The sequence below is a fragment of the Hylobates moloch genome, unplaced genomic scaffold (genome assembly GCF_009828535.3).
Source record: "Hylobates moloch isolate HMO894 unplaced genomic scaffold, HMol_V3 SCAFFOLD_21, whole genome shotgun sequence".
NCBI lineage: Eukaryota > Metazoa > Chordata > Mammalia > Primates > Hylobatidae > Hylobates > Hylobates moloch.
Window position 1 is genome coordinate 23,782,410 of NW_026652296.1, and position 141,721 is coordinate 23,924,130.

General features: G+C 48.3%; 3 protein-coding genes across 6 annotated transcripts in view; 2 read left to right on the top strand and 1 right to left on the bottom strand.

Annotated features, from left to right (window-relative positions):
• The first annotated feature begins 6,175 nt into the window (after nucleotides 1-6,175).
• On the top strand, nucleotides 6,176-66,875 carry SAMHD1 (SAM and HD domain containing deoxynucleoside triphosphate triphosphohydrolase 1). Its single transcript, XM_032142269.2, has 16 exons — nucleotides 6,176-6,509; nucleotides 10,860-10,926; nucleotides 16,555-16,627; nucleotides 22,756-22,916; nucleotides 26,947-27,062; nucleotides 30,565-30,635; nucleotides 38,677-38,832; nucleotides 39,395-39,495; nucleotides 39,614-39,722; nucleotides 43,876-43,967; nucleotides 45,074-45,189; nucleotides 51,226-51,365; nucleotides 52,466-52,558; nucleotides 58,141-58,245; nucleotides 58,726-58,863; nucleotides 63,931-66,875. Exons 1-16 carry the CDS (start codon nucleotides 6,302-6,304, stop codon nucleotides 64,063-64,065), a joined length of 1,881 nt encoding a protein of 626 aa, XP_031998160.1. The 5' UTR covers nucleotides 6,176-6,301; the 3' UTR covers nucleotides 64,066-66,875.
• On the bottom strand, nucleotides 62,789-80,792 carry TLDC2 (TBC/LysM-associated domain containing 2). 2 transcript variants are annotated; one of them, XM_032142271.1, is made up of 7 exons: nucleotides 80,706-80,775; nucleotides 78,848-79,003; nucleotides 77,710-77,862; nucleotides 76,106-76,201; nucleotides 69,796-69,869; nucleotides 67,527-67,679; nucleotides 62,789-64,135 (listed from the first exon to the last, which is right to left on the bottom strand). In XM_032142271.1, exons 1-6 carry the CDS (start codon nucleotides 80,736-80,738, stop codon nucleotides 67,544-67,546), a joined length of 648 nt encoding a protein of 215 aa, XP_031998162.1. In that variant the 5' UTR covers nucleotides 80,739-80,775; the 3' UTR covers nucleotides 62,789-64,135; nucleotides 67,527-67,543. The 2 variants fall into 2 exon arrangements, with proteins under 2 accessions (XP_031998162.1, XP_031998163.1); XM_032142272.2 differs by lacking the exon at nucleotides 76,106-76,201 and having other exon boundaries at nucleotides 80,706-80,792.
• A 12,595-nt stretch (nucleotides 80,793-93,387) lies between these two features.
• Nucleotides 93,388-141,721, top strand: part of SOGA1 (suppressor of glucose, autophagy associated 1) — an 87,673-nt gene continuing 39,339 nt past the window's right edge. For 2 of the 3 annotated variants that reach the window (XM_032141822.2, XM_032141824.2), the window contains exons 1-4: nucleotides 93,388-95,031; nucleotides 118,083-118,307; nucleotides 128,006-128,164; nucleotides 140,472-140,534. In XM_032141822.2, the coding sequence (XP_031997713.2) occupies nucleotides 93,538-95,031; nucleotides 118,083-118,307; nucleotides 128,006-128,164; nucleotides 140,472-140,534 (1,941 nt within the window). In that variant the 5' untranslated portion in view covers nucleotides 93,388-93,537. The remainder of the gene's footprint in view (nucleotides 95,032-118,082; nucleotides 118,308-128,005; nucleotides 128,165-140,471; nucleotides 140,535-141,721) is intronic. The other variant, XM_032141823.2, reaches the window with a different exon arrangement.

Here is a 141,721-nt window from a genome sequence, read left to right on the forward strand (position 1 = left end):
TGGCTCACTGCAACCTCTGCCTCCCAGGTTCAAGTGCTAGGATTACAGGCGTGAGCCACTGTGCCCGGCCTCTTTCTGTCTTTCTTTCTTTTTCTTTTTTTTTGAGACAGGGTCTCACTCTTGTTGCCCAGGCTGGAGTGCAGTGGTGCAATCTGGGCTCACTGCAACCTCTGCCTCCCAGGCTCAGATGATTCTCCCACCTCAGCCTCCGGAGTAGCTGAGGCTAGAAGCAGGCACCACTACGCCCGGCTTATTTTTGTATTTTTTGTAGAGACGGTTTCACCAAGTTGCCCAGGCTAGTCTCAAACTCCTGGACTCAAATGATCCTCCCACCTTGACCTCACAAAGTGCTGGGATTACAGGTGTGAGCCACTGTGCTCACCCACTCCTCTACTCCTAATCTCTTACCTTGCTCTGTTTTTATTTTCCATAGCACTAACTTCTACCATATAATCTAAGTTTATTATTATTTATATTATTATTACTCATTGCCAGTCTCCTACCCATCTCAACTAGAATATATGTTTCTACATCTATGAACACAAAAAGACTGATAGCAAACACACTAAAAGGTGACCTTTGGCTCTGTATGTGTGTGTATATTTTGTGTATTTGTTTTCTAAGGTTTCTTTCTTTTTAATTTATTTTTTATTTTTTTGAGATAAGGTCTTACTCTTTCACCCAAGCTAGAGTGCCGTGGCACAATCATAGCTCACTGCAGCCTTGACCTCCTGCACTCAAGTGATCCTCCTACCTCAGCCTCCTGAGTAGCTGGGATTACAGGAGCCAGCCACCATGCCTGGCTCTGTTCCCTTTTTTCTCTCTCTTTTTAATTTTATTATTATTACTATTATTTTGAGAAAGGATCTCACCCTGTCTCCCAGGCTGGAGTGTAGTGGCATAATCATGGCTCATTGTAGCCTCAACCTCTCCAGGCTCAGGTGATCCTCCCACCTCAGCCTCCTGAGTAGTTGGGACTACAGGCATACGTCACCATGCCAAGCTAATTTTTGTATTTTTTGTAGAGACGGGTTCTCACTATGTTGCTCAGGTCGGTCTCAAACTCCTAAGCTGAAGTGATCTGCCCACCTTGGCCTCCCAAAGTGCTGGCATTACAGGTATGAGCCACCAGGCCCGGCCTTTTTTATTTTTTTATTTTTATTTTTTATAGAGACAGTGTCTTGCTATGTTGACCAGGCTGCTCTCCATCTCCTGGCCTCATGCAATCCTCTCACCTCAGCCTTTCAAAGTGCTGGGATTATAGGCATGTGCCACCACACCTCGCCTAGTCTTCTTTATTTCTTTTTTTTTTTCTTTGAGGTAGGGTCTTACTTCCTTTGCCCAGGCTAGAGTGCAGTGGCTTGATCTCAGCTCATTGCAGCGTCAACTTCCCAGGCTCACATGATCTTCCCACCTCAGCTTCCCTAGTGGCTGGGATTACAGGCACAAGCCACCACACACAGCTAATTTTTTTTATTATATTTTTAATAGAGACAGAGTTTTGTCACATTGTCCAGGCTGGTCTCAAACTCCTGAGCTCAAGGGACCCACCCACCACGCCCTCCCACGGTGCTAGGATTACAGGCAAGAGCCACTGCACCCGGTTCAAGTTTTCTTTCCTGAGCATTATTTATTTTATTTTATTTTATTTTATTTTTTGAGATGGAGTCTCGCTCTGGCTGGAGTACAGTGCCCAGGCTGGAGTACAGTGGAATGATCTTGGCTCACTGCAACCCCTCCGCCTTCCGGGTTCAAGTGATTCTCCTGCCTCAGTCTCCTGAGTAGCTGGGATTACAGATGTGCACCTGGCTAATTTTTTTTTTTTTTTTTTGAGACGGAGTCTCTCGCTCTGTCCCCCAGGCTGGAGTGCAGTGGCGCGATCTCTGCTCACTGCAAGCTCCGCCTCCCGGGTTCACGCCATTCTCCTGCCTCAGCCTCTCCGAGTAGCTGGGACTACAGGCGCCCGCCACCACGCCCGGCTAATTTTTTTGTATTTTTAGTAGAGACGGGGTTTCACCGTGGTCTCGATCTCCTGACCTCGTGATCCGCCCGCCTCGGCCTCCCAAAGTGCTGGGATTACAAGCGTGAGCCACCGCGCCCGGCACACCTGGCTAATTTTTGTATTTTTAGTAGAGACGGTGTTTCACCATGTTGGCCAGGCTGGTTTTGAACTCCTGACCACAGGTGATCCGCCCGCCTCGGCCTCCCAAAGTGCTGGGATTACAGGCGTGAGCCACTGCGCCTGGCCCACTTGAGCATTATTTTTAACAGGTAAGAAAATCAATACTTAAAAAAATTTTTTTTGGTTCAACTTTGCAATTTGGGCAGATGGGAAAAAAAGTCTTGAGGAGGCTAAGTTCAGTAAATGATAAAAGGCAGTAAAACAGAGATGCAGAGATGGTGGCAGCTGGCATTGAGAACCAGCAACACTGGTTGAAAAGGAAGCTGTGAAGAGATGTAAAAACCACAGGTGAATGCTGCCAGAAATAAAATTGCCCAGCTTGCCTGGCTGGGTGGAAGGTAGATAGAGAAGGTCAGGGAAGGCTTGCTGGGGTTATTCAAGGTCATTGGGCAGTGGGCCTTAAATTAATTGATCTTATTGTTTTTTCTAGTCCTAACCATACTGAGATTGACTTTAGAAGAGGACAGTTTGAACAGTCATTTCTCTCACTATGGCCAGAGTCCAGGGCCTGTGTCTAGCGGGTGTTGGTTCCCAGGCTGTGGAATGATGATGGAAAAGGATTGCTAGGACTGTAAGAGGAGTTAAATGAAGTGGCAAACTGGAAAGAGCCTATACTTTGGAGTGAGGGAGCACTGCCTTTGAATCCTTTCTCTGTCTCTTGAACCAGCCATGTTGACCCTGAACAAGTAACTAATGACCTAGCGCAAGATCAAAGGCCCCTTGAAAGTAGGGAATTAGGGAAAATATAATAAGTATGGCAATAAATTATACTTTTTAACAAACAAAACAGGAAAATAAAAGTTCTGGATGGGTGCAGTGGCCCATGCCTGTAATCCTAGCACTTTGGGGGGCCAAGGCAGTCTGATCACTTGAGGTCAGGAGTTCAAAGCCAGCCTGGCCAACATGGTGAAACCTCATCTCTACTAAAAATACAAAAAAATTAGTTGGGCATCGTGGCAGGTGCCTATAATCCCAGCTACTCAGGAGGCTGAGGCAGGAGAATCGCTTGAACCCAAGAGGCAGAGGTTTGCAGTGAGCCCAGTGCACTCCACCCTGGGCCACAGAGCAAGACTCTGTCTCAATAAAATTTAAAATTAAAATTTAAATCTAAAAAAAATTAAATGAAATTTAAAAATAATTCTTAAAAGCAACTGCCTTGAACAAACACAGTTGATTAAACTAAAAACCCTGCTATAACACCTTCTATTGTCCAGGAAACCTTGATGTCAGGGCAGGTTTCCCCACAAGTCTTATAAACACAGTTTTTAAATCAGCCATTTCTGACTGGAGATTAAGTCTTTCATACATATGCTATTTGTTTTCTTACCCCGTTTTGGTTTCACAAGTCTTGGCAACTGTCAGGTCTTTTCACAAAGTTCTCTAGTGTTTGAGGGCATGTTTTTGGGGGGCCTGGCCTTGTGTGCAGATGGAAAACACCTCTTTTTTTTTTTTTTTTTTTTTAGATGGAGTTTCACTTTTGTCTCCCAGGCTATGGCTCACTGCAACCTCCACCTCCCGGGTTCAAGCGATTCTCCTGCGGCTAATTTTTGTTTGTTTGTTTTGTTTTGAGACAGAGTCTCGCTCCATTGCCAGGCTGGAGTGCAGTGGCATGATCTCGGCTCACTGCAACCTCCACCTCCCGGGTTCAAGCGATTCTCCTGCCTCAGCCTCCTGAGTAGCTGGGATTACAGGTGGCTGCCACCACGCCTGGCTAATTTTTTTTTTTTTTTGAGACGGAGTCTCGCTCTGTTGCCCAGGCTGGAGTGCAGTGGCGTGATCTAAGCTCACTGCAACCTCTGCCTCCCAGGTTCAAGCAATTCTTTGCCTCAGCCTCTTGAGTAGCTGGGATTACAGGCACCTGCTACAACGCCCGGCTAATTGTTTTGTATTTTTAGTAGAGATGGGGTTTCATCATGTTGGCCAGACTGGTCTTGAACTCCTGACCTTGTGATCCACCCACCTCAGCCTCCCAAAGTGCTAGGATTACAGGTGTGAGCTACTGCGCCTGGTCACCTGGCTAATTTTTGTAATTTTAGTAGAGACAGGGTTTTGCCATGTTGGCCAGTCAGGTCTCGAACTCCTGACCTCAGGTGATCCACCCGCCTCGGCCTCCCAAAGTGCTGGGATTACAGGTGTGAGCCACTGCGCCTGGCAGGAACACCTTTATACTTTCCTCCATGGGTCTGCAGGAAAAGGGAGCAATTGAAAATTGTGGGTTAAATAATAGAAAATAGTTTTATATCAAAACCCCCTTTATTTATTTTTATTATTATTATTTTTGAAACAGAGTCTTGCTCTGTTGCCCAGGCTGGAGTGCAGTGGGAAGATCTTGGCTCACTGCAACCTACACCTCCCACATTTGAGTGATTCTTGTGCCCCAGCCTCCTGAGTAGCTGGGATTACAGGCATGCGCCACCAGGCCTGGCTAATTTTTGTATTTTAGTAGAGATGGGGTTTCACCATGTTGGCCAGGTTGGCCTTCAACTCCTGGCCTCAAGTGATCCACCTGCCTTGGCTTCCCAAAGTGCTGGGATTACAGGCATGAGCCACTGCACCCAGCCCTAAACCCCCTTTAACAAGCAGTGGTTGGCAAGTTATCAAGACCATGGACTTTGGAACCAGGTTGTATCTCTTGGGTTTGAATACAGGCTTTATCATTTCCTAGCTGTAAGACCTTGGGCAGCCGGGCATCGCTGTGTAATCCCAGCACTTTGGGAGGCTGAGGCGTGGGAATCACCTGAGGTCAGGAGTTCAAGACCAGCCTGGCCAACATGGTGAAATCCTGTCTCTACTAAAAATACAAAAATTAGCCAGGTGTGGTGGCAGGCGCCTGTAGTCCCAGCTACTTGGGAGTCTGAGGCATGAGAATCACTTGAACCCGGGAGGCAGAGGTTGCAGTGAGCCGAGATCACGCCACTGCACTCCAACTTGGGAAACAGAGCAAGACTCCGTCTCAAAAAAAAAAAAAAAGACCTGCGGCAAATTACTTTTTCCTATATCCTAAGGTAATTGTGATAATTAAATGAAGTAATATGTGTAAAGCCCTTAGAACTTTACAATATTTGTAAAACCCTTAGAAGTTATAAAAATTATTTAATATTTAATTTAATGAATGTATTTAATTCATTATTATGTATAAATGTAAAATTATTTTATATTTGTAAAGCCCTTAGAACCGTGCCTGGCACACAGTAAAGCTCTGTTTGCAAATAATATTTTGGCTCACCAGTAGACCACTAGTTCATACTGCTTGATGATAAGCTAATCCGCCTCATTCGTCCTTGACCCCCTAAACAGGTCTATGGCTTGGTTGCTGGGAAGGTGTGTTGGCTTTATTAGCAGTAATAGTGATATGTCTTTTTACCAGGTAATTGCATGGACCAGTATTTATAGAGAAGTTTGAGCCCTGCCGCAGAGGGGTTAAGTGATGGGAAAATGCCTGCCATTTTCACATGCTGTTACAACCAGGCAGTAAAAGTCCTCAGAAGTTAAATTTTAAGTAATCAGACTGGCCACTTTCCTTCCTCTGGGAATGCAGTTGGGATGGAGGGCTCTGTCTCCAGTTGGGGGGGTGACTTGAATGAAGACACCCTCAAGTCACATTTGAAATCATTCCGGGTTCTTCCAGTTCAGCACCTTGACTGTTTCTGTCTTCACTGAGAAGGTGCTGGCAGCCTGACGGCCTGTCAGGTTTCTTTTAAGTTTGGGGCATCTGAAACCCGGCTAAGGTGCGGCGGGTAGCGTACTCATTCGAAGAATACCCCCAATTCACTAGACGAGCCCCTAATTGGGGGTGCGGTGCCAGACGCGCTCTTTCCTCCCTCCTTCCACCAGCACTGCCCTCAGTTCTGCTTCTAGCCACGCCCTTTCGCGTTCACGTCCAGCGTCCTGGCGGGATTGATTTGACGACTGGACTGCCACTGCGCCTGCGCAGGGAGCCCAAGGCAAGAGCCGCTAGGCTGCCCTGCCCGAAGGGCTCAACTGTCAGTGAGCCTGCGCAGGAGGCTAATAGGCTGCCAATACTCCTTGGACTCCCCGCCAGGGCCCTGCTGTCAGTGCGCCTGCGCGCGGGTCCGGCGCCGAGGTTCTTGACTGCTGTGCCGGACGCCAGGTGTAGCCATGCAGCGAGCCGACTCCGAGCAGCCCTCCAAGCGGCCCCGTTGCGATGACAGCCCGAGAACCCCCTCAAGCACCCCTTCCGCAGAGGCAGACTGGTCCCCGGGCCTGGAACTCCATCCCGACTACAAGACATGGGGTCCGGAGCAGGTGTGCTCCTTCCTCAGGCGCGGTGGCTTTGAAGAGCCGGTGCTGCTGAAGAACATCCGAGGTAGCGGCTCCGGAGGGGCTGAGGGGCGAGGGGCGGCGACCTGGGGCGCGGGGGAGGGGGCCCCACCACAGAACCCAGGCCGAGGAGCGAGCCTTGCGGCGGGAGGCACCCGGGAGGGCAGACCTGCGCTGGGGGCGCCGAGGGAGGGAAGACCCGAGGCGGGGGAGGGAGTCCTGCGGCGGGGGTTCCCAGGAGGGCCTGCGGCATGGGGCGCCCGGGACTGACTCCCCGAGGCGGAGGAAGAAGACATGGGTCGCCTGGGGTAGGCGATCCGTAGGATGGGAGCAGGCTCCCGGGATTGAGGACCTGGGAGGGGCAGTCGTAGATTGGGATCTCACTCTCGTGGGTTTCTTCACTAACTTGCCACCCCGGCGCCGGACAGGCGAGACTCGGGTCCCTTTTTTTTAGTTAGAAGGAGATTTTTCCCCAGACCTTGGTGGGCGGCTTGCTGTCATCCAGGCTCGCGGGACCCCTCCGCGCTAACCGCAGCTCCTTGAACACTTGCCACATCAGAGGATGTTCTGGGGCTTTTAGGTTTCGGTTTCCTCCCTGAATTGAGGCTTTTCCTGAAGGGGAAGGAACTGGCTTGGTTAATCTCTGAATTCCCATCACCTTCCTTGGCATCCCAGTAGCGCCCGATAGGCATGTGTTGACTGCACTTGCAGAACATGGTAAGGATCATGTTTTGCTCTTTAAAAGCAGGTTCCCCTCCAAAATCTGAACCTCGGGGTTATTCAGTTGACCACTGAATCCCCAGTATGCCACAATTTGGCCACATCACCTGGAGAAGTGTTTAGGTTGAGTTTTAATCATATTTTACTGATTCGTATCCAAGCATCCATCCCTGTGAAGTCTACTCAACTTTTTATGGTGGGTGTGAGATTTGACTCCTGCCTTATATCCTCTAGGTGTCCAACAGGAAGGTGATTCTTTGGTGGTTGGGATTTGCAAATTTAGTAAATTTTTGCATTTGTTAGGTGGAGCCCTGTTTGGCTAGGTTGGAAACTGGGGTAGGAGGAACATCAGTGGTTCAGGACCCAAAGATAGCTTGAATGGGTATGGGAAATTGCATTTCTCCTTTTTTTTCTTCCCCCTTTTGCCCTTTCGTTTCCCTCCACTGTTGGGATGGATTATTACTTTATTTTCTTTGACTAGCAACAAGTGGAGTGAAGTAGTTCCAGATTTTCTGTCTCAAAATGTGGTTGGCTCTCTGTTTCAGTGATCTGTAAATTAACTCGTTACCCTCCAGAATGATGTGTGTTCTCTTAAACCCACAACCTAGTGCTATCAAAGACACTATGTGCTTTCATTTGGTAAAAACTGACGAACTGTTCCCAATTGCTCATGTCTTACCTTCTGCTTTGTCTTGACCAAACTTTATTCAGACTTCTCTCTTCCCTTATGGGCCCCTCAACTCTTGCTTACCCCCAGATCTGAGCAGGCAGGCACTAAAGCAGTGGAATATGCCTCCTCTGGTCAGTTTCTTTTGAGAACCAGCTGACCACAGTAGGATGCTGTCCTGTTGGGCTACACTGCTCATTTTCCCTTGCTCGTCCAGGTTCCCTTCCAAAGAGTCTGCTTATTTCTGCTTGCCCATCCTTTATCATATAAAAGAAGACCCATTTTCTGTTGGATTCTTTTTTTTTTTTGAGACAGAGTCTCACTATGTCGCCAGGCTGGAGTGCAGTGGCGCCATCTCGGCCCAGTGCAACCTCTAACTGCCTGGTTCAAGCCATTCTCCTGCCTCAGCCTCCCGAGTAGCTGGAATTACAGGCATGCGCCACCACGCCCCGCTAATTTTTTTGTATTTTTAGTAGAGATGGGGTTTCACCATGTTGGCCAGGATGGTCTCCATCTCCTGAACTCGTGACCGGCCTGCCTCAGCCTCCCAAAGTGCTGGGATTACAGGCATGAGCTACCGCACCCGGCCTCTTTTTTTTTTTTTTTTTTTTTTTAATTACAGACAGAGTTTTGCCATGTTGGCCAGGCTGGTCTCAAACTCTTGGCTTCGAGTTATCATCCACCCTCCTCGGCCTCCTAAAGTGCTGGGATTACAAGTGTGAGCCACCGCACCCAACCTCTGTTTGGTTCTTGGGCCTCTGTTTGATTTATTTTTTATTTATTTTCATTTTATTTTTATTTTACTTTTTTTCTCTGAGATAGAGTCTCGCTCTGTCACGCAGGCTGAAGTGCACTGGCACAATCTTGACTCACTGCAACCTCTGCCTCTCGGGTTTAAGTGGTTGTCCTGCCTCAGCCTCCCTAGTTGCTGGGATTACATGTGCACGCCACCATGCCTGGCAAATTTTGTATTTTTGGTAGAGACAGGGTTTCACCATGTTGGCCAGGCTGGTCTCCAACTCCTGTCTTCAAGTGATCCATCCACCTCTGCCTCCCAAACTCCTGGGATTACAGGCGTGAGCCACCGCACCCGGCCGGCCTGTGTGTTTGATTCCTGAGCCTCTTGCAGATATCTGATATTGGAGCTTTCTCCCTATAGCAATAGTCTTTCTTTTTTTTCTTTTATTTTCTTTCTTTCTTTCTTTCTTTCTTTTTTTTTTTTTTTTGAGACAGAGTCTCGCTCTGCCACCAGGCTGGAATGCAGTGGCATGATCTTGGCTCACTGCAACCTCTGCCTCCCGGGTTCAAGCAATTCTCCTGCCTCAGCCTCCTGAGTAGCTGGGACTACAGGTGCCCACCACCACGCCCGGCTAATTTTTGTATTTTTAGTAGAGATGGGGTTTCACCATGTTGGCCAGGATGGTCTTAATCTCTTGACTTGATGATTCACATGCCTTGGCCTCCCAAAGTGCTGGGATTACAGGTGTGAGCCACTGCGCCCGACCAGCAATAGTCTTTCTTTCTAATAAAGTTTCTTTTGGCCGGGCACAGTGGCTCACGCCTATAATCCCAGCACTTTGGAAGGCCAAGGCAGGCAGATCACCTAAGGTCAGGAATTCAAGCCTAGCCTGGCCAACATGGTGAAACCCCGTCTCTACCAAAAATACAAAAATTAGCCAGGCATGGTGGTATGTGCCTGTAATCCCAGCTACTTGGGAAGCTGAGGCAGGAGAATCGCTTGAACCCGGGAGGCAGAGGTTGCAATGGGCCAAGATCGTGCCACTGCACTCCAGCCTGGGTGACAGAGTAAGACTCTATCTCGGAAAAAAAAAAAAAAAGTCTCTATCTAAGTCTGTTTTTTTTTTTTTTTTGACAAGCCAAGCACAAGGTACAGTCCCTTTTCTCATTATGGAATACAGCCTCACAAGAAGTCTGAAATAAGTTGCTATACTCAACACATTTTACCGATGACATATGCGAGGTCCAAAGATGTAAAGTAACTTTTCAGAGATCACACCACTACAAAAAAGAGCTAGATTTTTTAAGGTTAGGTCTTTGGACTCCAGAACTGATGTGGTCTATACCTTAACAAGTGTTCTCATCAAAAACCACTGGAGGCCTGGCCCACTGGCTCACACCTATAATCCCAGCACTTTGGGAGGCCAATGTGGGAAGATCACTTGAGCCCAAGAGTTCAAGACCAGCCTGGGCAACATCAGGAGACCTCAACTTTACAAAAAATAAAAATAAAAATTAGCTAGGTGCAGTGGCACACGCCTGTGGTCCCAGCTACTCAGGAGGCTGAGGCAGGAGGATCGCTTGAGCCCAGGAGGTCAAGGTCAAGGCTGCAGTGAGCTGTGATCGCACCACTGCACTCCAACCTGGGCAACAAAGCAAAACCCTGTCTCAAAGAAAATAAAAGAAAATAGTCCAGAGTTCTGGAATTTGAGGTCAGGAAAGATGAGAATTAATTGTATAGAAAGAGAAAGGAAAAAACCCAACAACATACACACACAGAGAGAGAGAGAGACAGAGAGAGAACTCTTTCAAATCACGGAGTATTGAGTGCTTTCCCAGGAGGTTTGAGAAAAATCAACACTTTAAGCACTCTTGAATCCATGGTTCTAACTTGTTAATTCTAAGAACAGTAGACTTAGGTTTCCTTCCCTCCCCAACTCAAACCTTTCCTGTTTAAAAGGAAGCTGCTGACCTGGCAAAACCCCAACAGGTAGTCAGGTTTCACTTTCCTTTTTGCAACTGATTTTTCTTGGAACTAATTTACACAAATAATTTTGAAATTTTCACGTGATTTATCAAAAAATGCTTCTTGGTTTAGTTATTTAATTAAGTCTTTACAAGTAGCAGATCAAAAAAGTGGTACTTGTCACAGTCCATTGCCTGTAGTGGGTACTCAGTTATGTAGATCTGGGTAAATGTTGGTGGATCCAAGTTGAAAGAAAATGAAAAGCATATGTTGTATACATTGAATATGTCTTTTTTCTTCCATAGAAAACAAAATCACAGGCTCATTACTGCCCTGTCTTGATGAGTCTCATTTTGAAAATCTTGGAGTAAGGTAAGAATGAAGAATAAATTCACATTTATAACCAAACACACTTTATCCATCTTTCAGGGACAAAGCCCAAAATCTCTGATATAAACTGTCCTCATTTTAAATCTGTGAAGTGCTTTAAAACAGCAGAATCCCTTGCCTGATGGTTTTGTTTGTTCGTTTGTTTTTTTTGAGACAGTCTCTTGTTCACCCAGGCTGGAGTATCTCGGCTCACTGCAACCTCCACCTCCCGGCTTCAAGTTATTATCCTGCCTCAGCCTCCTGAGTAGCTAGGATTACAGGTGCCCACCACCATGCCCCACTAATTTTTTTTTTTTTTTTTTTTTTGAGACAGAGTCTCACTCTGTCGCCTCGGCTGGAGTGCAGTGGTGTGATCTTGGCTCACTGCAAGCTCCACCTCCTGGGTTCACGCCATGCTCCTGCCTCAGCCTCCCGAGTAGTTGGGACTACAGGCACCTGCCACCACACCCAGCTAAATTTTTGTATTTTTAGTAGGCACAGGGTTTCACCATGTTAGCCAGAATGATCTCGATCTCCTGACCTCGTGATCTGCCCGCCTTGGCCTCCCAAAGTGCTGGGATTACCGCACCCGGCTGCCCCACTGATTTTTGTACTTTTAGTAGAGACGAGTCTTCACCATGTTGGCCAGACTGGTCTTGAACTCCTGGCCTCAAGTGATCCACCCGCCTCGGCCTCCCAAAGTGCTGAGATTACAGATGTGAGCCACCGCACCTGGCCACCTACTGTTTGTTTTCGCTGTACAAATCCTATGTTTGCTATTACTGTTTATTCCTATTTTAGTTTATTTTTAATTTTATTTATTTATTTTTTGAGACAGAGTCTCACTCTGTCACACAGACTGGAATGCAATGGTGTGATCTCGGCTCACTGAACCCCCCGGGTTCAAGCCATTCTCCTGCCTCAGCTTCCTGAGTAGCTGGGATTACAGGCATGCACCACCATGCCCAGCTAAGTTTTGTATTTTTAGTAGAGACAGGGTTTCACCATGTTGGCCAGGCTGGTCTCGAACTCCTGATCTAAGGTGATCTGCCCGCCTTGGCCTCCCAAAGTGCTGAGATTACAGGCGTAAGCCACTGTGTCCGGCCTTATTCCTATTTTAAATAATTTTGCAAACAAACCTTCATCAAGTTTGTAGTGACCAACTTTCTACTCTCAAGTTCAGAATAATTGAATTATACACACTGGGAAATATATAAGAACCAATAGGGAAAAAAATGTTGGTAAGAAAATCAAGGCTACTTCCCTATCTTGAGCATATTTCTAGGTTTTGCTAAAGATTGGAATATGCCCTGGTATTAGATTTGAAGACACTATGCAAAACAGGCACTTTTTAGTTGTATAATTTGGGAGAAGTCATTTAACCCTTCAATTTCTGTACCTGTAAAATGGATAACAACGAGATGATACATAAAGTGTTGAAGCATATGATTAACCCTTAGTAAATTTTATAGATAGTGATACAGAAAATTAAAAAATTAGCCGGGTACTGTGCATGCACCTGTAGTCCCACCTACTCAGGAGGCTGAAGAAGGAAGATCCCTTGAGCCCAGGAGTTCAAGGTTGCAGTGATCTATGATAAGCTCCTGGACTCCAGCTTGGGCAGCAGAATAAGACCCTGTCTCAGATAGGTAGGTAGATAGGTAGGTAGGTAGATAGATTGATACATAAATACATACATACATACATAGTTACATAGATCCATCTCTGTGTATGGCTGTAGGTTCTAGGGTCTAGATTAGAGTGGGGCTCCTTTAAAGATCTCAGTTGAGGATCTGGTGCTTAAATACTTCTTTTTTTTTTGAGATGGAATTTCGCTCTTGTTGCCCAGGCTGGAGTGCAATGGCATGATCTCAGCTCACCGCAACCTCTGCCTCCAGGTTCAAGCGATTCTCCTGCCTCAGCCTCCCGAGTAGCTGGGATTACAGGCATGCGCCACCACGCCCAGCTAATTTTGTACTTTTAGTAGAGATAGGGTTTCTCCATTTTAGTCAGGCTGGTCTCGAACTCCCGACCTCAGGTGATCCACCCACCTCAGCCTCCCAAAGTGCTGGGATTATAGGCGTGAGCCACTGTGCCCGGCCTTAAATACTTCTTAAAATGAAGATTTTGTTTCTATTAGAGAATTGGCAACAGTGGGGAAATATGGCCTTCTCTTCTGAAATTTTACTTAGTTACATGTTGTTTGTGGTAACAGTAACCAAAGAATCAAAACAAAGGATTTTACTGAATTACTTCCTGCACTGTTGCTTAGTAATTGATAACAGAAGTACATTGTGAAACAAGATCACTGTAGAACATTTAACTGACTTCCAATAAATATCCTTTGGATCAGAATCTCCAGGGACCTCATCTTGGCCCTTTCTTTTTTTGTTTCTTTTTTTTTTTTTTTTGAGACGAAGTCTCACTCTGTTGCCCAGGCTGGGGTTCGAGTGCAGTGGTACAATCTCAGCTCACTGCAGCCACCGCCTCCCAGGTTCAAGCGATTCTCCTGCCTCAGCCTCCTAAGTAGCTGGGACTACCAGCGTGTGCCACCACGCCCGGCTAATTTTTTGTATTTTTTAGTAAAGACGGGGTTTCATTGTATTAGCCAGGATGGTCTCAATCTCCTGATCTTGTGATCTGCCCACCTCAGGCCTCCCAAAGTTGTTTTTTTTTTTTTTTTTGAGATGGAGTCTTGCTCTGTCACTCAGGCTGGAGTGCAGTGGCGTGATCTCAGCTCACTGCAACCTCCACCTCCCAGGTTCAAGTGATTCTACCACCTCAGCCTCCCGAGTAGCTGGGACTACAGGTGTGCACCACCATGCCCGGCTAATTTTTGTATTTTTAGTAGAGACAGGGTTTCACTATGTTGGCCAGGGTGGTCTTGAACGCCTGACCTCGTGATCTGCCCGCCTCAGCCTCCCAAAGTGCTGGGATTACAGGCATGAGCCACTGTGCTTGGCATGGCTGTTTCATAACCATATTTCAGCCCACTCAGTCCTCTCAAAGTCCCCCTTACTACTTATTTCTTGTATATAATAGTTGCTTACTATTTGACCTGAATGGAATTCGTTCTAATACAGTCTTTCTTTTCAAGGGTGCCATGTGCATCTTTGGGGACCCAAGTGCTATTGATTCATTCAGTGAATATTTTTGGAAAGCTCACTATGTACTAGGCATTCTTCCATGAACTTGGGGCACATGAGTGAACAAAACAGACAAAATTCCAGAAGGAACACTATATTGCACATCTCTGTGCCCCACCTCGTAACTCAAATTCTGTAGGACTCCTTAGAGCTGTATTGTTCTGTATAATAACAACTAGCTTCATGTTTAAATTAATTAGAAGTAAATTAAATAAATTCCTCAGTTACACTAGCCATATTTCAAGTACTTAGTAGTCACTATGGCTAATGGCTACTGTGTTGGACAGAGCAGATATAGAACATTTCCATCATCACAGAAAGTTCTACTGGACAGTGCTGCCTTACAGATTGCCAGTGGGATTAGCCCTACCCACCACTCCAACCAGTTGCTCATGGTAATACCTTGCAATCAACTTGTTATTGGACCTTTGTACTGTTTTTACCTAATTTCCTATTTTACCCTCCCTAGGCCCCCCAATCCCTGTGCCCAGAGTTCACACCCCAAGATTAATTACTTGCAAGCTCTTATCCTGGACCCTGCTTTCTAGGGAGAATCCAGCTTAGACAAGCACTCCTAGTAGGCCCTCAATTTTATGAACAACCATTGATTTATAAAGGTTTTTTTAAGAAGTAAGAAACAGGCCAGGCTTGGTGGCTCAGGCCTGTAATCCCAGCACTTTGGGAGGCCGAGGCGGGCGGATCACGAGGTCAGGAGATCAAGACCATCCTGGCTAACACGGTGAAACCCCGTCTCTACTAAAAATACAAAAACAAAAAAGAAATTAGCTGGGCGTGGTGGTGCGTGGCTGTAGTCCCAGCTACTCGGGAGTCTGAGGCGGGAGAATGGCATGAACCCGGGAGGTGGAGCTTGCAGTGAGCCAAGATCGTGTCACTGCACGCCAGCCTGGGCGACAGAGTAAGACTCCATTTCAAAAAAAAAGAAGTTAGAAACATTGTCACATTAAATATACATGTCATTTGTAAGAAGCATTAAATTTCAGAAATATTGGAACACAGGAATAAAATTCTTTTATAGTCTAGATATCCTGGCCCATGACTTCTTTAAATCTTTATTTAATGCCATGTCCTTTGCTAAACAAAACATAACAACCCCCTGGTTTCGGGTGGTTATTTTATATACTCTAATCAGTGATTTTTGTTTTGTTTTGTTTTGTTTTTGAGATGGAGTTTTGCTCTTGTTGCCCAGGCAGGAGTGCAATGGCGCGATCTCGGCTCACCACAATCTCCGCCTCCCGGGTTCAAGCAATTCTCCTGCCTCAGCCTCCCAAGTAGCTGGGATTACAGGCATGCGCCACCACCACGCCTGGCTAATTTTGTATTTTTAGTAGAGACGGGGTTTCTCCGTGTTAGTCAGGCTTGTCTCGAACTCCCAACCTCAGGTGATCCGCCTGCCTCGGCCTTCCAAAGTGCTGGGATTACAGGCGTGAGCCACTGCGCCCAGCCGATTTTTGGGTTTTAAGTGATGAATACCAAGTGTCAGTTTAGGAAAATGCTAAGTGGTCATGGGGTTAGTTTAGGTTTGATATTTTATGCTATGACTGTGGTTATGCTCAACTATGTGATTCCCCTTAAACTGAGTCCACCTATAAGTACTTCTGAAAGCCTGGCTTTGCACTGTGCTTGTTATGTCAAACTGATGAGGATAGAGGAATAGGAAAACACGAAATATGCTGCTTTAATTTATCAGCTGTAATAATGCTTCTATGTATCCCAAGAAATTATTCTTAAGTGTTCTTATTACCATGGGTCTCAGTGTGCCCCATAGAGGCCAGTGTAGTGCCTCTGACTCCCAGTATATGTATGACTTATAGAAAGATACCTTTTTTCAATCGGGTTAGCTAGTAGATCAGTAAAACCCTTTGCCTGCACTCTCTGTTGACACTCAGCCAGGAGGGAGGATGATATGCTGGGCCCAACTAGTAATTGTAAATGAAGCAGGATAATGAATCACAGGACTTCAAGCAGTTCAAATTTAATTCCCATTACGTATTTTCTTGAAACTGGAGCATTGTGAGGGATTACTGACAATGGAAAATGAATATAAATAAAGTTAAAGCCTTCATATGTATTTCACTCATGCTTGAGTCATACCTGGTGCTCATAAATCAATCCAGGATTATGAGGGTAGATGTTGACTTCAGTTTGATTAAAATGAAGTACAGCTTCAGCATTGAGTAGACATGGAGATGTGGAGTTTTTCAAGTCTTCAGTTTACCAAGAGAGAAGAGGGTCAAGGACAGAAGGCTGGGGGAGGCCTCCATTGATTCAGCAGGAGGCTTCCCTATCTTAGCAGCAAAGGACGGAGAGAGTTTCTAGGAAGAGTATGTTTGAATTATTGATTGTTCATTCCAATCTAACTTCTCTGTTAGTGTAGGTAATCTAAAGTTTATTATGTCTGCTATATACTGCAGGGATTATTATTAAGCAAATAATGATAGACTTGCTTATCCTATTGTAATTTTAGTTCCTTGGGGGAGAGGAAGAAGCTGCTTAGTTATATCCAGCAATTGGGTCAAGTCCAGATTGATACAATGAAGGTAAGAGGATCTGAGTTTGTTATGTTTTTTGAATATAAAGTGATATAACTCAATTATGTAAAATTCATTTTGAAGAGAATAGGAGGAAATCTGCTTCTCAGTGATAGAATTGTGAATAGTGGATCTTTTCTAAACTTTCTGCACTTTCTAAAATGAGCGCAGAGTATTTAAATCAGAAGAACTAAAATATGTTAAGCATACAGAAAAGCATAAGTAGACCACTACCTAACTTGTCAAATATTAATATTTTGCCTAATTTGCTTCAAGTCTGTTATTTTTAGAGCAAAATGTTAGAAACTATTGAAGACCTCCTTTGTACATTCTTTTTTTTTTTTTTTTTTTTTAATGAAATGTGATCTTGCTCTGTCATCTAGGCTGGAGTACAGTGGCGCAATCTCAGCTCACTCCAACCTCCGTCTCCCTGGCTCAAGTGATCCTTCCATCTCAGCCACCCCAGTAGCTTGGACTATGGGTGCACGCCACCACACCTGGCTAATTTTTGTATTTTTTATAGAGACGAGGTCTTTCTATGTTGCTCAGGCTGGTCTCACACTCCTGGGCTCAAGAGATTGACCTGCCTTGGCCTCCCAAAGTGCTAAGATTACGGATGTGAGCCCCCACGCCTGGCCCTGTTTCTATTTATTATGTTTCTATCCTTTCCTCCCTAGAAGTAAGCGTCATCCTGAATTTGATGTTTATCATTGTCATGAATGGTTTTTACTCTTATTGCATATTTATGTATATCTATAAACAATGTATAGTATTGTTTTACATATTTTTTAAACTTTATTTTATTTTTTTGAGACAGAGCCTGGCCTTTTTTTTTTTTTCTTCCTCTTTTTGAGATGTAATCTCTCTCTGTCACCCAGGTAGGGCCTCAGTGGCACTATCTTGTCTCACTGCAACCTCTGCCTCTCAGGATCGAGTGATTCTCCTGCCTCAGCCTCCCGAGTAGCTGGGATTACAGGAATACACCACCACACATGGATAATGTTTTTGCACTTTTAGTAGAGTTGGGGTTTCACCATGTTGGCCAGGCTGGTATCAAACTCCTGACCTCAAGTGGTCCACCCACCTCGTCCTCCTAAAATGCTGGGACTACAGGCATGAGCCACTGCTCCTGGCCAGAATGTGCATTTTTCGCAAGCTGTTCAGAGTGATTCTAATACCATACTTGATGAAATGTTTCTTGTTTTGTTAGTGATAGGAAATAGACCTTATTTACTCTTTTGACACTCCTAGGTTAAGAAAACTTAGTTTCAGACCTGGGAGAAGATGTAGGATGTCTTCTCTTTTTGTACTTTTTTGCCCGATCATCATTTGCATTTTTTCACTTTTTTTTTAAATAGATGTAATGTATAGTATTTTAGTTATTTCAGATCCCTCTCTATAAGAATACATATTTTAGGCTGGGCGCGGTGGCTCACGCCTGTAATCCCAGAACTTTGGGAGGCCGAGGCGGGCGGATCACGAGGTCAGGAGATCGAGACCATCCTGGCTAACACGGTGAAACCCCATCTCTACTAAAAATACAAAAATTAGCCGGGCCAGGTGGCGGGCGCCTGTAGTCCCAGCTACTTAAGAGGCTGAGGCAGGAGAATGGCGTGAACCCTGGGAGGCGGAGCCTGCAGTGAGCCGAGGTCGCGCCACTGCACTCTAGCCTGGGCAACAGAGCGAGACTCCGTCTCAAAAAAACAAAAAAAGAATACATATTTTAATTTTGCTTTTTCAAGTTATAGGCTTCTTTTCTTTCTTTTTTTTAGATGGAGTCTCGCTCTGTTGTCCAGGCTGGAGTGCAGTGGCACAATCTGGCTAACTGCAACCTCTGCCTCCCGGGTTCAAGTGATTCTTTTGTCTCAGCCTCCTGAGTAGCTGGGACTACAGGTGCACACCACCATGCCCAGCTAGTTTTTGTATTTTTTTAGTAAAGACAGGGTTCCGCCATATTGGTCAGGCTGGTCTCGAATTCCTGACCTCATGTGATCCGTCTGCCTTGGCCTCCCAAAGTGTTGGGATTACAGGCATGAGCCACCATGTCTGGCCTACAAGGTTATTTTCTTTTTCTCTTTTTTTCTTTTTTTTTTTTTTTTTTGAGAGGGAGTCTCGCTCTGTTGCCCAGGCTGGAGTGCAGTGGCCTGGTATCGGCTCACTGCAACCTCTGCCTCCCAGATTCAAGTAGTTCTCCTGCCTCAGCCTTCTGAGTGGCTGGGATTACAGGCACCTGCCACCACGCCCAGTTAATTTTTTTTTTTTTTTTTGTATTTTTAGTAGAGGCGACGTTTTTACCAGGTTGGCCAGGCTGGTCTTGAACTCCTGACCTCATGATCTGCCCACCTTGGCCTCCCAAAGTGCTGGGATTACAGGCGTGAGCCACCAGCCTGTCCTAGGCTTATTTTCTATTGAAAATCACATCTGAAAAAATTTAATGAACATTTTTAGTTCAACTCTATAATAATGTTTTGTTGTTTTGTTTTGTTTTGTTTTGTTTTGTTTTGTTTTGTTTTGTTTTTGAGACGGAGTCTTGCTCTGTCTCCCAGGCTGGAGTGCAGTGTTGCAATCTCGGCTCACTGCAACCTCCAAATCCCAGGTTCAAGTGATTCTCCTGCCTCAGCCTCCCGAGTAGCTGGGACTACAGGCTCGTGCCACCATGCCCAGCTAATTTTTTGTATTTTTAGTAGAGATGGGGTTTCACCGTGTTAGCCAGGATGGTCTCGATCTCCTGACCTCATGATCCACCTGCCTCAGCCTCCCAAAGTGCTGGGATTACAGGCGTGTGCCACCATGCCTCTCCCTGTTTTGTTGTTTTGAGAGGGAGCTTTACTCTGTCGCCCAGGCTGGAGTGCAGTAGCGTGATCTCAGCTCACTGCAACCTCCACCTCCCGGGTTCAAGCAATTCTCCTGCCTCAGCCTCCTGAGTAGCTGGGATTACAGGTGCGTGCCACCACACCCGGCTAATTTTTGTATTTTTAGTAGAGACGGGGTTTCACCATGTTGGCCAGGCTGGCCTCAAACTCCTGACCTCGTGATCTGCCTGCCTCGGCCTTCCAAAGTGTTGGGATTACAGGCATGAGCCACTGTGCCCGGCAAATAATATATTTTTGAAGTAATATTTAAGGCAGTCAGTGGTTTAAATTGCCCACTTTTATTCTTTTTTCTATTTTTCTTTAAAAAGAACATTGTTGGCTGGGCATGGTGGCTCACACCTGTAATCCCAGCACTTTGGGAGACTGAGGTAGGTGGATCACTTGAGTCCTTAAGTTCAAGACCAGCCTGGGCAACATGGTGAAACTCCATCTACAAACAATAGAAAAATTAGCTGGGTGTGGTAGTGTACACCTGTAGTCCCAGCTACTTGGGAAGCTGATTTAGGAAAATCACCTGAACCTGGGGAGGTGGAGGCTTCAGTGAGCCATGATCACGCCGCTGCACTCCAGCCTGGCCAACAGAGTGAGACCCTGTCTCAAAAAAAAAAACACCAACATTGTTTAACCTCATTTATAAATTATAAATGACAGTTGTTGGAAATGGATTTTCAAACTACTGAATCACTGCTTAGTAATGAAATCAATACCTTAAATGAATTTAACTTCATCAGCGGTGCAGTTCAACAAGAATTGACCTAGTTTGCTACTCAGTTACAGACCTCAAGGATTTCTACCCTAATTTGATACCTACCTATCTTGATACTTAAAACATAAATAGCTTTATTGGGATATAATTCACAAGTTGTATGATTCACTCATTTTTAGTATGCTTTTTAGAAAGTTCACAGTGTTGTTCAACCACACACAATTTGATTTGTGTTGTAAGAGCTCTTTATATGTTCTGGATGTAAATCCTTATGGGAGATATGATACACAAATATTTTTTCCGAGTCTGTGGGTTGTCTTTTTACTTTTTTGATGGTGTTCTTTGGATCACAAAAGTTTTAAGTTTTTATGTAATCCAATTTATATTTTTTTTATTCATTTGTGTCTTGTACTTTTAGTGTCATATTTAAGAAACCATTGCCGAACCCAAGGTCACCATGGTTTGTTCTTGACACAGTGTTCTTTATGCTAAATTTAGTTCAGTTGGCCTCTGAAGCTGAGATTGTGTAATGGTGAAAACGGAGTGCAGTGTTTGACATAATGAGGACTAATTTTTCAAATGTATCAGTGAATCTTTTTTTTTTTTTTGAGATGGAGTCTCGCTCTGTTGCCCAAGCTGGAGTGCAGTGGAGTGCAGTGGCACAATCTCAGCTCACTGCAACCTTCGCCTCCCGGGTTCAAGCGATTCTCCTGCCTCAGCCTCCTGAGTAGCTGGAATAACAGGCGCCCACCACCACGCCCGGCTAATTTTTGTATTTTTAGTAGAGACGGGATTTCATCATGTTGGTCAGGCTGGTCGTGAGCTCCTGACCTCAGGTGGTCCACCCACCTCAGCCTCCCAAAGTGCTGGCATTACAAGCGTGAGCCACCATGCCCTGCCAGAAACCCCATCTCTACCAAAAAAAGAAAAATTAGCCAGGCATGGTATAGTTCCAGCTACTTGGGAGGCTGAGGTTGGAGGATCGCTTGAGCTTTGGAGGCAGAGGTTGCAGTGAGCCCTGATTGTACTCCAGCTTATGTGATAGAGCTAAACTCTGTCTCAAAAAACAAACAAACAAACAAACAAAAACAAGACAGTTATTACAACCTGAAAAATTTACAGTGAAGGCTTTCAGATCCTTAAATGGTTTAAAAGTAGATTTTAGCCGGGCATGGTGGCTCATGCCTGTAATTCCAGCACTTCGGGTGGCTGAGGCAGGCGGACACAAGGTCAGCCTGGTCAATATAGCAAGACTTTGTCTCCACAAAGAATAAAAATAAATTAGCTAGGAATGGTGGTACATGCCTGTAGTCCTAGCTACTTGGGAGGCTGAGGCAGGAGGATCCCTGGAGCCTCGGAGTTTGAGGCTACAGTAAGCTATGATTGTGCCTGTGAATAGCCAATGCACTGCAGCCTGGTGAGAAAGCGAGACCCTGTCTCTAACAAAAACAAAACAAGAACAACACACACACATAGACACATTGTTCAGCTGTACAAAATTATTTTCTTGCTTTTTTTCGAGACATTAGAGTTTCTCTCTGTCGCCCGTGAAGTGTTGTGGCACAATAGTAGGTTACTGCAGCCTTGATCCCCTGGGGCTCAAGGGATCTTCCTACCTCAGCCTCTAGAGTACCTAGAGATGTGTGCCACTAAATTTTTTTTTTTTTAAAGATGGGTTCTCACTATGTTGCCTAGACTAGTCTCAAACTCTTGGCCTCCCAAAGTGCTGGGATTACAGATGTGAGCCCCTGCACTCGGACCTGCATGATTTCCTATCCATATGGTAGAGGAATTTCCATCTTTCTTTCTTTCCCTGCCTCCCTTCTTTCTTTTCTGTTTTAATGATGAGTACTGTATAGATACATTTAGAAAAAAAAAATTTAGGCCAGGTGGCTCATGCCTGTAATCCCAACAGTTTGGGAGGCCGAGGTGGGCGGATCACTTGAGGTCAGGAGTTCAAGACCAGCCTGGCCAACATAGTGAAACCCTGTCTCTACTCAAAATATAAAAATTAGCTGGGCATGGTGGCACACCCCTATAGTCCCAGCTACTCGGGAGGCTGAGGCAGGAGAATAGCTTGAACTTGGGAGGCAGAGTTTGCAGTGAGCCGAGATCATGCCACTGCACTCCAGCCTGGGTGACACAGTGAGACTCCGTCTCCAAAAAAAAAAAAAAAAATAGACATAATACCTATAGTGATATGGCTTACATGTTGTGGATGAATGTGTTTAAATCGAAATGAATATGTATGTTTAACTTGAATACAAGACAAACTTATTAAAGACTAAGTCATATACATGATAAAAAATCAAAATCCTATTTTTCTGTTATTCACATCCATTAGGAAGAAGTAAAATATACTCAAATCCAATATACTTGATCTGTCTGGTAGTGATACCTAAATAAGGTAATGATGTTAACATCTTGTCATTTCCATTAGTATTTTTACTTGAAAAATCAAATAGCTTTGACTTTGCACTATAATTAGCAATGGCTGCACACAAATTTCAGTTGGACTTACATGTTGTTACTCATATTAATTAAACATAATTTTCTAGGTAATTAATGATCCTATCCATGGCCACATTGAGCTCCACCCTCTCCTCGTCCGAATCATTGATACACCTCAATTTCAGCGTCTTCGATACATCAAACAGCTGGGAGGTGGTTACTATGTTTTTCCAGGAGCTTCACACAATCGATTTGAGCATAGTCTAGGGTAAGAAGGGAATGGGGTGGGGAACTTGCAGTTTTTAAGTATTTCCTCTGTCTCATGAAATAGTTATCTTAGGCCAGGCATGGTGGCTCACACCTATAATCCCAGCACTTTGGGAGGCAGAGGCGGGTGGATCACATGAGGTCAGGAGTTCAAGACCAGCCTGGCCAACATGGTGAAACCCCATCTCTACTACAAATACAAAATTAGCCAGGCATGATGGTGCACGCCTGTAATCCCAGCTACTCGGGAGGCTGAGGCAGGAGGATCACTTGAACCCAGGAGGCGGTGGCTGCAGTGAGCCGAGATTGCACCATCGCACTCCAGCCTAGGCAACAAGAGCAAAACCCCATCTCAAAAAAAAAGAAAAAAGAAAAAACAGGGAAAAAATGAAATAGTTGTCTTAATCTTTTAGAGAATAAATAGTTTTACAAAATGATGATAATGTCCTTATTTTATTGATGAGAAAATTGAGGCTTTTTTTTTTTTTTTTGAGACAGAGTCTCTCTCTGTCACTAGGCTGGAGTGCAGTGGCGTAATCTTGGCTCACTGCAACTTCTATCTCCCAGGTTCAAGCAGTTCTCTACCTCAGCCTCCTGAGTAGCTGGGATTACAGGCACCCACCACCACACCTGGCTAATTTTAGTAATTTTAGTAGAGACGGGGTTTCAGCATCTTGGCCAGGCTGGTCTTGAACTCCTAATCTTGTGATCCACCTGCCTCAGCCTCCCAAAGTTACTGGGATTACAGGTATGAGCCACCCTGCCCAGCCACAAAATTGAGGCTTTTTATTTACCTTGTTGTATTTTATTTATTTTATGTGTTCTTAACCACCTCAGATCTTTCCTGGAAAAATAATGAAAGTATCTATAGACAGGTCAGTTGGATTTGTTTTTAAATATTAATTAAAAGCTAACAGGGGCTAGGTGTCGTGGCTCATGCCTGTAATCCCAGCACTTTTTTTTTTTTTTTTTTTTTTGAGATGGAGTCTCACTCTGTTGCCCAGGCTAGAGCGCAATGGCACGATCTCAGCTCACTGCAACCTCCGCCTCCGGGGTTCAAGTGATTCTCCTGCCTCAGCCTCCCAAGTAGCTGGGATTACAGGTGCCCACCACCATGCCTGGCTAATTTTTGTATTTTTTAGTAGAGACAGGGTTTCACCACGTTGGTCAGGATGGTCTTGATTTCTTGACCTCGTGATCTGCCCGCCTCAGCCTCTCAAAGTGCTGAGATTACAGGCGTGAGCCACCGCGCCCGGCCAATCTCAGCACTTTGGGAGGCCGGGGAAGGCAGATCACTTGAGATCATGAGTTGGAGACCAGCCTGACCAACATGGTGAAACCCCGTCTCTAGTAAAAATACAAAAATCAGCAAGGCTTGGTGGTGCACGCTACAGCTACTTGGGAGGCTGAGGCAGGAGAATGGCTTGAACCCGGGAGGTCGAGGTTGCACCATTGCACTCCAGCCTGGGTGACAGAGTGAGAATCAGTCTCAAAAAAAAAAAAAAAAGCTAATCGGTCGGTTACTGATACAACTAATTATGTATATTTGATTATTTAATGTTTCTGTATTCTCTATTTACTCTGGTACAGAGTTGCTCTTCCAAACCAGATCATTTTCTTACCTGTCAGGAAATGCGTAAGTTAAAAAAGCATTCATAATCTTAGAGAGAAGGCAATGCCTCTGTTACATACAACTAAGCTGAGACTTTGGTCTGCATTTCCATTATACAGTGTAGAGCCAGGAGGAAGTGGACAGGGAAGAATAGACAGTCTTTGAGATTTTTATGAAGTACTCACAGTATATTACTTTGGTTTTTTGTTTGTGTAGAAGCATTTTTAGTTAGGCACAACATGTGTCTATACTCAAATGTTCATTCATCAACAAATATTTATCGAACTTTCTAAGCCCTACCAAACCACAAAAAGATAACAATTGCCTCTGTCCTCATGTAGCTCAGAGTTCAGGAGAAAAGAATTTAGGAGTGGCTAAGATGGAAGTGCTGGAAGTGCATTCAAGTACTTCATCTCCAATTATGTTGTAAACATTACAAAGCCAGATATGCCTACTTTAAAAAAAAACTGTGGTAAAATACACAGAACAGAAAATATATAGTCTTCAGTGTTTTTTAAGTGTACAGTTTAGTAGGGTTAAATGCATTCACATTGCGCAACCAATCGATTGCCAAAACTCTTATCATCTTACAAAACCAAACTTGCCAGGCGCAGTGGCTCACACCTGGAATCCCAGCACTTTGGGAGGCTGAGGCCGGTGGATCACCTGAGGTCAGAAGTTCAAGATCAGCCTGGGCAACATGGCGAAACCCCATCTCTACTAAAAATACAAAACCAGCCGGGCATGGTGGTGTGTGCCTGTAATCCCAGCTACTCCCAAGGTTGCAGTGAGCTGAGATCAGGCCAGTGCACTCCAGCCTGGGCGACACAGCAAGACTCCGTCTCAAAAAAGAAAAAAAAAAAAAAAAACGAAACTGTATACATACTAAACAACTCTTCATGTCCCCCTCCCTGCAACCCCCTAGTAACTACCATCTACTTTTTTTTTTTTTTTTTTTTTTTGGGGAAGGAGTTTCGCTCTTGTTGCCCAGGCTGGAGTGCAATCTCGGCTCAGCACAACCTCCGCCTCCTGGGTTCAAGTGATTCTCCTGCCTCAGCCTTCCAAGTAGTTGCCTCAGCCTTCCAAGTAGCTGGGATTACAGCCTTCCAAGTAGCCTTCCAAGTAGCTGGCACCTGCCACCACGCCCGGCTAATTTTGTATTTTTAGTAGAGATGGAGTTTCACCACGTTGCCCAGGCTGGTCTTGAACTCCCGACCTCAGGTGATCTGTCCACCTCGGCCTCCCAAAGTGCTGGGATTACAGGCATGAGCCACCGCAGCCAACCCTCTTCTTTCTGTTTATGAATTTGACTACTCTAGGTACCTCATCTTAGTGAAATCATATAATATTTGTCTTTTTGTCACTGGCTTATTTCACTTAACATAATTTCCTCAAAGTTCATCTATGTTGTAGCATGTGTCAGTATTTCTTTCCTTTTTTTATTTTTTATTTATTTATTTATTTTTAAATTAATTTATTTTTTATTTCCTTTTTAAGGTTGAATAATATTTTATCATATGTATATACCACATTTTGTTTATACATTCATTTGTTGATGGATACCTGTTTCTTTTACCTTTTGGCTATTTTGAGTAGTGCTGCTATGAACATGTCTGTACAAATATATTTTCTTTCTTTTTTTTTTTTTTTTTTTTGGGGGACGGAATCTTGCTCTGTTGCCCAGGCTGGAGTACAATGGCGAGATCTCAGCTCACTGCAACCTGTGCCTCCTGGGTTCAAGCAATTCTCCTGCCTCAGCCTCCCAAATAGGTGGGATTACAGGTACCTGCCACTACGCTGAGCTAATTTTTGTATTTTTTAGTAGAGATGGGGCTTCAACATGTTGGCCAGGCTGGTCTCGAACCCCTGACCTCAAGTGATCTGCCTGCTTCAGCCTCCCAAAGTGCTGGGATTACAGGCGTGAGCCACTGAGCCCAGCCAATCTTTTCAAGACCTACTTTCAGTTATTGTGGGTGTATACCCGGAAGTGAAATTGCTAAATCACTGTGGTAATTCCGTTTTTAATTTTTGTGGAGCACCCATACTGTTTTCCATGGCAGCTACACCATAATACATCCCCACTAACAGTGCACAGGGTTCCAACTTCTCCACATCATGTCCAACACTTGTTATTTTCTGGTTTTCTTTTTTTAATAGTAGCTATCCTAAGGGGTGTGAAGTGGTATCTCACTGTGGTTTTGATGTGCATTCCTCTAATGATGGGTGATATTGAGCCAGAGGTCCTGCTTTTGGGATTGTGTTTGTGTGTGTTCCTGCCTAGTTCTGAAATAGACTGTTCAGTAAAGTTGCCCTAAAGCTATGTTAGAATGTTTGAGGAAACGCACTGAAGTTCTTCAAGACCAGAATTATCACTCTTCTTGCAAACGGAAAAGTGACTTTTTGTGTTTTTGCTCTGCAGGGTGGGGTATCTAGCAGGATGTCTAGTTCGCGCACTGGGTGAAAAACAACCAGAGCTGCAGATAAGTGAACGAGATATTCTCTGTGTTCAGATTGCTGGACTTTGTCATGATCTCGGTAAGCTGTACAAAGAGACATAGTTGTTATGTAAAATCATAACATATGTTACCTCTCTTTGACATTAAAAAATCAGATCAACCAAGAGAATATGGAAATTGTATTTTAATTCTTCAGTTGACATTAGTATAAATGTGCTGTTGCTTCTTCCTAGAATGATTCATAAGTAGAAACATTGCTATTTTATTTTCTTGGCAACTTTCAGTGAATTTCTCATGTTAAACATCTTTGCTAAAGAGGTTTTTTTTTTTTGCTCTGTTGCCCAGGCTGGAGTGCAGTGGCTCATTATCGGTTCACTGCAACCTCTGCTTCCTGGTTTCAAGCAATTCTCGTGCCTCAGCCTCCCGAGTAGCTGGGATTACAGGCATGCACCACCATATCCAGCTAATTTTTGTATTTTTAGCAGAGATGGGGTTTCACCATGTTGGCCAGGCTGGTCTCAAACTCCTGACCTCAGGTGATCCACCAGCCTCAGCCTCCCAAAGTGCTGGGATTACAGGCATGAGCCACCATGCCCGGCCATCATCTTTACTACAGGTTATGTGAAAGGGCTTTTTGATAGTGAGTTTTTCTTACTGCTGCTTTTAGGATGATGTGTGAATTTTATTTTTCTTTTATCCTTCTTATGCTTATTTTTTTTTTTTTTGGTCTTTTTTTTTTCTTCCATTTTGTGGAGAATGGGGTCTCGCTATATTGCCCAGGCAGGTCTCGAACTCCTGGGCTCAAGCTATCCTCCCGCCTTTGCCTCCCTGAGAGCTGGGATTACAAGCGTGAGCCACCATGCCCGGCTTTATCCTTCTTATTAAATAAAATCACCATTTTTCCTTCAGTTATTTGGTCAAATCCATTTTTTTCATATTTATAATCTCTAATCTGCCCAAGTGGATTAACACATTTAGAGAACTCCTTGTTTTTTCTGATCCATGTGAGGTCTTGGGCCACTTTAATCCAAGCAAAATAATATCATCCTTGTCCTGTGACAAAGAGAAAGGGGACTGTCCCATTTATTTATTTATTTTTGAGATGGAGTCTTGCTCTGTCACACAGACTGGAGTGCAGTTGGCACGATCTCGGCTCACTGCAACCTCTGCCTCCTGGGTTCAAGTGATTCTTCTGCCTCATCCTCCCAAGTAGCGCCTGGCTAATTTTTTTCTATTTTTAGTAGAAATGCGGTTTCATCATGTTGTTGAACTGGTCTCGAACTCCTGACCTCAAGTGATTCACCTCCCTCGGCCTCCCAAATTGTTGGGAATACAGGCATAAGTCACCACGTTGGGCCAGGACTATTCCTTTTAAATCATGGGGGTTTTTACCTCGATCCTTATAGTTTATTCCTACTTATTCAGGGACCCTGAGAGTTTGTGTGTACCCTCAGGGCAGGGGAAGGGAGGTGCCACTGTTTGGATAGCCAGATACTTAAAGCGAGTAGGCACTCTTTTTATGTCCCCCGGAGACTTGCAAAGAACCAATACCAGCCCCTAGATGATAAATTTGATGAATTTTTGGTATTTTGAGAGAGAATCATTGGGAAACCTTTGCCAGTCCCCAGGAGCCTGAGCACTGCATTAAGCGAGCCTTTATGTGTAGCCTGTGACTTGCAAAGAAGGGCCAGGGCTAGCCTTCCCTGGCTAGCTGGAAGGGCCGGGTTGACTTCCCTCTCCAGTTAAGTGGCTCACTTCTTTTTTTTTTTTTTTTTTTTTTTCAGATGGAGTCTAGCTCTGTTGCCCAGGCTGGAGTGCAATGGTATACAATCTTGGCTCACCACAGCCTCCACCTCCTGGGTTCAAGCCATTCTCCTGCCTCAGCCTCCCGCGTAGCTGGGACTACAGGCACACGCCACCACGCCCGGCTAATTATTATAATTTTAGTAGAGACGAGGTTTCACCATATTGGTCAGGCTGGTCTCAAACTCCTGACCTCAGGTGATGCACCCACCTTAGCCTCCCAAAGTGCTGGGATTACAGGCATGAGCCACCACACCCAGCCAAAGATAGATTTTTTTAAGCTTGAGAGTTATAAGATAAATTCTAATTTTTTCTTCCTGCACTCCAGTGGATTTTTTTTTTTTTTTCCCCGAGACAGAATCTTGCTCTGTTGCCTAGGCTGGAGTGCAGTGGCACAATCTCGGCTCACTGCAACCTCCGCCTCCCAGGTTCAAGCGATTCTCCTGCCTCATCCTCCTGAGTAGGTAGGATTACAGGCGCCTGCCACCACACCCGCCTAATTTTTGTATTTTTAGTAGAGACAGAGTTTCACCATCTTGGCTTGTCTCCAACTCCTGACCTCGTGATCCACCCGCCTCAGCCTCCCAAAGTGCTGGGATTACAGGCATGAGCCACCACGCCCAGCCCCTTTTATTTTCTTTTGAGATGGAGTCTTGCTCTGTCACCCAGGCTGGGGTGCAGTGGTGTGATCTTGGCTCACTGCAAGCTGCACCTCCCAGGTTCACACCATTCTCCTGCCTCAGCCTCCTGAGTAGCTGGGACTACAGGTGCCCGCCACCAAACCCAGCTAATTTTTTGTATTTTTAGTAGAGACAGCGTTTTTACCATGTTGGCTCGGCTGGTCTTGAACTCCTGACTCAAAGTGATCCACCCGCCTCAGCCTCCCAAAGTGCTGGGATTACAGGCATGAGCCACCACACCCGGCCCTAGTGGATTTTCTTAAAACTGCTATTTTAATCCAGATATTTTCAATCTGAAGATTTCAAAAAGTTTTTGGCATTAATATTCTTTTTAGTTACACAGAATTGTCCATTTATCAAGCCCTGTGTGGTGGTGCATGCCTGTAGTCCCAGCCATTCGGGTGGTTGAGGCAGGAGGATGACTTGAGGTCAGGAGTCCAAGGCTACAGTGCATAATGATCATGCTTGTGACTAGCCACTGCACTACAGCCTGAACAACATAGCAAGACTCTGTCTCTTCAAAAAAACAATAAAAACTGCCCTTTTATCAGATTTATGTAAGCCCTGGTGACTGGAGACCGCTTGATGGAGAGCTTACTTTTCCATATGTTTCTGCTTCCTGTTCTCCTGTTTTAGAAATAGGAAGGAAGGGTTTGTCCCTTTTCGTGATTGTATTTTTAAATTATTAATTTCTGTTGCTATTCAAGTTCAACTAAAAAGATTAAAGGATTCAGTTTGGCCGAGTGTGGTGGCTCACGCCTGTAATCCCAGCACTTTGGGAGGCTGAGAGGGGCGATCACTTGAGGTCGGGAGTTTGAGACCAGCCTGACCAACATAGAGAAACCCCATCTCTACTAAAAATACGAAATTAGCTGGGTGTGGTTGCACACGCCTGTAGTCCCAGCTACTCGGGAGGCTGAGGCAGGAGAATTGCTTGAACCCCGGGGCGGGGGTGGAGATTGTGTTGAGCCAAGATTGTACCACTGCACTCCAGCCTGGGCAACAAGAGCGAAACTCCGTCTCAAAAAAAAAAAAAGAAAAAAGTTTTTGTTGGTTTAAAGATGTTTTTCTTGTTCTAAGGCTGCTTTTGTTTTTAAGGTCATGGGCCATTTTCTCACATGTTTGATGGACGATTTATTCCACTTGCTCGCCCAGAGGTGAAATGGACGGTATGTATTCATATAGTCAGTAGTCAATAAAAAGAATGACTATTTAAGCAGGTTCTTTAGTTAATGTATCTGTTTGGTTCCACTACTGTGTTATAAAATACTTCCCCATTACAGTGTCCAGGGTGCTTTCATTCATATATATATATATATATGCTTTTGTTTGGTCCTCACAGTAGTCTGTAAGGAAGTTATCATTATCTCCCTTTTTACAAATAAAGGAACTTGAAACTCTTGGATGTGTATTGATGCATCAAAAATCACAAAGCCGTTAAATACTGGAATCAGCAATACAAAACCAGTTGCCAGTTTAATGCTCCTTCTGCTCCATTGTACTACTGTATAATAAAAGGCCAACTCCAATTTTGACACATTTGGTATGACCATGAACTAACTGTTACCAGCCAAGTCATATATATTAAATGAATCATTTTAAAATTAGGCATTTGCAGGTGGCTGTCCCATATTTTGGAATCAATTTTTGAGAAGTAAAATTAGGTTGGTTTTTACTATACTGTATTTCTGGAACGGGAATAGAAAAAGAATATTAATATATATTGAAAACTTCTTACATGTCAACCACTTTTTTTCTCTCTCTCTCTCTTTTTTTGAGGTATAGTTCACATACAATAAGTTGTCCAGATCTTAAGTTCAGTGAGTTTTGACAGGTGTATACATCCATATGACTATTACCTAGTCAGGATATAGAGCATTTCCATCTTCCTGAAAAATTCCCATGTGCTTTTTCCCAGTCAATTCCCACTCCCCCTCACCCCACCATCACCTTCTGATTTTTACAAACATAAATGAATTTTGTTGTTCTTAGACTTGATTAAGCAGAATCATATAGGAGGTCCTATTTTATGCCTTGCTTTATTTACTCAACATAATGGTTTTGAGATTTGTTCATGTTATGTGCCTCAGTAGTTGATCCTTTTTTTATCACCTACGTAGTGTGGCATTGTGCGAATAAGTCACAATTTGTTTACCCTTTCTCGTTTTGTTGGAATTTGGATTGTTTTCAGGTTTTGGCTGTTATGAATAAGGTTGTCGTGCACATTATCACAAGATTTTGGTAGAAATACATTTTCTATGTTGTTGTAGTGTGGAAAGTTAATTACATTTTTAAAACAAGAAATATGTTCAGCAGAAATATATTATTTTATAAAAATAAAAATAGATAAAGAAATACATTTTCATTTCACTTAGGTAAATACTGAGGAGTTAGAATTGCTGGGTCATATGGTAGATATGTATTTAATTCTATAAGAAACTACCAGAGTTTTCCAATGTGGTTGTACCATTTTACACTCCCATCAGCAACATACTGGAGTTCCAGTTGTTTTACAGCCTCATCAACATTTGGCCTTTCAGATTAGCCCTTCTAATGAGTGTGAAATGGTATTTCATGGCTTGATTTTCTAATGTATGTTGAATAATATTTCCTGTACTTTGTACTTTGTTATTGATATATCTTCTTCTGCAAAGAACTCTCAACATTTTACTCGTTTAAAAAGTTTGATTGCTTGCTCTTTGATTATTGAGTTGTAGGAATTCTTTATATATATATGGTTAGGTATATGTATTGTGAATATTTTTCCCCAGTGTCTGGCTTGGCCAATTCATTTTTTCATGGTGCCTTTTGAAAAACAGACGTTTTCAATTTTGATGAAGTACTCTGGTTCTTCAAGCCAGTAAAATGGGTAGTTTCTCACCAGTTTTTCTGTCTTGGGGCCTGCCCTTAGGCGAAAAACCATAAAACCGGAATGTCGCCCAGTACCTCTCCCTTCTAAGTATTGAGGTCTAACATCCGCTTGGTTTTGGTCTCTCTCCAGGACCTTCAGTGAGTTGTCCAGAGCTTATAGTTGTTTTCTTCTGCAGTTGATCTAATAGGATCTACTCAATCATTACCAAGTCTTTTCCTTTAAGTATTTTGCCTTTCACATTTAAACCCTTAGCTCATGTACAATTTATTTTAGTTTAAGTATATGGGAGAAATCTTTTTTTTTCTTTTTTTTTTTTTTTGAGATGGAGTCTCACTCTGTCGCCCAGGCTGGAGTGCAGTGGTGCGATCTTGGCTCACTGCAACCTCCGCCTCCCGGGTTCAAGCGATTCTCCTGCCTCAGCCTCCTGAGTAGCTGGGATTACAGTCGTGTGCTACCACACCCGGCTGACTTTTGTATTTTTAGTAGAGATGGGGTTTCATCATGTTGGTTAGGCTGATCTCGAACTCCTGATCTCATGATCCGCCCGCATCGGCCTCCCAAAGCGCTGGGATTACAGACGTGAGCCACCACGCCCAGCCGAGAAATCTAATTTTTAAATAGTTCATCCTATTCCCACTGACTGTAATACCAACCCCAACATTTATTAACTTCCCATATATGATGAATCATTCTGCATTCTGTTCTGTTTCCACACTTGTTACTTGGGGAAGAAAAAAAAAGAAGAAATTTTTATCTGAGAAATATTAGCCCCTTTACATTATCAGGCCCAGAGAGGCATTGAAATAGAACAGCAATCATGTCACGCCCCCTTGAGCTAAATAATTATTATCTCTTGAAGCCAGCTGTTATGTGGGATGCCAGGTAACCATAAAATGCCATATACCCTGTACTTCATAATATGTAGCCAATCACTAACTAATGTTATTTCTGTAAGCCAGTGAACATTCCTGACTAACAACTTTTGTTATCACCTCCTCTTTGTGATCACCTCCTCCTCCTGATTTGTGCTCTTTTCTTTTTTTTTCTTTTCTCTCCTTTGTCTCTCTTTTTCTTTCTCACTTTCTTTCTTTCTCACTCTTTCTCTCTTTCTTTTTCCCTTCCTTCCTTCCTTTCCTTCCTTCCTTTCCCTTCCTTCCCTTCTTTCCCTTCCTTTTCTTTCCCCTTCCCCTTCCCCTTCCCCCTCCCCTCCCCTCCTCTCCCATCCCCTCCCCTCCCCTCAACAGGATCTTGCTTTGTCACCCAGGGTGGAGTGCAGTGGTGCAAACACAGCTTACTGCAACCTCGACTTCCAAGCCTCAAGCAATTCTCTCACTTCATCCTCCCGAGTAGCTGGGACTACAAGCACACACTACCATGCCCAGCTAATTTTTTGTAGTGGGGGAGGGTTCTCACTTTGTTGCCCAGGCTGGTCTCAACTCCCAAGCTCAAGCTATCTGCCCACCTTGGCCTCCTAAAGTGCTGAAATTACAGGCCTAAGCCACCACACCTGGCCAGTCCTTTTTTCTTTAAAAACTTGAGCCTCTCTCTTGTTCTCCCCAGGCATTCCCCAAGGCAATTCGTAAATGTGTCTTCAACCTTGTTCCATATAAACTCTCTATATTAAATATTCCTCAGCTCCTTCCTTTTAGGTTGACATACTTTATAATAAGATTTATGTTTTTATTTTTTCCTTTCTGTGGAGAAGAGTCTTACCATGTTGCCCAGGCTGGTCTTGACCTCCAGACTCAAGCGATCTTTCCACCTCAGCCTCCCAAGTAGCTGGGGCCACAGGCCTGCACCATCACACCTGGGTACTTATTTGTAGAGATGGAGTCTTACTATGTTGCCTAGGCTGGCCATGAAAGTCATACATCTTTGTTATACTTACTCCTAAGTTCCTTATAATTTTAGTTATTATTGTTATTGTGGTCTGTGCTAGCTTTATGAAACTTAATTTTTTCTGTTTGCTAGTATATTCACAGTTGGCATTGATATATTTAAAACTACTATTTTGAAAATCCCTTACTTTGTTTATTTATTTATTTACTTATTTTTATTTTATTGTTTTTGAGACAGGGTCTTGCCCTGTCACCTGGGCAGGAGCTCAGTGGTGTCATCTAAGCTCACTGCAACCTCTGCCTCCCAGGGTCAAGTGATCCACCTCATTTTTATTTTTTAAAATACTCTCTCTTGGCCGGGCACGATGGCTCATGCCTGTAATCCCAGCACTTTGGGAGACCGAGGTGGGTGGATCACGAGGTCAGGAGATCGAGACCATCCTGGCTAACGCGGTGAAATCCCATCTCTACTAAAAATACAAAAAATTAGCCGGGTGTGGTGGTGGGCACCTGCAGTCCCAGCTACTCAGGAGGCTGAGGCAGGAGAATGGCGTGAACCCAGGAGGCGGAGCTTGCAGTTAGCTGAAATTGCGCCACTGCACTCCAGCCTGGGTGACAGAGGGAGACTCCGTGTCAAAAAATAAATAAAATAAAATACTCTCTTTATATATAATTTTTTTTTCTGAATCATTAGAAAGCAAGTTTTGACCAGGCATAGTGGGTCATGGTTGTAATATCAACATTTTGGGAGGCTGAGGTGGGCAGATCATTTGAGCCCAGAAGTTCAAGACCAGCCTGGACAACATGGTGAAACCCCATCGCTACAAAAAAATTTAAAAATTAGCCAGGCATTGTGGGGTGGCAGGATTGCTTGAGCCTGGGAGGTTGAGGCTGCAATGAGCTGTGATCGTACTACTGCACTCCAAGGCAGGTAACAGAGTGAGAACTTGTCTCAAAAAAAGAAAGTTAGTTTTTAGACTGGACACAGTGGCTCACACCTGTAATCCCAACAGTTTGGGAGGCTAAGGCGGGAGGATAGCTTTGAGCCCAGGAGTTCAACACCAGCCTGGGCAACATAATGAAACTGTCTCTGCAAAATTATGAAAACATCAGCTGGTCATTGTGGTGCACACCTGTGGTCCTAGCTGCTGAGAACGGGAGGATTACTTGAATCCAGGAGTTCAGGGATACACTGAGCTATGAATACGCCACTGAGCTCCAGCCTGGGTGATAGAGCAAGAGCCCTGTCTCTCAAAGAACGTAAATTGTTGAAATACTTCATTTCTAAATACTTCAGTGGGTATTTCCTAAAAACAACATTTTCTTACATAACCATAGTATAATTATCAAAATCAGTAAATTAATGTTGATGCAGTACTCTTATCTAATTCAGACTTTCAAATTTTACCAATTGTCCATATAGAAAAAGGGGAAAAAACTTTTTTTCCCTGGTCCAGAATTACACATTGCATTTAGTTGCCATTTTTCTAGTTTCTTTTGATCTGGAGCAATTCTTCAGTCTTTATCGTTAGTGACTTTGTAATTTTTTTAAAGAGCAACTGAGCTATTTTGTGGAATGTTCCTCAATTTGAGTTTCAGTGTGATGTTTCCTCATAGATTCAAGCTATGCATTTTTGGTAGAATGCCACAAAAGTGATGTGTCCAGATCGGACGCAGTTGCTCACATCTGTAATCCCAGCACTTTGGGAGGCCAAGGTGGGTGGATCACCTGAGGTCAGAAGTTGGAGACCAGCCTGGCCAATATGGTGAAACCCTGTCTCTACTAAAAATATAAAAATTATCTGGGCATGGTGTTGGGCACCTGTAATCCCAGCTACTCGGGAGGCTGAGGCAGGAGAATCACCTGAACCTGGGAGGCGGAGGTTGCAGTGAGCCAAGATCATGCCATTTCACTCCAGCCTGGGCAACAAGAGCAAAAAAAAAAAACAAAAAAAAAAACACACAAAAAATTAGCTGGGTGTGGTGGCACGTGCCTAGTGCCTACTTGGGAGGCTGAGGAAGGAGAATTGCTTGAGCCCGGGAGGCGGAGGTTGCAGTGAGCCGAGATCACGCCACTGCACTCCAGCCTGGGTGACAGAGCTAGACTCTGTCTCCAAAGAAAAAAGTGATGCATCCTTCATAGTGTATCATCTCAGGAGGCACATAAATCCTAGTTGAGCCAATACCAATGATATTAATTCTGCTTGATTAAGGCATTGTCTGTCAAATTTCTCCATTATAAAGTTACTATTTTTCCTCTTTGTAATTACATATATCTTGATTCAATTTGTTTTTTGTTTTTTGTTTTTTTTGAGACAGAGTCTCACTCTGTTGCCAGCCTGTAGTGCAGTGACATGATCTCAGCTCACCGCAACCTCTGCCTCCCGAGTTCAAGCGTTTCTCCTGCTTCAGCCTCCTGAGTAGCTGGGACTACAGGTGCATGCCACCATACCCGGCTAATTTTTGTATTTTTAGTAGCGATGGGGTGTCACCACGTTGGCCAGTATGCTCTCTATCTCCTGACCTCATGATCTGCCTGCCTCTGCCTCCTAAAGTGCTGGGATTACAGGCATGAGCTACTGTGCCCGGCCAATTTGTTTGTTGTTGTTGTTGTTGTTTGGAGACAAGGTCTCGCTCTGTTGCCCAGGCTGGAGTGCAGGCATGAACATAGCTAACTGCAGCCTCAACCATCTGGGCTCAAGCAATCCTCCCGCCTTGGTCTCCCAAGTAGCTGGGACCACAGGCGCATGCCACTATACCCAGCCAATCTTTTTATCTTTTTGTAGAGACAGAGTCTTGCTTTGTTGCCAAAGCTGGCCTCGAACTCCTGGGCTCAAGCAATCCTCCCACCTTTGCCTCTCAAAAAAATGCTGGGATTACAAATGTGAGCCACTGCACCCAGCCTGATTCTGTTTTTGTGGGGTTTTTTGTTGTTTTGTTTTGTTTTGTTTTTTTGAGACAGAGTCTCACTCTGTTGCCCGCCGAGGCAGGAGTGCAGGGCGATCTCAGCTCACTGCAACCTCCACGTCCTGGGTTCAAGTGATTGTCCTGCCTCAGTCCCCCAAGTAGCTGGGATTATAGGTGCACACTACCATGCGTGGCTAATTTTTGTATTTTTTAGCAGACAGGAGGTTTTGCCATGTTGGCCAAACTTGGACTCCTGACCTCAAGTGATCCGCCCACCTCAGCCTCCCAAAATGCTGGGATTACAGGTGTGAGCCACCGCACCCAGCCCTGACAGACCTGATTCTGTTTTTAAGAATAGTTTCTGGAGCAAGAATTGTTTCTGGGCGGGGGGGAAGAATAATTATAGGACAAGGTGCTTGTAATCCCGCCACTTTGGGAGGCTGAGACAGGAGGATTACTTGAGCCTAGGAGTTCAAGACCAACCTGGTCAACAAATCAAGACCCTGCCTCTACAAAAAATTTAAAAATTAGCTGGGTAGGGTGGTGTGCACCTGTGGTTTCAGCTACTCGGGAGGCTGAAGTGGGAGGATCACTTGAGCCCAGGAGTTCAAGGCTACAGTGACCCCATGATCACACCACTGGACTCTAGCCAGGGCAACAGAGCGATTCCTTGTCTCTTTAAAAAAAAAATAGTTATAGAACAATTCAGGTTTTGTTTTTCATCTTGAGTTAGTTTTTGGTAGGACCTAGGAAAGGGCAGATGTCTTCAGGAGTTCATTTGATCCTTTACATTGTGAATGAGTGAGCAGAGAAAGATGAGCAAACAGGCCAATTTGAGATTTTTTTTTTTTTTTTTTGAGACGGAGTCTTGCTCTGTCGCCCAGGCTGGAGTGCAGTGGTGTGATCTCTGCTCACTGCAAGCTCCACCTCCCGGGTTCAGGCCATTCTCCTGCCTCAGCCTCCCGAATAGCTGGGACTACAGGCGCCTGCAACCACGCCCGGCTAATTTTTTGTATTTTTAGTAGAGACGGGGTTTCACCATGTTAGCCAGGATGGTCTCGATCTCTTGACCTCGTGATCCGCCCGCCTCGGCCCCCGAAAGTGCTGGGATTACAGGCGTGAGCCACTGCGCCCGGCCCCCAATTTGAGATCAAGGGAGAGCTTTTTTTCACTGGCAAGTTTGCAGTTACCCCTTTTTACCACTAGAGGGTAGTGCCTAACAGAGCTTATAACTGCGCATGTTCAAAGGCTGATGAAAAAATAAAATTCAATTTTATGATGATATTTATTAAAATGTAATTCTATCTACATGATCTTGTAATATTCATTTAGATACTATAAATGATTATATCATAAAATGCATTAAATATGTTTATGAAATAATAAGTTTTGTAAAAGGTTTGTAGACTAGTAAAATCATGAAAAATCTGACAGGTTTTCAAAAATGTTCCTAAGATTGTGGTTAGAAACTAGAGAATTAATATGCAATAGACCCTTATCTCAGAATTACTTGGAATTGAGGATAATTTTGTTAATCAGGGCCCCCAATGGGCTAGAATCTTTAACACATCATATTGTGCTTACTTTTCCTAGCACGAACAAGGCTCAGTTATGATGTTTGAGCACCTTATTAATTCTAATGGAATCAAGCCTGTCATGGAACAATATGGTCTCATCCCTGAAGAAGATATTTGCTTTATCAAGGAACAAATTGTAGGACCACTTGAATCACCTGTCAAAGATTTATTGGTAAGTTTATGTACAACTTAATTTTGACTGGTGCTTTTCATCTAGCCTTTTCATGATTCCTTCTGAGTTATACATTTGGCTATTTTAGAGGCTAAATGATAAAATATGAGTTCTATGTTTCTGCTGTTTAATGCAAAAAATAAAAGGCTTATATTTTTTTCTGGCTCTCAACTGAATTAGTTAGAAGTTACTTCCCCAAAATATATATACAGAAATTCTTTTTTGAGACAGGGTCTTACTCTGTCACACAGGCTGGAGTGCAGTGGCGCAATCTCAGCTCACAAAAGTTGTTGGTTTTGGGAAATGTAATAGCGTTAAGATCTTTTCAGTGGCACAAGAAAATGTGGTAACAATAGGGTATCATATACCTTAGCATTTATTTTCCCTTTCTACTAGTTTTGAAATGAAGTGGAAGAAGGAAAGAATAGAACCTTCTAGTTTATCTCATATTCCCAGTCAGGTATCTGTTTATAATTTACAGATTAATAAAATTGCTTTGCTTTGTTTATAAATAGATTTGGTGCCTATCCTAAAACTTCCAGTGGGTTTTCTTGCCTTCCAGTGGCCGTATAAAGGGCGTCCTGAAAACAAAAGCTTCCTTTATGAGATAGTGTCTAATAAAAGAAATGGCATTGATGTGGACAAATGGGATTATTTTGCCAGGTATGCACTGAACACTTCTGAAAAGTTGGCTAAAATAGTTATATAAATTTAGTATTACTATTTAAGGTACAGCTTCCTTGTTGAAAAATTTCATCTCTCTGCTTTGGAATCCTTCTAGGGACTGCCATCATCTTGGAATCCAAAATAATTTTGATTACAAGCGCTTTATTAAGTTTGCCCGTGTCTGTGAAGTAGACAATGAGTTGCATATTTGTGCTAGAGATAAGGTAAGCTGTGCCACAGGAGGCAATAAGAAGAATGTTGTTCCTGGTCTGAAATTTGGAAATAACCATTTAACAATTTGGAATAATTGGTAAATCGTCAGTCTCTTTACTTAATTCCTAGGATTTGTAAATATCTTTAGTCTCTTTCCTCCTACTGCGTTATTAAATAATAATAAAACTAAAATGGACATTTATTAAGTTTTGAGTTAGACACTGGTTTGGGGTTTTTTTTGTTTGTTTGGTTGCATTTTTTTTGAAATAGGATCTCACTGTGTTGCCCAGGCTAGTCTTGAACTCTTGAGCTCAAGTGATCCTCCCTCCTCAGCCTCCCAAGTAGCTGGGACTACAGGTGCACACTATCATGCCTGGCTTGTATGAGGCATCATTTTAAGTGCTTTGGATGGATCAACTCATTCCGTATAACCCTGTGAGATAGATACTATTATTCCATTCGACAGGCGAGCAAATTAAGGCACAGAGAAGGCATCTAATTAACAAGTGGTAGAGTTGGAATTTCAACCCAAAAAGTTTGGTTCCAGAGTCTTTTTGTTTTTGTTTTTTTGTTTTGTTTTGTTTTGTTTTGAGACGAAGTCTCGCTCTGTCACCCCAGGCTAGAGTGCAGTGGCATGATCTTGGCTCACTGCAAGCTCCACCTCTCGGGTTCACGCCATTCTCCTGCCTCAGCCTCCCTAGTAGCTGGGACTACAGGTGCTCGCCACTATGTCCGGCTAATTTTTTTTTGTATTTTTAGTAGAGACGGGGTTTCACCGTGTTAGCCAGGATGGTCTCAATCTCTTGACCTCGTGATCCGCCTGCCTCGGCCTCCTAAAGTGCTGGGATTACAGGCGTGAGCCACCGTGCCCGGCCCAGAGTCTCATTTTTAATCACTGTATTAGTGTTGAAAAATTTTATACAGTTGACACCTGAACAAAATGGTGTTTAGGGGTGCTGCCCCCTCTCCTAGTTGAAAATCTTGTATAACTTTTCTTTTTTTTTTTTGGAGACGGAGTCTCCCTCTGTTGCCTAGGCTGGGGTGCAGTGGCACGATCTCGGCTCACTGTAAGCTCTGCCTCCTGGGTTCAAGTGATTCTTCTGCCTCAGCCTCATGCCTAGCTAGGTTTACAGGTGCATGCTACCACACCCAGCTAATTTTTGTCTTTTTAGTAGAAATGGGGTTTCACCACGTTGGCCAGGCTGGTCTTGAACTCCTGACCTCAAGTGATCCACCCGCTTCGGCCTCCCAAAGTGCTGGGATTATAGGTGTGAGCCACTGTACCTGGCCTGCATATAACTTTTGACTTCCCAAAAACTTAACTAAATAGCCTCCTGTTGACCAGAAGCCTTATTGATAACCTTAATGGTCAGTTACACACATTTTGTATGTTTTTTTGTTTTTTGTTTTCTTTCCAGATAGGGTCTTGCTCTGTCACTCAGGCTGGAGTACAGTGGCACTATCATAGTGCACTGTAGCCTTGACTTCCTGGGCTCAACTGATCCTTCCTCCTCTGCCTCCCGAGTAGCTGGGACTATAAGCCTATGCTTGGCTAATTCTGAAATTTATTTTATAGAGGTGGGGTTTCACTGTGTTGCCCAGGCTGGTCTCAAACTCCTGGGCTCAAGCAACCCACCCACCTCAGCCTCCTAAAGTACTATGATTATAGGTGTGAGCCACTGCACCCAGCCTATTTTGAATGTTACATGTATCATATACTATATTCTTTTTTTTTGGGATACAGGATCTTACTCTGTCACCCAGATTGGAGTGTAGTGGTGCGATCTCAGATCCCTGCAACTTCCACTTTCCCAGCTCAAGCAAATCTCCCACTTAAGCTTCCCGAGTAGCTGGGACCACAGGCACATGCCACTATACCGGGCTAATTTTTCTATTTTTTTTGTAGAGACAGGGTTTCGCTATGTTCCCCAGGCTGGTCTTGAACTTCTGAACTCAAGCGACTTGCTCTCCTTTGCTTCCCAAAGTGCTGGTATTACATGTGTGAGCCACCACGCCCCATCTACTGTATTCTTACAATAAAGTAAGCTAGAGAAAATGTTACTAAGAAAATCATAAGGCAAGGCCAGGCGCGGTGGCTCATGCCTGTATTCCCAGCACTTTGGGAGGCCAAGGTGGGCAGATCACCTGAGGTTAGGAGTTTAGACCAGCCTGGCCAACCTGGGCAACATGGTGAAACTCCGTCTCTACTCAAAATACAAAAATTAGCTGGGCACAGTGGCAAGTGCCTGTAATCCCAGCTACTTGGGAGGCTGAGGCAGAAAAATCACTTGAACCCGGGAGGCAGAGGTTATGGTAAGTCGAGATTGCGCCACTGCACTCCAGCCTGGGCGACAGAGCAAGGCTCCACCTCAAAAAAAAAAAAAAAACACAAAAAGAAATTCATAAGGCAGAGAAAATTTATTTACTATTCATTAAGTGGAAGTGGATCATCATAAAGGTCTTCATCCTCATCATCTTCGCATTAAGTAGGCTCAGGAAGAGGAGGGGTTGGTCTTACTGTCTCAGAGGTGGCAGCGGGGCAAGAAAATCTGTATAAGTGAACTCTTACAGTTCAAACATGTGTTGTTAAAGGTCAACTATAGTTAAACAACTGAAATCACTAGGTCCCTGTTAGATGGCAGTCGTGTAATCAAAAAGTAGTATAGTACTATACTATAGAAAGTCAAGAAGGGCTAGGCGTGGTGGTTCATACCTGTAATCCCACTACTTCGCGAGGCCGAAGTGTGCAAATCTCTTGGGCTTACGAGTTTGAGACTATCCTGGCCAACGTGTTGAAACCCTGTCTCTACTGAAAATACAAAAATTAGCCAGGCATGGTAGCATACACCTGTAATCCCAGCTACTCAGGAGGGTGAGGTACAAGAATCGCTTGAACCTGCAAGGTGGAGGTTGCAGTGAGCCAAGATTGTGTGCCACTTCATTCCAACCTGGGTGACAGACCGAGACTGTCTAAAAAAAAAAAAAAAAGTCAAGAATGAAGAACATAAGAATAGTAATACCTATTTCCTAGAGTTATTGGAAGGATTAAAATATATATTTAATTTAAGGTACCTAAAACAGAACCTGTCACAGAGTTTGAGCATGTGATAGATTTTAGGGTTGTTTTTTTTTTTTTCTTTGAGATGGAGTCTTGCTCTGTTGCCCAGGCTGGAGTGCAATGGCGTGATCTCAGCTCACTGCAACCTCCGCCTCCTGGGTTCAAGCGATTCTTCCACCTCAGCCTCCCTAGTAGCTGGGATTACAGGCACCCGCCATCATGCCCGGCTAATTTTTGTATTTTTGTAGAGACAGGGTTTCACCATGTTGGCCAGGCTGGTCTTGAACTCCTGACCTCAGGTGATCTGCCCACCTTGGCCTCCCAAAGTGCTGGGGTTACAGGCATGAGCCATCGCACCTGGCCTAGTTTATTAAGAATGAAAGTTCTTGGCCGGGCACGGTGGCTCACGCCTGTAATCCCAGCACTTTGGGAGGCCGAGGCGGGCAGATCACGAGGTCAGGAGATCAAGACCATTCTGGCTAACACAGTAAAACCCCGTCTCTACTAAAAATACAGAAAATTAGCTGGGCTTGGCCGCGGGCGCCTGTAGTCCCAGCTACTCGGGAGGCTGAGGTGGGAGAATGGTGTGAACCCAGGAGGCAAAGCTTGCAGTGAGCCGAGATGGTGCCACTACACTCCAGCCTGGACAACAGAGCGAGACTCCATCTCAAAAAAAAAAAAAAAAGAATGATAGTTCTTGCAATGAAAGACTTGTACTCCAGCCTGGGCAACAGAGTGAGACTCCATCTCAAAAAAAAATAAAAAATAAAAAAAAAGCAAAGAATGAAAGTTAGCTGGGCACAGTGGCTGATGCATGTTATCCCAGCAAGGCTGAGGTGGGAAGATCACTTAAGACCAGCCTGAGCAACATAGCAAGATCTTGTCTTTAAAAAAAAAAAAAAAAGAATGAAAGTTGCAAGCCAATAAATGGCTTTACTAATCTGCCTCCTCATTTTTTAGTGGGGTCAAAGGTGTTAATGAAGAAGCCCTGATGCATAGCCCTCTTGTCTGCCACTATCTCTTTTCCTTCCTTGTCCTATATACTTGTCTGTAATAAGGTTAACATAATCTGATCCTATTAATATTTACTTCATGTTTTCCTGCAGGAAGTTGGAAATCTGTATGACATGTTCCACACTCGCAACTCTTTACACCGTAGAGCTTATCAACACAAAGTTGGCAACATTATTGATACAATGTAAGAAACTTGATTGTCATTTCCCTGTAAAATTTTCCTTGATACTTGGCTAGAGTATCATACTAGGCTCAACTAGACATTTCTAGATAAGTTCAAGTGAATATTAAGTGATTAAATTGAAAATGGTTTCCTTAAAGAAAAAAATCTAGCATAAAGTTAATTTAGTTGGAGGAAAAGGAGGGAAGTGGATAAAGGGGCAGATGAAGGGAAGAAGAGCTGGCTTAGGCCAGACGTGAAGCGGGAGTGCTGAGATCACTCAGGACCTCAGCACAGGTAGTCACTTACATACCATTTTCATCAGGAGAATGGGAGGTAGGACATGAATATTTAAATTCTGAGATTAATGACAAAAATTAACTTTAAGGATTAAGATTAATGTCTATTTGTATCCTGTCAAATATTTATCAAAATTAGTACCAAACAGTAAAACCAGCAGGAATTTTACCTCTTCCTGACCCAGTCAGAACCATAGCAGAAAACTGTGCAGCCAGGTCTCTCCGTGACTCAAAGATTCCATGAGGAGTTATCAAACACTGGGTGTGAGTCAAGTTACTTCTTCCATGTCGCTAAAATAGCCTTAAATTGATTAACTTTTCATGTTCTTTTTCACATTTGTGTTGAGGAAGTATATCTTCATTCCTATTTTTACCTATCCTTTGTCATGAGCAGATTACTTGGAATACATTTTCCTATTTGTATGTTAATACTTTGGTAAGAGTTTTTGTTGTTGTTGTTGTTGTTGTTGTTGTTTTGTAATTCAGAGAGATCTAGTTTCAAAGCCTGGCACTGTTTCTTCCTAACTTGGTTGAATCAAAATTTACTTCATTTCTGCATCTATGAAATGAGGGCTGAATACACCTACCTTATTGTTGGGAAGATTAAATAAGATGGTGAATGCAAAGCCCTGCCGCAGTGCCTGGAACACAGTAAACACGGCAGCTCCCAGCTCACCAAGCACAAATTTAGTACAGTGGAGAAGCAGTTGTCTTTAGAACATTGTGCCTCATTATTTTATTTCCCTAAAGTAGAAAGATTTCCTTAAGTAAGACGTAAGGCAAATATTCAAAATTTCTCATAAACATAAATTTTTGCAAAATGATTTTTAGGATTACAGATGCTTTCCTCAAAGCAGATGACTACATAGAGATTACAGGTGCTGGAGGAAAAAAGTATCACATTTCTACAGCAATTGACGACATGGAAGCCTATACTAAACTGACAGGTAAGAAGTAACAGGTAACATAGATGGTCCATCTCAGATAAACTGTAAGATGTCCCTGAATTGCCAGTGAGTTATTTTTCTTTTTCATTTTTCAAAATAATTATTTAATTTTAAAAAAATAAAGAAAAGGTCTCACTATATTGCCCAGGCTTCTCTCAAATTCCTGCGCTCAAGCAATCTTCCTGCCTTGACCTCCCAAAGTGCTAGGATTACAGGTGTGACCCACTGTACACAGCCTAAGGAAGGATTTTAGCTTCCCAAGTAATTGTCTCCTTTTGAATTTGAGTTTTATTTCTGTCTTGTACTGATAAAGTGACCTCGATAAAGGGATTTGACCTATCTGAATCTTTCATCTATAAAATGAGGGTAATGATACCTAGCATATAGTTTTGTTGTGATGTTTAAATGAGGCATGGCACCTAGTATAGACTTGATACATAAGTACTCAATATACATTATTTAACTTTTGTTTGTTTGTTTGTTTGTTTTTTGGAGATGGAGTCTCGCTCTGTAACTTAGGCTGGAGTGCACTGGTGCAGTCTTGGCTCACTGCAACCTCCACCTCTTGGGTTTCAGCAATTCTCCTGCCTCAGTCTCCTGGGTAGCTGGGATTATACGCATGCTCCATCATGCCCAGCTAATTTTTGTATTTTTAGTAGAGACAGGGTTTTACCATATTGGCCAGGCTCTTCTCAAACTCCTAACCTCATGTTATCCACCCACCTCCATCTCCCAGAGTGCTAGGATTACAGACGTGAGCTACTACGCCCGGCCCATTATTTAACTTTTAAATTTAATTTTTATTTATTTATTTATTTTCAGACAAGATTTTATTCTGTCATCCAGGCTGGAGTGCAGTGGTGCCATCACAGCTTATTGCAGCCTCAACCTCCGGGGCTCAAGTAATCCTCTTGCCTCAGCCTCAGCCAAGTAGCTGACTTGGCTACTTGGGACTATAGGCATGTGCCACCACACCTGGGCAATTTTTTTTTTTTTTTGAGATGGAGTCTCGCTGTGTTGCCCAGGCTGGAGTGCAGTGGCATGATCTCAGCTCACTGCAAGCTCCGCCTCCCAGGTTCACACCATTCTCCTGCCTCAGCCTCCCGAGTAGCTGGGACTACAGGCGCCCGCCACCACACCCAGCTAATTTTTGTCTTTTTAGTAGAGACGGGGTTTCACCTTCTTAACCAGGATGGTCTCGATCTCCTGACCTCATGATCCGCCCATCTCGGCCTCTGAAAGTGCTGGGATTACAGGCGTGAGCCACTGCCCAGCCACACCTGGGTAATTTTTTTAATTTTTGTAGAGACAGGGTCCCATTATGTTGCCCAGACTTGTCATTATTTAACTCATACCTGGACTAATATTGAACACCAAAAAACTGACTTGGCCATTTAACATTATTTTCATTATAAAAACATAAGATGCCAGGAACATCTGTCCACACTTCTACAGAAACAAAATCTGCAGCTTAGTATGGAAAGGAGGAAAGAGAGGTAAAGGGTAAAGGTGCCACCGCTGGTTCTTTTTTTTTTTTTTTGGGACAGAGTTTTGCTCTTGTAGCCCAGGCTGTAACGCAATGGCATGATCTCGGCTCACTGCAACCTCCACCTCCTGGGTTCAAGTGATTCTCCTGCCTCAGCCTCCTGAATACTGGGATTACAGGCACCCACCACCACGCCCAGCTAATTTTTTTGTATTTTTACTAGAGACGGGGTTTCACCATGTCAGCCAGGCTGGTCTAGAACTCCTGATCTCAGATGATCCATCCGCCTCGGCCTCCCAAAGTGCTGGGATTACAGGCATGAGCCACCGCGCCCAGCCACAGCTGGTTTAATGTGGGAAAGTATTGACTGAGATAAAGCAAAAGAAGTAGAACAAAAAGTGTACACCAGTCAGAGTTCTTAGTTACAAATTATGAAACTGTTTAACTAAAAATAAAATTGGGCAGGGCACGGTGGCTTACGCCTGTAATCCCAGCACTTCGGGAGGCCAAGGCAGGCAGATTACCTGAGGTCAAGAGTTCGAGACCATCCTGTCCAAAATTGTAAAACCCCGTCTCTACTAAAAATACAAAAATTAGCCAGGCGTGGTGGCGCACACCTGTAGTCTCAGCTACTCAGGAGACTAAGGCAGGAGAATCGCTTGAACCCAGGATGCAGAAGTTGCGGTGAGCCGAGATCACACCACTGTGCTCCAACCTAGGCAACAGAGCAAGATTCTGTCTCAAAAAATGAATAAATAAATACATAAAAAATAAAAATAAAATTGGAAAGCAATCACGTAGCTTACAGAATCCGTGGAAAGGCTGGAGGCTCTGAAAATGGAGAAAAACAACAGCAGCCAAGTGACCTAAGACACAGCCAAATCACTCTACCGTAGCCTCCTGCCGAGAGTGCTGCTGTTCTACCACAGCTGGATTCTATGTGCTGCACACTGACAGAATGAAACCTAAACTAGCTCCTCCTAAACTGTCTTTGAAGAACCAGTTTTTTAAATTACCAACCCTTTGCAGATTGATATTTCTGTAAAGTATGATAAAAATGAATTACTAGAAAAATGAAATGGGGGGAAAAGGCATGTAAAATACAAGCCCAAATTTTTATTATTCAACTTGACAGACTTCACATTACCTTTCAATAAATTCAATCAAAAGATACATAATAGGCCGGACAAGGTGGCTCATGCCTATAATCCCAGCACTCTAGGGTAGACCAAGGCAGTTGGATCACTTGAGCCCAGGAGTTTGAGACCAGCCTGGGCAACATGGTGAAACCCTGTTTCTATAAAAATTTTAAAATTAGCCGTGATGGTGTGTGCCTGTAGTCCCAGCTACTCAGGATGCTGAGGTTGGGGGGGATCACTGGAGCCCAGGAGGTGGGGGTTGCAGTGAGCCAAGATTGCACCACTGCAGTCCAACCTGGGTAACAGAGCGAGACCCTGTATCAAATAATAATAATAGAGAAAAAAATTAAAAAATTAAATTACAAGAACTATATACATTGTTCTTTAAAAATATACATGTAAGGCTAGGCAGGGTGGCTCACGCCTATAATCCCAACACTTTGGGAGGCTGAGGCAGGTGGATCACTTGAGGTCAGGAGTTCAAGACCAGCCTGACCAACATGGTAAAACCCTGTCTCTACTAACAATACAAAATATTAGCTAGGCGTGGTGGCGGGTGCCTGTAGTCCCAGCTACTTGGAGACTGAGGCACGAGAATCACTTGAACCCAGGAGGCAGAGGTTGCAATGAGCTGAGATCGCACCACTGCATTCCAGCCTGGATGACAGAGCAAGACTCCGTCTCAAAAATAAAATAAATAAATAAGTAAAATAGCCGGGCGCGGTGGCTCACGCTTGTAATCCCAGCACTTTGGGAGGCCGAGGCGGGCGGATCACGAGGTCAGGAGATCGAGACCATGGTGAAACCCCGTCTCTACTAAAAAAATACAAAAAATTAGCCGGGCGCGGTGGCGGGCGCCTGTAGTCCCAGCTATTCGGAGGCTGAGGCAGGAGAATGGCGTGAACCCGGGAGGCGGAGCTTGCAGTGAGCCGAGATTGCGCCACTGCACTCCAGCCTGGGCGACAGAGCGAGACTCTGTCTCAAAAAAAAAAAAAATAAAATAAAATAAAATAAAAAAAAAAATAAAATAAATAAGTAAAATAAAAGTAAAAAAAAAAATTGAACAAGCTGAGGATATTTACTTTTAATTTTCATTCATAATCAAGTGATGCCATATTTTAAAAAGTCAGCCGGGCACGGTGGCTCACGCCTGTAATCCCAGCACTTTGGGAGGCCGAAGTGGGCAGATACGAGGTCAGGAGTTTGAGACCAGCCTGGTGCCTGCAATCCCAGCTACTCTGGAGGCTGAGGCAGGAGAATCATTTGAACCCAGGAGGCGGAGGTTGCAGTGAGCCGAGCTCGCACCATTGCACTCCAGCCTGGGCAACAGGGTGAGACTCTGTCTCAAAAAAAAAAGAGTCATCTTTATCCAGGTGTGGTGGCATGTGCCTTTAGTCCCAGCTGTTCAGGAGACTGAGGCAGGAAGATTAATTTTTTCAAATTATATTTACATTTAAACTAGCTTTTGGTTTAGCTGGGCATGGTGGCATGTGCCTGCAGTCCCAGTTACTCAGGAGGCTGAGGCATGAGGATCGCCTGAGCCCAGGAGGTCAAGGATGCAGTGAGCCATGATCACGTGCCACTTCACTCCAGCCTGACAACAGAGCAAGACCCTGTCTCAAAAACAAAACAAAACAAAATTTAGCCAGGCATGGTGGTGTATGTCTGTAGTCCCAGCTACTCAAGGGCTAAGGCAGGAGGATTGCTTGAGCACAGGACTTTGATGCTGCAGTGAACTACGATCGCGCCACTGCACTTCAGCCTAGGCCACAGAACCTGACCTTGTCTCCTTAAAAAAAAAAAAAAAAAGGCCAGGTGCAGTGGCTCATGCCTGGAATCCCAGCACTTTGGGAGGCTGAGGTGGGCGGATCACTTGAGGCCAGGAGTTCGAGACTAGCCTGGCCAACATGGGGAAACCCAATCTCTACTGAAAATACACAAATTAGCTGGGCATGGTGGCATGTACCTGTAGTCCCAGCTACTCAGGAGGCTGAGGCACGAGAATCACTTGAACCTGGGAGGCAGAGGTTGCAGTGAGCCAAGATCACGCTACTGCACTCCAGCCTGGGTGACAAAGCAAGACTCTGTCTCAAAAAAAAAAAAAAAAATTGCATAGAGAGATATATATGGAGAAAGTGCATGCAGAAAAACGTTAACAATTGTTGAATTTAAGTGAAGGATATTTTATTTTGAAATTTTTCAAAATAAAAATTGGGAGAAAATGAAAGAAAGGAAAAACATTTCTTCTACTCTCATCATCGAATGGGACATTTAAAAAATCATTGTTTTATTATTATAGAAATTTACAAAGCCATGTACCTGTCACTTAGCTTCAACAGTTATCAACACATGGCAGTTTTGCTTCATGTCCTCATCTACCCACTCTTGTCAAACACTGGACTATTTTGAAGCAGATCCTAGACATAATTTTCCTTGTAAATACTTCAGGACCGTTCTCTTTTTTTAATTTTTTTTTTTAGATAGTGTCACTCTGTCACCCAGGTGGGAGTGCAGTGGCGCCATCTCGGCTCACTGCAACTTCCACCTCCGGGGTTCAAGCGATTCTCCTGCCTCAGCCTCCTGAGTAGTTGGGACCACAGGCATGCGCCACCATGCCCGGCTAATTTTTGTATTTTTGGTAGAGGCAGGGTTTTGCCATGTTGGCCAGGCTGGTCTCGAGCTCCTGACCTCAGGTGATCCACCTGCCTTGGCCTCCCAAATTGCTAGGATCCCACAGGTGTGAGCCACAACGCCTAGCCACCATTCATTTTTAAAGACAAAATAAAACATGTCAACAATAAATCCATACACCTTTATGTGCCCATCACCCAGCTCAGCAATCATCAACTCCAATGCAGTCTTATTTCTCTCTGTCCTTCCCCACTCTCTGGATTACCTGGAAGTAAATCCAAGACATTGACAGGAACTTTTTTTTTTTTTTGAGACGGAGTCTCGCTCTTGTTGCCCAGGCTTGAGTGCAGTGGCACAGTCTTGGCTCACTGTAACCTCCACTTTCCAGGCTCAAGCAATTCTCCTGCCTCAGCCTCCTGAGAAGCTGGGATTACAGGCGCCCGCCACTACACCCACCTAATTTTTTTGTATTGTTAGTAGAGACAGGGTTTCACCATGTTGGACAGGCTGGTCTTGAACTCCTTACCTCAAGTGATCTGCCCACCTCGGACTCTCAAAGTACTGGGATTGCAGGCATGAGCCACTGTGACTGGCTGACTGGAACAGTTTTAAAAGGTTTTTTCACTTAAGTCTTTTAAAAAATTTTCTCATATTGCTAAAATAATAATGTACCTACATTTGTGAACTGCCTGTTAAGATCATTTCAGTAGAATAGCACTATATAATTCTTTAACTCTGTGTTTTTATTTTAATATAACTGAAATGTCATCAAATTGGCAGATAACATTTTTCTGGAGATTTTATACTCTACTGATCCCAAATTGAAAGATGCACGAGAGATTTTAAAACAAATTGAATACCGTAATCTATTCAAGTACGTGGGTGAGACCCAGCCAACGGGACAAGTAAAGATTAAAAGGGTGAGTTATCAGGCATCTTTCCATTAGTGAAAGGTTATCTCTGTCCTCCAAGAGGAAACCACTAACCTATCATGATACTATGACTCTGTACTAAGTACTTTACATTTATTCTCATTTAATCTTCACAGCAGTGCAGGGGTCTTAGGCCTGTTTTACAGATAGAGAAACTGAGGCTTCACTGAGCTTAAATAACTTGCTCATGAAAGCATATTTAGCTAGGATTCAAAAGCCAGGTCTAACTTAACTCCAAATCTTTGCTCTCATCCAGGAAGTGAGAGTGGGTCTCCAATTTTGGCTAGATTCAAGCATGAGAAAATGAATATAAGGGAAAGGAACCTCAAAAGAAAGTGCCTGCATGAGCTTCACTGAGGCTGTGGTGACCTGTTGTAATAACTTGGTTCCTTCACAGGATATCAGTCTCCCAGATGGCACATACCTGTCTTCTTTAGCTCAAATATCTATTTTCACCTCCTACTTGTTGAAGAGTTTTCTCTTTGCCAGAAAGCCATAACACAAGTCATACTTATAACCACATCCTACCTCAAAATTTCTTGGGTTGTAGTTTACTTCCTCTTGTTGTACTAATAGGTTAATGTCACTTTTTTTTTCAAAATGTGAATTTTGTTTGTTTTTAGACAGAGTCTCGCTCTGTTGCCCGGGCTAGAGTGCAGTGGCACGATCTTAGCTCACTGCATCCTCCACCTCCTGGATTCAAGCAATTCTCCTGCCTCAGCCTCCCGAGTAGTTGGGATTACAGGCACCCGCCACCACGCCCAGCTAATTTTTGTATTTTTAGTAGAGACGGGGTTTCACCATGTTGGTCAGGCTGGTCTCGAACTCCCGACCGCATGATCCGCCCACCTGGGCCTCCCAAAGTGCTGGGATTATAGACGTGAGCCACTGCGCCTGGCCACTTTTTACAATTTTTTACAAAAATTGCTCTATTTGTTTAACGAGTGACATTGGTAGGAGCTATATTTGTTAAGGATATCTCTAATCGTTTTTCTTAGTTAGGTGCCATTTTCATAAGGAGAACCTGTTTGTGGCTCGAAGACTTGAAGAAAGATGGATTCTAACATGGGGAGTCTTGTGTTTTCCAGGAGGACTATGAATCTCTTCCAAAAGAGGTTGCCAATGCTAAACCCAAAGAATTGCTAGAAGTGAAACTGAAGGCTGAAGATTTTATAGTGGATGTAAGTAATTAGCCCAGTAATAAACTGAGTGAATACTTTTTTAAAGATAAAGCACTCACCATTATAAAAGTAGTACATGTTCATTTTAACAAATTAGAAAAATAAAGATAAAAGGAAGGAAGTCATCTGTGCCCTCACAAAGAGAACCAATATTAACCACAAAAGCATTTTATTCGTGATGTTTTGCCATTATTTTTAATGTAATTGTGGTCATGTGATTACATTGTCTATATTAATTAAAAAATTTTAATTACACAAGTAATACATTTTAATTTTTTTTATTGCCTGCATACAAACAGAGGAAAAAGTTGTGGGGCCAGGCACAGTGGCTCATGCCTGTAATCCCAGAACTTTGGGAGGCAGAGGTGGGTGGATCGCCTGAGTCAGGAGTTCAAAACCAGCCTGGCCAACAAGGCAAAACCCCGTTTCTAGTAAAAATACAAAAAAATTAGCCGGGCTTGGTGGTTTGTGCCTGTAGTCCCAGCTACTCGGGAGGCTGAGGCAGGAGGATTGCTTGAACCCAGGAGGCAGAGGTTGCAGTGAGCCGAGATCACACCACTGCACTCCAGCCTGGGCAGCAGAGTAAGACTCTGTCTCCAAAAAAAAAAAAAGAAAAAGAAAAAAAAAAAGAGCTGGGCACAGTGGCTCATGCCTGTAATCCTAGCATTTTGGGAAGCCGAGGCAGGTCAATTACAAAGTCAGGAGATTGAGACCATCCTGGCCAACATGGTGAAACCCCCATCACTACTAAAAATACAAAAATTAGCTGGGTGTAGTGGTGTGTGCCTGTGGTCTCAGCTACTCAGGAGGCTGAGGCAGGAGAATCGCTTGAACCTGGGAGGTGGAGGTTGCAGTGAGCCGAGATCGTGCCACTGCACTCCAGCCTGGGCAACAGAGCGAGACAGCACTGCACCTCAGGACAATAGTCTCAGCAGATTACACGCTGGACCTTATCAACATTCAAAAGTGCCCTCCCTGTAAAATCACTAGTTTAGGCATACTTTTCTCTGTCCACAATCCCCTTTCCTCCTCATCCACATTTTCCTAGCTCATCAGGCCCTCTAGTTTATTGTGTCCTCACTTTCTTCGAGCTTGTCAGTGGCCTTCTATCTTCATTTCTCTCCACATGTAGGCCGAGTGCGTGGCTCACGCCTATAATCCCAGCACTTTGGGAGGCCAAGGCGGGTGAATCACTTGAAGTCAGGAGGTTGAGACCGTCCTGCCAAACATGGCGAAACCCCATCTCTACTAAAAATACAAAAAATCAGCCAGGCGTGGTGGCGCGTGCCTGTAATCCCAGTTACTTGGGAAGCTGAGGCAGGAGAATTGCTTGAACCCAGAAAGCAGAGGTTGCGGTGAGCCGAGATCACAGCACTGTACTCCAGCCTGGGCGACAGAGTGAGACTCCATCTCAAAAAAAAAAAGTATCTTAGATGACGTGATACAGTAATTCACTCATTTTCTGCAGTTACCCTCAACTCTCTTTTCCTTCTTTGCATCTACCTAGCAGAAGGCCAAACAACCTAGATGAATCAAATCTAAACATCTCCACACCCATACCTGAACACATAAATGCTCCTGCATACCGTCACTGTACAGGCATATCTATAAATTCCCGGTCACGAAACTAAGCTGGGCCTTCTGGCAGGCTTAGTGTGATTCTCCCAGTCTCTAATCATTTCAGTCCAGGCACGGTGGCTCACGCCTGCAATCCTAGCACTTTGGGAGGCCGAGGAGGACAGATCACCTGAGGTCAGGAGTTCGAGACCAGCCTGGCCAACATGGAGAAACCCCGTCTCTACTAAAAATACAAAAATTAGCCAGGGATGGTGGTGGATGCTTATAAATCTCAGCTACTCAAGGAGGCTGAGGCAGGACAATCACTTGAACCTGGGAGGCGGAGGTTGCAGTGAGCCCAGCCTGGGCAACAGAGCAAGACCCTCATCTCAAAAAATACTACTACTAATAATCATCATCATCATTTCAAACTGTCCTCCCTCCTCTCAGAACTCCAACCATGCTTCCCACCTCCAGCTGTATCCATCCTCATGGGTAACCCAACCTTTGGCTCCTATTTCCAAGATAAACTATAGGCCATTAGGTAGCAACTCCTTAGACCTTTCTCACCAAAGAAACAAGCCTTCCTCCATCTGCAACTGTATTCAGTATTCCCATTCTTATAGTGGGGAAACAGCTTTGTTCTTGTCAAAGGCTTAGGGTAATTCTACTTGTGTTCTAGAGAAGTGTTGTCCCATAGAACTTTCTGCAGTAACAGAGATATTCTTGGTCAGTGATGTCCCTTTCCATAGCCACTAGCTGCATGCGGCTGTTGAGTACTTGACATGTGGTTGCTGTAACTGAATAACTTCATTTTTTATTGTATTTAGTGTTAATTATTTATTTATTTTTTAGAGGCAAGGTCTCGCTCTGTTGCCCAGGCTGGAGTGCGGTGATGTAATCACAGCTCATTATAACCTCAAACTCCTGGGCTCAAGCGATCCTCCCACCTCAGCCTCCTGAGGCTGCTCAGCTAGGACTACAGACACGTGCCACCATGCCCAGCTAATTTTTAAGTTTTTTGTATAGATAGAGTCTCACCATGCTGTCTCAAACTCCTGGCCTCAAGCAATCTTGCTGCCTTAGCCTCCTAAAGTGCTGGGATTATAGGCATGAGCCACTGCACCTAGCCAATGTTAGTTTAAACTTTTGTTTATCTTGAGACAGGGTCTCTCTCTGTGCCCCAGGCTGAAGTGCAGTGGCATGATCATGGCTTGCTGCAGCAAAGCCCCATCTGTACCAAAAATACAAAAATTATCCAGGTGTGGTGATGCACGCCTGTAGTCCCAGCTACTCGGAGGCTGAGGTGGGAAGATCGCTTGAGCCCAGGAGGTGGAGGTTGCAGTGAGCTGAGATTGCACCACTGCACTCCAGCCTAGGTGACAGAGCAAGAGCCTATCTCAAGAAAATCATGAACACCACACTGCTTTTCCCCTCTCCTCTTTTTCAGGGTCAGACTCATCTTCCCTTACCTTTCTAAGGCACCAAATTCCTCTCCAGGTACTTCTTTCTTGCTGTCTTTTTTTTCCTTTATGTTTTTATTTTATGTATTTTTTAAATTGACAAATGATAACTGTCTATTTTCATGGAGTACATAGTGTATATAAATGTCTGATGATCAGATCAGGGTAGTTAGCATATACATCATCTCAAACATTTATTATTTCTCTGTGTTGGGAACATTCAATATTTTCCTTCAAGCTATTTAAAACTATCTAATAGGCTGGGCACAGTGGCTCATGTCTGTAATCCCAGCGCTTTGGGAGGCCGAGGCGGGCAGATCACAAGGTCAGGAGATCGAGACCATCCTGGCCAACATGGTGAAACCCTGTCTCTACTAAAATTCAAAAAAAAAAAAAATTAGCCAGGCATGATGGCACATGCCTGTCATCCTAGCTACTTGGGAGGCTGAGGCAGGAAAATCGCACGAACCCAGGAGGCGGAGGTTGCAGTGAGCCGAGATCGAGCCACTGCATTCCAGCCTGGTGACAGACTCCATATAAAAAAAAAACAAAAAAACTATGTAATAGATTACTGTTAACTAGGCTGGCCATGGTGGCTCATGCCTGTAATCCCAGCACTTTGGGAGGCTGAGGCGGGTGGATCACTTGAGGCCAGAAGTTTGAGACCAGCCTGGTCAACATGGTGAAACCCCGTCTCTACTAAAAATACAAAAATTAGCTGGGTGTGGTAGTGCACACCTGTAATCCCAGCTACTTAGGAGGCTGAGGCAGGAGAATCACTTGAACCCGGGAGGCAGAGGTTGCAGTGTGCCGAGATTGTGTCACTGCAGTCCAGCCTGGGCAACAGAGCAAGGCTCTGTGTCAAAAAAAAGGAAATTACTGTTAACTATAGTCGTAGTCATCCTACAGTACTATAGAGCCCGAGAACTTACTCCTCCTGTCTAGTTGTAATTTTGTTTTCTTTAACATCTTGCCTCGTCTGAACAGCCAAACTTCTAGGAGTTGCCTTCTCTTACATTTTTTTTTTTTTTTTTTTTGAGACGGAGTCTCACTGTGTCGCCCAGGCTGGAGTACAGTGGCACAATCTCGGCTCACTGCAACCTCCAGCTCCTGGGTTCAAGCGATTCTCCTGCCTCAGCCTCCTAAGTAGCTGGGACTACAGGCGCCCACCACCACATCTGGCTAATTTTTGTATTTTTAGTTGAGATGAGGTTTCACCATATTGGCCAGGCTGGTCTTGATATCCTGACCTTGTGATCCGCTGGCTTCGGCCTCCCAAAGTGCTGGAATTACAGGTGTGAGCCATCGCGCCTCTTACATTTTTGTTTCTCATTTTCTCCTGAACCTTTTTTTCTATTTCCATCACTATACTCTCTCCAGGATCACCACTGACTTCAGAGTTGCTAAATCTAGGAGACAGTTTCAGTCCTCTTTGCCTCTGAGCTGTTTCCTCTGCCTGCAATTCTTTTTCTTCCCACCTAAGCCTGTTTGTTTCTTGCTCACTTAGTAAAGTCACTTTCCCAGGAAAATGTTTCCGGTCATTCTCCGGGCACCCTAGGCTACATCAGGTAAGCTGTTAGAACATTTCAAAGCACACTTTGCTTTTCAACTGTGGTTGAATATATTTGTTGAACTTCAATCTAGAGCTGCCTGGTTTGTGGGGGCTAGGATTTTCTTTACTTATTTTTGGAGGCAGAGTCTCGCTCTGTTGCCTAGGCTGGAGTGCAGAGGCGTGATCTCAACTCACTGCAACCTCTGCCGCCACGTTCAAGCAATTCTTGTGCCTCAGCCTCCCGAGTAGCTTGGACCACAGGTGCATAACACCACGTCTGGCTAATTTTTTTTTTTTTTTTTTTTTAGTATTTTTGGTAGAGACAGGGTTTCACCATGTTGACCAGGGTGGTCTCAAACTCCTGGTCTCAAGTGAGCCACTGTGTCTGGCCTGGGATTTTATTTTAAAGTGTCCTTGTTGTACCTCTAGTGTCTATCACATAGCAGGGATTGAGTTTACACCACACTTAGATCAAACACACAAGTGCTTTTTCCATTCTTCCCAGATTTCAATACCAAATCCCTAAGAGTGGTCACGAACCAGTTATTTTTATTCCACCATGAGTCACCTTATCAACATTCTTACTTCCAAATCCCCAGAAGGCTCTGTTCCATTTCTTTTTTTTTTTTTTTTTTTTTTTGAGTCAGAGTCTCACTCTGTCTCCAGGCTGGAGTGCAGTGGTGCGATCTCGGCTCACTGCAACCTCCACCTCCCAGGTTCAAGCAATTCTCCTGCCTCGTCTCCCGAGTAACTGGGGTTACAGGTGCATGCCACCACGCCCAGCTAATATTTGTACTTTTAGTAGAGGCGGGGTTTCACTATGTTGGCCAGGCTGGTCTCGAACTCCTGACCTCGTGATTCACCCCCCCCCCCCCGGCCTCCCAAAGTGCTAGGATTACAGGCGTGAGCTACTGCACCCGGCCTCTGTTCCATTTCCTGTTATGCTCCTACAGCCCTGAGTTCAGTTCTCCTGCTTGCTATATGATTACTTGTGAATTGCTTTTATTTAGGTTATCAACATGGATTATGGAATGCAAGAAAAGAATCCAATTGATCATGTTAGCTTCTATTGTAAGACTGACCCCAGCAGACCAATCAGGATTACTAAAAACCAGGTAACTACTTAGGCAAAACAAATATACTATAGTGGCATGTAGCAAATCTTTATAGTAAATTAGCATTTTATATGCAAATTAGGTTTTAAGGCATATCTTTACAATTAAAGTGGGTCTGGCACAGTAGCTCATACCTGTAATCCCAGCATTTTGGGAGGCTGAAGCAGGAGGATCACTTGAGACGAAGAGCTTAAGATCAGCCTGGCCAACAAAGCGAGACCCCATCTCTACAAAAAATAAAAAACTTAGGCATGGTAGCTCATGCCTGTAGTTCCAACTACTTAGGAGGCTGAGGTGGGAGGATCTCTTGAGCCTGGGAGGTCAAGGCTTCAGTGAGCTGTGATTGTGCCACTGCACTCCAGCCTGGGTGACAGGGAGACCTTGTCTCAAAAAAAAAGGAATAGTTAGGAGCCTAGGGACCAGCTGATATCTCCAATGTGTGAATTCAAGGTGATAGTGAAATCTCTTCATTTAAAAAAGGTTTCACAACTTCTGCCAGAGAAATTTGCAGAGCAGCTGATTCGAGTATATTGTAAGAAGATGGACAGAAACAGTTTGTATGCTGCAAAACAACATTTTGTTCAGTGGTGCGCAGACAGAAATTTCACCAAGCCACAGGTAGGTGGCCTGTTACTCACAAACTTTGCACAATTTTTTATTTTTAAGTAAAAACCAAAAGTAATTCTATCTGCTGGAAAGTTCCCATTTAAGTTATAGTCATTTGATTATGGTTTTGAAAATAAGGTCTTTCACTTTCTTTCCTTTTAAAATGTCTGAATCTGTGTCAGCCAGTGATTTCTTCCTACAGGAGTTGGGAATGGGTACTGTTTAGCATTATTGTCCTAATAATAAAAGATAAAAATGTGAACATGTAAATAATGCTTTCTAATGTTGTTCACCAGTGGCCCTGGAAGGTTATTCATAGTGTCTCCATCTTTCGGAGGTTACCAAAGCTGAGTAGTTAACTTGTTTAACATACAATTGATAATAGACTTCATGTTTCTAAACCTGGTTACTTCAGTATATTAGTTAACTATTTAAATTATCTAAATGTGAGTAGAGGGAAGAGGAGCCAAGCCACAGTTGCCAACCCTGTAGAGAAGGTTGTTAAAATTGTCTCTTACTGACCTACACGTGGTAGGTGTCTGCACAGAGAATGTAGCCAGTTGGCATTTATTGCATGAATGAATGAATATAATTGGCAGGCAGGAAAACAGTGCTTTACTGCCTAGTCTAGAACTCTCCCTCACACCTCCCTGTGTGTCAGGTGCTAAAGGGAACAAAGGATAGGGTGAGACATGAAAGTGTAGCTCAGGATGTCGGTGCTTTATCAAGTGCCACAAGGCATGATCCAGGTAAGATATCTGAGGATTCAGAGAGTTGGGAGATCTCTGGGAGAAGCCTGGTGAAGTGGCAGGATCTGCTAGATCTAGAAGGCAGGGCTGTGTTTGGATGAGTAGCAGGGAGAATGAAGGGTATATTTGGCAGCAGGAGGAGCACAAACAAAGGCATGAAGCTGGAATGAGCTGAGAGTGTTTAGGGGACCATGAGGAAACCTGTCTGTCCAGGGTAGAAAATTCTTTTTTTTTTTTAATTAATTCATTCATTCATTTTTTTGAGATGGAGTCTTGCTTTGTCACCCAGGCTGGAGTGCAGTGGCACGATCTTGGCTCACTGCAACCTCTGCCTCCTGGATTCAAGCGATTCCCCTGCCTCAGCCTCCTGAGTAGCTGGGATTACAGGCATGTGCCACAATGCCTGGCTAAATTTTTGTATTTTAGTAGAGATGGGGTTTCATTATGTTGGCCAGGATGGTCTCGATCTCCTGACCTCATGATCCGCCCACCTCAGCCCCCCAAAGTGCTGGGATTACAGGTGTGAGCCACCATGCCCAGCCAGAAAATTCTTACTGTTAAGTGTGGAGAGGTTAAATGGGAAGAGTGGACTAGATTATTGAGAACCTTGGATAATTGGCTAGGAGATTTTTTTCTCTGTACAGTGGGGAGGGAATCATTGAGCATATTCAAGAGTTACCATGCACTGTATGATCTACCTGAATGTTTGTCATCTCCAACTAGAGTGACACCCGTGGGAATAAGAGTAGACTTGTCCCTTGGTATCTGTGAGGAACTGGTTCCAGGACTCCCACAGACCCCACAGATAGAAAAATCCATGGATAGTCTGGGCACGGTGGCTCATGCCTGTAATCCCAGCACTTTGGGAGGCCGAGGTGGGTGGATCACGAGGTCAGGAGATCGAGACTATCCTGGCTAACACTGTGAAACCCCGTCTCTACTAAAAATACAAAAAATTAGCCGGGCGACTGCACTCCAGCCTGGGTGACAGAGCGAGGCTCTGTCTCAAAAAAAAAAAAAAAAAAAAAAAAAGAAAAGAAAAATCTACGGATGCTCAAGTCCCTTATATAAAATGGTATATAGTGTTTGCATATGACCTATGCATATCCTCCTTTATACTTTAAATATCTCTAGATTACTTATAAAACCTACTACAGTGTAAATCTATGTAAATAGTCGTCAATACTGTATTGTTTAGGGAATCATGACAAGAAGAAACTCTGTACATGCTTAGTATAGACACAGCCATCCATTTTTCCCCCCTCATATTTTCTATCTACAGTTGGTTGAATCTGCCCATGGATGCAGAGGGCCAACTGTATGTCTGTCCTAGGTACTGTGAAACTAAATCACTGAAACTAAATCACTGAAAACTCTAGCTGCAGACAGACTGGAACTTGGAGAGGCTGGAAATAGAGAGTCAAGAGAGGCTATTAAAGTTTGGCTGTGTCGTGATAACTACTATAACTTTGGTACATTCACTCACAGAGTGAGTATTTTGCCATGCCCTGTGTTAGGTACCTGGAACAGTACCTAAGACAGATAGTTCCGGCCGGGCGTGGTGGCTCATGCTTGTAATCCCAGCACTTTGGGAGGCCGAGGCAGGCAGATCACGAGGTCAGGAGATCGAGACCACGGTGAAACCCCGTCTCTACTAAAAATACAAAAAATTAGCCGGGCGTGGTGGCGGGCGCCTGTAGTCCCAGCTACTCGGAGAGGCTGAGGCAGGAAAATGGCGTGAACCCGGGAGGCGGAGCTTGCAGTGAGCCGAGATTGCGCCACTGCACTCCAGCCTGGGCGACAGAGCGAGACTCCGTCTCAAAAAACAAACAAAAAAAGACAGTTCCTAACAACCCATGGATCCCATTCGGGTCGGGGATAACAATCTAGTTGGGGATAATAATTATTATTAATTTTTCTCTATAAATTAATAATTATAGGAGCATGGTAAGTACTTTGGGTGTAGGGTGAGTACACAGTCTTAGAGGAGGAAAAACAAGGAGGATTTAGCTGGTCTTGGTTGGTCAGGAAAAGCTTATTTAAAGAAGGGCTTATAAACTGAGACCTGAAGGTTGAGTGAGGAGTTGTCTGGGTGAAGGGCTGGCAGCAGGAGGTGGTGGTAGGGGAGGGGTTGAGGCATAGACCCCACAGGGTTAGGTCAGAAGATGACAAAGAACATGATGCATTTCAGGAAGGAGCATAGAGTGTGGAGGTGTCTGGGGCTTTATCACAGTCCTGCCAGCCAAGAGCAGTAGGGAGCATTGACACTGAAGGGTTTTAAGCAGGAAAGTGACATATTTGTTTACATTTATAAAATTCACTAGACTTGAAAGTAGAATGAGTAGAAATAAAAAAGTTGGCTATATGCTAGGCATGGTGGCTCACATCTATAATCCTAGCACTTTGGGAGGCTGAGGTGGGAGGATTGCTTGAGCCTAGGAGTCTGAGGCTGCAATGAGCTATGATCACACCACTACACTCCAGCCTGGTTGATAGAGCAAGATGCTGTCTCAAAAAAAGAAAGAAAGAAAGAAAGCTGGGTAGAAATAGAGATGAGTTTAAAGACAAATAAATATTGTTGATTTTGAGATAGGCCTTTAAGTACAAGTATCATGGCAATAGAATGACTTCTTTTTTTTTTTTTTTTTTTTTTTTTGGAGACAGTCTCGCTCTGTTGCCCAGGCTGGAGTGCAGTGGCACGATTTCAGCTCACTGCAACCTCCACCTCCCAGGTTGAAGTGATTCTCCTGCCTCAGCCTCCTGAGTAGCTGGGACTACAGGCACGTGCCACCATGCCCAGCTAATTTTTGTATTTTTAGTAGAGACAGGGTCTCACCATGTTGCCCAGGCTGCTCTTGAACTCCCGACCTCAAGTGATCCACCTGCTTTGGTCTCCCAAAGTGTTGGGATTACAGGCATGAACCACCATCCCTGGCCTAAATGATTGCCTTTACTGAGGTCAGGAGTTCGAGGCCATCCTGGCCAACATAGTGAAACCCCATCTCTACTAAAAATACAAAAATTAGCCATGGTGATGCACACCTATAAATCCCAGCTACTTGGGAGGCTGAGGCGGCAGAATCACTTGAACCCTGGAGGTGGAGGTTGCAGTGAGCTGAAATTGTGCCACTGCACTCCAGCATGGGTGACAGAGCAAAATTCCATCTCAAAAAAAAAATAAGTTTTTAAAAAACTATTTTTAATGGTTCTATCAACTCAGATCCAGTGTACTTCAACAGAAAAAATTTAACATGGGGGATGAGATACAAAAGTTTTGGCAGAGCTAAATGAGCACAGAGGACAGTGATTCAACAGCAGGAAGCTGCTACCACCTCTAGGATAGGAGAGACCAAGGGAGCAGGTGGCAGTCCAGGAGCTGGGGCCACCTGCAGAAGCTAGAACCACAGAAGAGTCACTGCCACTGCCGCTCGTGCCAGAGGAGGTAGGGAGAGAAAAAACCTGACTTCTCTGCCCTCTTCTCACCTCCAGTCTCCCACCAGAGCCTCCCACTGACCAAACCTAACTGGAAACCAACAAGCATGGGAGCTGAGAAATGTAATTTACCAGAGTAGCTCCTGTAAGACAGAGTAGGGAGAGGAAGAGTGAAGAATGGATCTGAGAGCAAATAGGCAGATGAGGAGCACGAATCCTCCCACCAGCATTGTATTCCTGGTAGTGCATCATCTTGTAACCCAAAAGGATCTACCCACAAGTTCAGAACAGTTTAGCATAGAGTCAAGTATTAGGAGGCCTTGCTTCTTACCTCTATGGTTTCAGGTCATTGTATCACCTCCCTTTGGATCTCTCCTCATTTTGGGTGGAGGAGCTCCTTTGGCTGGAGCCTATGCTGATGGGACCAACGTTAGAGCTTTGATGCAGAGAAAAATTTAAATTCTGTAGGTACATACTGTCCTTCCTCCCCTTCTTTGCCATCTTGTAGACCTGGGCCATTTATTGCAGAGGGGACCAAGCAAGAGAGAACCTAGGGGTTCAGTGCATCCTGTCTTTCTCCTGGGAAAACAGGACAGGGTTTGTGCTCTGTGAAGGTGTGTGAAGGAGGCCACAGAGGTGGACAGTGGTATGCTGCTTCCGGTCATCTCTGCAGAGGCCAGTGGCTGTTTTCATGAAGGCTCTTCCTACATAAGACTGTAGTGTTTCTAATTTGTCCCAAGCACAGGGCATATGTAATTTGGAGTTTCCCTGGAGTGAGGACACCTAGAAGCAATCTATATGCAAGACGAGGATGTGCGCACTTGAGACTTTCACTCAGAAATAAGATGATGGAAACTGGCTTTTCTCTGTTCCCTGTTTTTCTCTCTCTTCCTAATAGGATGGCGATGTTATAGCCCCACTCATAACACCTCAAAAAAAGGAATGGAACTACGGGGCTTCAGGCCAAAATCCAACTCGCCTCCGAGAAGCATCCAAAAGCAGAGTCCAGCTTTTTAAAGATGACCCAATGTGAATGTCTCTAGTTAGTTGTTTACAAACTCCCTCCCTTGCACAATTCATTTAAGGGCTTCAATCATAGAATTCTGCAAATTAATGACAACTCATGCTTTAATTTTGTATTTTGAATGTACACGCATGCTAAAGCTAAGTAACTTTTAATCAAAGAAATAAGATGGTATTAGGCAAATCTTACTATACTATGAAAAGCATTACCTTGCCTATTTTTAATATTATTAAAGCCTTTCTCCTTCAGTAGTCTATTTTCTTAGAATAACAACTCTTTTAGCTACCCTGAGTTCTATTTTTTTTCTTTTTTAAGAGACAAGGTTTTGCTCTGTTGCCCAGGGTGGACTCAAACTTTCCTGGGCTCAAGCGACTCTCCTGCCTCAGCCCCCCAAGTAGCTGGGACTAAAGGCACTTGCCACCACCACACCCAGCTTACTCCGAACTTTTATGACGGATGATTGTTTTTTGTTTTTAACGTAGAAATTAGTCAAGGGTACAAATTTGAATTAGAAGTTGACATTGTCATAGACAAACATGGCTAAAAACAAAACATCAAATCCTGCCCCCGTGAAGAGTTCCCTGTCACCTCAAGTTTGAGGATAGTCCTCTAAGAGTGACCTAAGCATAGGTGAAAGACACCTCCCCTCACCCTTCTAGCCCCCTACGAGGTGCCAGGTCGGGGTAAAGAGTTGGAGATGATGGCCAGGAGTGGCCTCCAACACACTGGTGAGAGGCCTGATTAGGTTTGGGGGAAGATCTGAGAGCTCTGGCCTCCTTGTGAGTGGAGCATAAAGCTGCCTCTTCTTGGGAAATCCTACCTCAGTGACAGAGGAATCCCCCAAACTAGGCTGTGCCCTGGCTCAGTGGCAGCTCCAGACCTGGGCAGTGCCTTTGACTCCTGAATACTCACTCCCCCGGTCCAGAGGGCCTTCCCACTGCCCAGCCTGGAGAAGGTCTCCCCTGACCTGCGCTCTCAGTATCCTGGAGAGCTGGCCAGAGGCCGTCACAGGCACCGTCCTGAGAGCTCCTCAGACCTGGGACTTTGTTTTTGCCGGTTCAGTGCATTTTGTGTATTTAAGAGCAAATACTAGCCAGGCATGGCGGCCTACGCCTGTAATCCCAGCTACTTGGGAGGCTGAGGCAGGAGAATTGCTTGAACCCGGGAGGCGGAGGTTGCAGTGAGCCTAGATCACACCATTGCACTCCAGCCTGGGTGACAGAGTGAGACTCCATCTCCAAAAAAAAAGCTCAAACACTGCACTGCCTGTGCTGAAATTAGTGACCACCCAGTGGGTTCCAGGCTCCCCTAGGTAACTTCGCTTTCCCAGCAGTGGAGTGGGCACCACCTTGGTGGGACAGTGCCCCTGTGCCCAGGGCATACCTCATTCCCAGTTCTATAGCAATTCACTAACAACAGTCTGCAGTTAGAGCCAAAGCTGGTGGTGGCCAGAGGGTGCTGAAGATACAGGCCAGTGGGGATGGGAGCCATGAGCCCCGAATGTCTCCCGCTCTGATGCTCCCCGGACTAAGCCTCCCTGGCACACTGGGAGTGAGGGGCAGCCTGAGCGAGTAGGGGAACTCAGACCACAGGCCAGCAGATTTCCCAGCAGTCTGTCACTGGCCACCGTGTAGCCAGATTCTGTTCCGTCCACACCGGGGTGAAGAGTACTTGGAATGTCTGCCATCCTGTATGATCACCCCACCCCCCGTCCATCCATCAGTAGATAATAAGGGTTGGTTACAATTCATAAGAGAATAGTTAAAACCCTTCTCCTCTCATGCCTACCATGGTGCTATGTCAAGGGGATTTGTTCACATATGGGCTCAGCAATGCACAAGTGAGGTCAGCCATGGCACTAGGTCATTCCCATTTTAGCCAAGGTGCCTCTATAGGGGTCAGACGTCATGTGCCCAGACCTAAGGTCAGGAATGTCATATTTTTCTGTTGAAATGATTTTCTTTCTGTGTATCTTACCTTTAAATCGTTGTGGTTTACTCTGAGATTCTGTAGTCCTAATATTGTATCATTGTGCTGTCTGCAAAACAACTTGAATCTATTTTGTTTGCATCTTTTGTTACATGTAACGCAGCTGTACTTTATGTTCTTTGCAACTGTTTTCATTATGAGAACTCTGTGCTATTTACAAGGTTACATTTTTCTTGGCTAGGCCAGGTGGTCATGCCTGTAATCCCAGCACTTTGGGAGGCCAAAGTGGGCAGATCACTTGAGATAAAGAGTTGAGACCAGCCTGGCTAGCATGGCGAAACCCAGTCTCTACTAAAAATACAAAAATTAGCCGGGTGAAATTAGCCGGGCGTGGTGGTGTGCGCTTGTAATCCCAGCTACTCGGGAGGCTGAGGCAGGAGAATCACTTGAACCCGGAGGCAGAGGTTGCAGTGAGCCAAGATCAGGCCACTGCCCTCCAGCCTGGGGGTCAAGAGCTAAACTCTGTCTCAAACAAAAAAAAAAGGAAAGAAAGAAACATCTTGCTATTTGTATAAAAATGGAAATTTTAACAGCTTAGCCTCTAGAGAGTTACTGAACATGGTTACCTTGGGAATGTAAATAGAACTGCAAGTTAAAATGACTGGCCACTTCAACTGGGCAAGGGAAACAGCTGCAATAAAGCTTCGTGAATATATATCTCCATCTTGAAAGTTGTGTTCCACAAAGGTTTCGACCTCTTCGTCCAAATATGCATATTACTCATTTGCTCCTTTCATACCTTCATCGTGAAATTAAATAACAGACTCACAAGCAACTGGCACTGGTGGCAGACAAAAAGGCCTCAACGTTCTGCAGCAGGCCAGAGGAGGAACGACGCTGCTACAGTCTTTATTAGTTCCAGTGCTCAAGCCCAGGTTTCTAAGGTTTGACAATATTCTGTAAGTTAAAATCATTTCCACACATACAGAGTAGAATCCTGTTTTTGTAAGTATACACACACACACACATATATTCATGGAGCATTGTCTGGAAGGATATACATGAAAATGTTAAGAGTTGGGCAGGGGGGTTGAATTTTAGGCAATTTTAATTTTTTTTAACATCTTCTGGTTTTTCTACAAAAACATGAATTAGTTGTAGAACCTCTAAAATGATAATGTTCATGAGGTTGGTTTTCCTCGTTCAGTAGCTGGCGAGGAACAGCATAGTGAAAAATCTTCCCTTTGCCAGGAGGCAGGCACGAGCGGGGAAGGGATGCGGATTTTTCTGAGTTTTCTAAGACCCTGTTAGCTTAGGGTCTCTGTGCTGCTTGAGTAAGGTGTAAGCATCTTTTAATCCTTCAAAGTCACCTCTGCAAAAGAGCAGTGCCTGCTCCCACCTGTATCTTGGGTCCCCAGGCCACAAGGAGGCTGGCCAGCAGCCTCGGCCAACTCTAGGGCCCTTCACCATCTGTGTTTCGAACAGCACAGGCTGCCGTGTGTCAGGAAGGCCTGGGTGGCATCATGAGCAGGGCTGAGTACCTGTTGCCGCAGGGCTGTCAGCTGAGAAGCCAGGCTTCCAGCTCCTGGATGCAGAACTGCTCCTGCCGGGCCAGCACCTCGTTGTTGAAGGTCGGGCAAGGGGAGCTTCCCCCGCGAAACAAGTCTCCATCCAACCACAGCCCAAACCGCCCACTAGAGAGAAGAGGACAGTCTTGGTGCGGCTCACTCCTGCGTGCTGAAACCCCCAGGCTCTGCCACCAGCATCAGCTCTTGGCCGTGCCAGGACGGCAGCCCAGTTTCACCTGTCTTATCACCCCTTAAAGCAATTTATACTGAATTATTGGGGACTCAGCACATTGTACCCCATGGGGTTAAGAGCTTTATTTATTTATTTATTTATTTATTTATTTATTTATTGAGATGGAGTCTTGCTTTGTCACCCAGGCTGGAGTGCAGTGGCATGACCTTGGCTCACCACAACCTCCACCTCCTGGGTTCAAGCAATTTTCCTACCTCAGCCTCCCGAGTGCTTGGTATGACAGGCTGCCCACCACTATGCCTGGCTAATTATTGTATGTTTAGTAGAGATGGGGTTTTGCTATGTTGGCCAGGCTGGTCTCGAACTCCTGACCTCAAGCGATCTGCCTGCCTTGGCCTCCCAAAGTGCTGGGATTACAGGCGTGAGCCACCATGCCCGGCCAAGAGTATTTTTTGAACAGTTCAGCATTTTAATAAGTATATACAGTGGTGCAACTGTCACCACAGCCCAGTTTTAGAACATTTGGAGCATTTTAAAGATGGCAATTCTTTTTTTTTTTTTTTCTGAGACGGAGTCTCGCTCTGTCGCCCAGGCTGGAGTGCAATGGCACGATCTTGGCTCACTGCAACCTCTGCCTTCCGGGTTGAAGCAATTCTCCCACCTCAGCCTCCCGAGTAGCTGGGACTATAGACGCCTGCCCCCACGTCCAGCTAATTTTTGTATTTTTTAGTAGAGACGGGGTTTCACCACATTGGCCAGACTGCTCTCGAACTCCTGACCTCAAGTGATCTGCCCATCTCGGCCTCCCAAAGTGCTGGGATTACAGGTGTGAGCCACTGCGCCTGGTCAAGATGGCAATTTTTTTTTTTTTTTATAGGAGTCTTGCTCTGTCGCCCAGGCTGGAGTGCAATGGCGCGATCTCGGCTCACTGCAAGCTCCACCTCCCGGGTTCACGCCATTCTCCTGCCTCAGCCTCCCGAGTAGCTGGGACTACGGGTGCCCACCACCACGCCTGGCTAATTTTTTGTATTTTTAGTAGAGATGGAGTTTCACCATGTTGGCCAGGACGGTCTCGATCTCCTGACCTCATGATCCGCCCACCTCGGCCTCTCAAAGTGCTGGGATTACAGGCATGAGCCACCACACTCGGCCCAAGATGGCAATTCTTAATACAAAAATTAGCCGGACATGGTGGCAGGCACCTGTAGTCCCAGCTACTCAAGACGCTGAGGCAGGAGAATCACTTGAACCCAGGAGGTGGAGGGTGTGGTGAGCTGAGATCACACCGCTGCACTCCAGCCTGGGTGACAGGGCGAGACTCTGTCTCAAAAAAAAACAAAATGGCAATTCTTTAACCAAAGCTAGTACATCTCAGGGTGCAAACTCTGAGAGCCCAAATGCTTCAGAGTGTCCATTCTAATCCCCTTATTTGACAGAAAACCTTGGCTGGAGCCAGGAAGTGAATTTCTGCAGATCAGCAATGGCTGATGTGTTCTGTGCCAAGCTGCCCCTCAGTGGAGGCTTTTCAGGCAGTTGGGAGAGCAAAGAATTTGCCTGGTACTAATCAAGCAATGCTCTCATCCCCGCCCCCAGGATAAGACGCATGCCCCCTGAATGTGAAGGTCACACCAGGATGAGATCAACCTTTTTTTCCTACCTTTCTCCACCCCGTCCTCACCGAGGGAGGTTCCTGCAATGAGTTATGTCCCCTGCAATTCCTGGGCTGATGGAAAAACGAGGCACACTCATCTCTTGACACTAGCCTCATCCAACCATGTGGAATTCTATTCCCAAAGTTGCATACATTCAGACTAAACTGTCACCAGCTGTAACACTTCGGTGGGGGCACTCATGCATCCTTTCTTCTTAATACTGGCTTAGCGTGAGGTTGAGGGGGTTGGCTGGGAGGCTGAGCAATGAAGGGAACAGCCTGAGAGTTCCCCACTAGTCTCCCCATTGCATCAAGGGCAGCCTAGCCCAGCAGTTCAGCAGAGGGAAAGGGACCAGAACACAGACCACCCCAAGACTCGGGAAGACTGAGACACTCACCTGCCACTGCCCATCATCAGTGAATCCAAGTCTCCCTTCACAAAGAAAGAGTTGCTTCCAGTCCACTTAAAGACCTGGGTGATATATAGGGTTACTAAGCGAGCGAGTCCCGCCTCGCAGTTTGACCCCGAACCACTGGGTGGCAGTGTTTTGGCGGGAACAGCATCCAGGCCCCAACCCAGCCGCAGGTGGGACTCCGGGCTCAGGGATCTTGGGGTTTCTCTTCTCAGTTTCCTTGGAGTCACCACCACATGCCCTCTAGTTTGAATTCCTACAGCCTAGAAGCCTCTTTGTTCTAGAATAGGACAACAACCCCTGAGGCTTCCTGCTTCCAAAGCTGGAGGTAGGAGGGGAGCAGTCCAGGCCAGGAGTGGGAACTGATACTGCCATTCTAACTCATCGCCGCCTCTCACTGGGACAACACCAGCCCGCCTGCGCTTCAGTGCTGCCTCACATCCAGCTCATCAACAAGCCTCGCAGCTCTAGACACAGCGGGCCTGCCGTCATTTCTATCCCGTCCTCTGCCTGGATCACAGCCTCCCAGCTGGTGCCTCTGCATCCACTGTCTGTACCTACAGCCGTACCCACACTGCAATCTGCGTAATCTGTTCTACATCCAAATCAGATGTTGTCTCTCCTCTGCCTAAGTCCTCCAATGGCTTCCCATTGCAATGGGGATAAAATTCAACTCCTTAACAATGGCCGAAAGTGCAGCCTAGGACTGGCGCAGTAGCTCATGCCTGTAATCCCAGCGATTTTTTAACTAGCCAGGTGTGATGGTGTGCACCAGCTACTCAGTAGGCTGAGGCGGGAGGATCACTTGAGGCCAGGAGTTTCCTTGAGGTCAGGAGTTCTAGACCAACCAAGGCAACATAGTAAGACCCTCCCCTATCTCTAAAAAAATTTTTTTTCTCTCTCTTTTGAGACAGAGTCTTGCTCTTTTGCCAGGCTGGAGTGCAGTGGCGCAATCTTGGCTCACTGCAACCTCCACCTCCTGAGTTCAAATGATTCCCCTGCCTCAGCCTCCCGAGTAGCTGGGACTACAGGCATGCACCACCACGCCCAGGTAACTTTTTGTATTTTAGTAAAAACGGGTTTCACCATGTTGCCCAGGCTGGTCTCAATCTACTGACCCCGTGATCCGTCTGCCTTGGCATCCCAAAGAGCTGGGATTACAGGCGTGAGCCACTGCGCCCGGCCCTAAAAAAATTTTTTTAAACCTAGCTGGTCATAGTGGTGTGCACCTATAGTCCCAGCTACTAGGGAGGCTAAGGTGGAAGGATCACTTGAGCCCAGAAGTGGAGGCTGCGGTGAGCTATGATTGCACCACTGCACTCTAGCATGGATAACAGAGCAAGACCCCAACTCTAAAAAACAACAAAAAAACTGTCAAAACTTAAAAGTGCAGCCAGCTCTAACCCCTGATTTTCTCTCTGGCCCCTTCTCCCCCTTATTGACTACACATTAGCTACACCAGTCTTTCCATCCCTGGAACACCCAAAGCCCATCCCTGACCTAGAATCCCTCTGCCCAGAATGCTCTTCCCCCAGATCCTCAGAGGGCCCACCTCTCATCCTTCAGCCCAAATGTCATCTCAGAAATTTCCTGGACCACCCTATCTGAAGTAGCCCTTCCTCCCAGACCCTGTTTTATTCCTCTTTATTTATTTATATTAAAGACGTTAAGTTCCATGTGGCCTGTCTTGTTCCTGGCTGTATTCCTGGCACATATATATTGGTTGAATGCAAAAATTATTCAAGAGTCAAAATAGTTTTAAAGGGCTGCAAAAGGATAGGATGTTACTGCCTTAATCAGTGGCCCAAAATGCTGTGAGCAACCAAAGGATTTTTAGCCAGAAAACAGACTAATAAAAGATACGTCCTATGCCCAGGAGGGATGAGATCATATTAGCAAGTGACCACAAGAGGACAGAATCATTCAAGTCCTCCTCTACTTTCTTGAAGGACATGACCTTCGACCTGAAGGAGTAAGATAAACATTGCTGTGGAAGGAATTAAGACCAAGTTCATGGTGCTGTTTGGAATAGCAATCAAGGAACTACTGAATTCATGAGGAATACAAGTGCCAGAAGGCCAAAGATAGCCAAGAATTAACCAATTTTTTAGAAGATGAGATTCCATAACAATAGACTGGAAAGACAGGCTCCCCTGAAAAAGTTACTCATTTCATTCAACAATTTTTTTTTTAAAGCACTTATGCACCAGAAACTATTTTCAGGCCCTGGGTAGACTGCTGAATACAATAGACAAAAACCTCTGCCTCAACGGACTGACCTTCTAGTGGGAGAAGGCAGATAACGAAGTAAAAGAGTTCTCTGGCTGGCACGGTGGCTCATGCCTGTAATCCCAACACTTTGGGGGGCCAAGGCAGATGGATCACCTGAGGTCAGGAGTTCGAGACCAGCCTCGCCAACATGGTGAAATCCCGTCTCTACTAAAAATACAAAAATTAGCTGGGCGTGGTGGCAGGCCGGGAGGCTGAGGCAGGAGAATCGATTGAACCTGGGAGGCAGAGGTTGCAGTGAGCTGAGATTGCCCCATTGCACTCCAGCCTGGGCAACAAGAGCAAAACTCTGTCTCAAAAAGAAAAAAATAAGAAGAATTTCTGTGTTAGATGATGGCAAACGCTAGGGAGAGAAGGACACTAAGGGCTTCCTAGGGCTGGGTGTTGTCATTTTATTTATTTATTTTTGTTTTATTTTTTTTTTTTAGAGACGGGGTCTTGCTCTGTCGTCCAGGTCAGAATGCAGTGGCATGACCAATGACAGCTCATTGCAGCCTCAAATTCCTGGGCTCAAGCAATCCTCCTGCCCCAGCCTCAGGAGTAGCTGGGACTACAGGTGTGTGCCACCACACCCAGCTATTTTTTTGTTTTTTTGTAGAGATGAGATGTCACTATGTTGTGAGGGCTAATCTTGAACTCCTGGCCTCAAGTGATTCTCCCGCCTTGGGAGTCCCAAGAGTGCTGGGATTACAGGTATGAGCCACCATGCTTGGCTGGGTGTTGCCATTTTAAATCAGGTAGTCAGGGAAGGCTTCACTGAGATGGTGACATCAGAACATAAAAGGAGGTGGGAATTGAACCATGCAGAGATCCAGTGGAGAGACATTCTAGGCAGAACAGCATGTGCAAAGGCCCTGAGGCAGGAGCAGGCTTGCATGTTTGAGGACCAGCTCGGAGGCCAGTGTGGTTGGAGCAGAGCGAAAGAAAGGAAAAGTAGCAAGAAACGCCATTCAGAGAGAGAGGCCAGAAGGTGTAGGGACTTGTAGATCATTGGACACACTTTGGCTCTTCTCCAAGTGAAAGAGGAAGCCAAGGAGTGACATGCTGTGAGTTCTAGCTTCCCCTCCCCCCACCTTTTTTTTGTTTGTTTGTTTGTTTAAGACAGAGTCTCACTCTGTCACCCTGGCTGGAGTGCAGTGGCACGATCACAGCTCACTGCAACCTCTGCCTCCCCGGTTCAAGAGATTCTCATGCCTCAGCCTCCCGAGTAGCTGGGATTACTGGCGCATACCACTGTGCCTGGCTAACTTTTGTATTTTTAGTAGAGACGGGGTTTCACCATGTTGGCCAGACGGGTCTCAAACTCCTGACCTCAACTGATCGGTAGTTACAGGCTCATGCCTGTAATACTAGCACTTTGGGAGGTGGAGGCAGGCAGATCACTTGAACTCAGGAGTTCAAAACCAGCCTTGGCAACATGGTGAAACCCCATCTCTACAAAAAATACAAAAATCAGCCAGGCATGGTGGCATGCACCTGTAGTCTCAGCTACTTGGGAGGCTGAGGCAGGGGGATCAATTGAGCCCAGGAGGTGGAGGTTGCGGTGAGCCGAGATGGCGCCACTGCACTCCAGCCTGGGTCTCAGGGGGAAAAAAAAAAAAAGAAATGCCATGTTTGAGATGCAAGGAGAGATAATGGACAGTTGTTGGATATATGTGAGTTTGGAGTCCAGGGAAGAGGCCCTCAGCATACAGGCAGCATGGAGAGCTGTGGGAATGGACGAGACCACAGAGGAAATGAGGGTCGCTAGAGAAGAGATGAGAACCAGCACCTGAGCTCTGATGTTGAAAGGCTGGGGAGATGAGGAGGAACCAGCAAAAGATTCTACTAGGAGCTGTCAGTGCAATGGAAGGAAAATTCTAGACCTTTAGAATTCTAAGACTTAAGTTCAGGAAGGCAAGTGGTGATGAGTAGTACCAGCACTGGCTCACCATGCCTCCCTCACCCTTTCCTGGATCCTGGGAAGCTCGATGGAGCCCCTCCAGCTGATGGCAGCAACGCAATAGATATGGTATATTTTGGCTTTAGCAAAGCAGTCCATAGCTCCTTGTGAACTCCCTGTCATGAGACCAGATGACTGTGTGACTGGATGTGTCTGAAGGAATCTTAGTCTGTGCATTGGAGATATCTCTTAATAGCCAAATACCTGGAACGACTTCATCCACTGAACAGTTTAAAAAAAAAATTTTTTTTTAAGAGACAGCATCTTACTCTCTTGCCCAGGCTGGTCTTGAACTCCTGAGCTCAAGCAATCCTCCCACCTCAGTCCCGCAAAATGCTGGGATTACAGGTGTGAGCCAGCCACTGCACCTGGCCATTTTTTGTTTTTGTTTTCTCCTTTTTGTGGAAAATGGCATCTTGCTCTGTTGCCCAGGCTGGTCTTGAACTCCCGGGCTCAAGCGATCCTCCTGCCTCTGCCTCCCTAAGTGCTGGGATTGTAGGCATGAACCACAGCACTTGGCCTGGCCATTTTTACTAGTAGTAAAAATAGTATGCTCTGTGCCAAGCAGGTACTGCTCAATAGCTTTAGTGAATAAATAACCCAGAGGCAAGAAACCTTTGGATGGAAGGCGTTTGGGACTATTATTCTCACCCAACTCTTGGGCAGCTCGAGTCACCTGACTATACCAGTCATCTTGTGCCTGTCACTCTCCCACTCATCATTAATTAGAAACCTGAGCTCTGATTCACCACCCACCACCCTTCACAGCTCTCTGGTAAACTTCACTATCCACGTGGACTCGTCCAGGCCCTGCCCCAGAATGGGTTTCCGCCACTGTCTTCCATGGTCACATCTGAGAATTCGTCCTCACCAGGGATGGCAGGTGTCTCCTCCACAGCCTATTTCAAGTGTCCCTCTCTCTGTCCACTGTATCCTGTCTTCCAATACATTGTCCAACTGCTGTCACTGCTCCAAGCCTTTGATGTCAAGGAGACCTCTCATGCCGAGCCCACCATTGCCTTGGTGTCCCCCAGTGCCCCCTGCTTCTCTCCCCTCCCCTCCTGGTCCGGTCTAGGTTCCGTGGTCCATGTTGTATTTTCACTCCCTTCAACTTCCTTTCCCTCTCTGCTGCTGTTAAGCCAGTTTGGCAAAACCCCCAACCCTGGCTGCCCGCTCTCTGCAGTCCACTCTCTGCTGTCCCCTCTGCAGGCCTGCGCCGAGCAGCCGATGCTGCTGAAGAAGCAGGCGCTGAAGTGGCAGCGCCCTAACCTCACAACCCAAGCCGCCACTCACACGGCCCAGCGGCGCTTCTGCTGCTCCGGCGTTCTCCAGCAGGCTTCCCTCCCTTCCCACACCTGTGATCACTGCGATACCCGATCCTTCACCTTCCTCCAGCAATGACTTCACCCCATATTTCTTTTTTTTTTTTTTTTTGGAGACAGGATCTTGCTCTGTTGCCCAGGCTGGAATGCAGTGGTGCGATCACAGCTCACCACAGCCTCAACCTCCTGGGCTTAAACGATCCTCCCGCATCAGCCTCTCAAGTAGCTGGGACTACAGGTGTACTCTACCATGTCTGGCTAATTTTCATATTTTTCGTAGAGATGGGGGTCTCACTATGTTGCCCAGGCAGGTCTTGAAATCCTGGACTCAAGCAATCCACCTTCGTTGGCCTCCCAAAGTAGGATTACAGGCATGAGCCAGGGTGCCTGGCCCCCATACTTCCTCAGAAGCCACTGGCTGTGTCCTCCTTCATCATCCTGCCACCACGCCCTCAGGTCTACTTTGGACCATCTTGTCTTCCCAGCCTGTGCCTGGCAAGCGTGGTCCTCCCTCCTCTCAGCCAGTCAGCTGTTGCCAGAGACCCACCAAGTACGTTTTAAATGCAGGACAGGCAGTTGAAGGGGGATGCGCTGCCCACCACTGCTCTGCTCATTCCCCTGTGGGAAGATGGTGGCACACCAGGCAGCCCATCGTGGAGGATGGAGCTGGGGGCCACTGGGACCCCGGGAGTTTTGTCTCTCCACACGCCCCACTCCCCCCATGGAAGGTTGGGAACATCACCTTCAGCTGTGGGGAGAAGGAGAAGAGGAATGTCTCGCCAGTACCATAGAAGCCTTTGCTGAGTCGGATAGCCGAGGAAGAGAAGGCTCCAAATATCTGGAAAGCGGAAGTTGTAGTCTGCATCTGGAAGGGAGCTAGGGGTCCTCTGGCAACCCTCATTCTTCAGGTTTAGTAATACAGGCTCATCCTAGAGGTCACCTGGGAAGCTGGGGCAGAGCTGGGGCATGGGGGCTCCACACCCAAGAGCAGAAATCCTTATGCATCCTTTCCCTTAACGCTCCCCGAGGAAGAGCTCCTGCTGGCTTCCTCCTCTGGGCCGTCAGGGCCCTCCTTTTTCTTAAATATACTTATTCTAGGCCGAGCGCGATGGCTCATGCCTGTAATCCCAGCACTTTGGGGAGGCTGGGACAGGCTGATCACCTGAGGTCAGGAGTTCAAAACCAGCCTGGCCAACATAGTGAAATCCTGTGTCTACTAAACATACAAAAATTAGCCGGGCGTGGTGGCGAGTGCTTGTAATTCCAGCTACTTGGGAGGTTGAGTTAGGAGAATCGCTTGAACCCGGGAGGTGGAGATTGCAGTGAGCCAAGATTGCACCACTACACTCCAGTCTGGGTGACAGAGCGAGACTCCGTCTCAAAAAAAAAAAAAGTATATATATGTATATATATATTCTATACAAGTAATCACAGAAAAAAGTAGAAGTAATAGACAAGCAAAAGAAAAAAAGTAAAGCCATCTCTTAATCCCACTCCTTCTTCCCCAAGATAACCACTCTCGGTATTTTGGTATGTTCCTTCTGACATCAGTTTAATGCCAGTGTACATCTTTTTTTTTTTTTTTTTTCCAGACAGGGTTTCACTCTGTCACCCAAGCTGGAGTGCAGTGGTGTGATCATGGCTCACTGCAGCCTCAACCTTGCAGGCTCAAGTGATCCTCCTGCCTCAACTACCCTGCAACGCCCCCGGCCCCAGTTACTGGGACTATAGGCATATACCACCACACCTGGCTAATTTTTTGTGGTTGTTGTTTGTTTTTGGTTTTGGTTTTGGTTTTTTTTAGAGACGGGGTCTGGCTATGTTGTCCAGGCTGGTCTTGAACTCCTGGACTCAAGCCTCCTGCCTCAGCCTCCCAAAGTGCTAGGATTACAGGTGTGAGCCACCGTGCCCAGCAGCCCCCATAGTTTCTTCTGCTTCTGAGGATGAAGATGCAGTTTTACAGTCAAATGATTATTTGCTTAATATCTGACCCTTCCCCTTTTAGACCATTAGCTCCAAGTTTTACAGTCAAATGATTATTTGCTTAATATCTGACCCTTCCCCTTTTAGACCATTAGCTCCAAGAGAGCTGGGACCGCTTCTGGGTTGATTCTGCTCTATCCCACCTCTCACCTGGCACACAGAAGGCGCCCTGTGTAGATGTGTTGAATGCATAAATGGGGGAATGGCTCTGAGTGGGCAGGTCTCATTACCATCATCAGTGTCCATTATAGGTGACTTAGTCTGTCATTCTGCCTGCTCATACCTGAGCTGCCCTGGGACAGGGCCCATGGGTACCTGGTGGGGTGCCCCCAGAGCCTTGGGTGGTGCCCCTGCCCAGCTCACCTGCCCGTCCTGGTCCCTGAGCGCCAGCAGCACTGGCCCGCTGCAGCCCTCCATCCGCCGGTACAGGCTCTGCAGGCTGAAACCATCCCTCGACGTGCAGAAGACCAGACTCCAGGGATGGCCGGTGACTCTTGGTGGGAAGTGAAAGCTGAGCTGGGGACAGGGCTGGAGGTGAATGGAGGAGTTCTCCTCGTGCCCTCCTGCCATATCCTGGGGGTGGGCTTGGACACCTAGCATGCATCCAGCACAGTGCTTTACAGGCGATAGAGCAGTCTGCTGTTTCTAGGGACTTTCATGCCATCAGTAACAGCCCTCGGAGATAGGGGTTGTTATTCCCAAGTTATAGATGAGGAAACTGAGGCCCAGGGAGGGTGGAACAACTAGCCCAAAGCTCACATGGGTAGTGAATGGTAGAGACAGGATTCGAACCCAGGTCAGGACTCTGGGGATTCTTTCTGCTTGGTCACCGTGGCCCCCAGAGGCTAGAGAATAGGAAAGATGCTGAACCCTCCTCCTGATCCTCGTCTCATCTGCCCACCCCTCTCCAGCTTTGGCCTCAGTTCCCAAGGGCTGGTTCTAGGTAGGAATTAGTCTTCTTCCTTTTTTTCTTTTGAGACAGAGTCTCCCTCTGTCACCCAGGCTGGAGCAGAGTGACACAATCTCAGCTCACCGCAACCTCTCCCTCCTGGGTTCAAGCAAATCTCATGCCTCAGCCTCCTGAGTAGCTGGGACTACAGGTGCACACCACCATGCCCGGCTAATTTTTGTATTTTTAGTAGAGACGGGGTTTTGCCATGTTGGCCAGGCTCGTCTCCAACTCCTGGCCTCAAGTGATCCCCCTGCCTTGGCCTCCCAAAGTGCTGGGATTACAGGTGTGAGCCACCGTGCCCATCCTAGGCTCTTTCTTTACCTCCTTAACCTCCTGGCCCAGCGTAGAGGGAGGTGCTAGCAACACTGGATGATTTTACAAGAAGGGAAAGCAAAGCCCCGAGAGAAGAAGCAATTTGCCAGAGGTAATGCATGATGAGAACAGAGCAAAAGTGATTCTAGGTGCCCCTGGGCGTGGCTGGTATAGGGTAGGAGGGTGAGACTCTTAGGTTTAGGGCTGAAATTCTTGTGCCATGGGCAATGTCCAGACCTGCCTAATCTCTGAGGCACTCAAAACTTGGCTGGCTTCCGTCAGCTGGGGCACCATGGGGTCCTCAGGAGCAGCAGCTGGGTCTGGAGCTGCCTCCTCCTCCTCTTCCTCTTCATTACCCTCCTCCCCAGACAGGGTGTCCTCCACCTGGCTGGGCTGCAAAAACACAAAGTGGCCTGGTGGGTCCAGGGACAGGAGGTCCCAGCTTCCACCATCTCCTGAGCCCAGGAGCCTCCTTGGGCCCCCTCATCACTCCCTGCCCGTGTGCCCGTAACCCCCAGCCCAGCCCAGGGTAGTTGGGGGTTTCCACGACAGACAGGACGCTGCCCCTGCCGCCAGCCTGCTTCCTCCCTGGCCCCTGCCGGCTGAGGGCTGGAGCACAGTCCCCCCACCCCCGCCAGCACCCCGCAAGGCTCAGATGGGGCCGTGGGCCGTGCGATTTGTCGGCCTGTTTGCCGTGGATCCTGGGTGGGTGGCAGGGATCAAGTTCTAAGCTTGGGAGCAGAGGAGAAGGCAGGTGGTGGCCCAGCCCTGGGAGCTTCAATTGTGTGTGTTTGTACATTAAATAATGACAACAACAAAAAACCCATCCTTGCCCAGGCCTGTGTTCAGTGTGCACTGTCTGTGATCTCTGTGTGTTTCTTCTTCTTCTCCTTTTTTTTTTTTTAGAGACAGGGTCTTGCTCTGTCACCCAGGCTGGAGTTCAGTGATGCAATCTCAGCTCACTGCGACCTCTGGCTCCGAGGTTCAAGCGATTCTCTTGTCTCAGCCTCCCAAATAGCTGGGATGACAGGTACCCACCACCATGCCTGGCTAATTTTTGTATTTTTAGTAGAGAGAGGGTTTCCTCATGTTGGCCAGGCTGGTCTCAAACTCCTGACTTCAGATGATCCACCTGGCTCGGCCTCCCAAAGTGCTGGGATTACAGGCATGAGCCACTGCGCCCGGCCTTCTGTGTATTTCTTCTTATCAGCATTTTCCAAAGGAAGAAAATGAAGCCCAAAGTTTTCCCGTGAAGCCCGTGAAATGATGCATGCAGTCATATGTGGGATCATATATGTAGGTTCATGTAAAATGTGTTTGTGTGAATTGTGTGTTGGCTTGGAATAGAGTTGTGTAGGCACATCAATGTGTGGAGGTATTGAGTGTAAATTTGTGTGTTTATATATCAATGTGTTTGTGTGAGTTGGGATGGTGTAAATGTATACATCCATCAGGGCATCATTATTCACTCATTCATTCATTCATTCGAGCTTCCACTCTGTACCAGAGTGTGTTTGTGTGTGTATGTGTTTGAATGTGTGTGTGTCTGTATGTGTTTGAGTGTGTGAGTGCATTTGAGTGTGTATGTGAGTGCATTTGAGTGTGTGTGTGTTTGCATGTGTGAGTGTGTATGTGTGTGTGTGTTTGCATGTGTGAGTGTGTGTATGTGTGTGTGTGTGTGTGTGTGTGTGTGCCTCCACACAATGACCTTGCAGGCTTTTCCCAGGAATAAGAGACCTCTCAGGGGCTGAGAGATGGACAGGACCCCCTCTCCTGCCTCGCTCTGTTCTCCAGGCTCAGGCCTGAGGCAGGGTCTAGCTGTGTGTGGCTCTGAACAGAGCTCCAACCAGCACCCACTCCAGGGAGGAAGGGACAGAGACATCGGTCTGTCCCCCTTGAGGACCTTGGAGCAGGGGGGTTAAGACCCCATGTTCCTGAGTCAGTCCTTGCTCCAAACCGCAGGCCTGCCAGGGAAGGACTTGAGAGGGGAACAAGTCACTGCCCGCATCCAACCCTAGCCCAGGCCCCACCCTGCCAGAGACCTCACCTCTTTCCACCTCCCAACCTGCACCACAGCCGGAGTTGGAACCCTTACCAGCCGAGTGTAACGCCAGCGGAGGCCTCTCATTCTCCTGTCCCTGCCCGGCCGGCCGTGGGCAGTGAGTGAATCCTCAGCCCTGCCCAGGAAGGAAGCGCTGATAGGTGAGGCCTAGAGATGAGAGGGACAGGCCTGGGGCACACCCAGCCAGCTCCATGCCCACCCCAGCTGCCCTTTGCTCCCTCTCACCTGTCACTCCCAGGCCGAGCTGCTGCTGGGCAACTCGGCATTCAAGACCTCATTGCAGTTAGTATCGAACATGTGTTAACCATACACCATAAATTCTGGTTGCAATTACTTTCCACCTTCTTGCCCTTCTGGCAGCCTGGCCTGGGGACTGTGGGCTATTGGCCAGATGCCTAAGGCCCAGGCTGGAGGTCTGGGGCCTCTAGTTTCCCTTATGACCTTGGATAAGCCCATTTGCACTCCTGAGCCTCAGTTTCACCACACATAACATGTAACATGTTGAACCAGATAATCTCAGAAGCCTTCACGGGACTGATAGTCTGCCATTCACTTCCCTCTCCAAGCCGATGAGCGTGTTAGAACAGAAGCTGGAAGGGGGCATGCCTAGACCGAAAGAACAATCTGGCCCAGTGCAGTGGCTCATGCCGGTAAGCCCAGCACTTTGGGAGGCTGAGGGAGGCGTATCACTTGAGTCCAGGAATTTGAGACCAGCCTAGGCAACATGGTGAAACCCTGTCTCTACAAAAAATATAAAAATTAGCTGGGTGTGGTGTCATGTGCCTTAATCCCAGCTACTCAGAAGACTGAGGTGGGAGGATCACCTGAGCCTGAGGGGAGGAGGCTGCAGTGAGCCGAGATCGCGCCACTGCACTCCAGCCTGGGCAAGACAGTGAGGCCCTGTCTCAAAAATAAAAAAAAAAGCTATTTTTACTTTGCATCCTAAACATAGATGTATTTTAGGCTTTCATCATTGCTTTGCTTGTCATTTAACAGAAAGTTTCTTTATTAAGTCTTTGTTTCTTTTTCCATATCTAGTTTCAGATGGGGGTGGGGGAACAGATGAATTTCTTTTTTTTTTTTTTTGAGACAGAGTCTCGCTCTGTCGCCCAGGCTGGACTGCAGTGGCGTGATCTCGGCTCACTGCAAGCTCCGTCTCCCGAGTTCATGCCATTCTCCTGCCTCAGCCTCCCAAGTAACTGGGACTACAGGAGCCTGCCACCACGCCTGGCTAATTTTTTATATTTTTAGTAGAGATGGGGTTTCACCGTGGAACAGATGAATTTCTAAATTGAAACATAAATAAACTTTTGATAATGTCCAGTAAAAAAAAAAGAATATATTTTAAAAGGTGTTTTGTTTTGTTTCGTTTTTTGAGATGGAGTTTCACTCTTATTGCCCAGGCTGGGGTGCAGTGGCGTGATCTGGGCTCACCGCAACCTCTGCCTCCCGGGTTCCAGTGATTCTTTTGCCTCAGCCTTCACCTGGCTAATTTTGTATTTTTGGTAGAGATGGGGTTTCTCCATGTTGGTCAGGCTGGTTTTGAACTGACCTCAGGTGATTCCCCCGCCTCGGCCTCCCAAAGTGCTGGGCTTACAGGCATGAGCCACCGCGCCCGGCCAAAGCTTTTTTTTTCTAATTAAAAAGTGATGTTTAGATGTTGTAGAAAATTTGAGAAACCGAAAAAGAATAAGAATATTAAAATATTCACAATTCTATCTCTCACAAATAAACTCTCAACCCCCAAGGGTGTATTTTCCAGTCTTTTATGTTTATTTCATGTAGACACATGTGTACACATTTGCAAAGGGCTGACGCTATGTGTTCATACCATATTGACCACACAGTTCTTTTGTTTTGTTTTTGTTTTTGTTTTTGAGACAGAATCCTGCTCTGTCACCCAGGCTGGAGTGCAGTGGTGTGATCTCGGCTCACTGCAACCTCTGCCTCCTGGGTTCAAGCGATTCTCCTGTCTCAGCCTCCCAAATAGCTGAGATTAGAGGCACGTGCCAACACACCCAGCTAATTTTTGTATTTTTAGTAGAGATGAGGTTTCTCCGTGTTGGTCAGGCTGGTCTCGAACTCCTGACCTCAGGTGATCTGCACTCCTCAGCCTCCCAAAGTGCTGGGATTACAGGCGTGAGCCACCATGCCCAGCCGACCACATAGTTTTTTGTTTTTTGTTTTTTGTTTTTTTGAGACGGAGTCTCGCTCTGTCATCCAGGCTGGAGTGCAGTGGCGCAATCTCAGCTCACTGCAAGCTCCGCCTCCTGGGTTCACGCCATTCTCCTGCCTCAGCCTCTCCGAGTAGCTGGGACTACAGGTGCCCGCCACCACGCCCAGCTAATTTTTTGTATTTTTAGTAGAGACGGGGTTTCACCGTGGTCTCGATCTGCTGAGATCATGATCCGCCCGCCTCGGCCTCCCAAAATGCTGGGATTACAAGCGTGAGCCACCGCGCCCGGCCTACACACAGTTTTATAAAGTACTTTTTCTACTAACAACAATCGAGAATTCTCCAAGATACCCTATGCTCTTGGAGTGCATGATTCCTCGAGTGGCTGCATATTATTTCATAACAGGACATTCATAATTTATTCCCCCTACTGTTGGACATTTTGTTTACTTCTAATTTTCACTAATTATTAGCAAAACTGCAATGAACGTTGTTCATAAATCTGATTGTATCCTTTATGATAAATTTCAAAAGTTGAACGCTGGATCAAAGGCCATACACATAGTTCTTGATAAGTGTTTCCAACAAGGTTCCCCAGGTGCTTAAAGTTGACCCATGTCCAAGCACTTTTAGGGAAGCTCAAGGTAATATCTTTCTGGTCATCAAACCTTATGACCCTCGGACTAGAGATAAGGAAACTGCCTTTTAGAAAAGGGAAGGAACTCATCACAGTCACATGAGTGTAGGACGGCGGTTAAGAGGACAAGTTCTGGAGTCAGGGAGTTCAAATCCTGGTTTTGCCACTTTGCTGTGTGGCCTCGGGGAAATTACTTTACATCTCTGTGCTTCAGTCACCTCACCTGTAAATAGTAATATCTACATCTACATCAGGGCTGTTGTAAGAGTAAATGGAGATAAAGCCTAGAGAGCTAGGGTGCTAAGCCAGGCATCCGACCTCCTGACCTCAGTTTGGTGAGATAACAGTACTTTATGTTGTTTGTGGGTGCTGGGTGAGTGGCAATACTTATTACAATCCCCCCACACTGACTCTTCGAGAGGCTAGGGCTCGAATCCCTGACAAGTGGCCCCTCAGCCTCCACCTGGGTGCCTCTGGGACAGGCAGTCCCTTGGTCAGTTGCAGGGTGAGGAGCTCAGAGGGAGAAGGGAAATAGGGGAGCTGTGGAAGGATGTACTCACCCTGCCTTTACCGTATCTCCCTGATCCCCAGGGAGGGGGCCACACCCGGCACTGACCCTGCCCACCTGGTGGTCTGTCTGCGGCAGCTTTAGCTCCGATCCCTGGTCCCGGGGTAGGTGGCTGGCCCCTCTGCCCCAGCTCCGGCTCCAGGCTCTCCTCCCTAGCTCTTATATCTGCCCAGAGGGCGGCAAGCCCTGGCTCTGTGCCCGCTCTGGTTCCAGCTGGGAAGGCCTGGCAGTGATTATGATACATCAGAAACTCAAATCCCACAAACACACACAAACAAGACCTTATCATCCCTCTGGCCCCCAGCTCTGCCCCCAACAGCCCAAAGAGGTGGGGATACCAGGCACCTTGGCTCTCCTGAAGCCTCTCACCACAGCTGCCAGATGCCAGGTCCTGGTGCTTGATGCCCACCACTGAAGACCATTCCCTTGAGATTAAGATCTGCAATGTGGCTGGGCACGGTGGCTCACACCAGTAATCCTAGGATTTGGGGAGTCCCAGGTGGGAGGATCGCTTGAGCCCAGGGGTTTGAGAACAGCCTGGACAACATGGCGCAACTCCATCTCTACAAAAAATTTAAAAAATTTGGCCGGGCACGGTGGCTCACGCTTGTAATCCCAGCACTTTGGGAGGCCGAGGCGGGCGGATCACGAGGTCAGCAGATTGAGACCACGGTGAAACCCCGTCTCTACTAAAAATACAAAAAATTAGCCGGGCGTGGTGGCGGGCGCCTGTAGTCCCAGCTACTCGGAGAGGCTGAGGCAGGAGAATGGCGTGAACCCGGGAGGCGGAGCTTGTAGTGAGCTGAGATCGCGCCACTGCACTCCAGCCTGGGCAACAGAGCAAGACTCCGTCTCAAAAAAAAAAAAATTTTTTAAAATTAGCCAGGTGTAGTGGCGCATGCCTGTAGTCCCAGCTACTCGGGAGGCTGAGACGGGAAGATCACCTGAGCCTGGGAAAGTCGAGGCTGCAATGAGCCAAAATCACATCACTGCACTCCAGCCTGGGCAACAGAGTGAGACCCTGTCTCAAAAATAAAAGAAAATAAAATCTGTCATCTACAAACACTACAGGAAAGGGTGAGGTTGTGGGGTTCTCCGTCAGTCACCCTGTGCTCCGGGGCCAACAGGCTCGGCCCCTGCTGGTTTCCTCTCAGATGAGATGAGGACGTTTCTCACTGGACTGTGGTGACATTAGGTGAGGTCACACACAGGAAGCCATGTTTGGCATACAGTAGACGCTCCATTGAAGAGGGGGCTACTTCTCTGTCCCCAGCTCACAGTAAGATCTCGATGACTGCTCTGTTGTTGACTTACAGAACTTCAAAGCTAGAAGGGGCTTCAATAGCCTGACCCTGGGGTGGTAATCCCCTGGGGAATGTGCCCAGGTCACCGGCCTGTTAGGTGGGTGAGCCCACCGTTTCACAGGTGGCTTGTGCCGTCTTCTCACAGCTGAAAGAGACCCTGTTCTGCTGGGCTTGGTGGAGAGGACCTGGGTCCCCAGATGCCCTGCTCGTGGCCGGGTGTCCTGGGGCAGTGTTCCCTCCGGGAAGTGTGGGATGCCAAAAGGATGTGTATTATGGGGAAAACAAGTAAGCGAAGGGCCCTGTTGCCACCTCAAACATGGCTGTTGCAGTGTGTGTTTAAGCTGTAAATGGCTTGGGGATCACATGCCTAGCACTTCTTGCCACCCCTCCTCCAAGCTCAACACCTGAACCACTGAGCACTTTGAGAAGCCAATGGAGTTTGCCTTGCTGTCCCATTCTTTGTCCTCACTGTCAGGAAAACTCAATGTGTGATCTGGCAAGAACATCAACCGCCACATAACCGGCTGCTAGAAAGCGTCTGTGATGGAGGCTGGGCACGGTGGCTCATGCCTGTAAATCCAGCACTTTGAGAGGCTGACGTGGGCAGATCACCTGAGGTCAGGAGTTCAAGACCAGCCTGGCCAACAAGGCGAAACCCCATTTCTACTAAAAATACAAAAAAAAAAAATTTTAGCTGAGTGTGGTGGCGGGTGCCTGTAGTCCCAGCTTCTTGGGAGGCTGAGGCAGGAGAATTGCCTGAACCCAGGAGGTGGGGGTTGCAGTGAGCAGAGATTGCGCCACTCACTCCAGCCTGAGCAACAGAGCAAGACTCTTTGACTCAAAAAAAAAAAAAAAAAGGCTAGGCGCAGTGGCTCATGCCTATAATCCTAGTACGTTGGGAGGCCAAGGCAGGTGGATTGCTTGAGGTCAGGAGTTCAAGACCAACCTGGCCAACATGGCGAAACCCCACCTCTACTAAAAATACAAAAAAATTTAGCCGGTTGTAGTGGTACACGCCTGTAGTCCCAGCTACTTGGGAGGTTGAGGCAGGATACTTACTTGCACCCAGGAGGCAAAGGTTGCAGTGAGCTGAGATTGTGCCACTGCACACAAGCCTGGGCAACAGAGCAAGACGCTGTCTCAAAAAAACAAAAAGAAAAACAGCAACAAAAAACTTCTATGATGGAATTCCAGATACCAGAGGACCTGACAGATGTCTGGACTCTGCCTTGAAGTTTACCTTCTTTTTATATCTTTATATCTTTATTTTATTTATTTATTTATTTATTAATCTTACTTTATATTTGAGACAGGGTCTTGCTCTGTTACTCAGTACAGCAACATGATCATAGCTCAGTGCAGCCGATCTCCTGGGCTCAATCCTCTTGCCTCAGCTTCCTGAGTAGCTAGCACTACAGGCATGCGCCGTCATGCTCTGCTCATTTATTTTATTTATTTATTTATTTTTGTAGAGATGGAGTCTCACTATATTGCCAAGGCTGGTCTTGAACTCCTGGTCTCAAGTGAGCCTCCCATCTCAGTCTCCAGTATTGACGTTACAGGTATGAGCCACTGCACTCAGCCTATTTAAAAATTTTTTTTTTTTTTTTGGACAGAGTCTCCTTCTGTCACCCAGGCTGGAGTGCAGCAGCTTGATCTTGACTCACAGCAACAACTGCCTCCTGGGTTCAAGCGATTCTCCTGCCTCAGCCCCCCAAATAGCTGGGACTACAGGCCTGTGCCACCATGCCCAGCTAATTTGCATTTTTTTAGTAGAGACAGGGTTTCGCCATGTTGGTCAGGCTGGTCTCGAACTCCTTACCTCAAGTGATCCACCTGCCTTGGGCTCCCAAAGTGCTGGGATTACAGGCATGAGCCACTGCACCTGGTCCAGCATGGGAGTTTTGATCTGCTATTTATGACCTGGGCCAGTTCACTCCTCCTTGGGCAACCTAGTGGTCCCTGCTCCGGGGGAGGTCACCATGCTGAAGCTAAACTTAGTGCAGACACCAAATCAGCATAGCACACTCTCGCCCAGCACTCCAGGGCTCAAGCCATTGTCTTGCCTCAGCCTCTCAAATAGCTGGGACTATAGGCACTGCCACTGCCACTAGCAATTTGCCTTCTCCATTCTTCTCGACCAGACCTCATGCTGCCTCTTTCAGAACTGCAATAGTCATCCAGGAAAAAATTTAAGTGTCCAATAAAAGGGGGAAAGGTGAAGTGATTCATGGAACATCATCCATTCAGTGAATTGTTTCTGTGGTTTTTTTTTTTTTTTTTTTGACAGAGTTTTACTCTTATTGCCCAGGCTGGAGTGCAATGGCGTGATCTCAGCTCATCACAACCTCCGCCTCCCGGGTTCAAGCAATTCTCCTGCCTTAGCCTCCCGACTAGCTGGGATGACAGGCATATGCACCACCACGCCCGGCTAATTTTGTATTTTTAGTAGAGACGGGGTTTCTCCAGGTTGGTCAGGCTGGTCTTGAACTCCCAACCTCAGGTGATCTGCCCGCCTCGGCCTACCAAAGTGCTGGGATTATAGGCATGGGCCACCGTGGAAGGGATTATTTCTTTCTTTCTTTTTTTTTTTTTTTTTTTGAGACGGAGTCTTGCTCTGTCGCCCAGGCTGGAGTGCAGTGGCTCAATCTCGATTCACTGCAAGCTCCGCCTCCCGGGTCCTGCCATTCTCCTGCCTCAGCCTCCCAAGCAGCTGGTACTACAGGCACCCGCCACCACGCCTGGCTAATTTTTTTGTATTTTTATTAGAGACGGGGTTTCACCATGTTAGCCAGCATGGTCTCGATCTCCTGACCTTCTGATCCGCCCGCCTCAGTCTCCCAAAATGCTGGGATTACAGGCGTGAGCCACCAAGCCCGGCCCAGTGGATTATTTCTAAGTATGAAAAGTGATGTTTGCAAAGAGCTTATAAATGTGTTATAAATATGTGGGGATATGCTTCTGCTACCCTGTTAAATGAAAAAAGCAGGATACAAAATTGCATAGGCACTAAGATTTCAACTATGCAAAATAAACGTGAAATTAACAAAGAGAAAATGACTAAAAGGGAATACACCCGGTGTTCACTGGGCTGACTGGCTCCCCTTTGAACCTCAGGTGAGTATAAGATGACCAGACACTCCCTGACATGTCCCGGAAGGTTTGATTTTCACTCTCTGAGATCTCTTCTTTGTCTTACTCTTGAATGGCTGGCAACTGCATTCTTCATTGAGAAAACAGAAGTGCGCCAGGCACGGGGGCTCATAACTGTAATCCCAGCACTTTGGGAGGTCGAGGTGGGTGGATCACTTAAGGTCAGGAGTTTGAGACCAGCCTGCCCAACACGGTGAAATCCTGTCTCTACTAAAAATACAAAAGTTAGCCGGGCATGATGGCGGGCACCTGTAGTCCTAGCTACTTGGGAGGCTGAGGCAGGAGAATTGCTTGAACCCAGGAGGCGGAGGTTGCAGTGAACTGAGATGGCGTCACTGCACTCTAGCCTGGGCGGCAGAGTGAGACTCTGTCTCAAAAAAAAAAAAAAAATTAGCTAGGCATGGTGGCACACATCTGTAATCCCAGCTACTCGGGAGGCTGAGGCAGGAGAATCACTTGAGTTTGGGAGGTGGAGGTTGCAGTGAGCTGAGATCGTGCAACTGCACTCCAGCCTGGGCAACGGAGTGAGACTCTGTCTCAAAAAAAAAAAAGAAAGAAAAAAGAAAAAGCAGCAGTTGGGCGTGGTGGCTCACACCTGTAATCCCAGCACTTTGGGAGGCCAAGGCAGGCAGATCTGGAGGTCAGGAGTTCGAGACCACCCTGGTCAACATAGTCAAACTCCGTCTCTACTAAAAATACAAAAAAAATTAGCCAGGTGTGGTGGTGGGTGCCTGTAATCCCAACTACTCAGGGGGCTGAGACAAGAGAATTGCTTGAACCTGGGAGGTGGAGGTTGCAGTGAGCCAAGATCACACCACAGTACTCCAGCCTGAGCAACACTCTGTCTCAAAAAAATAAAAAATAAAAAATAAGGCCCTAACTAACCATTCAGTGGCTCCTTGAATAACTCAGCTTAGGCCAGGCACAGTGGCTCACGCCTGTAATTCCAGCACTTTGGGAGGCTGAGGCGGCTGGATCACAAGGTCAGGAGATCAAGACCGTCCTTGGCTAACACAGTGAAACCCTGTCTCTACTAAAAATACAAAAAAATTAGCCGGGTGTGGTGGCAGGCGCCTGTAGTCCCAGCTACTCTGGAGGCTGAGGCAGGAGAATGGTGTGGATCCGGGAGGTGGAGCTTGCAGTGAGCCAAGATCACGTCACTGCACTCCAGCCTGGGCGACAGCTCTGTCTCAAAAATAAGTAAATAAATAAATAAAATAACTCAGTTTAAAGGCTGCCTCCCCGGCTGGGTGCAGTGGCTCATGCCTGTAATCCCAACACTTTGGGAGGCCAAGATGGGCGGATCACAAGGTCAGGATATCGAGACCATCCTGGCCAACATGGTGAAACCCCGTCTCTACTAAAAATACAAAAATTAGCTGGGCATGGTGGCGCATGCCTGTAATCCCAGCTATGCAGGAGGCTGAGGCAGGAGAATCGCTTGAACCCAGGAGGCAGAGGTTGGAGTGAGCCAAGATTGCGCCACTGCACTCCAGCCTGGCAACAAAGCTAGGCTCCATCTCAAACAAAAAACAAAAAACAAAAACAAAAACAAAAACAAAAAAGGCTGCCTCCTCCGAGAGGCCTTCCTGACTCCCCTATTTAACGAGGTTTCCTGACTGATTCCTCTAATTTTCCCATAGCCAGTTGCTGTTTTTTTAATTTGTATAATGAAAAAACAAAACAAAACAAAACAACTTTAGTTTAAAAGAAAAAAAACACACCTCCTCTTGGAAGCTTTCCAGGAGTGAGTCTCCATTCAGTTTTCATCATGTTGGTCAATTTAGCAGCTTGAATGGGAGAAATGAAACCGTTTTTCCACTTGGGTAATCAGCATCTTCACTTCTTATGTTCTATAATTCTTACAATGTAATGCTTCAGTCTTTTTTGAGTAGCGCTTTCTGCAACACACACTGTGTGCCTGCTCTGGGCACTTCGCAGCCCAATAGGGAACCACAACAGGCTCTGGAATTGGGCAGCCCTGGGTTCAAGTCAATCCCAGCCCTTCTACTTCCAAGCTGTGTGACCTTGGTCACACATTCCAGCTACCCAGTGTTATGTAACAAATGACCCCAAAACTTAGTGGCCGAAAACAACAATATTTATTTTGCAGTTTGGGCAGGATTGGTGAGAGCTCATTTCTGCTCCACTTGTCCACTGGGGCGGCTCCAAGCCTGGGGGCTGAATCATCTGCAGGCTCACTCTCTCACATGTCTGGTGGTTAGTGGGGACCAGAGCTGGAGTTGTTGGCTAGATCGTCTTCATGCGGTCTCCCCATGAGGCCTGGGCTTCCTCCCATCATGGTGGGTGAGTGGCCAGAGAGAGAGAGAGAGAGAGAGAGAAGCAAGCTGGGTGGAATCCATGTTGCTTTTTATGACCTAACCTTGGAAGTCACAGATGAACACTTCTGCCATACTCTGTTGGTTGAGGCAGTCACAAGATCTGCTGAGATTCAAGGCGGGGGCACACAGTGCCCCCACACACGTGCCACACACACGTGCCGCTCAATTGGAGGAGCATCAATGTCACATTGTAAGAAGAGCAATTGGGATGAGATATACCCTTTGGAAAATATTAATCAGTCACAAGAAGTATCTTCACCTTTTGGAGATCCTTTACTGAAATGTGGAGCACAGAGCCCGGCACACAGGAAGAGGCCACACATCACACAGCTGCAGGATGTGCGGGCACAAGGATGGTCACCCCGTCTACAATGTAGCTAGTTCTGGACTCTCAACAAGTCTCATCTCCTTTGTGGTATCCCTGGTCTAAACTGACTCTGAGTCCAGAGCCCCTACGTCGGCCCCACCTAGTCCCTCCCCACCAGGGCCCTGTTGTTCTCAAGGCTTCTCTGGGTCTGCAATGTAGATTCTTGACTCCCCAAATCCAAAGAACTCCTGACCTCATGATCCACCCGCCTCGGCCTCCCAAAGTGCTGGGATTACAGCCATGAGCCACTGCGCCTAGCTACGGGTCGCTTCCATTTTAGCAGTACAGAGCCTGAAACCCGGGTCGGGGGCGCATGGGGACCCACAGGCCCCTCCCTGGCCAGCCATGAGTGTTGGGCCCAGAGAAGACAGGTGATAGAGCCAGGAGTCAGACCCCTGGCCTAGAAGAGAGATGCAGGCCACTCTAATCTCAGGACTGCTGATGTGACCAAGGGTGTGTCAGGAGTGGCTGAGCCAGCCTGGTCTGCTATGTCCCTGCATTCACATCACCCAACACCTCCAAGCCTATGTTCTGCATAGGGGGAGAAACTGAAGCACAGAGAGAGGACACACTTTCCAAGAGCTTCACAGCATCTTTCTGTGCCAGACTAGATGCAGCCTACTAGAGCCAGGGGCATCTGAGCTGGATGGACCCTGTCATCTGTTACATTAGACCAGAGCAGCTGGGGACTCTGAGACCCGGAATGTGGGAGGGCCTGCCCTGGGTCACTAGCCTGCGGCTCCCACATCCTTCTCCAGCACTCCTGCCCCCATGCCATGCCATGCCACCCTGTTTGTGCTGAGTCTTTTGTGGTCCCCCCCAACACACACTGTGTGCTCCATGAGGTCAGGCACTGACATGCCCACCACTGTGTCCCTCAGTGTACCTGGCGCCTGTGCAAACAGGGTTTGTGGACAGTCAGTGGGGGGTGAGGGGAGCTGGTGTCTTGCCAGGAGGGGGTGGGGATGCCCTTGCGGAAGTGTTTGCCAAAAGCCTGCTGAGTGCCTGCTCCTCACTTGGCCGTACGGAGGGCACCTAGCGTTGGGGTGGAGGAGCACTCACACACCTGGATCCAGATGAAGTCATGCCTCTGGAGAGAGGGGATGCCCCAGGAATGTATTCACTGCGTGTGGGGGAGGTGGGACAGAGACAAAGAAGTGGACCTGGTGCCTGCTGTGTCACAGGCAGGTGCAGAGGTGAAGGAAGGGAATTGGGGGAGGAAGAAGAAGGAGAAAATGGGCAGGAGGAAGAAGAGGGGAAAGAGGGGGAAAAGGAAGACTTGGAAAAGGAGGGAGGAAAGGAAGGGGAAAGATGGGAGAAAAAGGAGGAAAAAAGAGCAGGGGATAAATGGGAGAGGGAGGAGAGAATAGGAGGAGGAAGAGGCTGTAAAGGGGCAAAAACATCCCTGCCCTTCTGGTGGCAAGGGGTGTGGGGCACCCTAAGGACGAGGGTCCATCTGTGGGGCAAAGGACTCAATCCAGCTCTGCCCTGCGGTGGCTCAGGGATGGGGGCGTAGCGGCCAGGCGGCGTGGGGGCTGGGGAAGGTGTGAGAGACACGGGAAAATCAACACGGCCAGGAGCCAAGGAGACGCCCAGACGCCCGCGAGGAAAGAAAACGCGCCCATCAGAGCTCAAGTCCTGCACTGCTCCTGGAGGGGACGTGTGGGGTCAGGGCAACCGTCCCAGCTCATGCCAGCCCCCACCGGGGCCAAAACCGCCTTCCAAAGCATCCGCTAGGCTGACATCTCGTAATAGGTCGCCTCCATTTTATTTTTATTTTTATTTATTTATTTATTTGAGATGGAGTCTAGCTCTGCCACCCAGGCTGGAGTGCAATGGCGCGATCTCGGCTCACTGCAACCTCTGCCTCCCGGGTTCAAGCGATTCTCCTGCCTCAGCCTCCCGAGTAGCTGGGGTTACAGGCACGCGCTACCACGCCCGGCTAATTTTTGTATTTTTAGTAGAGACGGGGTTTCATCATGTTGGTCAGGCTGGTCTCGAACTCCTGACATCGTGATCCACCCGCCTTGGCCTCCCAAAGTGCTGGGATTACAGGCATGAGCCACCGCGGTCGCTTCCATTTTAGCCGTACAGAGCCTGAAACCCGGGTCGGGGGCGTATGGGGAGAAATATCCGCCGATCAAGGTGCGCGAGCCAGGCATGCACACAGGGCTTCACGGTCCCTATGCCAGGAGAGGGAAGCTGAGGCAGGGGGAGCCCGAGCGCGCCCGGGAGGTGTGAGCTTTGGGCCCCATCGGTGCCACCTAGACCGTGAGCTTGGCGCGTGCAACCTAGGCTTCAGTTTACGCATCTGTGCGATGGGATCGCGGCTCCGGCGGTGCCGGCTGAGGGGGCGGAGTTCGCGCACGCTCGGCACGGGGCGAGGGGCGAGGCGCTGGGCGTGCATGGATGCGGGCTCCTGCGAACTGAGGTCCGCCCGGCCTCAGCCTGGGAGTCCCGGCTCCCTCCGCTCTCGCGGGCCCTGCCCGGACGCCGGGCGCAGCGGCACCTCCGCCGGGTGCGTTCCCCGAGCGGGCAGGGGAGGAGGCGGCGGAGCGGAGGAGGAGGGAGCCCGGGCCGCGGCTGCCCGCGCCCGCCTGACCCTCGAGGGGGTCGCTGTTGCCTCGCAGATCCCTCCCTCGCTCCCTGCCTGCGTCCCTCCCTGCCGCTCTCGCCGCGTCCGCCTTTTGTTCGCGGAACCGCGCGTCCCCGAGCCGAGGCGGCGGGGCGGGGAGCTGGCGGGGCTGCGCGGGGGGCGGGCCGCGCCGGGCGGAGCCGGGGCCCGGGCCGCAGCCGGACTCGGAGCCCGAGGGAGCGATCGGCGTGCGGGCGGCGGGGGCCCAGGCGCGCCCCGGGGGCGCGGCGAGGCCGAGGGGGCGGGCGCCGGGCGTAGCCGCAGCCGGAGCCGGGGCGCCTGGAGGCGGTCGGGCCGCACTCTCCGAGCCCAGAGCAGCGGAGAGACCGCGCGGCGGGGCTTGGGGCGGGGACGCGGTGTCGGGGCCGAGGTGGGCCAAGAGCAGCCGCAGCCCGAGCGGCCGGAGCCGCGCCGGGTCCCTCCCCAGGGACGTCGAGGCCGGGCGGGCCTGGGCCATGCGCGCAGCTCGCTGAGGCCGAGGGAGGCCGCGATGGAGGCGCCGGCGGCCGAGCCCCCGGTCCGGGGCTGCGGTCCCCAGTCCGCGCCTGCACCCGCGTCTGCCCCGGAGAGGAAAAAGAGCCACCGCGCGCCGTCGCCGGCCCGGCCCAAAGACGTGGCCGGCTGGTCGCTGGCTAAGGGCCGCCGCGGCCCAGGCCCAGGCGCAGCAGTCGCTTGCAGCGCCGCGTCCTCCGCACGGCCGGACAAGAAGGGGCGCGCAGTGGCTCCCGGGGCGCGGGGCGCGGGGGCGCGGGTGGCCGGGGTCCGCACCGGGGTCCGTGCCAAGGGCCGTCCGCGCCCGGGTGCGGGGCTGCGACCGCCACCGCCGCCCCCCAGCCTCACGGATAGCAGCTCGGAGGTGTCGGACTGCGCGTCGGAGGAGGCGCGCCTGTTGGGCCTGGAGCTGGCGCTGAGCAGCGACGCCGAGTCCGCGGCCGGGGGCCCGGCGGAGGTCCGTACGGGGCAGCCGGCCCAGCCCGCGCCCTCCGCACAGCAGCCCCCGCGGCCGCCCGCCTCCCCGGACGAGCCGTCGGTGGCCGCGTCATCGGTGGGCAGCAGCCGCTTGCCGCTCAGCGCCTCGCTTGCCTTCTCCGACCTCACCGAGGAGATGCTGGACTGCGGGCCCAGCGGCTTGGTGCGGGAGCTGGAGGAGCTGCGCTCGGAGAACGACTATCTCAAGGTGGGGGCGCCTGGGTAGAAAGGGAGGCCGCAGGGGTCGCCGGCTGTCACAGTCCCGCGGGCCTGAGGCACCAGCCGGCCCTCCTTCCCACTGAACAATCCGGAGAAAGGGGCCCAAGCCCTCTGGGGACCACTCTGAGGTGGATCTGGGGCTCCCTCATTCCCCCGCCCCCCCCTCAACTTTATTTGGGAAGCGCGCTCCTGAAAAAGACCGTGGAACTGGCTACAGGGCCCTAGCCTGGGAGCGGGGACTTGAGAAAGCTTTGGAGCGTTCTGGGAGGCGTTGCTGAGGTGGGGGTGGGTAGCCAGGGAAGGGATGGATCTCTGCCTTCAGCTGCCCAGAACCTCCATGCCCAGGCTCTCCTTCTTGGGACGGGATTGGTGGACACCGCCGCCAGAGAAACCTGTGGCCATCTCCTGCCCAGGAAAGGCCTGAATGCCATCCTGAGTCGTTACCCAGGGCTTTCCCGGGCGCAGGCCTGTCTCTGCCTGCCTTTCTGGGCGGGTCCAGTTTGAAAGCATGACATCTGGGAACATCCCCTTGGCTGGAGTCCACTTCCGCCCAGCCTAACGGTCCCACAGCCTGGAGGATGATGTCGTGGGAGAACCGGTTCAGAGGCAGCTTCCAGTGTCTTTCGCCCTCCCTGGGGCAGACCTTGTGCACACAGCAGCCCCATTGGCCCCTCGTGGCCAGTGCCTTTCCGTGTTCCCAGTGAGAGGAGGGCAACTGCCCACCTGGAACAGGACTTCCCTGTGGCCATGTGGGGACCCTAGGGCTTCCCCCGGACAGCAGGCTTTGCCTTTGCTTTTTCAGTGGACATGAGTACCTACTGGGTGCCAGCCAGGCTCCATCTGCACGCTTCCGGGTGCCATGGCAGCTTTAGGGACAGCCCAGCTTGCACGTGTTGACCTCTCCCTGGGAGGCTGGAAGCTTCCTGAGCTCTCTTGCCGCTGGCTGGGCACGGTTTTGGAGGAGGCTGAAATGTTGCCGACTCTTGTCAGTGGATGATGGCCTGGCACAACACCCAGAGTGCCCCTGGCTGTGGAGCTCACAGCATGCTGCTGGTTTGTGTCTGCCCTGCAGCACTTAGCTTTTAACTTTTCCTTGTGGCTCTTCTGGCCAAATGGGCTTCTCCCTCATTAAAGTGTCGGTGTCTTGCTCAACTATGTCTCTGTCTCCCCATTTTCCCCGGGATCTGCTCTCCAGCCTGAGTTCTGTAAATGCTTGTAGTATGGAAGGACAAGGTCTGTCTGAATCAAGAGACACCTTTCCCCAAGCCAGGCCTCAGTCTCCTCATCTGTTAAATGGGAGGATGTCTTCCCAAGGGCCCGGTTCGGTGTTGGCAACTGGGAGTTCAGTCGGCTCTTTGAGTCTTCAGAAGCCGGTGGTAAGGAGAGGGCAAGTGGAAGGTGAGGAGGAGGAGGGAGGCGACGAGCCAGGACAAGGGTCTTTTGCTCCTGCCCTCTTGGTGCTCTGAGTTGCTTCCAGTGAGTGCTGCCTGAATTGGCCTTAACCGAAACTCTGAGCTCCTCACCCCTGCCTCCTGGTTCCTGCTACTCACTCTGGTGAAGGGGGATGGGTTGCAGAGCTTTGCTTCAGGGCTCCTAGGCATCCATCCCAATGGGCTCCTGTCCATCCCAGGAAGTCATCAGGCTCTGACCCAAAGTCCGTTTGAGGCACCCATGACTGTTTAAAGGGGAAAACAGTCCCAGGAGGCTGGGGGTTGAGCCCGGGATCTCACAGGGGCCAGGGCCCAGCTGGGGACATCCCACGTTTGGGCCAGCATGGAGCCGTAATTTCCACCATTCATTCAGTGGCTCAGGCTTCGTGCTGCTATTGGATCTGGGGTCTGTCGCTTCCTGACTGCGTGATCTTTGGCAAGTTACTTAAAGGCCCTGGACCTTTGCTTTCTCATTTGTAAAAATGGGACAGTAACACACTTTCCAACCTCAAGGGTTAAATGAGCTGATTCCTGCAGACACCATTAAAGCACCTGATATGTAGTAAACCTCTGATCACTGCTCTTGTCAGAGGCACGGGACACATTTCCATGTGCACCCAGCCTGTTCTCTTGTGGATTCTGTGAGGGCAGAATAGATCCTCTTTATCACCCAAGGCAGGCTGGGCTCTTTCTCCTGGCCCCTCATCGGTTCATTTGGCAGCTGTTTATTTAGAACCTGCCGTGTGCTAGGGCAGATCTGGGATATAGCCGTGGACAAGGGAGGATGAGGTGTCTGTTGTCATAGAGCTTTGGGGGAGACCAGAATTAAACGATAGTCATACAAGAAATCACAACACAGATCATAATGAGGGTGAAGGGGACAGTTTGCCAGGAGCACACGAAGGAGGGGGCTGGGGTGCACAGGGAGGCTGAGAGCTGCAGGATGCCGTGGAGCCAACTGATTGAGGGGCTGGAGTCAGAAGATTTCAGGCTAAGGGAAATTGGAATGCTCGTTGAGTTCAAGAACAGCGCTAAGGCCAGAGAGGGGAAGGAGTGTGGGTAAGAGAGGAGAGCAAGGCCAGCCCATGCCACTTCTCACTGTGTACATTTGGGTTAGCCCCTTAACTTCTCTGGATATCTGTTTATCCCAGCCGCCAGCCTCACAGAGGCAGGGTCAAAATCCAGAGACTGAATGTGGACCATAAACAGAGGGGTTATTACTGGAGGTGTTGTGTTGTTTATTCCACAGATGGGAAAACTGCGGCCAGAGTGGGGAAGAGACTTGCTCCGGGTCCCAGAGCCAGGTCGCTAGGCTGCCAGGGCTTGGAGTAAGCGTGTGTTAGACTCTTGGTGTGTTTTCTGCCTTTCTGGACTACTTTGCCTCTAAGATGCAGAAACTGAGTGCAAGAGAAAGGACTCCAAATCCCCAGTATGTCACCTGCAGGAGCAGAGTTGAAGGAGGTCCCACCACGTCTGGTGGGTGGCCCTGCTCAGGCTTACCTCCCCCTTGTAGGGGTCACTGGGAACTGTCAACTGCAAAGGACTGTGATCTCCAGTCTGATGTGGTCTGCTCTGGGGTCCAAGTGAGGAAAGCATAAATTGGGCAACTCTCTCCCAGTGAGAAGATAGAAGGAGCTTCTACAGAGAAGGTAGTGAGCTCACTGTCATTTTAATTATTCAGAGAGGCGGGATGACCTTGCATGCTTGGATAAAGATAGTGGGTTTGTGGAATGATTGCTTGAGAAGGGTTCAGAGGGAGATTGATGTGGTGGCTGCAGTTGAGCTGCCTGACCTTGGGTCCCTTCTAGCCAAGGAAGTCTGAAGGTTATTAACTACTGAGGTTCCAGAATTCTAAGATGCAGCTTTAGCTGCAGAGCAGACATGTCACCTGTGACCTTCAAAGACCCGGTGATCTGAGGTCTTCCAGCCTTTCATCACCACCAACCGTTAAGCACGTACCATGTGGCCAGAACATGTAGGAACCCACTGGGTGTGGTTGGAGGAATCTGAGAGTTGGAGCCTGAAGACCTGACTTTGAAACTTGACTCTCCCGTTTACTGTGTGACCATGGGCAAGTTACCTGGCTTCTCTGAGCTGCTTTTTTTCCCCATCTGTATAATAAAGGTGATGGGGCCTGGCGCAGTGACTCACGCCTGTAATCCCAGCACTTTGGGAGGCCAAAGCGGGTGGATCATCTGAGGTCAGGAGTTCGAAACCAGTCTGGCCAACATGGCGAAACCCCATCTCTACTAAAAATACAAAAATTACCCAGGCGTGGTGGTGTGTGCCTGTAATCCCAGCTACTCAGGAGGCTGAGGCAGGAGAATCACTTGACCCTGGGAGGCGGAGGTTGCAGTGATCCGTGATCGCGCCACTGCAGTCTAGCCTGGGCAACAGAGTGAAACTCTGTCTCAAAAAAAAAAATAAGTAAAGGTGATGGAACCTGCCTGGACAATCTCATACGATTGTCATCAGGAATCAGGGAAGTGTGAATAGACAAGAAAACGTTTTGCAAGCAGTGAAATCCCAAGTGGCCTGAGGAATTGTTATTATTCATAGCCAATGGGCAGACAGGATGTCTGTGTCTTCATTCTTGGAGGAACTGGGAGAATGCAGAAGGGTGGATTTCCTTAGTTTTAGAATGTTAATACATCAGTAGCTGCTTCAGGGAGAACGGAAAGGTGTGATCACCTTCCCTGCCGTGTGTCTGTGGGCTCCGTCCTTGGTGATTAGATGTGAGTGAAGTGCAGCCAGTCTAGATGTCAGCTCAGAAGGGCCTGGAGGAAGCACCTAATCCATCCCTGCTTGCCATTTTACAGATCAGTAAATGGAGCTCTAAATTACATAGCCAGGATTCCAACCCAGGTTGGTCTAACTCTGGGCCTGTGCTTTCTGCAGTGTGACCAGAGCAGTGAGCTTTTGGTTGCTAACTAGCGTGTCTAGGCTGGGACACAGTTGGTGAGAGGAATCTTGTCATGGGCCAGGCTCTAGGCTAAGGCATGCTGGGGGCCCGGAGCCTGGGGGAGGTGGGGGTTAGTGGAGGATGTTTGTGTGTGCATGTGTGTGAGATTGTTCCTTCTTCTGTAACATGGGGGACAAGCATGCCCGCCCAGGGCCGTGAGGACCCTTTTCAGTGTGAGGACGCAGATGGAGTGCACAGTGAGTGTTAGTGTCTCCCAGTCATTGCCGTTCCCTTATCTGTTCCTCCAGGCAGGCATTCATTCATTCAACACGTATTTCCCCAGTGGCTCCTGGGTACCAGGCCCTGTGCTGGGTGTCTGGACCCAGTGGCCATGTAGTAGGCTTCTGCATGTAGCTCTTCTCTTCTTGGCTCCCAGTAGCTACAGGGGGAGGACTCCAGTCTGTCACTGGGTGGAGGAGAGGAGGTCACCACAGTCAGCAAAGCTCTTGGCTGCTCCTTACCCTGAGTCCCAGCCGCAGCCTCCCTGGGGCGGAGCCTGTGTCCCTGGGCACACTCTGTCTTGCACATACAAATGCACATATACTGTTCACAGCTCAAGCTCAGAGACACACAGCCACTCGCACACGTCTCACAGACCCATCCAGTGACTCGCTGGTGTTGGATGCTTTCAGAAGCACGCCTCCAGACATATTAGAGAGGATTCTCACTCAGAGAAGTGCACAAACCCATGCAGCTACACAACTCCCGTTCCATCACACCCTCCATCACACCCACACATCACCAGACACAACGGAGGCTCAGACCTGGCTGCAACCCCCACATCAGAAACACATTCTCATATACACATCTTACACCCCCAGACACACCCAGATATGTCCCAGAGACAGACTGACATCCTGCAGACACTCAGACTCATCAGAAGTACACATTTAGGTGGAGACACAAACCCACACAGACATTATACACACACACTAGCATCCACAGAAGTCTACACATCTACCCTTGCCAGGCTGGCCCAGGAACAAGCTCACCACCTGGGTACCTCCCCTGCCTCTTCTACAAAGAGAGCAGCAGAGACTTGCACACCTACCCGAGGCTTACAGACACCCACCAAGGGGACTCCCATGCAGACATTTACACACAGATTAGCACACGCAGTCACATGCACATCAGCAGGGACACAGCACAGTCTGGCATGCAAACATTAGGCATGTAGCATTTGCCAACAGGAGCCAGAGGCTCTCAAACTGGGGAACCTAGACACACACACATGCACACACACACACACACACACACACACATACACACGCTGTGACATTTCATCCACACACAGAAACAGGAAATCCTGGTCTGTGTCTCCCTGGAGCTAATGTGTACAAACTACTACTGTTTTCAGTGGCTCACTAGGCTTCCTTCCACAAGGCTGCTGGGAACACAGGAGTGTGGCCAGGGCTTGACTTTATAACCTTCTGGAGCTGGGGGTCTTGGGATCCTGGGTGGTGGGTGGATGGGGGCTGGTAGGTCTTGAAGTCAGAAGAAGCTGCACTGAAGTCCCCCAGGTCCCTGATGCCCAGCTCCTGGGCCCAGGGCCAGTGGGGCTGAGTGAAGTGGACCGATTGTCGAGCTGCCCACAGAAGAAACACTGCCCGGGGGCAACTCCCTTCTAATCTCCTTGGAATTTCCTGCTGGCCCTATCTCCCCCTTCTCCTCCTGTTCCCTTGCTGGGGGCTGCAGAGGGCCACGCCACTCCCATCTGTAAAGGGTGCCCCGTTCTGGCTGGGGAATGATGGAGGCCAGGGTAGAGGTGGCTAGAGGAGGTATGGGAGCTCAGAGGAGGGGCTTGGCAGGCTTCCTGGAGGAGGAGGTGACCTTGGAGCTGGGGAGTTAGCCTCAAGTGACTGACTGTCCCTGTGCCCAGCTCTTAGAACAGTGCCTGCCACATTGCAGGGGCTCAATAAATATGTGTACAATGAAGTGAAAGGCGGTAGGCAGGGCCTGGAGGTGGACCACAGGCTTGAAACGGAAAAGCTGGAGGGAGTGGTGGGAGCTGGCAGGGATGGGGAGAGTCTGGGAAGGGGAGTTGGGCTGGCTTGGGAAGGGCACTGAATGCCAAGCCAAGGGAGCACCTTGCTGGGAATGGTCTTGTTGCAGCAAAGCTGCAGCCACCTCCTTTTATGTGTCTGCAGCCCTGGGCCTGAGGCCTGCCCTGGCGGAGAGGCCTGGGGAGGGAGGAGAGCCAGGCTGTGTTGTCTCGGGGCAAACTCCACCTCTGGAGTGAAGTCTGGAGCCAAACCTCACTGTGTCACCTCCTCCCTGTGCATGCTGTCCCTGCGCAAGCCCCTCAAGCCTCCGTCTTCCTCCTGTAAAATGGGGATGTGATCCTTTCTAGCGGGGCACTTGGGAGACTGACAGCTCAGATGTTCTGTGCACCTAGCATCATCCTGGCACAGAGGAGGGGAGGAGGCCCCATGTCCTGCATAGCCTCCGGGGCAGAGAGAGTCCCCTAGGGAAGGGGCGCAGCTAAGTTCAAGCAAGGGCCTGCCCAGCAGCCAAGGTTTTCACTGAGGTCATTCCCCTGGTCCCCACATGCATAACCTCATCCGTGGTCACCTTCACTCCCCTTGGTGCCGGGAGGAACTTGGAGCTGGGGTGCTCCATGCCAGGCTAACCCTGGCATCACTGGAGGCCTCAGTCAGCACTGCATCTACCTGCTTTACGGAAGTGAAGCACAGCAGGGGGTCAGAGCGGGTGGGAGCAGCAGGCCAGCCCTTCCTTCTCCGAGGTCCGGGGTGGTTGGGAGAGAGCACTGTGATCTGGAGCCAAGCTGACTGGGCTCGAATCCCAGCTCTGCCTCTTCCTTTCTGAGCTTTCCCTTTCTGAGCCTCAGTCTCATCATCTGTGGAATGGGGATGTGGATGTCCTTGCCCCGCATGTTGCCGTGAGGGTTCCGTAAGAGAAAGCGTGCATGTGCGGGTCCCATTAGCCAGGTCTGGCTCCTGGGAAGGACCTAACAGCGCTTGGCGCTTGCCTGTTATATCTGGCTCTGGTGTGACCCCCGTGACCCCAGGTTAAGCTGGGTCCTTGATGATGGGCCGTGCTTGGCTCTGGGTGTCCCTCTGTGGGTGTTGGCTTGGGGCATCAGTCTGAGTGGTATGCACAGAGCTGCACTGCATTTTGGGCACCCCCAAACATATCTCCCTGTCTGTGTCCCCCCTTCCCTCCCCCACGGCGTTGTGTCACTCTTCCCTGAATGGTCCAGGCTAGTGCCTCCAGCTTAGTAACTGGTGATACACATTTGCTAATGGAAGAACACCTTTGGTGGCCCCCTCATTCTCAAATGGAGGTGAACCATCTCTCATTGCCTGAGCCACGAGGAAAGCTCAGCCTCTATGAAAAAAATTCTGGGGTTCCCTAGCTAGGCTGGATCAGCTGAACATCTTTACTCTGGTTGGGGCCCACGCCTGCTTTGGATCTTCTGGGTTCAAGTCAGTTGCACCAGCCTCTCCCCTCCCCGCCTCTCCTTGACCCCGCCCCACGGTGGAGCAGCCTGTGTGGTCCTGCCTCCTGCAGCCTCATCCACCCCTGCCCCACCCAAGCTCTACGGGTGCTGGACACACCCCGGCCTCTGTCCCGTGCTCTTCCCATCGGACCTTTGTGCTTGCAGTTCCTGGCTCTTTCCCTTGGTTTCTTCCTCCACCTTAGAGCACTCAGCCCCAGCAGCAGCTCCCCAGGTCAGGCTCCTGTGTCAGACACCTTGGGAGCTCCCTGGAGCTTCCTTTGGGGCATTTACCACAATGGTGATTAGATTATTAACGGGGTAATGATAGGTTTCATGCCATCACCACCCCACCTTGCCCTGCATGAGGGCAGGGACCTTCCAGGGTAATTAGCTCCTTCCTTTTACAAAGGGAGAAACTAAGGCCCAGAGAGGTTAAGGGGCTTGTTAGAGGTCATGCAGCCTGTAAGTGGCAAGAGACAAGCCTGGGGTCTTGTGCTTCTCTCCAGGATGCCAGGCAGGGGGAATGGCAGGGGTGTGAAGTGCTGGGGTGTCCTGGAGCTTCAGGCTGTGTGGCCTTGGGCCACTCTCTTGGGAACCTTGCCTTCTATCCCTAAAGACCTCAGACCCCTGCTCTGAGTTAGAGATTTTACTGCAGCCCAGAGGGTGTTTGGGGGTTGTTTTAAACACATCCAGGTCCAAACGCTGCCTTCCTTCCTGTTCACATGGAAAGGATGGGAGGAAACTGTCAGGCGCTTCCTGACACGAATGTCCCAGAGGCCGGAGGGCCTGTGGATATCTCCCTTCTCTGCCAGGTAAGGCCTTGAATGGGAGAGTGACAACAGTGACAAGCCAGATGTGGCCTTGGTGGGCAGTGGTTTCTTACCAACAACAACCACCACACACACACACACACACACACACACACACACACACACACACACACACCCCTCCCTGATAGAGCATCTGTAGTCTCCTGTGCAGAGCTGTACCAGACGGATCTGGGAGGCTCACTCCTGATTGGCTACGTAGACCTCATCTTGCTGGGTCTCCGTTTGCTCGTCTGTGAAATGGGGATAAGATAATAATAGCGCCTGCCTCTAAGGATCATCACTGAGCAAGAGATAATGGCTTTTCTGTCTCAGTCCGGTGTCTGGAACGCATTAAACGCTTGTCAATGTTAGCTATTGTTATCGTCACCATTGTTCATTATAAGACCGTCTAGTCCAGCTTATAGGAGCTCCAACTGGACCTGAATCCTGGCTGTGCCACTTAGTGTGTGACCCTGGGCAACATACTTGACCTCTGTGAGGTTCCTCTCCCATCGGGGATTACTCGGGCTACAGTGAGAGAATGTGCACTGCCTGGCGGGGATGGGGCGTGCACAGGGAGCATCTCTTATTTCTTGGCATTGGAGAGGCGGGTCCAGGCCCCAGTCTTCCCTCATTATTCCCAACCAGAGGAGCAGGACATGGTGGGTCTCCAGGGCCAGGCAGCCTCCGTGTCGGCTGGAGTGGGGACATTGTGTGGCACGGCGATGCCAGGCTGGGTGTCCTGGCCTTCTTTCCCTGGGACCTTTTTTTTTTTTTTTTTTTTTTGGAGACGAAGTCTCACTCTGTCACCCAGGCTGGAATGCAGTGGCATGATCTCGGCTCACTGCAACCTCCGTCTCCTGGGTTCAAGTGATTCTCCTGCCTCAGCTTCCCGAGTAGCTGGGACTACAGGCATGTGCCGCCATGTCTGGCTAATTTTTGTATTTTTAGTAGAGATGGGGTTTCACCATGTTGGCCAGGCTGATCTCGAACTCCTGACCTCAGGTGATCCACCCACCTCAGCTTCCCAAAGTGCTAGGATTACAGGTGTGAGCCACCATGCCTGGCCTCATCAGGACCTTTCATGCAACTTCCTGAAAACTGGACCCTAGCTTCTTCGCAAGGATGCTAAGCTAGATTGAGCTCTGGGGTGGGAGACAGGTGCCCACAGTCCCCCCTCCCACTCAGTGCTATCCCCTCCAGGGACTGTGGGATTGTCCTCTGTCCTTCTCGAGGCCTCTCTGTCCCTGGGTATGAAGGGATGGAGTCTTTGGTTTCCCTCCCCTGCTGCTGTGCCCAGAGTGTTTGCATTTGGGCTGAGAAGTGGAGCTCTGCGGAGTTTTTTGCATACCCTTTTTTGGGGTCCAAGTGCGATGATCTCATCTGGAGCCTTGACAGACTCCTGGGGGACCGGCAGAAGGGATGGCAGATGGCTGCCCTGGCCTCTTGGGTGGGGCTGGCATGCCGCCCCTGTGGCCACTGCTGGCCCACTCCATAGAGCAGCCCTCCTGGGGCTGGGGTGAGTGGCCTGGGCCCGGGCGGGAGACGAGTGGCCCAGAGCCAGGGTGGCAGATGGGAGGCAGCCCAGGCCTCGGCCTGAGGGAGGGACCGTGGTGGCCAGGGCAGTATGGGAGCAGGCGGGCCAGGCTGAGGCTCCCGTTCCTCTGTAGCGTGGTTGCTGCCTCGCAGAGTGAAGGTTCTGGGCCTCTCAGCTCAGCTCTGTCATTCTTCTGGGTTGGTCTGCCCATCTGAGGGCTTGTTGGGCCCCTGAACCTGGGGAGGAGGTGGTACATTTGGGTAAGGTTTGGAATCTGGCAAGGCTGTGGCCTGGGTGTTGCTGGGCTGGGATTTCAGCCCCACCACTGGGGTCTGAAGCACCCATGGGCATTAGCTTCACAGAATCAAGGAATTAGATTCAAACACAGGAGCGCTGACTAGAAGTGGTTTTCTGTAGGGGAGTAGAACAGGGGGATTCTCTTCCCCTCTGAGGGCCTGTGTATTCATTCAGCACCTCTTTATTGATCTGTGTGTCCCAGGCACGGTGCTGGGCTCTGTCCTCCTGACATCACATCCCAGTGGTAGAGACTGACATTCTGCAGGCAAACAGACAAATAAAACGCTGAGTATCACAAATAAGCCTATGATATATGCCAAGAAAGAAACAAGGGGTTAAGATCGACGTAATGGGCCTGGAGGAGCATGGAAGCCTTCTCAGAGGAGGTGGCATTTCAGTGGAGACTTGAGGCAGAAGGCAAGCCAGCAGGGCAGAGATAGGGGGCAGGGAAATCCAGGCAGAGGGAACCGCAAGGCCAAAGGCTTTGAGGTGGGACAGGTGAGGTGGCTGCTGGTTGCCTAAGACCCAAGTGGCTGCTGTGTTGCCAGTGAGAGGAGGAGTCGAGGGAGATGAAGATGGAGAAGTGGACGGGCTTAGGCCAGGCAGGGCCTGTATGCTGTACGATGGGATTTGGGTTTTCTTTTGTATGTGATGAAAAGTCACTGGAGGTTTTGTTTTGCTTTGCTTTTTGCTTTTTGGGGTTTTAGGTCAGGTGTACTGGGTATATATATACAATATATTGTACAATATATTGTACAAATATATACAATATACTGTACTTATTTGTACAATATATTGTACAAATATATACAATGTACTGTACAAATATATATAATATACTGTATAATATATTGTACAAATATATACAATAAAATGAATTTTGGCAAATGCATCCAGTTCTGTAGCCACCACCACAACCAAGATATGGAACAGTTCCTTCACACCCCAAATTTTGCCCTGTGAGGTCAGTTCCTCTCTCGATTTCAGACCCTGACAACCACTGGGACTGTTTTCTGTCCCTAGAGCCTTGCTGTTTCCAGAGTGTCAAAAATAGACTCATACAGTGTCTAGCCTACTCAGTCTGGCTTCCTTCCCTAGGCTTCCTGCATGTGAGCTTCCTCCATGTTGCAGGTGTCAGCAGTTCTTTCCTTTTCATCGCTGAGTAGTATTCTATTGTGTGGACGTACCACAGTTTATCATTCACCAGCTGAGGGACATTTGGGTGATTCCCAGGTTTTGGTGATCATTGGAGAATTTTAAACAGGAGAAAATTTTAAACAGTTTTAACCACATTTTAAACATGGTTTTAGAAAAAATCACTCACTGTACTGAATGGAGAACAAATTAGTCGGGAGCAGAGTGACCATCATAAGGATTAAATCCAATAATTTGGTGATGAGTCTTGCCCACCATAGGCACTCACTAATTGTTCAAACAAAAGGGCTGTGCCCTGGGACAGTCAGGGAGGCTTCTTGGTGGAGGTGGCTTTTTTTTTTTTTTCTTTTTTTTGGTCAGACACAGTCTCATTCTGTCGTCCCGGCCGGAGTATAGTGGCGCCATCTCGGCTCACTGTAACCTCCACCTCCTGGGTTCAAGCAGTTCTCCTGCCTCAGCCTCCTGAGCAGCTGGGATTACAGGGGTATACCACCACACCCGGCTAATTTTTTGTATTTTTATAGAGACAGGGTTTCGCCATGTTGGCCAGGCTGGTCTCGAAGTCCTGACCTCAAGTAATCCGTCTGTCTCAGCCTCCCAAAGTGCTGGGATTACAGGTGTGAAACACTGTGCTCTGCTGGAGGTGGCTTTTGAGGTGGGAAACAGGTGTGGAGTAGGAGGCCCAGGCAGTACAGAGTCCCATGGGAGTGGGTGGGCTCAGATTCCAGCTCCCCGCCCCTGAGCCAGCCTTGGCATATCTAGAGTTGCTAGAATGTGGTCCGTAGGGGTCATATCAGAGTTCCCCAGGGACACTAGGGGCTGACTCTTGGGTGGGAGGTAGCTGAGGGACTTCTACTCTGGAAGTCTCTTCCTTCGTGGCTGGCAAGAGGCAACCTGCTCCTGCCTTCGGGGGCCTCATGTCCCTTTGGTGCTCTCCCTCTCCTCCCAGCTGGGAGCTGTTGCTGGGTTCAGACCATACGCTGCCACTTGTGTTTCTGCAGAGGGTCCTGGTGTTTGGTCACTTTCATCTCCAGCCCCACAGCTCACCAGCTGCTGCAGGCCAATTCCATCATAGCCATGCATCTGGAGCCACGTGCAAAGGTTCCAGTGGGCCCCAAATCTAAACTTCTCCCCGATGTCCTCAGTGTACAAAGGTAAATCATTTTATATCTGCGTGGGTTTCTCATAGAAAGTAATCTTTCTTAGAACACTTAAAGTGTGATTTACCAGCCTGGGCACTAAAGCAAGACCCCCTCTCTACAAAAAATACAACATTCAGCCAGGCATGGTGGTGTGTGCCTGTAGTCCCAGCTACTCAGGAGGCTGAAGTGGGAGGATGACTTTAGCCCAAGAGGTCAAGGCTGCAGTGAGCTGTGATCAAGCCACTGCACTCCAGCCTGGGTGACACAGAGGGACCCTGTCTCAAAAAATAAAATAAGTAAAAAGTGTCATTTGAAAGTGGAGCTCTGCTTCTCCCGCCTGTATTTCATTTTAAACATTTAAAGTTATATCTTACTTTGGCTGGGTGCGCGGTGGCTCACGCCTGTAATCCCAGCACTTTGGGAGGCCGAGGCGGGTGGATTACCTGTCAGGAGTTCGAGACCGGACTGTCTAACAAGGCGAAACCCCATCTCTACTACAAATAGAAAAATTAGCCACGCGTGGTGCTGCATGCCTGTAATCCCAGCTACTCTGGGAGACTGAGGTGGGAGAATCATTTGAACCCCAGAGGCAGAGGTTGCAGTGAGCTGAGATTGCACCATTGCACTCCAGCCTGGGTAACAAGAGTGAAACTCCATCTCAAAAAAAAAAAAAAAAGGAAACCAACTATATTGAAACACAGTTATTAAAGTATTTTTAATTTACAATGTAGTAATATATGTGCTTATTAACTCATAAATTCTGGTGACAGATCTAACTGGCATAATTTCAAACTACTGATGAGTGTAAATAATATTTTGACATTTTTGTAGCAACTGTTATATGATATGAAAATATCTGTGATTTTTTTTTGGTGGCAAAGTCACAGGTAGTACTCATATAATGATGATTTGTTCATAGGCCCAGAATAGAAGGAAATGCTACATTTTACTTAGAGGTCAGTGAAAAGGAAGATGTGATTTTCCAAGTTCATGGACTCCCTGAGTTCTGGTTCCAAGGAAAGATCTTGAAGTCAGTGGTTGGAGTTTGAGTCCTGCCTGGAGGTCTCACCCCCTCCCCCTACCCGTTTGCGTGTGCTTGGGCACGACCCACCTTCCCTGTGCTTCTCTGAAGTTCTTCATCTGTAGAATGTGGATGATGGTTCCTGTCTTTCTTTACTGGGAGGGGCGGGGGGGGTTCAGTGAGGATCTGTGAGATGATTCAGATGGAATGTCTTTGTAAACTGTGAAGCCCTCTGCTGCTGTGCAAAATCTTGCTATTATTAGCAGTAGTGTGAGCTCATGTTTGGCTGTCCGGCCCAGCCGGGGCCAAGAGGCTCTTCCTGGACAATTCTCCCAGGATTCTTGGGAATCAGTCCATCGAGGGGAGCAGGTTTGCGCCTCTGAGAGGCTGCTTCCTGCAAGCTGAGCTCATGGTTTGGCAGGGGGTGGACAGAGATACACTTTGTGGGCAGGGAGTGGGTGCGTGAGCAGGAGGTTCCCTGCATAGACAGACCCTGCCTACCCTCCTTGAGTGGCATAGGGATCTGAGACCAGTTCTGATCTGCCCAGGCTCTCCCTCTCTCATTTTTATTTAGAGACAGGGGTCTCACTCTGTCACCTAGCCTGGAGTGCAGTGGTGCAGTCATGGCCCACAGCAGCCTGGAACTCCTGGGCTCAAGTGAACCTCCTGCCTCAGTCTCCTGAGTAGCTGGGGACTACAGGCACATGCCCAGCTAAGTTTTTTAAATTTTTTTTTTTTTTTGTAGAGACGGAGACTCACTGTGTTGCCAAGGCTGGTCTTGAACTCCTGTCTTCCTAACTCTTTGCAGCTGGCCGGGAGTTGTGGACTGGGCAGGACAGAAGCTATACTCTTTTTTTTTTTTTGAGTCGGACTCTCTCTGTGTCACTCAGGCTGGAGTATAGTGGTGCAATCCTTGCTTATTGCAGCCTCAACCTCCCAAGCTCAAGTGATCCTCCTGTTGCAGCCTCCTGAGCGTCTGAGGCTACAGGTGCGCAGCACCATGCCTGGCTAATTTTTAATTTTTTTGTAGAGATGGGGTCTCGCTATGTTGTCCAGGCTGGTCTCGAACTCCTGAGCTCAAGGGATCCTCCCTCTTAGGCCCCCGCAAAGTGTTGCGATTACAGGCGTGAGCCGCCATGCCTGGCCCCATACTCATTCTTTAATTCCTACATCTACCCATAGACAGTGACAGGTACCTGCTCTGTGCCATGGCCTGCCCTGGGTGATGCTGAGGACTAGACACAAACCAGCCCCTGCCCTTCTCCCTAGCTCTTGGAGAAGATTGACATGAAAACAGACAAATACAACCTAAAATTACCAGCACAACGGACCATAGATTTCAGAGTGTGGGGTTTGAATCAGAGTCTGGGAAGGAAATGTTCTGGAAGGATGAGATAGTCAGGAGTCAGCCTGGCAAAGGCCGTTCTAGCAGAGGGAATAGCTGAACAAATTGGAAGAGCACAGTTATGACGCACTGACCCAGGGCCACGTGGCTTGTTTGGAATCCAGCCCCGCAGGTCCCTTGCTCAAGCAGCTCTGCGAAGCTTCTGAGCCTCGTCTCCTCATCTGCAAAATAGGAACATTTTCAGCACCTACCTCACAGGGTTGGTAAGAGGATTAAACTGTCAACTGATAATGCACGTACTGCCTGTGTGGGGGCCTGGTAATTAGTGAGCCTCCTAATAGGTGGTAGCCATGTTTTGTTTGTTGAAACAGTCTGTCTCTGTCGCCCAGGCTGGAGTGCATTGGTGCAATCTCAGCTCACTGCAACCTCTGCCTCTGGGGCTCAAGCGATTCTCCTGCCTCAGCTTCCCGAGTAGCTGGGATTACAGGCACATGCCACCAAGCCTGGCTAATTTTTTTGTATTTTTTTGTAGAGATGGGGTTTCACCATGTTGGTCAGGCTAGTCTCGAACTCCTGACCTCAGGTAATCCATCCACCTCGGCCTCCCAAAGTGCTGGGATTACAGGCATGAGCCGCCGTGCCTGGCCAATGGTAGCCATTTTTAAAGTCACAGCCTATTTGGATGCTGGAGGGCCGGGGTAAGGCGGGAGTAGGGAGGAGACCAAGGGCTGGCTCAGGACCCGGTCAGGGGACTTGGACCTGATGCAGAAGCTGGTGAGAACTGGTAGAAGAGATAGAAAGCCGTCTGCCTTCTTCAGATTTTCTCCAAAAACAGCTATTAACTGTGTAATCAGAGCAAAAAAGCAGTCTCTAGAAAGGGAAGCACTGCCTATCCTGGCAGCAGTGTGGGTGCCCTGGTCCCCCATCCTCCCCCACGCTCCTATTCCCCGTTTCCAGTCAAGCTAAAAAATCTGGGTTAGCTTCAAGAGTAGCCTTTAAGGTGAAGAGGTCAACTTGAAGGAGGTGGCCAGGCTGTGGTGGGGCTGAGGGTCGGGGTCCCCAAGGCTCTGAGGTGGGCACTACCAGGCACTGTGCCCTTTTGTTGTCCGGCAGAGGATGAGGCTTGGGGTTTCCCTGGTGGTGTTGAGGGGATTTTTTTTTTTTTTTTTTTTTTTGAGACACAGTCTCGCTCTGTTGCCCAGGCCGGAGTGCAGTGGCACGACCTCGGCTCACTGCAACCTCTGCCTCCCAGACTCAAGCAATTCTCTTGCCTCAGCCTCCCAAACAGCTGGGATTGCAGTCGTGAGGTACCACACCTGGCTAATTTTTATATTTTTAGTAGAGCCAAGGTTTCATGTCTACAACTTCGTTCTATAGCCACAAGGCCTACTGAGTCCAGTGGAGCTGGGCCTCTCCCTCCCTACTTCCACACAGTTAGGGGGTCTGGGAGCTGGGAGAGGCTCTTCAGAACCACTGAGCTGTCTGTGAAGGAGCTAGGAAGGCTGTGCTCCTCACCCCCACCTCCCAGGGCCCCCCACCCCCAGCTCCTTCAGTTGGATCTGTCACTGAAGAGCTCTCCTGGGATGGGGGCCCAGACTGCATGACCGCAGAGCCCCAGAGCATTCTTAGGCTCCCTGAGGACTGTGAACCTCTGGAGCAGAACAAGGGCCTGCCCTCTGGGTCCCCTCCCCAAGCCCCAGCAGCCCTTCTCCTAGCCCCACCTCGGGCCCCGAAAGCCCAGCGCCCCTGCCTAAGTCCTGCATTCGCCAGCCTCTCCCACCCACGTCCCTGCAGACCCAGCCTGGGGCCACAGGCCTGCCTTTGTCAGCTCACCCTCTCACGTGGGGCCGTGCCAGCAGGGGCTGACGGGCATTCTGCCTGCAGCTGGGACTAGCCCCCCGAGAGGCCTAGGCCCCCCTGGAGAGATGGAACTGGCGTGAATGCAACATCTTGCGCTGTCACAAATTGACTGTGGTGAAGGGCAGGCCTTGGGGAGACAGCTGCTCATGTGAGAACTATCATTCATTCATTCACTTATTCAAAGGATGCCTACTGAGATCCTGCTCTGTGTCAGGCCCTGGCTTGGGGACTTGTGCTCAGAGACCTGACTCTTGCCCTTTTGGGGGGGGGAAAAAAACTAGAAGGAAATGTCCTTCATCAGAGTCTCTTGGGGGGCTCACCCTAGGAATTTCTGATTCAGCAAGTCTGGGTTGGGACATGAGAATTTCTCACAAATTCACCAGTGATGCTGATGTTACTGGTCCAGGAACTGCACTTCGAGAGCCACTGTAATTCAGGTATTGGAATTATGCACGGATTATATTTTCTTTTTCTTTTCTTCTTCTTTTTTTTTTTTTTTAGACAGAATCTTGCTCTGTTGCCCAGGGTGGAGTGCAGTGGTGTGATCTCAGCTCACTGCAACCTCTATCTCCTGGGTTCAAGCAATTCCTCTGCCTTAGTAGCTGGGATTACAGGCACCTGCCACCACACCTGGCTAATTTTGTATTTTTAGTAGAGACAGGGTTTCACCAAGTTGCCCAGGCTGGTCTCAAACTCCTGACCTCAAATGGTCCGCCCGCCTCGGTCTCCCCATAGTGCTGGGATTATAGGCGTGAGCCACTGCACCTGGCCTGTTTTCTCTATTTTCAAAACTGTCTCTATGACCATGTTTTACTTTTAGAGACAGGCTCTTGCTCTCTTGCCCAGGCTGGAGTGCAGTGGTGCAATCATAGTTCAGCATAACCCCAACCTCCTGGGCTCAAACAATCCTCCCACCCCAGTCTCCCAAGTAGCTGGGGTCACAGGTGCACTACCAGGCCAGGTAATCCATCCACCTCAGCCTCCCAAAGTGCTGGGATTACAGGTACGAGCCACCGCACCTGGCCAATGATAGCCATTTTTAAAGTCATGGCCTATTTGGATGTAATACATTATTATTATTATTGTTATTTTTTGTAGAGATGAGGTCTTACTATGTTGCCCAGGCTGGTCTTGAACTCCTGGGCTCAAGTGATCCTCCTGCCTCAGCCTCTCAGAATGCTGGGGTTACAGGGGTGAGCCACTGTGCCCTGCCAATGCTTTATTTTATTTTATTTTATTTTATTTTATTTTATTTTACTTTATTTTTTTCTGAGACAGTCTCGCTCTGTTGCCCAGGCTGGAGTGCAGTGGCATGATCTCAAGTCACTGCAACCTCTGCCTCCTGGGTTTAAGCAATTCTCCTCCCTCAGCCTCCTGAGTAGCTGGGATTACAGGCATGCACCACCATGCCCGGCTAATTCTTGTATTTTTAGTAGAGATGGGGTTTCACCATGTTGGCCAGGCTGGTGTCAAACTCCTGACCTCATGATCTGCTGGCCTCAGCCTCCCAAAGTGCTGGGATTACAGGTGTGAGCCATCGCGCCCAGCCTGGCCTGTTTTATAAATACGAAAATCAGTCATTTAAAAGTTAAAAAAAATGATTTCCAAAAATGACTCTAGCGCTCTGGGTGTGATCTTATGTGAGAGATGTCACCTCCCGTGATCTAAATGTCATGCATTTGTTAATGTAGCCCAGCATCATAGGGTTGTGTGCATTTCCCCTTGGTTCAACCTGAGCTTGGGGTCCACTTGGACCCTCCTATTCTTTCCATCACCATATCCTGTCATTTTAACTTTCTAGAGATAATAAGTGAGGTGCTGGTAACTGGCATGGCTAGGATTTGAACACAGATCCATCTGGAGTCTGGCCTAGCCTGGATTTAGCCAACTGGCTTGCACTTACTGAGAGATCTTTCCTTCATGGTTCCTTCATCGGCTGCCTGAAACAGCGCGTGGATCCTTGACTTCCTCATTTTTTTAACTGGTGTGATCATTTACTGTTCCACTTCCTCCTCTCCACTCTGGTTCTGTCCATGTGGTATGCTGGTGGGGTGGTGAGTCTGTGTCTATGAGGATGGAGGTGGGGGTGGGGGGCCTGGCAAAGTGACTGTTCCTCTGCAGCCCCAGGAGTCAAACCGATGGGCAGGAAAACCTCCCGAGCTTGTGAGAACTGGCCTGGAGGGCAGGGCTCCCTAACCCTGACCCTGAGTTAAATCCATCCAGCCTCGGGGGGCACTGGCAACCCCAGCCATACCCACTTCCTCACAGGGAGCCATCCTACCAGGCTGACTATTGGAAGAGCAGAGCAGTCCTTGCCCTCTGGGCAGGAAGGAGTGAAGAGAGAGACCCCCATGTTTGTTCCTTTCCCAGACGCAAGGTCAGATTCCCCTTCCTCCCAGCCCCAGCGGGGGTGTGGTGAGGGGTGCTCGGACAGAAGCCAGAGGTGTCCCTCTGACGGAGCAGAGTGGACACGTGCCTCCTCCCAGTGGCAGCATGAGGAGGGAGGAATACGAGAGCCCACTTCCAGTCCCTTCCTTTCCATTTTCTCTGGGGAAAGGCGGGTAGAAAGAGCTGAGGAATCCGGCTCTCCAGATCTGCCATCTCCAGGGCCCGCAGAGGCCTTTTTGCCCCTTGGACCCCCCACCCCTGCTTCCATCACCGCCATCCTCGGTGCTTCCCCTGGCTCCTCAGGGATGCCTTTAGCAGGTCATTCATCCCTGGTGACTCTGTTTCTCTTTATTTTGTGAGACAGAGGCTCGCTCTGCTGCTCAGGCTGGAGTGCAGTGGTGTGATCTTGGGTCATTGCAACCTCTGCCTCCCAGGTTTAAACGATTCTCCTGCTTCAGCCTCCCGAGTAGCTGGGATTACAGGCGCCCACCACCATGCCTGGCTAATTATTTTTAGTAGAGATGGAGTTTCACCATGTTGGCCATACTGGTCTTGAACTCCTGGCCTCAGGCGATCTGACCGCCTTGGCCTCCCAAAGCACTGGGATTACAGGCGTGAACCACCGCACCTGGCCAGTTTCCCTTCTTAGTATACAATCTTATTTAAATCATTCGGTCACACTAAGAGTAGGTATTATCATTCCCATTTGTGACTGGGTTTTCACATTTGTATGAGACATAATAATTATGCATTTCTTCTGCGTAATTCTACTTCCCTCTTCCCTTACACTTAGTATCTAATGATTGTTGCACATTCGTATGTCTTTTTTGTTGTTTTTGACCTGACTAAACATGCATGCATCCATTCAGTTAATATTTGTTGGGAGCCTACCGCCTGCTAGGCCAAATGGGGTGGCCTCCAGGCACTCATGGTTTGGCTGGGAGACTAACTATTAAACATAGAATTGCAAATTTGCTAATAATGATTACAAAGGAGAAGTGAGGAACAGCTGGAAGCTGATGAGAGCGGTAGCAGAAGCTGCCTTGAGGAAGTGAGGTCATACTCTTACCCTCTCTGCTGAAAACCCAAACCCAGGCCAGGCATGGTGGCTCATGCCTGTCATCCCAGCACTTTGGGATGCTGAGCTAGGCAGATTGCTTGAGCTCAGGAGTTCATCACCAGCCTGGGCAACATGGCAAAACCCTGTGTCTACACACACACACACACACACACACACACACACGCACGCACAGAATTAGCTGGATGTGGGGTTGTGTGTCTTTGGTCCCAACTACTTGGGAGGCTAAGGTGGGAGGGTGGCTTGAGCCTGGGAGGCAGAGGTTGCAGTGAGCTGAGATTTTGCCACCGCACTCCAGCCTGGGTGACAGAGTGAGACCCTATCTCAAAACAAACAAGCAAGCAAACAAACCCCAAACCCAAATTCTATTTGGCCCCTCAAAGCGCCATGTGGTTGACTCCTGTCAGTTTCCTCAGCCTCAAATTAACCCAGTAGCTGCCCTGGCCTCCTTGCTGTACCTTGACACCGAGCTCTTTCCTGCCTCTGAGCCTTGGCACACACTGTTCCCTCTGCCTGGAATAACCTCTCCCTCTAGCTTTCTCGGCTGTTCCTTCTTCTCTCAGTTCAAATGTCTCTTTTGTAGAGATGGCCTCCGTGATCATGTCCCCTAACATAGCACTCCCCATCACTCTATCATATAACTCATGTTGTTTGGTTTCATTTTGGTTTTGTCTTTATAGCACTTAACAGTATCTGAGGTTTTTTTTTTTTTCTTGGAGATAAGGTCTCACTCTGTCACCCAATGGTGCAATCTCGGCTCACTGTAACCTCTGCCTCCTAGGTTCAAGTGATTCTCATGCCTCAGCCTCCCGAGTAGCCGGGATTACAGGCGTGAACCACCACGCTGGGCTCAATTTTTTTTTTTTTTTTTTGTATTTTTAGTAGAGACAGGGTTTCACCATGTTGGCCAGGCTGGTCTCAAACTCCTGACCTCAAATGATCCACCTGCCTCGGCCTCCCAAAGTGCTGAGATTACAGGTGTGAGCCACTGCGCCCAGCCAGGTGTCTTTTGTTATTATTATTATTTGCTGGTTTACTGTGTATCTTCCTGGTGAAGCTTGGGGCTCCATACAGAATATATAGAAGGGGCTGGACCCACCGCAGTGTCCCTCCCTGCCCCTGCGCTTAGCACAGGGCCTAGGACATACATAGTTGATACTCATCCATGTTTCTTTTTTTTGAGACGGAGTCTCGCTGTGTCACCCAGGATGGAGTGCAGTGGTGCGATCTCAGCTCACTGCAAGCTCCGCCTCCCGGGTTCACGCCATTCTCCTGCCTCAGCCTCCCGAGTAGCTGGGACTACAGGCACCCGCCACCATGCCCGGCTAATTTTTTGTATTTTTAGTAGAGACGGGTTTTCACTGTGTTAGCCAGGATGGTCTCGATCTGACCTCGTGATCCACCATCTCAGCCTCCCAAAGTTCTGGGGTTATAGGCATGAGCCACTGTGCCCAGCCTCATCCATGTTTCTTAAATGGCCTCTCCTGCTTCCCCAGTATGTTCCTGTTGCTTCTGTAACAAATCACTACAAATTTAGTGGCTTAAAAGAACACCAGGCCAAGGACACGGTGGCTCATGCCTATAATCCCAGCACTTTGGGAGGCCGAGGTGGGCGGATTACGAGGTCAGGAGATCGAGACCATCCTGGCTAACATGGTGAAACCCCGTCTCTACTAAAAATACAAAAAAAAATTAGCCGGGCGTGGTGGCGGATGCCCGTAGTCCCAGCTACTTGGGAGGCTGAGGCGGGAGAATGACGTGAACCTGGGAGGGGGAGTTTGCAGTGAGCTGAGATCACGCCACTGCACTCCAGCCTAGGCGACGGAGCGAGACTCCATCTCAAAACACCAGGCTGGGCAGGGTGGCTCACACCTGTTCCCAGCACTTTGGGAGGCCAAGGCGGGCAGATTGCTTGAGGTCAGGAGTTCAAGACCAACCTGGCCAACATGGTGAAACCCCATCTGCACTAAAAATATAAAAAATCAGCTGGGTGTGGTGGTGGGCACCTGTAATCCCAATTACTTGGGAGGCTAAGGCAGGGAGAATCGCTTGAAGTAGGGAGGGGGAGGTTGCAATGAGCTGAGATCGTGCCATTACACTCTAGCCTGGGCTACAGAGTGAGACTCCATCTCAAAAAAACAAACAAACAAACAAAGAACACTAGATTATTATCCTCTGATCCTGGAGGTCAAAGGTCTAGAAATCAAGGTTTGGGCAGGGCTGCATTCCTCGGGAAGGCTCCAGGGGAGAAACCTTTTCCTTGCCTTCTAGAGGCACCCCCTTCCTCCAACATCGAAGCATCTCACTCCAGCCTCTGCTTCTGTTTCCCTGTCTTGGGATCCTTAATTTACTCATATTTGCAAAGTCCCTTTTGCCATGTAAGGTAGCATTCACAGATTCTGGGAATGTGAACATGGACATCTTCGGAGGTCTGTCATTCAGCCTGCCACATCCAGGTCCCCCATGGTGCTTCATTCAGCACTGGGTGTGGCCAGCACTGAGGCCTCCTAGCTGCTACTGTGGGCCCAGTAACCTGACTCTTCCTTCCCTCCGCAGGACGAGATTGAAGAGCTGCGGGCGGAGATGCTGGAGATGCGAGACGTCTATATGGAGGAGGACGTGTATCAGCTGCAGGAGCTGCGACAGCAGCTGGACCAGGCCAGCAAGACCTGCCGCATCCTGCAGTACCGGCTGCGCAAAGCCGAGCGCCACAGTCTCCGCGCTGCCCAGACTGGCCAGGTGGACGGCGAGCTTATCCGTGGTCTGGAGCAGGATGTCAAGGTCAGCCTGGGCTCGGGTGCCCTTGTTGCTGGGATAGGACCACAAGTCTAAGTGGGGCCCAGGTTGGCCTTACATCTCACTTCTGTGTGTCCATGGCCAAGTTCTACCACCTCTCTGGGCCTCAGTTTCCTCATCTAAGTAGGAATTCCTGGTGAACCCATAGGGCTTCTATCGGGGTGTCCCAAAATGGTATCATAATATGAATCCTTCCTACTAGCAGCAGCTACCGTTTTGTTTTGTTTTTTTTTTTCTTTCTTTGAGACAGAGTTTCTCTCTTGTCGCCCAGGCTGGAATGCAATGGCACGATCTCAGCTCATTGCAACTTCTGCCTCCTGGGTTCAAGCGGTCTCTTGCCTCAGCCTCCCAAGTAGCTGGGATTACAGGCACCTGCCACCACACCTGGCTAATTTTTGTATTTTTAGTAGAGACAGGGTTTCACCATGTTGGCCAGCCTGGTCTCAAACTCCTGACCTCAGGTGATCTGCCCACCTTGGCCTCCCAAAGTGCTGGGATTACAGGCATGAGCCACTGCGCCTGGCTGAGAAGCTATTGTTTATTGCGTATCAACCACACACCTGGTGCTAGCCTCTAATTGTCCTGCACGGTTCCATGGAGATTTCTTTTTCTTCTTCTTTTTTTAGAGACAAGGTCTTGCTCTGTTGCCTAGGCATCAGGCAGTGATGTGATCATAGCTCACTGTAGCCTCCACCTCCTGGGCTCCCCCCACCTCAGCTTCCTGAGTAGCTGGGACTACAGGCACACACCACCACACCTGGCTAATTTTTGTATATGTTGTAGAGATGGGGTCTCATTATGTTGCCCAGGCTGGTCTCAAACTCCTGGGCTCAAGTGATCTTCCTGCCTTGGCCTCCCAAAGTGCTGGGATTACAAGGATGAGCCAGGGTGCCAGGCAGAGTTTCCTTAATTACGCTAATGAAAAGTGGTGAAGGCCTCGAGACCATCCTGGCTAATGCGGTGAAACCCTGTCTCTACTAAAAATACAAAAAATTAGCCGAGCATGGTGGCGGGCACGTGTAGTCCCAGCTACTCAGGAGGCTGAGGCAGGAGAATGGCGTGAACCTGGGAGGCGGAGCGTGCAGTGAGCCAAGATCGCGTCACCACTGCACTCCAGCCTGAGCGACAGAGCAAGACTCCGTCTCAAAAAAAAAGAAAAGTAGTGAAGGCCTAGAGTTGGTCAAGGCTGGTTTAAATCTTGGCTCCAATATATCTGAACTTTATTATTTTGAGCAAAGTCACCTATTTCAGTGTCCTCATCTGTAAAATGGGTTTGCAGCAATCTCTATCTCACAGGGTTCTATGAGGATTAAATGAAATAATGTGGGCTGGGCACAGTGGCTCATGCCTGTAATCCCAGCACTTTGGGAGGCCGAGGCGGGCAGATCACCTGAGGTCAGGAGTTCGAGACCAGCCTGGCCAACATGGTGAAAACCCATCTCTACTAAAAATACACAAATTAGCCGAGTGTGGTGGTTCCCGCCTGTAATCCCAGCTACTCAGGGGCTGAGACAGGAGAATCGCTTGAACCCGGGAGGTGGAGGTTGCAGTGAGCTGAGATCGCGCCACTGCACTCCAACCTGGGTGGCAGAGTGAGACTCCGTCTCAACAAAAAAAAAAAAAAAAGAAAGAAATAATGTGGGTAAAATGCCAGCATAACGACTCAAAAATGTTAGCTATTATTATTATTTCCATTTTCTTGATGAAGAATCTGAGGTTCAGAGAAAGGCAATACCTGCCCAAGGTCAAGGGGCGCTCAGTGTGTTGGTGGCAGAGCCCAGGCTCATGAGCCTCCCAAGCCTCCAGCTTGGCCTCACTGCTCTCTGCTTCAGGAAGCAGGGGAAGGGTGGGTGGGAGGTTGGCAGGTGGGATGTCCCCCTGCCCGTCTTCGGAAGCTCTGGTCTGGTGGTGAGAACTCCAGGGCCCCCAGGCCCTGCCCCCTGGCCTCAGAACTCAGCCCAGTGTGATCCGGTGACAGGAGGATCAGCCTGGCCAACATGGTGAAACCCCGAGGCTACTAAAAATACAAAATTAGCCGGATGTGGTGGTACACGCCTGTACTCCCAGCTACTCAGGAGGCTGAGGCAGATGAATCGCTTGAACCTGGGAGGCCAAGGTTGCAGTGAGCTCACACCATTGCAGTGCAGCCTGGGTGACAGAGTGAAACTCTGTCTCAAAAAAAAAAAAAAAAAAAAAAATTAGCTGGGTGTGGTGGTAAGTGCCTATAGTCCCAGCTATAAGCGAGGCCAAGGCCAGAGGATTGCTTGAGTCCAGGAGTTAAAGGTTGCAGTGAGCTATGATTGCAGCACTGCACTCCAGCCTGGGCGACAGAGCGAGACCTTGTCTCTCTTTAAAAGAAAAAAATGAATGAGTTAGTTTCCAAGTTCAAAGCGTACCTCTACTTGACAGGGCAGCTCCCGGGCATATTCAGGTTCCAATCACTGCGTTGGGAGGGGTGGGGGGTGGTGGGAGAAGGCAGTAGGGAGGAGATGGGGACTGGGAGGGAATAGCTGGAGAAGCTCAGAGGAATCTGCGTTTGGGCATATAGTGGAGGATTTCTGGGAGGGACACAAAAAAATGTCAGACTTCAGAAAGATGAGGAAGGGGCGGAGGAAAGGCTGGGACCTGGAGCTAGCTGCGGGCTGTGGCGCCTCCGTGGGTGGAGCCAGAGCAGCGGCGGCGGCGGCGGCGGCGGCGGGGAGGCGGAGGTGGGGAGCTGGTGTGGGGAGCGGGTGTGTGGCTCTCCGGAGTCTGGGCGGAGAGGAGGGGCCCTTTCTGTTGGGATTTGAATTAGCCAATTAGCATCCCTCTTGCCCCTTCCCTCCCTCCTCTCCCCACGCTGCAGCTGGAGCGCTGAGCTCATCTGCGGGCCTGGGGCCTGAGCTGGATGGACACCTCTGGCCACCACCCTGAGCCCCATGTGCTGGGGTCGTTCTGGGGGTTTTGGGAAGTTATCAGAATGCTGCTTTCCCTGGCATCGTCTTGGAGGGCTTGATGGACCCGAGCGGGCGCTGCCTAGGAGGGTACCTCTAGGACTTCCCCAACTTGCTCTGCCAGCTCCTTGGCCCATGCCCTGACTGGCCCTTACCGCTTGGTGCCTCATTTTCCCCTTCTGTTAATTGTGGCTTTTGACCAGCTGAATCTTCAGGGCTTTTGAGCTCCGGTGGTTTTATGGAGCAGAGGGGTATTGGTGGGGTGGGGTGGGGGGGTCATGAATAAAACCACAGGCCTCAGTGCCCCCCCAACTCCCAGGCTCTCCCTCTCTGCTGGTCCTCACCATTGACAGGACCTACAGAACCTCGGTAGGGCCTTTGTCCAGCATGAGGAGGGCAAGGTCACGGGGCGGGAGCTGCTGTGCCACTTGTTTGCTGTGTGGCCTTGGGTAAGTTCCTTCACATCTCTGAGCTTGTTTCCTCATGTGGAAAATGGAGATAAAATGAGTCCCTCCCTCTAGGGGTTTTTGTGAGGATAAAATGAAATAATTCGAGTGAAGAGAGTATTGAACACTAGGTCTGGAAATAAACATGTATTGGTTGTGGTTTTCGTTTTCGTTTTCTTTTTCTTTTCTTTTTTTTTTTTTTTTTTGAGATGGAGTCTCGCTCTGTTGCCCAGAGACTGGAGTGCAGTGGCGCGATCTCGGCTCACTGCAAGCTGCGCCTCCCGGGTTCGCGCCATTCTCCTGCCTCAGCCTCCCAAGTAGCTGGGACTACAGGTGCCCGCCACCATGCCCGGCTATTTTTTTGTATTTTTAGTAGAGACGGGGTTTCACCGTGTTATCCAGGATGGTCTCAATCTCCTGACCTCGTGATCTGCCCGCCTCGGCCTCCCAAAGTGCTGGGATTACAGGCGTGAGCCACCGCACCTGGCCTTTTTTCTTTTTTTTTAAAGACAGGGTCTCACTCTGTCACCCAGGCTGGAGTGCAGTGGTGTGATCTCAGCAACCTCTGCCTCCTGGGTTCCAGCAATTCTCCTACCTCAGCCTCCCAAGTAGCTGGGATTACAGGCATGTGCCACCATGTCCAGCTAATTTTTGTATTTTTAATAGAGATGGGGTTTCTCTATGTTGACCAGGCTGTTCTCTAACTCCTGACCTCAGGTGATCCACCCAAGTTGGCTTTCCAAAGTGCTGGGATTACAGGTGTGAGCCACCATGCCTGGTCTGGTTGTGGTTTTCTTATTGCTGAGAAGAACTTACACAGCAAGTACAAGTTCTTCTGAGCAATACGTCCGTAGGACTACTAGTAGTAGTAGACTAGTAGGACTGGTTGGTAGTAGTACTAGACTAGTAGTCTGGGGGCAAGGGTAGGCCAGGATCTCAGCCTCCCAGGATGGATGAAAATCACCAGGAGGGCTTGTTCACAATGCACATTCCCAGGACCCCTCAGGAGCTGAGACCTGATACTAGGAGGTGAAGTCCGGGGAATCTGGGATCTAAATTCTTGTCTAAAGTGACTCCTATAGGAAGCCAAGGACACACCAGGAGCATGCCCCCTTCCTCAGATACAGGTGTTGCTGGAGAAAATGCTCTGGCTTTGGGTTTAATTCCTAGGTTACCTGTGCAAGTTACCTCCCTTCTTTGAGTCTCAGTTTCCTCATCTGTAGAGTGGGGGTGACATTCCCACCCTCCTTGGGTTTGTAGGAGGATTCAGCCACATGGAGTCCAGAATGCTGCCTGGCCAGGGGATGCTCTTCCTTTTTTTTTTTGAGACAAAGTCTTGCTCTGTCACTCAGGCTGGAGTGCAGTAGCATGATCTCGGCTCACTGCAACTTCCACGTCCCGGGTTGAAGCAATTCTCCTGCCTCAGCCTTCCGAGTAGCTGGGATTACAGGCGCACCACTATACCCAGCTAATTTTTGTATATTTTTTAGTAGAGACGGGGTTTCACCATGTTGACCAGTCTGGTCTTGAACTCCTGACCTCAAGTGATCTGCCGGCCTCGGCCTCCCAAAGGGCCAGAATTACAGGCATGAGCCACCACGCCCAGCCTTGTTTCTTTGTTTCTTTCTTTCTTGAAACATAGTCTCTCTTTGTCACCCAGGCTGCAGTGCAGTGGCCGATCACAGCTTACTGCAGCCTTGACCTCCTGGTCTCTCAAGGGATCCTCCTGTCTCAGCCTCCCGAGTAGCTGATACTACAGGCACATACCATCATGCCCTGCTAATTTAAAGAAATTTTTTTAGAGATGGGGGGTCTCCCTATTTTGCCCAGGCTGGTCTTGAACTCCTGGCCTCAAGCAGTCTTCCTACCTCGACCTCCCAAAGTATTGGAATTACAGGCATCAGCCACCGTGCCTCGCCAGGAGCTGCTCTTTCGTGAGAGCTCCCATCCCTCTCCCTGAGGATCAGGATGACAGGCCCAGGAGCCGAGGGGCCTGATGCCTGGGGAGCAGGGGCTGGAGGCTGCTAGTTGCACTTGGCAGGAGCCAGGCCCTAGTGCTGTAAACAGTGACCTCATGGCTGAGTGCATTTGTTTATGGTTTGGGGATTTGCCCTGGTTTCCGGAAGCTGCAGCTGCCACGCCTCCTTTAGTATCTCAGCCCCCCTACCTTGAGGGTAGCTGGGAGGATCAAATGAGACAGACATGTGGGGCCCTTCAAGCGCCTGACGTAGTAAGCCCACTGTTGGGGTTTATTATTAATACTTTTATTGTTGATGTTAATATATTTTCACGCATTGGGCCTATACGGCAAAATCAGGCTGAGAGTGAGACTTTAGAGTTGACCCACTCGATTTCAAAGCTTGGTTCTATAGCCTTCCTAGCTGTGTGACCTTGGGAAGTGACCTTTCCTTTCTGAGCCTCAGAATGGGGATAATAATCAAAGTGCTTCCCAACGGGATGAAAAGCACGTGGTGAGCACCCGGAGGATGTGCTAGCTGATTCTGTAAATCACTTGTGAGGGCCGAGGGGGCCCAGGACCACTGAGGCTCACTGAGGAGCAGGGACAAGCCCAGGCCACAGGGCTCCTGCCTCCCAGTCTGGCTGCCTGGAGTTGTGATTTTTTTTTTTTTTTTTTTTTTTCTTTTTCCAAGACAAAGTCTTGCTCTGTTGCCCAGGCTGGAGTGCAGTGGTGCAATCTCAGCTCACTGCAACCTCCGTCTCCTGGGTTCAAGCAATTCTCCTGTCTCAACTTCCCGAGTAGCTGGGATTACAGGCATGTGCCACCACGCCTGGCTAATTTTTGTATTTTTAGTAGAGACAGTAAAGACGGGGTTTTACCATGTTGGCCAGGCTGGTCCTGAACTCCTAACCTCAAGTGATCCGCCCGTCTCAGCCTCCCAAAGTGTTGGGATTATAGGCGTGAGCCACCGTGCTCGGCCTGTGCTTTCTTTTGATACAGCAGCCGTCAGGGAAAGGGAGTAAATAGGAAAGGGATTCCATGGAGAATGGGGCAGAAGGGAACTGGGGAATCATGGAGAGGATGGGAGGGGATGAAATCCTTAGAGTTGTTCATGAACCCCAGAGGATCCAGAAATCCATGTGGATTGTGACTTCTTGATGGGGACTGGTAGCCTCCCCAGGTGGAGGACATGGTGGAGATGGGGCATCCCTGCAGGAGGAGAGGAGCTGGCCCAGATGGGAGCTCATTTGAGAGAGGAGCCCTCACCCCAGCCAGGGGTGCAGCCCTTCCTGGACAGTGGGTGGGGTTGGCATTTGAGGGCAACCTCTTCAGCCCAGTAAGGGCAGGTGCCACTCCCCATGTATATTCAATCATTCACTCATTCATCTCCCTCCCTTTTCACTTGTTGGACCCTTGGATTTATTTGTTCATCCAACAAGCATTTATTAGGCACTTAGTGTGTGTCTGACGCTGTGCTGCTGCTGGGACACATAGATGTGAATGAGGCCAAGTATGTCTGCGGCCTTGATCTCTGTACCCCACCACTCCTGCCTCCAGTGCCTAAGCCGGATGAGTGAGTGAGTGAGTTAGTGAGTGAGTGTGAGTGAGTGAATGAATGGAATGTTGATCAGGACAGGGGCTTACTGGGTGACCTAACAGCCCCAAACCGGGGACCATGTTTAAATAACTTGTCCTGGGTCACATAGCCAGTAAATGCTGGAATTGGGCTTGAATCTAGTTTTCTCATCTGCAAAGCCCTTGTTCTGATACTGAGGGGTTGTTCTCCCCACTTTATGGATGAGGAAGGTCTGGTGCCCAGAGAGGCTGTGGGAGGAGCTTCATGGGCCTGCTCCTGGCTGTCCTACGAGATCCTCGGGCAGAAAGAGGCAGTGGCAGTGGAGGGAGGGAGAGGCCATGCCTGGTTTCCTTTCTGGTCATTGTTTTTCCTGGCCTGCCTCATACATTGCCAAGGGGTCCGTGCCGAGCTGGGCTTCGGCCCAGGCAGAGGTCAGAGCCAGGGAGGGCCCTCTTCCCTTCCGGCAGGGAGGAGGCACAACAGTCATTTCTGAGACCAGCAGGCACGGGGTGCTGGGCTCTCTGCCCCACGTGGAGTTCCTGCTGGCGAAACCTGGGCACCCCTGGGAGACCCTGGGCTATACTGGCCCCTCAGCCAAACCCCTGGGGCTCCCAGCGCAGCCCAACCCACACTGGCTTTGCGTGACCCTGAGTGAGTCACTTCTGCTCTGAGCTCCAGTTTCCTTGTAGAATGGGGACAGGATTAGGGTGAAGATGGGTGAGTTTGGCATGCAGTAGGTATTCACCAAACAGTAGTTCCCAATCTACATAGAGATGGAGTCTGGTTGCAATTTCCCAGCTCAGAAGGGCCTTCCATCCTCATCCCTGCAGGCCTCCTTTCCTGGCCTCCCTCAACCAGCCAGCAGGGGACAGAACAGAGGGTGTCTGCCAGGAATGGGGTGCTGTTGCTACAGAGTCCTGGACCGGGATCAGAGATTGCAGATCCTCTAACTTCTTTCTGTAGAGATGACTTGGACATCTGCCCACCCTTTGTCATTTCGGGCCTGTTCTACATCCCAGACAACTAGATATAGGTCTCAGGGTCACACTGTGACCTCTAGCCATCATGCCCTTCTCTGGGCTTCAGCTCCTTGGAGCAGCAGCCACCAGTCACCCAGGACTCACTGTGTGCAGGCCCCAGGCCAAGGCTTTTGTGCAATAGCTGGTTCAATTATCCTGTCAGGCCTATAAGGTTGATCCTGTTATTACCGCGTTCATTTTATAGTTGAGGAGACTGAGGTACAGAGAGGAAAATTGCCTTGCCCAGGACTACACACTAGTCAGTGGCAGAGATGGGATTCAGTGGTCTAGGGCCCATCTTGCTCTGGGTTTCTGCTGCAGCTCAATCCCCTCTCTGTTTTGTTTTATTTTGTTTTTAGGAGACAGGGTCTCACTCTGTTGCCCAGGCTGGAGTGCAGTGGCACAATCATAGCTCACCGCAACCTCGACCTCCAGGGCCCAAGCGATTCTTCCATCTTGGCCTCCTGAGTACTTGGGCCTGTAGGTGTGTGCCACCATGCCAAGCTAACTTTTTTGGGTTTTTTTTTTGTAGAGGTGAGGTCTTGCTATGTTCCCCAGGCAGATCTCGAATTCCTGGGCTCAAGCGATCCCCCTGCCTCAGCTTCTCAAAGTGTGGGATTCCAGGTGTGAGCTACCGTGTCCAGCCCCTCAAAGTATTGGGATTAAAGGTGTGAGCTACTGTACCCAGTTCCTCAGTCTCCTCCCTTTAAGATGAGCCTCTGGCCCTCCCACAGGCTTTTGTGAGGACTGGGCAAGAGGTGGCTGGGAGAGGCTTTGGAAGTGTGAAGAGCCCAGGTAGCCAGGCGCAGTGGCTCATGCCTGTAATCTCAGCTATTCGGGAAGCTGAAGCAGGAGGATCCCTTGAGGCCAGAAGTTCAAGACTCTCCGGGACCACATAGTGAGACCCCGTTTCTTTTTATTTATTTATTTAGAGACAAAGTTTTGCTCTTGCTGCCCAGGCTGGAGTGCAGTGGCATGATTTCGGCTCACTGCAGCCTCTGCCTCCCTGGTTCAAGCAATTCTCCTGCTTCAGCCTCCCAAAGTGCTGGGATTACAGGCACCTGCCACCACACCCTAAGTTTTTGTATTTTTTGGGCTAATTTTTTGTATTTTTTGTATTTTTGTAGAGATGGGGTTTCACCATGTTGGCCAGTCTGGTCTCGAACTCCTGACCTGAGGTGATCCACCTGTCTCGACCTCCCAAAGTGCTGGGATTATAGGTGGGAGCCACTGCGCCCGGCTGAGACCCCGTTTCTACAAAAAAATGCAAAAATTAGCCAGGTGTGGTTATGCATACCTGTAGTCCCAGCTTCTCAGGAGGCTAAGGTGAGAGGATTGCTTGAGCCCTGGTGTTCAAGCCTGCAGTGAGACGTGATTGCACCACTGCACTCCCGCCTGGGAGACATAGTGAGACCCTGTCTCAAGAAAAAAAAAAAAAAAAAAAAGAGCCTCAGGTAAATGAAAAGGCATTCCTGAGAACAGGGTCTTCTCAGCTTTCCGGGGCTGTGCTGTGATACAGATGCTGAGAGCTTGCGGTACCTAGGTTTGGGTTTTGGTTCTACTGCTTCCTTCATGAGTTTCTTGGTCTCTTTGTGCCTCAGTTTGCTCATCTGCAGCATGGCAGTGATGCGATAGGAACATGCCTGTCTCTGGGGTTGCCCTGCTGTGAAAGTTGGGTGGTCAGTGGGACTTGCAAGTGGGGGCTCTCCTCAGCCAGCTCACATCCTTCTCTCTCCCACCCCTGCACAGGTCTCTAAGGACATCTCCATGCGGCTGCATAAGGAGCTCGAGGTGGTGGAGAAGAAACGGGCGCGGCTGGAGGAGGAGAATGAAGAGCTTCGTCAGCGGCTCATCGAGACTGAGCTGGCTAAGCAGGTGCTGCAGACAGAGCTGGAGCGACCGAGAGAGGTGAGGACCTCGTGCATCCAGCAGGGCCAGCCTAGGGCAGGTGGGCACATGCAAGCCCCCCAAGCCAGTGTCTCTGTGAGCCCCCGCTTGTGGGAAATGGGCAGCTTGTGCCTCCCTGGCAAGGTTGTTTATTCATTCATTCCTCCAGCATGCATTTCCTGAGCATCTACTGTGTAAATTGTGTGCTGGACACTAAGGTTACGATGGTGAACAAAAGACACCCAGTTCCTGTCCTCAGGGAGCTCACGGGGTAATGAGAGAGAGTCATTCATCGAAGAACCACAGCCGCTGTGGGAGGATTAACTGAGAAAACATGCAACAATGTCAGGCATGGGGCTCAGCCCTCTGTGCCTCAGTTTCCTTACCTATAAAATGGGGCAGTGGTGCCCTGAGTCATTGTGAGGACCAACAGGAATAACGCATGTGGAGTGGCTGCAAGAGACTGCGAGGTCCTGCCGTTTGGTGTGAAGTCAGTGCGGGGGCTGAGTCTCAGGCCAGTGTCTCTCGGGTACTGGTGCTTCCTGACTGTGACCCTGAGACACAATCCTGTCTGTCTTTGTTCATGCCAGTTCCTCCCCTGGCAGACTTTCTCCTCCTGTTGTGTGTTGGGTATACAGTGTGTTATGAGCCCTGCTTGACAGTTTATCTCAAACATTTTCATGCTAACAAGGTTGCGATCGTGCCCATTTTATGGATGAGCAAACAGCCCCTGAGAGAGGAAGGGACGACCTCAAGGTCATGCAGGGCTCAGGGGGTTCTGCAGAATGCCAACTAGAAACCATCAGCCTAGGTGTCCCTTAAAGGCTGGAATGCCCCCATTCCCGGGGTCTGTGTTCCAAATGGCCTGGGGTGGCTTCTGGCCTTAGAGGCAGAGCCAGGCCTTAGCTCTCTGCCTGCTGATGAGGTATGAGGATTGTGCATTCTTCTAGGGCACACTTCTTGCTGCAGGCACTGCCTGCCTTCCTCCCCCGAGGGCGAGCCTGCCAGTGTCCCTGGACTGAGACACCACAGCCCGAGGCCAGAACATTCCTCCAGCCATCCTTCCCACTGGGCGTGTTGGTGTGATGTGCCAATGCCCTCTCAGTGTGCAGGGAGAGGAGGTGTTTGCTGCTAAGGGTGGCTAGCCCCCTCCCTTCATTCAGCTGTTGCCCCCATAGCCTGGCCCATAACACAGAGCACCATCTTCACACCGTCTTGCTGCTGCTACCCTTGATAGTGAAAAGGGGAGACAATTTCTGAAAGTATCTTGAGGTCACGGAACAAGTGATGAAACTGAGGCCCAGGAGGAACAGCTTGCCTGAGTTCACCCAGCCTCTCCTTAGCAGAGATGTGGCTGGAACCCTGAAGCCACTTCCCCTCTCTAAGTCTCAGTTTCTTTATCTGTGACATCAGGGTAAGCAAGCAAACAAACAAGCAAAGCCTGCACGGTGGCTCACACCTATAATCCCAGCACTTTGGGAGGCCAAGGTGGGCAGATATCTTGAGCCTAGCAGTTCGAGACCAGCCTGGGCAACATAGTGAAACCCTGTCTCTATAAAGAATGCAAAAATTAGCCAGGCGTGGTGGTGCCTGCCTGTAGTCCCAGCTACTTAGGAGGTGGAGGCTGCAGTGAGGTGAGATTGTACCACTGCACTCCAGCCTGGGAGATAGAGCAAGACCCTGTCTCAAAAAAAAAAAAAAAAAAAAAATTTAGCTGGGCGTGGTGGCAGGCACCTGTAATGCCAGGTACTTGGGAAGCTGAGGCAGGAGAATCTCTTGAACCCGAGAGGTGGAGGTTGCAGCGAGCCAAGATTGCACCATTGCACTCACTCCAGCCTGGGCGACAAGAGTGAAACTCTGTCTTAAATAAATAAATAAATAAATAAATAAATAAATAAATAAATAAATAAATAAATAAATAAAACAAAACAGGATAACTGTACACAGCCTATGAGATTGTTTAGAATCATTAATAAGATTATGTAACCATAGAATACTACGAAGAAGTTAGAATAAGATAGTATGGCAGTTCCGCCAGGCGCGGTGGCTCATGCTTGTAATCCCAGCACTTTGGGAGGCCAAGGCGGGCGGATCATGAGGTCAGGAGATCGAGACCACGGTGAAACCCCGTCTCTACTAAAAATACAAAAAAAAAATCAGCCAGGCGTGGTGGCGGACGCCTGTAGTCCCAGCCCAGCTACTCGGAGAGGCTGAGGCAGGAGAATGGCGTGAACCCAGGAGGCGGAGCTTGCAGTGAGCCGAGATTGCGCCACTGCACTCCAGCCTGGGCGACAGAGCAAGACTCCTTCTCAAAAAAAAAAAAAAAAAAAAAAGATAGTATGGCAGTTCCTCAAAAATTAAACATAGAACAATCGTATGATCCAGCAATCTCACTTCTAGGTATATCCCAAAAAATTGAAAGCAGAGACTCAAAGAGATATTTACACACCCATGTTCATAGCAGCATAACTCACAATAGGCAGAAGGTAGAAGCAACCCAAATGTTCATCAACAGATGAATGGATAAACAAGGTGTAAGGCCGGGCACAGTGGCTCACGCTTGTAATCCCAGCACTTTGGGAGGCCGAGGCGGGCGGATCACGAGGTCAGGAGATCGAGACCACGGTGAAACCCCGTCTCTACTAAAAATACAAAAAAAAATTAGCCGGGCGTGGTGGCGGGCGCCTGTAGTCCCAGCTACTCGGAGAGGCTGAGGCAGGAGAATGGCGTGAACCCGGGAGGCGGAGCTTGCAGTGAGCCGAGATTGCGCCACTGCACTCTAGCCTGGGCGACAGAGCGAGACTACATCTCAAAAAAAAAAAAAAAAAAAGGTGTAGTATACATGTATAATGGAAAACTATTCAACCTTAAGAAGGAATGAGGCTGGGTGTGGTGGCTCATGCTTGTAACCCCAGCATTCTGGGAGGCAGAGGTGGGCAGATTGATTGGGGCTAGGAGTTCAAGACTAGCCTGAGCAACATGGCAAAACCCTGTCTCTACAAAAAATACGAAATTTAGCCAGGCATGGTGGTGCATGCCTGTAGTCCCAGCTACTAGGGAGGTTGAGGTGGGAGGATCGCTTGAGCCCAAGAGGCTGAGGCTGCAGTGAGCTATGATGGCGCCACTGGACTCTAGCCTGGGCTATAGAGTGAGACCCTGCATCGAGAGGGAGAGGGAGAGGGGGGAGGGGGAGGGGGAGAACAGAAAAGAAAAAAAAAAAGAAAAGAAAAGACCAGCACTTTGGGAAGCCGAGGCGGGCGGATCATGAGGTCAGGAGATCAAGACCATCCTGGCTAACACGGTGAAACCCCGTCTCTACTAAAAATACAAAAAAATTAGCCAGACATGGTGGCGGGCACCTGTAGTCCCAGCTACTCTGGAGGCTGAGGCAGGAGAATGGTATGAACCCGGGAGGTGGAGCTTGCAGTGAGCTGAGATAGTGCCACCGCACTCCAGCCTGGGTGACAGAACAAGACTCCATCTCAAAGAAAAAAAAAAGGAAGAAAAGAAAGTATTTGGAATTTATTTGTGAAATTTTTAAAAGAGGTCAAGCTTGTAAAGAGCCCTTTGTGGTGCCTGGTACAGAGTAGGTGCTCAAGAAACACTGGTTCACATCCTCTGCAGCTGGTGTCAGTGAGGCTGGTCTAGCTCTCCTTACGTGCCCTGTGGTGTCTCAGGCTTGTGCACAGGAGGCGGGAGCCTGTGTTTATTATTTGCTGTTTATCCTCTCCCTCCTCCCTCTCTTTCCTGACATGGTTTCTATGGAGACGAGGGTCCCTGAGCAATTCTTCTGCCAGAGCCTCAGCCCCATCATCGAGATCTGCCGTTGCCATCCTGACAGGCTGCCGAGGCAGTGCTGTCACCCGGCTGGGAACAGGAGCCCCTGGCCTGAGCTGATGTGGTTGCCATGGAGACAGCTCTCCACTAGAGAGAAGGGAGGTGACAGGCCCTGGCCGAGGGCTGCGGTGGCACTGTTGCCCAGCTACCCTCTCTTCCAGTGTCACACCCCTCCTTGTGTTTTAGGCAGAAAGCCAATACGAGTGTTGACGTGATTTATTATGGTATAGCTGCTGTGTCTGAGCCCTCACTCTGTGCCAGGCACCACACAAGCCTTGACCACACCAGCACATTGTTTAACCCTCCAACAGCCTTCCCATGGACACAGTGTGGTTTTCTTATTTTATAGGTGCCACTGTTTGTTGGCAATTTTAAAATCATGATTTAATTCCCCTATCTTACAATTCACCATTTAAAAGTGTACAGTTCAGGCCGGGCGCAGTGGCTCACGCCTGTAATCCCAGCACTTTGGGAGGCCAAGGCGGTTGGATCACCTGAGGTCAGGAGTTCGAGACCAGCCTGACCAACATGGTGAAACCCCATCTCTACCAAAAATACAAAAATTAGCCAAGTGTGGTGGTGGGCGCCTGTAATCCCAGCTACCTGGGAGGTTGAAATAGGAGGAGAATTGCTTGAACCCGGAAGCTGGAGATTGCAGTGAGCCCACATCCCATCACTGCACTCCAGCCTGGGCAACAAAGCGAGACTCTGTCTCAAAAAAAAAAAAAAGTGTATAATTCAGACCAGGCACAGCACTTTGGGAGGCCGAGGCAGCAGGATTGCTCGAGCCCAGGAGTTTGAGACCAGCCTGGGCAATATATTGAGACCCTTGTCTCTACAAAAATTTTAAAAATTAGCTGGACATGATGACACAAGCCTGTGGTTCCAGCTACTCAAGAGGCTGAGGTGGGAGAATTGCTTGAGCCTGGGAAACGGAGGTTGCAGTGAGCCGAGATCACGCCAGTGTACTCCAGCCTGGGTGACAGAGTGAGACCCTGTCTGAAAAAAAAATAATTAAAATAAAAACAACGAAAAATAAAAGTATACAATTCAGTGATTTTTAGTATATTCATGATGTTTTGTAGCATCACCATTATCTAATCCCAGAACATTTCCATGGCCCCAAAAAGTAACCTCATGCCTGTGAACAGTCACTCCCCACTCCCCCTTTCCCTCTTGCCCCTAGCAACCACTCATCTGCTTTCTGTCTCTGGATTTGCCTGTTCTGGATGCTTCATCCAAATGAAGTCTTTGGTGACTGGCCTCTTTTACTTAGCATCAGGTTTTCAAGATTTATCCATCCATGTTGAAGAATGTAGCAGGACCTCATTCCTCTTTATGGCTGAGTAATCATCCATTGTGTGGGTATGTGACCACATTAGATTTGTCCATTTATCTGGGTTGTTTTGGCTACTATGAATAATGCTGCTGGGAACATTCATGTGCATGTTTCTAAGATTCTGTGTTAGTTCTCTTGTGAACTAACCGCAGGATGTAGACGCGACTGGGGAAAGACAAAGATAGGATTCAAACCCAGGACTCCACATCTCCCAAAGCCACACTGACTCTTCTGGTGTTGCCCCTACGCTCCTTGCCCCACCCTTGCTTTCCTAGGACCCTGTTGTGTCTTCAGAAACCTGGAAGAGGCTGCCCACTCCTGTGACTACTTCCCTTCCTGGCACAGCCTTCTCATCCGGAATTCCTACCTGGTGGGCTAGGAAGGGACTGATAGTTCAAAGCCCGGTTCTACCTTTTTTCTGGACTTGGCACTTACTTGCAGGTGACTGTAACCTTGAGGAAATGATAGAACTGCTCTAGTGCTTAGTTTATTTTATTATTGTTTTTGGGGGAGACAAGAGTCTTGCTGTGTCACTCAGGCTAGAGTATAGTGGCGTGATCATGGCTTATTGCAGCCTCAAACTTCCGGGCTCAAGAGATCCTCCCGCCTCAGCATCCCAAGTTGCTGGGACTATAGGTGCATGCCACCACACCTGGCTAATTTCGTATTTTTGAAAGAGATGGGGTCTCTCACTATGTTGCCCAGGCTGGTCTCAAACTCCTGGGCTCAAGCGATCTGCCCGCCTCAGCTTCCCAAAGTGCTGGGATTACAGGCATGAGCCATCGTACCCAGCCTAGTTTGTTTATAAAATTGGAATATTATCCCTACTTCTCAGAGGTGTTTGTGAAAATTAAACAAGACAAGCAAGTAAAGTGCTTAACACAGACTAAGGACTTATTATTTTCGTTACTGTCACAACCACTGTGAGGGCTGCGGGTCTGGAGAAGCATTTGTCTTAGTTAAATAAATACATTTCTGCTTCCTCTGGCGAGGAGCTCTCTGTCTAGAGCTGCCAGTTGCCCGGGAAAGGAGCAGCTACGTTGCCAATCTTCACGTGCAGTTGGCTCCATCTGTCCTTGTGACATTTGATTTGGGGCCAATGTTTAAAACACTTTGTTTTCTCCCCCAAGTGATCTCTCCCTAATCAAGAGCCACACAGCCTCTCTCTGTGGCCATTTCAACCACTCAGGAGGAAGAATGAATGCCTAAATCTTTGAAGTGCACCCCCAACCCCGGGTTCCTTCTAGAATCTACAGTAGGCCGGGCACAGTGGCTCACGCCTGTAATCCCAACGCTTTGGGAGGTCGAGGCGGGTGGATCACTTGGGTTCAGGAGTTCGAGACTAGCCTGGGCAACATGGCGAAATCCCATTTCTACAAAAAATTAGCCAGATGTGGTGGTGCACGCCTGTAGTCTCGGCTACTCAGGAGGCTGAGGCATGAGAATTGCTTGAACCTGGGAGGCGGAGGTTGCAGTGAGCTGAGATCATGCCACTGCACTCCAGCCTGGGTGACAGAGTGAGACCTTGTCTCAAAAAAAAAAAAAAAAAAATCTAAAGTGAATTTTGTACCTGAAGCACAGTCTGTGCTTTCAGTGAGACCTTTCCAAACATCTCCTGCAGATTTGGTGAAAATCTGCCCCACTGTTTTGGCAGAGGGTTCATTTTGTTCCTTGGAAGGTTGGCCTTTGTTTCTTGGCCAAAGTGGGGCAGGAAGGTGTTTGAGTGCAGAGGCCCCTCCAGAGCTGTGCTCAGGAAGCTCTCTCCTGGGCTGAAGGAAAGACAAGGGAGGACATAGCTCAGGCTTCTCCTAGAAGCCTGTAGACAGGGAGATGCTTGGAGGCACCACCCGGGCTGCTCAAAGACGGCCTTGTGAGTTGCTGGCGAGTGGGGAAGACCCTGTTGCATGCCAGGCCACAGAGTTTGTCCTCAGGGCTGGGCACGTCCCCAGGCCTTGCGGCTGCATTCCTGCTGGTGCCTAGGCACCGCCCTGCCCTGTCCCGCCCTCTCAAGGCCCAGAGCCAGAACATCTGCCTCTTGGGCAGAGACTGGCTTCATCCCTGGGGGCTCCACAAAGGGACTCTGACAGGCCCTGGCTTTCTTGAGGGGTGGCAGCCCCCCAGCCGCCTGGCCAGCTGCTGCCCTGCAGAGGGGAGGAAGGTCTTTGTGCACTCTGAGCCGGCCTTGTTTTCCCTCCAGAATGGCAGGGCTGTGTGGGAGCCCACATGGCTTAGATAAGGTGGGGGAAGTGTCAGTTCCCACCAGAAAAGGGTGGAACTTGTCTCCCCTGCCCCCCACCCTGCTTTCTGGTGAGATTCAAGCCACTCAGCTCATTCACACCTTTTCTCTGCCTCCTGGAAAGGTGTTTGGTGACTTCTTGGGGAAAGTATATTTTTAAAACCTTTTATAATGACTTTTCCCTTCCCTCCCCACAGGTAGTAGTACATGCTTAGCAGAAAAAGATTAGAAGATTCAAATAAGCCATAGGGAATTTCTGTGTGGGTGGGGAGGTGCATATACTTCCAATAAGTTTTTCTGTGTATACATATATGTGTTTTTAAATGTAAATGTGAATATGCTTTTTTTCTTTTTTGGAGATAAGGTCTGGCTCTGTTGCCCAGGCTGGAGTGCAGGGATGTGATCTTGGCTCAGTGTAACCTCCACCTCCCGGGCTCAAGCAGTTCTCCCACCTCAGCCTCCCTAGTAGCTAGGACTACAGACACGTGCCACAACACCCGGCTAAGAATATGCATTTTGTTTGTTTTGTTTTTGTTCTTGTTTTTGAGACAGAGTTTCTCTCTTGTTGCCCAGGCTAGAGTGCAGTGGTGTGATCTTGGCTCACTGCAACCTCCGCCTCCTGGGTTCAAGCGATCCTCCTGCCTCAGCCTCCAGAGTAGCTGGGATTACAGGCATGCACCACCACGCCCGGCTAATTATTTTTTGTATTTTTAGTAGAGACGGGGTTTCTCCATGTTGGTTAGGCTGGTCTTGAGCTCCCAACCTCAGGTGATCCACCCACTTCGGCTTCCCAAAGTGCTGGGATTATAGGCGTGAGCCACCACGTCCGGCCAGAATATGTATTTTTTATCTAAAAAAGTAATATAAACTCAGTGAAGCAAAAATTATCATTAGAAAAGCACACAGATGCATGCCTAGCATACCTCCAAGGACAAGCTGCAGCGCTCTGGTTATGTTGGTTGCCTTGGGGCAGAATAACTGGGTGACTGGGTTCACTCTATTCTTTTATGTCCTTTTTGAATGTTGAGCCATGCGACTTTGTTATCTATTCAAAAATAATAGAAATAATAAAACCCATAAATTAAAGAAGAAAGCCTTCCCTAACTGCCTCCTTCAATTCTACTCCTCAGCCTGACCCAGCATCAGCAGTGTGCTTTGTATCTTTCCAGGCCTTTCTCTAGTCTCATACAATGCAGGTTTCTATATATTTTTAAGCTCTTTTTTTTTTTTTTTTTGAGACAGAATCTTACTCTTTTGCCCAGGCTGGAGTGCAGTGGTGTGATCTCGGCTCACTGCAACCACTGCCTCATGGGTTCAACCGATTCTCCTGCCTCAGTCTCCCTAGTAGCTGGGATTACAGGCGCCTGCCACCACACCTGGCTAATTTTTGTATTTTTAGTAGAGACAGGTTTCACTATGTTGGCCAGGCTGGTCTCAAACTCCTGGCCTCAGGTGATCCACCTGCCTTGGCCTCCCCAAAAGCTGGAATTACAGGCGTGAGCCACCACACCCAGCCATGTCTTTCTTCTTTCTATGGCTGAGTAAATATTCTGTTGTGTGGATAGACCACATTTTTCTAATCCATTCTAAAGTTGGTGGACATATTTGGGTTATAGGTTTTGTTTTGCTGGTTACTTCTTTCCCCTAACAGAGTGTCTGAGAGACTTTACCATGTCAGTGAATCTCATGATCCCTTAGTCCTTTGAATGGCTTTAGGTGATCTCATTCATTCACATGTGATGCCTGACCCCTTGGTACCTGTGGAGACCCCTGGCTCTCCTCTCTGTCACTTCACTTCCTTCCTCCAGGGAGTCTGCAGTCATTGGCGGGACTCTGGTCACCTAATCCATGGCTCAGTGTTATACATGAGAAAATGGAATTTCAGGGAGAGGAAAGGGTTCGCCCAGGGATCATAAACTCAGCGTTGCAAGGGCCCCAGGGTTCAACTCCCAGCTGAGGCCACAGCCCTTCCCACTCAGCTTGTAATAGGTGGGCCTAGATCCTTCCGTAGCCTGATGGTCTGAGCCCAGAGCCCCCTGCTTGCATCCTATATGGGGTCTGCTTCTGTGTGCCCTGTCCAGGGCCCCACTGGCTGCACTTGTCTGCTGCCTCCTGGCTCTTGTGGAAGGACTTGTTTTCTGACCCATAGCCCTGTTTCCTCCTCTTCCCTTCCAGCTTTTGAAAGCTCCCAGGTCAGCACTTCTCAAATATTGGCTCCTGGCTCTTGGCACCCAGCGTCTGAAATATCAGCCTCTGCCTCCCTGCCTCATTTGCATTTCAAAAGGTCTCTTTAGGATTTGATTGGGCTCTAAGATCATCTGTACTTAAGGGTCCATCTGCAGCTCTGCTTGCCTGGCACAGAGGATCCAACCTGCACTTCAGAGTCACCTGAAAGCATTTAAAAAATACTGATGTCTCAGACCTACCTCAGACCACCAGTATTATTATTATTATTATTATTATTATTATTATCATTATTTTGAGACGGAGTCTTTCTCTGTCCCCCAGGCTGGAGTGCAGTGGCGCTATCTCGGCTCACTGCAAGCTCCGCCTCCCGGTTCACGCCATTCTCCTGCCTCAGCCTCCCGAGTAGCTGGGACTACAGGCGCCCGCCACCACGCCCGGCTAATTTTTTGTATTTTTAGTAGAGACAGGGTTTCACCGTGTTAGCCAGGATGGTCTCAATCTCCTGACCTTGTGATCTGCCCTCCTCGGCCTCCCAAAGTGCTGGGATTACAGGCTTGAGCCACTGCACCCGGCCTATTATTATTGTTATTATTTTTTGAGTAATTCTGATGTGTACCAGGTTGAGAACCACTGTGCTAGCTACAGTCTGGCACTCATCAGAGAAGACACATTTTCTTCTACCAACTCTGGAATTCAGTCGAGAGCTATGTCAAGAACTGGTCCCAGGTCAGCTGTGGGTGTGCTGTGAGACCTTGGACAAGTCCCTGCCCCTCTCTCTTGGTTTCAGAAAAATGGGACTCGGATTAGATCAGTGGCTGTCACTTTCAGGGATGGGGTGTGAGAGGTGGGGGATGGAGCAAGCATGTATCCAAATCACCTGGGGCCATTTTCAAAAATATACCAGCCCACCTTGAAAAGTCAGAGCAACCTAAGCATGGTTTTATACATACACCACCACCATGAATCACCCCTCCTCTCTTGGGAGGAAGCGCTCAATAGAATCATGCATCTAATTGAATGACTTCTTTAAACATTGAGAAACTTCAGTAATTGTTATTGTAACATTTCCTCCAATTCCCTCTGTAGGGCTTGTGCCATTTGGCATTCTTGCTAGCAATTTGTGAACCTTTTTGTTTCTCCATAGCTTCACCAATAGAATATGTCGTCAGATATTTGGATTTTTGCCAATCTGATAGGTGAGAAATGGTATCTCAGTGTAATTTTAATTTGCATTTATCTAACAGGAGTGGGGTTGAATATCTTCATGTGCCTTGATGTCTTCATGTGCCATGATCCATTTGCCTTTCTTTTCCTGTTAACTGTTTTTCATATCTCTAGCCTATTTTCCTACAGGTCTGCTGGCCTTTTAATGCTCTGTTTGTGAAACTCTTTCCATATTTAGGATATCAACCCTTTGTTGGTGTTATACATTGCAGATATTTTTTCAGAGTTTGTCATTTATGTTTTTACTTTTCTTAGGGTGTTTTTATTTCCATGCAGAATTTGCTTGTGTAATCAAATGTATCTGTTTTTTCCGCTATTGCTTCTGGATTTTAAACATCTTATTTTTTTGAGGCAGAGTCTTGCTATGTTGCCCAGGCTAGTCTCAAACTCCTCAACACAAGCAATCCTCTCACCTCAGCCTCCCAAAATACTGGGATTACAGGCGTGAGCCACTATGCCTGGCCAGCTTCTGGATTTTTGAATCACTGTTTGCCATCAGTCTCTCATGACCATTTCAAAGCCTCACGTGTAATTATGATTTGTTATATTCATTTTATTGTTGTTGTTTGTTCTTTGAGACAGGGTCTTGCTATGTTGCCCAGGCTGGTCTCAAACTCTTGGCCTCAGGCAATCCTCCTGTCTTGGCCTCCCAAAGTGTTGGGATTACAGGCATGAACTACCACATCCAGCCTCCATATTCATTTTATCCATTAGTATCCATTCTGAATTACAGTTCCTGCTAGATGTCAGTTTCATGAGGACAGGATTTTCTCTGAGATGGAGATTTGCATGCAGAGGTTTATGGAATAGTCTCCTTGGGAACAACACCACAGGGAGTGAGGCAGAGCTGGAAGCTGAATTACACCAGTGATCTCAGTCGATCCCATGGGGAGCTCTGGAGCTAGGATGGCCCTCCCTGTAGAGCTGAGGCAAGGGGTCATGGACCCGTCCCTGTATGTGGGCTCCATCCACGGATAGCACCTGCCCTTAGACAAGGTGGTTCCCCTCAACCATTGGCTGTCGCTGGGAGAGGTACTCAGCTTTGAGGTCTCAGCTCTAGGAATGAGTGTCTCAGTTCCGAAGGGAAATCTAGGCAAAGCACCACAACATCCTCCCTGGTTCACTGCTGTGTTCTCTACACCTACCTACCTGGCACATGATAGATGCTCAGGAAATCCTTTGATGAAAGACAAACGAGAACAGAAACACAGCTTTCCAAGTCTTCGCCGAGGCCAACTGGGTCACACATGGGAGCGGGCTGGAGGGGAGGAGCCCTGAGCAGGTGTTTTCAGAATCATCTTCTCCAGTGCTTCTGGCCTATTTCCCATTGCTGCTCACTGGGTGATCCTCTTACTCAGCAGTCAATGCCATCAGGGTGGGGTGGCCTGGGGACTGGGGCCTCCCTGGACCCTGGGCACTGTGACAGCTCTCTGCATGTGCCTCATCCTGTGAGCTTTCAGTCCTGACTTTTTTTTTTTTTTTTTTTTAATTAAATCTCACTTCAGCATTCCTTGAAGAAAAGAGGAACCCGTTCCCTGGGGAAGGCCGATAAGAAGGCTTCGGTGCAGGTAATTCCCAGCAGCCCCCATAGGAAGGTTTTATTCTGAAGGCCTGAGACTGACTCTATGTGGCATGGGGATCCCAGATTCTGCCCTGTCCTCCCCTTGCTTCTTTTCTTTTTTTTTTTCCTTTTCCTTTTTTTTTTTTTTTTTTGAGATGGAGTCTCACTCGCTTGCCCAGGCTGCAGTGCAGTGGCACAGTCTCAGCTCACTGCAACCTCTACCTCCCAGGTTCAAGCGATTTCCATGCCTCAGCCTCCCGAGTAACTGGGACTACAGGCGCGCACCACCACACCTGACTAATTTTTGTATTTTTAGTAGAGACAGGGTTTCACCGTGTTGACCAGGCTGGTCTCAAACTCCTGGCCTCAAGCAATCCACCTGCCTCGGCCTCCCAAAGTGCTGGGATTACAGGTGTGAGCCACTGCGCCCGGCCCTCTTGCTCATTTTCTTAGTTTCACTGCCCACTTTATTTCTCAAAACCACATCCTGAGCCCATGGTTCTTAGATGCTTAGATGCTCGCTCCCCACCCCAGCTAGGAACTTAGCAAGCAACACTACAGTCAAATCCAAAGGTCTAGAGTTGGAGACCCAGGCTGGAATCTTGGCTCTGCCGTTTGACTGCCATGTGATTGGAGCAAGTCATTCTGAGTTTCTGGGCTCCATTTCCTATCTATCCCTGTCTTGGGGGTTCATTGGAAGAATTGGATAAAGTATTATATGCAGCAAAGGCCACATACTGTTAGCTCCTGGTGGTATGGGATTGTCAGAGTGCCAAGCCATTTTCATCCTTAGTTCATTTAATCCCCTCTGTGGCTCTGGGAGGGAGGTAATGTTACCACCCCATTTTACTGATGAAACTGTAGTGGCAGCAGTTGCTCATCAGTATGTCACCTGCTCCTGTACTCCCAGGCTATGTGTGGTGCCTCATCCTTTCTGTCATTTCTTATTTTTTTTTGAGACGGAGTCTCGCTCTGTCACCCAGGCTGGAGTGCAGTGGCGCCATCTCGGCTCACTGCAAGCTCCGCCTCCCGGGTTCACGCCATTCTCCTGCCTCAGCCTCTCCGAGTAGCTGGGACTACAGGCACCCGCCACCACGCCCGGCTAATTTTTTGTATTTTTAGTAGAGACGGGGTTTCACCGTGGTCTCGATCTCCTGACCTCGTGATCTGCCCGCCTCGGCCTCCCAAAGTGCT

Excerpts from the sequence above, each read along its gene's own strand:
- SAMHD1 (XM_032142269.2), top strand. The coding sequence starts at position 6,302 with ATGCAGCGAGCCGACTCCGAGCAGCCCTCCAAGCGGCCCCGTTGCGAT. Across the intron at positions 43,968-45,073 it reads GGCAACATTATTGATACAAT|GATTACAGATGCTTTCCTCA; the intron begins GTAAGAAACTTG and ends AATGATTTTTAG. Across the intron at positions 58,246-58,725 it reads TCAGGATTACTAAAAACCAG|GTTTCACAACTTCTGCCAGA; the intron begins GTAACTACTTAG and ends CATTTAAAAAAG.
- TLDC2 (XM_032142271.1), bottom strand. The coding sequence starts at position 80,738 with ATGAGAGGCCTCCGCTGGCGTTACACTCGGCTG. Across the intron at positions 77,863-78,847 it reads GTGCCTCAGAGATTAGGCAG|CTCAGCTTTCACTTCCCACC; the intron begins GTCTGGACATTG and ends CCCTGTCCCCAG. Across the intron at positions 67,680-69,795 it reads CTGATGATGGGCAGTGGCAG|TGGGCGGTTTGGGCTGTGGT; the intron begins GTGAGTGTCTCA and ends TCTTCTCTCTAG.